General features: G+C 40.2%; 1 protein-coding gene and 1 long non-coding RNA gene across 2 annotated transcripts; both read right to left on the reverse strand.

Moving 5' to 3' along the window:
- Positions 1-2,458: 2,458 nt before the first annotated feature.
- Asah2 (N-acylsphingosine amidohydrolase 2) lies at positions 2,459-64,075 on the reverse strand. The gene is made up of 20 exons (XM_051146339.1): positions 63,949-64,075; positions 60,417-60,580; positions 59,158-59,307; positions 54,462-54,638; positions 51,825-51,952; positions 50,405-50,482; positions 37,334-37,454; positions 35,283-35,408; positions 31,342-31,428; positions 28,906-29,010; positions 28,710-28,791; positions 27,031-27,146; positions 25,220-25,314; positions 22,509-22,548; positions 21,833-21,928; positions 18,584-18,679; positions 16,790-16,936; positions 10,697-10,756; positions 7,378-7,466; positions 2,459-2,819 (listed from the first exon to the last, which is right to left on the reverse strand). The coding sequence occupies exons 1-20, from the start codon at positions 64,073-64,075 to the stop codon at positions 2,630-2,632; spliced, it is 2,274 nt and encodes a 757-aa protein (XP_051002296.1). The 3' UTR covers positions 2,459-2,629.
- Positions 64,076-67,040: 2,965 nt separating this feature from the next.
- On the reverse strand, positions 67,041-120,522 carry LOC127190082 (uncharacterized). Its single transcript, XR_007830684.1, has 3 exons — positions 120,341-120,522; positions 69,569-69,676; positions 67,041-67,221 (listed from the first exon to the last, which is right to left on the reverse strand). It is a non-coding gene; the product is annotated as an uncharacterized LOC127190082 (long non-coding RNA).
- Between the last annotated feature and the right edge of the window lie 13,000 nt (positions 120,523-133,522).

Consider the following 133,522-nt stretch of genomic DNA (forward strand, 5'->3'; position numbering starts at 1 on the left):
CAGAGGTTGGGAGGGATGCATTTAGTCTGAGTGGCTATCTGTGAAAGTTATTTGTACTCCTGCCCCCATCTCAAATAACATGGAACTATGGCTTCTAACATCTCTTCTTCATGGAGATTGCATCACCTCTCAGAACAAACCACTTTCCTCAAACATTTTGTCCTAGTATAATTCATAATTTATTATTAAATATTCTCTTACATAGTGACATTTTTTTTACAGACATTCATCAAAAAACATAGACCAAGGAAAGGAATTATTCTATGCCTTCCAAAGGAATCATGGAATTCTTGAGATCAGAGTAGAAAAGGCACAGCAAGTAAAGCAAAGACAGTTGGACATGACAAACTCTTCTCCAAAACAGCGCTCTACCAAACCGACGAATCACCTTCCACATCCCTGCCTTTTCCCGGAGCTTCTTCCATGAATTTTGGCTCCACGAAGCAATTTCCAGATAGAGACACAAACAAGCTCTGTGACTTTAAATGAACTGACCAGATCAGTGTTGCCAAGTGGGGTTCCCTTATGCCAGGGTAAGTGACTATGATTGGATAATACAGGGACCTGGTTGGGTTTTTTTTGTTGTTGTTGTTTTGTTTTTTTTAACAGATTGAAAAAAATCTAGAAGCACAAGGACTGTAAGAGAATAAGTCTAGTGGGAAACTATGTTTTTGTGATTTGTTTCCATGCAGGGCTGGGCACACAGATCGCTACTGATACAACAGCCACTGTGGCAGTTACCAATGAGGAGGAAGGACTCCTAGGCAGACTTCCTGAGAAAAGTTTCACTGGAGAAGAATGGTGGTGAGAAATAACTCCTTGCATGTTCTGCATCATGAGAAATACATTTTAAAGCATACCATGGGTTTTAATATATATAACTTGTAAGTCTTTGGGCCTTTATACTTAATAGGGTGTTCTCATTAATATAGATGTGCACAACCCTTGAAAATCCTGATTAGTTCATTCTTTAACAGTTAACCTCCACAGAAATACCAACTGGGAAAAGGAGTCACCAAAACACACTCCAGGCTCCTTTTGATTCCATCAATCATGTTTAAGTAGGTAAGCCATAGGAGGTGTGTGTGTGTGTGTGTGTGTGTGTGTGTGTGTGTGTGTGTGTGTGTGTGTGTGTAGGGGGGGAGAAAATGCAGGTTTACCTTAGCACTATTGTTATTAAAACAAATTTAGTTTTGAAATTAAGATTGTTTTTTCTCCTAAAATGCTTACCCCTTTATCTGCCTACCAAAATATCATTTAGGGTTCAGAAATTGACTTTATAGTTAATAAATGATTTTAAGTACTTTCAGACAATTCATGTTAGATTGTCCTATCTCATTCATTAGATAGTCTATATCATAATTTATAAAGCATTACTTTCTGAGTAATATTTAAAAATTGTTTGGGGTGGCTCTTTTCTCCCAAATCAGAAGAAATGTAATGGAGACTTGAAAGTTTGTGATTTTCAAATGTCTGTCCAGAACTTATATTTCTGGTTGAATATTTTATCTTTCAAATGAGTCATCTACACAATCATCTCAATATGATGTCAGTAACTGTGAAGACCCAGGAATGGATTTAAATAACTATTTAATGATCCAAAAGGAACCACAAGTGAGTGAGTAGCTGACCAAAGAACAAATGGATGCATTTCAAATGTGCCCTTTGATGACTGCATTTCCCTTAACACTGTTGTTTTAAAATCTACATTCAAGGCAAAGCTTTGTGGTGTGAGCTACAGTTGATTGGTGAAAACATTCAAAAATCATCTAGAGTAAATGTTGGGAAGAAGATACTTGACTTAGCAGGATAAGGACACTTTGAGGAATACAAGGCATAAACAAAGCACTGCAAGTGACATTCACATAATTAGATTCTGGAGGAAGTTCCAGAAATGATCTGAGCATGAAAAGCAACCCTGAGCCCGGCAGACCTGGCCCAAAGTGGCTGATTAGAAGGGTCATGCTCATTTGAATGCAGAAAAAACCAGAATACTAATTTTCTTAGTATATTTTAGCTGGGCTCATATATTTATAGCAAGATTAATAGTATTTTGTAAATGTAATTAAGGGAAAATATATAATAACATTATTCTAACCTAAAGTGAATTAAACCTCATTTTTCCTCTCTGTAAAATCAAGTATCAATCTAGAGGATCTTTAGAAAGTTCTCTAATATTCTCACTCAATAAGTCTACAAATAAATAGGATAAATATCATTCACATATCTTCAGATACTATCATTACATATCAGAGATTTCATATTAAAGGGAATTATCTCTTAAGCAACCACAAAACCTCATGGAAAATCATGCTTTAGAATGAAGACCACAAGGTGTATTGTTTCCAGAGAATATTCTCTCATATTCTCTCATTCACTAATATTCTCTCTCTCTCTCTCTCTCTCTCTCTCTCTCTCTCTCTCTCTCTCTCTCTCTCTCTCTCTCTCTCTCCCCATGCATGTGCATAATCATACAAACACACAAACACATACCTCTGTTCCATTAGCAATAAAGTATCCATTTCCCAAACAGGGACAATTACAAAAATCAAGCTGGTAGTTCACATTTGTGTGAAAGCACTCTATAATGTATACAGAGAAAAACTGTTCTTCAATATTTGTCAACTTTTCACTGAGTAGTTACAACTTCGAAAGAAGAAGAAACACCTTCAAATGCCAGTATAACAGACTTCAGAAGTTTTTGCTTCCGAATGTGTCCAAAATATCTTATTCTGTAGATTCCAGGTTGGGCAGTATGTGGAATATGCCAATGTATTTCTGATTTGCTCAGACCCAGTATTCCCTTGTGCCAATAAAACCTGTTAATAGACAAGAAAAAAAGAAAGAAATACAATTTTCCTCTTTAAAATGTCTGATTTTCATCCTAGACACTAGCCCAGGCCCTTTTCCTATGAGATAACTTCAACCTACCCATACAATGTTTAACTGCAGGCCCAGCCTGCAATGCACATCTTATGCCAGGGCCTTGCCTGGTAAGTTCACCCTTCTAACGTCTTGTCCAGTGTCCAGACCTATCCTGAGTCCCACATGCAGCACTCCAGCCTAGCCTGATTGGCCACATCCAATCCAGCCCCAACCCCCAAGCTTTGGAAAGGATGTGCATAAGGCCAAGCTCCCCTCCTACTACTTGACTCCCTCACACCTGCACCATGGCCAACTTTCAGGTCCAACCCAGCTTGTGCATCCTATGTTCTGTCCCAGCCTACTTGTGTCCACATTACACATGAAGTCAACTGAAACTGAAGGAGTCCACATGGCCAGGTCTCATCACAAATATGCAAGCAATGTGAAAAAAAAAAAAAAAGACAGTTTGTCCTCCTCTGAAATCCAGAAGTCCGAGAGAAATATCCTCCACTGATAATTACATGGATGAAGCCCAAGGCACAGAATTTGAAGAACAATCATAAACATCATCCAAGGACTCAAGGACTTTAAAGAAGGTGCAAAAACAAAACAAACAAACAAAAACCCAATGAGCTTAAAGTGTTCGATGCCTGAGTGTCACGCCAAGGAAACATAAGCATAAAGCTAATGGGATAAAGACAATCCAGGATGTCAAAGCTGAATTGAATAAAGAGATAGAAACATTGAAGAGAACTCAAGCTGAAAATGGATACAGGGCTAAAAAGCTCAATAACCCAAGTAGAAAACTCAAAGGAAAATCTTACAAGTAGAATGAATTGATCAAGCAGGGTAGAGAATATTAGAATTTGAAAATAAAGGTATTAGATGACAAAAACAAAGAATATGAAAAAAATTAGAAGAAAACAGGAAAGGAAAGTTAGGATCTATGGGTCACTAGAAAAAGAAAAAATACAAATTATAGGCATAGAGGAAGGCAATGAATCTCATGTCAATGGAGTAAAGCTGATCTTCAACAATAGAAGAAAACTTGCCAAAACTAAGAAATGACACACTCATATAGACAGAAAAAGCACACAGAACAGCAAAAAGACAAGACCAGAAAATAAAGTCATTATGGTATCATAGTTAAAACACTAAAGATAAGATACACCAGATAAGTATTCAAAGACACAAGGGGAAAAATAGACAAATAACATATAAAGGAAAACTGACCCATATAACAACAGATTTCTCAATGCAAACTTTGAAGATCATAAGAGCTTGGAGCAATGAATTCCACATACTAAAAGGCCATGACTACCAACCTAGACTACAAAACCCAGAAAATCTATCAGCTATAGAAGAATGTTGAAAGAAAAACTTTCCATGATACAAGAAGGCACACACTTTTAACCCCAGGACTTGGGAGGCAGAGGGAGGTGGATCTCTGAGTTGGAGGCCAGCCTGGTCTACAGAGTGAATTCCAGTATAGCCAGGGATACACAGAGAGACCATGTCTCAAAAAAACAAAACAAAACAACAACAACCAAACCCAAAAAGAAAGAGAGAGAGAGAGAGAGAAAGAAAGAGAAGAAGAAGAAGAAAAAGAAAAAAACCCACTGAAGTTTTCCAAAAGCAGACCAAACCTTGGAATGCAAAACAAATCTTAGCAAAGTCATAAAAACTGAAATAATCCCATGTGTTCTATCTAACCACAATGCAATATATATATATATATATATATATATATATATATATATATATATATATATACACACACACACGCCTAGTAAGCACACAAACTCACAGAGATTAAGCAATTCATTGCTGGTTGGTGAATGTGTCAAAGAAGAAAGAAAGAAAAGAAAAATGTAAATACCTGGAACTAATAGAAAGAAAAGACACAACAACAAAAACTCTAGGACACATTAAAAGTATCTACATTAAAAATGAGAGTTGGGCATGCTGGCACACACATGCAAGGCTGAGGAATATCAATCTATGTGAGTTTGAGGCTAGCCTGGTCTACATAGTGAGTTCTAGGACAGCCAGGGCTACATAAAAGAAGCCTGTCTCAAAAAAGCAAAACAACACAAAACAGAAAGAACACAAATAAATGACAATGATGAAACTCAAACATTTGGAAAAGTGGGGGAGGGGGGAACCAAACCTATTTAGATGGTAGGAAATAATAATAATAATAATAATAATAATAATAATAATAATAATAATAATAATAATAATAATCATCATCAGCAGCAGCAGCAGCAGCAGCACTGAAACTAATTATAGAAACAAACAAGCAAAAATACAAAAAAAATCTAAAAGCTGATTCTTTGAGTAGATAAATAAGATAAACAAACTCTTGGACCAACTAACCAGAAGGAAAGGAGGAAGGGAAGGAAGAAGGGAAAGAGGAAGGAAGGGAGGGAGAGAGGGAGGGCTGAAACAAGCAAAAGAAACTTATTCTAAATACTACCATTTTATCTTCAGATTCCATTTAATCAGAGGGAGAAACTAAACTCATGTTCCCAGGGGAGCTGGGACTTCCCACTAGCTGAACAGCTTCTGTTATAAGGAAACAGAGTTGTCTAAGTCCAGCCATCTCAGGGACAAGTGTTCTATCTTGCCTGCAGGGTCAACTAACTTCGTGTTCTCAGGCCCAGAAACCTATTCCTATCCTGATTGATGGAAACTCTCGTGATCAACCCCTTATGTCAAAATATTGTTGGAAAATGCTAAGAGCCCACCCAACAGCCCTTGCTTTACGGCTTCATCCTTTATGTGTGCTGTACATCATCACTTCAGGGTCACAGTTCAGCTTCTGAGTGTGTTCTGCAGCCCAGATTGATCAGTAGCAGCTTGATTACAATACATTTTTGTCATCTGCATTGACCTGGTATTTGAATTATGTTGGATTTAAGTAAACTCCACAGCAGAAGGACTGAAATTAACAGAATTATACATCAAGAGGGAAACATTATAATAAAAACCAAAGGAATTCAGAATATCCTAAGGGACTATTTTAAAAGCATGTAGTCCATTGAATTAGAAAATGTAAATGAAATGAAAATTTTTTTAGATTTGGTGAAACCACCAAAAATAAACCAATTTAAGAAAAGCTCAACAACATAAACAGATGCAAAACAAATGAAGAGATTAAAAGAATAATAGCATGCCTTCCAACTAAAAACTGTAAGTCCAGGGCCAAAAATATTTTTATAAGACTGTCAAAGATCTACAGCTAATCCTTCTCAAACACTTCCAAAAAAATAGAGAAGTTCTCTCGAATTCCTTAGAGGAAGTCAGTAACATGTAAATATCAAAGTCAGATAAAGACACACACACACAAAAAAAAAAAACCCGAAAAACTACAAGCCCATATCCATAGTGAACACAGATTTTGAAATCCTTGATAAAACACTTACAAATGTAGACACATATCAAAAAGCTTATCCACCACAGTCAAGTTGGCTTTATCCCCAAACTTAAAGATAAAAATTGCACCATCATTTCAATAGATAGAGAAAATGATTTTGACAAAAATCCACATGCCTTCATGATAAAAAGTCCCAGGGGGAGAAGTACTAGCGGAAACATACCTCAACATAATGAAGGCTGTATATGGCAAATCCACAGCCAGCATCATCCTGAATAGAGAAAACCTTGACACAGTGGCACTGCAGTCAGCAATGAGACATGGCTGTCCACTAGCCCCACTCCTTTTCAATACTGCACTTTAACCACTAGCTGGAGCAATAAGGCAAAAGAGGGAAAGGGATACAAACAGGAAAAGAAGAAATGAAAGTGTTCCTCTTTGCAGATGATCTGACAAGATACATGAGAGAACACAAAAATTCACCAGATACCTTCTCAAATCAATCAACAATTTCAACCACATAGCAGTATACAAAGTCAACTTACAAAACATGATAGCTTTTCTATACACCAGCACTGAACACACTGAGAAAGAGATCACAGACACTCTCTCATTCACAATAGCCCCAAAGAAAATAAAATATCTAGGAATAAACCTAACCAAGGAGGTGAAGGACCCAGACAGTGAACTCTACCAAATCATCTCAACTCCTTCCCCCAGTACAACACTTCCCAACCAGTTCACAAAAAGGCTGGCTAGTCTTTCAAGGAATCCCTGCAATATGACCATGGAAATCCAACATTGATGGAAGCTGGATGGGGCCACAGCTTGGAAATTCAGCACCTTCCTACTGTGTACCAGACTCTAGATACTACCCTCAACACCAAGGTAAAAGCCAAAGAATGGCAGCTACTACCTTATTAGTACCTAATCCTAATGAAGTCTACACTATGCTGTTTTCAGTCATTAGAGTCAACGGAGCCTAATAAATCAATCAAATATGGCCAGAAGGAGCCGTGGGAATTTGGTATCATTAATATTGTGTATTGAGAAGTCTTTTAGTTGGTCCTTCCTACATTATGAAGTAATTTTTTGCTAGGCATCCAAGACAAATAATCAATAGACACATTTACCTTGTCTCCCAGGAGGCATCATTATACATGATCTGCCAGTCAGCTATAGAGTCCTCATATTTCTCCACAGTGAGGAAGGTCGGGTGGGTCTGGAATACAATTAAGTACTTATCAAATGCAACACAGTCACAGCAAGATCCGGTCGGCACTGTCTCCCCTTGCTACACACCAACCCACCAACGCCTGCTCTGCACACTCATGAGGATTTTACCCAAAGTCCTAGCAACCCCCTTCATCCAGCATCTTCAGAATAGCAGTTTACCTACTAGAAAAACCATGGAAGTTTAGGAATTTTAAAGAAGCATAATTATGGTGTTCTCAGAAAATCTGGGAATTGGGTTGAGAAGAAATTTAAAATGAATGGAAATTTTAAAAAGATGTAAATCAAGATCAAGAGGGCAAGATTTTCTCTAGTCACCACATGACTGAGGAGAGGAAATGGACTTCACCTCTCTGTGTCTTCAGGTAACTGAATTATTAGATACCATGCCTTCCTAAATAAAAGAAAAAACTGAAAATGCATAAATTGTCCCTGTCTAGGGTTCTAAAGACACTTCTGCGCTGTATAATAGAAGATGCTTTCAAATCATAATATAAAGCAGCGTATTTCTATACTGCAAGATAACTTTAATGAAGCAATTTGTTCCAGACCACGAATCCAGCTTTAAACAAAGCAAAGATTTGAATAATGTGACAAATTAATAACTAAAATAAGGCCATGTGTCCACTACTCTCAAGACTTTTACACTGCCTCCCTTAAAGACAGGACTTGTGGAGCAGTGGAGATAAGTCAGTCAGTAAAGTGTTTGCTACAAGAGCATGAGGGCCTGAGTCTAGATGCCCAGAGCTCACACGTACCAGGCAGATGTGCCTGTAATTTCTCCAGTGTTGGGAAGCTGGAGACAGGTGGACCCTGAAGCTCACTGAATAGCCACATTAAAGCTCCAAATTCAGTAAGAGGCCCTGTCTGAAAAATAAATAAATAAATAAATAAAGTAATAAATAAATAAATAAAGTAATGAATAAATGAGGAAGATAGCCAATGTTGGTCTTTGGCCTCTATGTGCATGCTCCCATAACACACATATGTGCACACATCTACATGAACACACACACAAATAGCTGTGTTTAATTCATCTTCACTCTTCACAAGCCTTTATACCCTCCATTTATAAGTCTTCAGATTCCTTTGACAAATGGATTACTTATTTATATTTTGGTCATGTCATTATTTAAAACAAGTCTCTAATTATTCAGCTGATACATGACCCTTAGTAAAGAAGTGCTCAAAATCATGATGGCTAATAAGGAGATCTGTTTCTTAACATTGAGGGCACAGTGGCATTGGGGGAGGGCAGCTTAGATGGAGTAGGAGGAATAACGGTCCCTAATAACTAGGTCTAGAACAAAGGGTTCAAATCATATCTAGGCCACAAAACTATTAGGGACAAAACTTGTGATTACCTTTTTCCTACCTCCCTATCATGTCTTACAGGTACAACTTACTACACATTAAATGCTCTACCATGGAGTTTACTTATATATAAAGTAAGGACAATAAGACAAACTACTGGACAGCAGTGAGGATTAAATGAGATGCATGTAGCAGTTTATACAAAGCATTCAGCCTACTACACAGAGACAACACTTGCTTGGCAATTAGGGATAATGCTCATTATGTTTACAGATAATGAAAGGGCACTAAGCATTTTTTTGCACCACTTCAGAGTATTTTGAGAAAAGAAATCTATTCTCATTGTAACACTATTAACACCCTGTTCTCGTGGCAATCGCAACAAGGCTACTCTGAGGATGTTGGGCTTGACCTCTTCAGAAAGTAGTGTTATGGGCATGCAAATGTTCTGATGGGGCTTGCTCATAGGTGCACACTGACTGTCCAAGCATAAGACCGTTTCGCCCAAACCTTATATGTAATGGTGTCATACTGCCACAAGTCTACCATGAAAGCAGTGGCATTTGAATAGACAGAAATGACACAGCTCATTTGGGAAGATGTTCTGGGTCATAAGTGATTATGGGCCCTGAGAAGAATGGCTCATGGCATAATGGCTACATCCTCACTCACTGGGGGAAGTGACCTAAAAAGCCACTCTCATATGCCTGCTTTCCTCCAAAAATTTTCTCCAGATTTTGTAGGGAGTTGGTGGTAGTGGTCACTACCTTCTTTTATCTTGTTTAGTCTTTTTAATTTTTGTTTACTTTATTTATGTTATTGCTCATGTACTGTGAGGGGTGTGTACATGCCACAGAACATATGTGTAAGTCAGAGGTCAGCTTTGAGAGTTGAGTCTTTCCTTCCCCTCCTGGGACTGAACTCAGGTTCCTCAGAATTGATAACAAGCATCTTTACAATCTGAGTTACTTTACCACGCATTTTCCTAGTTTTTAAGACAAAGGCATCCTATATGGCAATTATCTGGCCTCCACTTGCCAAGTTCTGGGATTACAACTGTGTGTCACTATATCTGTTTGCTTAAACTTGTATAGACAAAACATGTCCTATTATTGTTTGTTTGGATATAAGACAATTCTAAGGAAATTACAGAAGACTAAAGTTATCTTATTTCATTTCTAGACACTTCATATATATGTGTGTGTGGTTTACTGTATATACATATATCATAAAAGCAAAAATAGGACATGGTTTGTAACAAACTGTTAACAGTAATTAACTCTAAAAAATAGATTTGTGAAAAAAGAGGCGCTTATGTGTTCTATTTTATTAATATGTTGTTTGTTTTTCACATTGGGCACATATTTATTACATCTTTTTTTCAAGATTAATAAAGAAACATTTTATTGTGCCAACAGTAAACAACAGGAAAACAGCCAAGGTAAGAGAGTAAAAAGCACATAGGACAGACTATGTACTAGAATGTGATCACTCCAAAACAAGAGTCAAGTCCAGAGTAGCAGTGCTGCCAAAGTCAGACAAGTCCTCAAAACAAGGGGACCCACTTCCTTTTGGGGGGGGTGCCTCTCAATATGCTAACAAACCTAGTACATTTCAAATTTAATCATGTGGATGAGAATGTCTCTGGAACCATATCTCCTGGAGAAGCAGTGTGGCCCCGAAGGAGTTGTTCTTCCCCTGACCCTGTGAAGGGTTCATTATGGTCTTCCTGTGTACTGCGTTCCACATTCAAGTCCATACTAGCTGTACCCACTAAACATTTCCCCAACTCCCAAAACAAAGCAGGGAAAAAAACCCTGACATATTCTTGGATATGTTAGATGCTCCTGTAAAGCAGAGGAGACTTTACAAGTGGATATAAATTTCGAAGACAATGATGCTCACCCGGTTTTCTGCTGAATTCTTTGGGTTAGCGCCTACAAATATAACTTCAACCACTTCTCCCTGGAAATAAAAAAAAAAAATGACATTTAATTAAATTGAAACACAAGCCTTTCTGCTGTATTCAGATTTGAAGCATTAGCTGCTATACATTCTAATACCCTAGATGCTGAATACACCCACTCTGTTTCACTAAGTGACTCCCTTCTCGGTTTGTTAGGAATTGGATTCAGTCAATTTTATTTTAGCAGATTCTGATATAAATAAGGTGATAATACATTAAATGGCTTCAAATTACATTACGTATCCCTATCATAAAACAGCCACATAGACCACAGAGAAATCAGAAGTGAACCTACACAGCTACGGCCACTCAGTATTTGACAAAGATGTCAAAACATTAATTGGAGAAAAGTCAGACTTAGCAATGACCGCCAGTAGCACAAGAAACAATCCCGGAACTAACAAATGGGATTGCATGAAATTAGAAAGGAAACCGTCAACAGAGTGAAGATGCATCTACAGGATGCCCAAATCTTTGCCAACTGTATATCTGCCTTGGTTTCTTTTCCTATTCCTATGATAAAATGCCCTGACAGGAGCAATCTATGGGAGAAAGAGCTTGTTCTGGCTCGCAGTTCAAAGGTACAAACCAAGGCAGCACTAGATCACTGTCTACATTTCCTAGATATTCATTTCATTTATAATTACATGTGTATGTCCCAGTGTAGCTATCTTCACAGGTGTGGGTGCCTGCAGAGGCCAGATGCCTAGGATTCCTCTGGGACTGGAGTTACAGATGTCTGAAAGCCACCCAGAGTAGGTTCTGGGAACCAGACTCATGTGTCCTGCAAGAGGAGTGCACATTCCTACCTGCGGAGCCATTGCTTCAAGCCTTTTCTTTCTCCATTTTATATAGAGCGCAATCTCCTTTTCCAAAAACACTTCTGCCTACAATTAAGATTGCCATTGTGCCAAACTGCTTCTTTAAACACTGATGTTGGCATAGACAGGTGCCTCTCTTAGCTTTAATCAGAGAAGCCTTTCTATCCAATGAATAGCAGTGAGTATCAGACGCTCGGCTGCTCAAGATGCTGGGGGGGGGGGGGGAGAGACTGTTGAGTTCTCAGTCCTACAGAGGAAATTTACGCTATTCCCTGTAATTCTCAGGGAACACTGCGGAAGAATGGATAGAAAGGATGTAAGAGCCAGAATATAGGGAGGGGGCTACAAAATGCTATCTTCAGGGCATGGCACAGCCTTTGCAATCATGGACTCATAGCAGCTGCACTGGGCCTGAACAAGACTGGACCTGTCAAAAGTCAATCAAAAAAATGGGAGGGTTCTCATGGGGTCCTACCCATTCCTTCTAAACCACTGGTTATTTATGGGTTGTAGGTGGTGAGTGGTCATTCATTATGTTCAGATGTGTACCCACTGGTGTGCCGACAAGACTTCTTTGTCTAATTCTATATACACAGTCATATGAATGTGCTCATTAAACTCAGTGGGACATAAAACAAAACAAAAAGATATTCTATACATGTGTGAAATCACTGAATAACGTACTTAATTAACAAGAAAGACTTGCAGCACTACATACCTCAGTGGTAAATTTTACTGGGAATTATACCACAGTAGCCTCTCCTAAAAAAAAGTCTTAAGCCTTAAAAATAAATAAATATAAATAAATAAATAAATAAATTGAAATCAGAAAAAGACAAGCTGGGGTTTCCAACATCAATTTACATAATCAAGAAAAGTTTCCACAGGCATGCACAGAGGCCTATAGTCCCAGGTGACCTAAATTCTTTCAAGTTTGACCTTAACATTACTCAACACACACTCTGATTATTGTGTTCATATCTAGGCTCTAGAGAAGAATTCCAGAAACTAAACACCAAAACTGAATGATCTAATCGATAGATGAGCTAATGAATGGACTAGAATGTTGTTCTGAAAGGAAGAAAGACAAATGTCCTAGAGATGTTTTCTTAAAGTACTCAACACCATCAGCTGTCAGGGAAATGTGATTTAAAACTTCACCGAGATTTTATCACATGCGGGTTGAACGGGCTACATCAACCAACTGCGGGGGAAACGGACGCTGAGGCAGCTGATATAATCAGTGCAGAGACTGCTCAGCAACTAAGGCTGGAGCTGTAACATGATCCAGCTTTACCATCCCTGGGCACATACATGAAGGAATCCAAGTCAGCAGTATGTCACAGTTCGCTTCTCTATTGCTGTGGTAAGAGACTGGCCAAAAACTACCTCAGGAAGAAAGATTTTGGGGGCGGGGCTTGTGCCTACACTTCACAGTCCAACACTGAAGCAAGTCAGACCAGAAACTCCAAGCAACAAACTGGAGTCAGAGACCACGGAGGAGCGATGCTTGCTTCCCCGTGGCTTGCTCAGCCTGCTTTCTTACACAACCCAGGACAGCTTGCTCCGGAGTGGTACCGCCCTCTGTGGGTTCCCTCCACATGCATCATTAACCAAGAAAATGCCCATAGGCCAATCTGAGAAGAAAACTTACGCAACTGAGGTTCTCTCTTCTTGGGGATTCTAGTTTGCGTCAATGTCACAAAAACAAACTAGCTCAGCATATCAGAAAAATATCTGTGTATCTATGTTTATTGCAGGACTATGGGCAAGAGCTAAGATAGGAAAACTGCTCTACATGTTCATTAGCAGATAAATAGATAAAATACAACACAATAGAATTTTAACATTATTTAAGGAGAAATAAATTTGCAGGAAATGTAATTAGAATTGGTAATCACTGAATTACGCTAAAGAAACAAGACTTAAAGGCAAACATGGCATGCTTTGCCTCACATGTGGGTATAGATTAAAGACATGTAAATACATATGTGACATGAAAGTTGAAAGAAAAAGGCTATGGGGTTTAAAATAGATATGAGCTAAGTTTCTGGGTGGCATTGCTTTTGTTCAAACCATAATTCCCTACATCTTCTTCTCGCTGAAGGCTTCTTCCCAAACAGCCCTCCTGCTGTGATGACATACACAGCCTATAACCTTCCCTTGTTCCCACTTCCACCCTCCTTTCATACCCCTTTCTTGCTATCTCTTTATATGCTAATATTTTTTTTTAATTTATACAACGCAGAAACAAAGAAAAGTCCACATAACAAGGCTCCAGGTTTGTCTAAGCTCTATCTAATCACAGAAGCTTTTCTTCTTCCCTCTAGCCCCAGCTTGGGCGTTTCATCTCCTGGATATTTTGCTGTGTGAACTTGGTTGGGATTGAGACTGTGGATGGACATTGGAATATGATTTCCAAGGCCCGTAGCAGAGACACATCAGCCTAACAAGAAAGTCTACAAGTTCTTAGAGGAAATAAGTAAGGCAAGCCAACATTCACGATTTATCCAGCTCTCATCAGAAAAAGAAAGTTTGAGGAGACATAAGGGAGGAAAGTTGGGAGTAAATAAGAACAAAATATAACACGCATATGTGTGCGCATGTGTTAAAATATAAAAATGAAACTCATTTCTCTGAGTGCTAACCAAAACCAAAATATTTTTTAAAATGGAAAGAAGATGACTATGCATGAAAATATGTAATATATAATATGTATGGCCTTCAATTAGAACGAGAACTATGGTTGGGGTAAGGAATATTCCTAAAGTGGAGGCAGAGGGGGACAAGAGCTAATTGGGGTGCTAATATGCTGCCTGTGTTGCTTACACATTGTTCTGGAATTTTAGACCCATGTCCAGGAGGACTGTATTTTACCCATTTCTTCACTTCTGGTGTCAAGGTTATAAAGGTCGAGTAGGGAGGCATTTCCTCTTGTGTTTCTGGAAAGCTATGCAAAGGATACAAACCAGTATTCTTTGATAATTACTTAACTCAGATCTAGCTGCAAATGCAAATTGACTTGGCTTTTTCTTCCTGGCCAATATTCTTTATATATATATATATATACTAAAGCTCTTAGTTTGGATACGAATAATGGGTTTCACCGGGGAATTTTCATACATGTTTTCTTAGCTAGAGTTTCTATTCCTATGACAAAACACCATGACCAAAAGCAGCTTGGGGAGGAAAGGGTTTATTTCACCTTATACTTGAAGTCCATCATTCAAGGAAGTCAAGGCAGGAGCTTGAGGCAGGAATTGATGCAGATTGATGCAGTGGGCATGAAGGAGAACTGGTTACTTGTTTGCTCTTCCTGACTTGCTCAATGTGTTTTCTTATACACCCCATGACCACCTGGCCATGGATAGCACAATGGAGAGAGGGCTAGGCCCTTCCTCATCAATCACTGATCAAGAAAATGCTCTACAAATTGGCCTACAAGCCAGCCCTATGAAGGCAGCCTCTCAGTTCCGTCTCCCTTTTCCCAGATGACCCTAGCTTGTGTCAAGTTGAGAGAAACTAGCCTGCCCACATGTCCATCATAGTACTTGGCTTATAGTTGCTCCTCTGCTTGGCTTCCCATGCCCTGCCTCCTGCTTGCCCCCTTATTCTCACAAAAAGGCCCCTGTCTGTTTTCATTTATGTATACATGTTTAAAACCAGAGGATACAGATCATGTTTGTCTATCACTCTCATTACCCTTTCTTGACCTCTGCCTCCACTTTAGGTAGTAGATTCTTACCCCAACATAGGTCCCTCCCACAGTGGGTACAATAGAGAAGTTTGGGGTTCCAGGGATTAGAATTGTTCAGAAATAGCAGGATTGTGAGGGCACTAGCTTCACCAATGGGTTTATCCATTTTTACCCACTATGAACTTATACTGAATTGAGCATTGGGGGGGTAAGACATGGTTGGGAAAGTAGGTCACCAGAAGCGTGCCTTTGAAGGTTATCTTGTCCCTGACCCTTCCCTGTGTTTCTCTATTCTTCCCAGTACCAGGAGGTAGGAACATTTCCTCTGTGACACCCTTTCTTCATGATGTCCTATCTCATCATGCATAGGCCCAGGGCAACAGCCAAGTGAAATGGTTTGAAACCTCTGAAACAATGAGCTGAAATAAACACTCTCCATGGCTGTGGTGCTTAATTCTCTGCACCAATTTGTTAAGGTTAGAATCACCTGGGAAACATACCTCTGGGGTCTTTATGAAGATGCTCCAGAGAGGGTTAATTGGTGATGCAAGACTCACCTGAATGTGAGTGCCACTACACCAGGAGCTAGAGCACTGGGGTGAATAAAAGAAAAAGGCTGAATAGAGCCCCAGAATTTGCCTCTCTGCTTCTGACTAGTGTCACACGCCTGCTGCCATGGCTCTCCAACCATGGGGGATCGCATCCTCCGTTTGTGATCCAAAACATACTCTTTCATCCTTGGGCCCTCTTGTCAGATATGTTGTCCCAGCAGTCAGAAAATTAACTGATACAAGTGCCTTCAGTTGCTTTCTCAGGTGTTCTGTAACAGCGATGAGAAACTAATACTACACTCTAGATGGTTCAATAATTAATGAAGCTTCATAGTCATGCTTTTTAGAAAAAAAGAGAAATCTGGAGATGAATAAGTAAAGTTATTTCTAATAAATGTAGAAGCCCTTATGGAATCTGTGACAGAAAAGAAAAAGAAAAAGAAAAGGAAAAAGAAAACCTGCCAGAATTAATATATTATTCAGCAAGAATGCAGACTACAATATCAACATAAAATATATCAGTACAGGTTCTGCTTCATTTTTTTATGTGTGCTTTTCTGTCCTTTAATCCCAACTCCTGTGTATGGTTCTTTGCCTATTTATTTAATAAACATAATAATTTGCATTTTGAAAATTCAATTTTATGAAGTTACCACCAGGGGAGGAAAGCAGTGTTTCTCATACTCCTCACTTTTGCAGACTCTGCAAAGATGGAAATAGATTTTCACATCACGATTCCTGAAGCTAGTCTGTGCTGCTGTCAATATCATCATTCCTGAGGCTAGCCTATGGTACTGTCAATATCATCATTTCTGAGGCTAGCCTGTAATACTGTCAACACCATCATTGCTGAAACAATAATATGGAACCACTAGAAGCAGGTGATGATGTCAAGCAACATCTTTCCTTTCATGTCCAGAAGTAAGTTTCTAGTGTATTTGGTGACTTTCCTGTGAGTCTTACCACTTTGTATGCAGTTTTTGGTGGCTGCAGGACATCCCCAAAATGCTTGCCTACTGGCAGTCTGTCGAAAAGATTAGGAATAATTGAAGGTAGCAGGTTTTCAAAGAATGGAGGCTCAGTACCACTGCTCATGTTGGCTACTGTGTCCTGAAACAGAGAGCATTTGTTTAAATGCACAATGGAGATTAAGTGAGATTCCACACCCCCATTCATATCCCAAGAAATGCCCAAGAGGTGCATACACATCTACACCCAGGCACTCCAAAAGCTAACAATTCTTACTCTGCGAGGAAGAAGATGGGATTGAATATACTCAGGTGGTTTTCAAGATCATATAGCCTTAAACAAGTGACCATGAGGCTGGAGAGATGGCTCAATGGTTAAGAGGACTGGCCGCTCTTCCAGAGAACATGGGTTCAATTCCCAGCACCCACATGGCATCTTACAAGTATCTGTAACTTCAGTTCCAGAGGATCCGACACCCTCACACAGACATGCGTGTAGGCCAAACACCAAATGTGCATAAAATTAATTAATTAATTAATTAATTAAAAAACAAGTGACCATATTCAAATTTCTACACGACAACAAAGGACCAGGTCTAAAATGCTATGCACTATGATTTTAAAAAGTAAGCAAAGTATGTTCAAGTCTCCCAGTTGTATTGAAATTTCAAATTTCTATGACGGTAGCTATGGAAATGTATGAAATGGCCTGGTCTACAGCACTTAAGTATCATCTGCACAATATATCCACACTTTTTCTATAAAATGGTTTATTGTACCTATTATGCCATAATTTCACATCTTTTATTATTATAAAGTTATCATGTGGCAAGTAATATACACATTATTATAGACCTTGCATGTATTACATATGGGTCTATTTATTATTTATTTTAAGCTCTTTGTCTCACTTGTTGACTGATTGTACTGCAGCTGCAGCTATATGAATAAGGGTGTCCTAAAGGGGGCTTTTCCGTGCTAAGGAACTTTAAATCTGTTGTATGCATTTCAGAAACACACATTGTGCATGCCTGGCAATACTAGATTTCAACAAGCCTAAGCCTCCATTCATGGCAACAATGTATACTACTTCTTGAACCATCAAGAAATTTAAGCTACTAGTTATAAGTGGAAAAATGCATATCAGTTTCAGAGACATTATAATGGAGAAAATAAGCCTGAAAGTATTCTCTAATTGCATGGTCTATTCAACTCTCTGAATGGGAGGAAAGACCTTGACAAGTGAGCCCTGGCTATAGTTATAATACAGATGGCCACTTACTACCTTCAAGGATTATTAATCATCAAAATACATGAAGAAAAATATCTCCTTACTTCAAATGATAGTTATAGATATATAGAGATATACATATACACACATATATATGGATATATACATATATACACTATATACAACATACACACACACACACACACATATAGAGAGAGGGGGGGAGAGAGAGAGAGAGAGAGAGAGAGAGAGAGAGAGAGAGAGAGAGAGAGAGAGAGAGAGAGAGAGAGAGAGACTGCCACCACTAAGTGGAATTGATTGAACTTGAATTTTACTATCAGTAAACTTTGAATTATTTTCTTAATGATATTGTGTGTTTCGGTTTTCTTTTCTAAGGGAAATTGTATAAAATATGAAATTAGTCAAATAACATTTTTAAATGTATATTTTTATATATTATATTTTATGTGTATCTAAGGTTCTTTCTTTTCTCTGTACCTCCTTCACCTGAAGACAAACACAGACACAGACACAGACACACACACACACTTTGATTACCGTAGCAATTGCCCTAGCAAGGCCTCTGAAGAGCTGCACATATGCAGACAGAGTGTGTGGTCCATAAATCGTAGATGCTGCCTCGTATCGCTGAGCCTGCAGGAAAAGCAAGAAGAGGTACAGACAACTTTGCAAACATCGGTTTATAGAGGCATAGCATTTTCAGGAAAGTGACCAAACTACTCACATTATTCAATACTTGTAAATACTCAATGGTTTTTATAAACAGAGAGCTGCAGCCGGTCCTTGTTCAGGTGATGAGTTCTTTCTAGTTATACTATTTAGGCTACCATTTCTTTTCATCTGAAAGATGTTACAATCTCCCACTCTTCATACCTGTGTCTATTGTAAGTTCTTGCATTATTAGCGATCTCCCCAAGATTGAACATCAGGAGAGAAAATTAGGGTAGAAAGGATCCTATTTAACAATTCCTAGATAAGTTGGCTGCTAATGGTCCCCTCTGTGGAAGGACTTCTATCACACCACAGAGCTATGAAATGCGGCCAAATGTGCCTCATTATGAGTTCCCTTGATGACACTACAGGAAGCTCAAAGCCATCGGTGTATAAGGCCGCTCATCATCCCAGAAACACCAGTTTTCCCTACAGTATCCCCCATGGCACCCTTGCAGTATCCATATGGTGATCTGTTGTCAGTCATCTTAGACTTCCCTCTTTCCCCCTTATCCTACATTATGTAAGTCTGAAGATTTTGTCATTATACCTCTTAGAATTGTCTCAAGGTTTTCTGTTTTCCTTTCCTCCTGCCCCTGCCTCTGTGCAACGTTTCATTTCCTACCCAGAGGCTAATTCTAATGTGATAATCAAAGTCTGTCTCCACACAGGCCTACACTAATGATGTCTCCATAGATAGCACATAGTGGATCACAGCACTCTCTCCAAAACCTTCTCAACAAAGTCAGAAGTCCACTATGCTACCCAAAGGCCTCTTCCCTACATTCAACTTGCCTCTCTCTCTAGCCCTCAGCTCCTGTCACCCCCATCACACTCCACAGTCCTCAGTTAACTATAGCCCACTAATGTGCTACATATATTTCCAGCACTTTTGTGCACATGTCTGCTCTATGTAGAACACATTTGTAATTTTGTATTTGCTTGACTGGCCATAACATATTGTCAAAAACTCAGATAAATGCCTGCTAGTATTCATCTTTTGTTTCAAATATTTATTTGGTTGGTTTTATTTGTTCGTGTGTGTGTGTGTGTGTGTGTGTGTGTGTGTGTGTGTGTGTGTGTGTGTGCGCGCGCGCGCGCCCCACATGTATGTGAGAGCCTTAGGAAGCTTGAAGAAGGGTGCACTAGAGCCACCTAGAGTAACTGGAATTTCAAGTGCTTGTGAGCATCCATGTAAACTAGGAACTGAACCTGAGTCTTACACCCTTAAGTGCTCTTAACTACTGAGCCATCTCTTCAGCCTCCATTCCTCATATTTACCTGTTTTCTCTTCTATCTCTGATGGAACATCATGCAGGAAGCAGATTCCTTTCACTATTGTGGATCCAGACTATGACTAGCAAAGTGTCTATGGTACACATCAATGAATGCATCAAGAATAAGCTTTGAGGAAACATAATCCTAGATAAGGAAACAAGTTTGCAGGGACTCCCAACTTTCCTTGTGCCGTGGATGACTTCTTTTTTAAGATTTATTTATTATGTATACAACATTCTGCCCGCATGTGTGCCTGACTGCCAGAAGAGAGCAGTAGATTTCATTATAGATGGTTATGAGCTGCCATGTGGCTGCTGGGGAGTTGAACTCGGGACCTCTGGAAGAGCAGACATTGCTCTTAACCTCTGAACCATCTCAGTCTATTGAGACCCATAGAACACCTAGCAGAATAATGGTTCTAAGTGCATGAAACAAAATATTTAAAATAACTGGAACAAATTAAAATGGAATACCATTATCAACCTACCGTAACCAAATGTACAAAACAATATGTGCTTCTTTTTTGCACTATCAGATAGTTTGATGAAGGTAGACCTAGTAACTCCTGTAATTTTCACAGAAGAAATAATAAAAGCTATTTCTAGGTCTGTAGGAACTAGGTGACAAAGTAAGGGATACTGTCAACATTATTGCTGTTTGTTGAATGCAATACTAAATAGCAGAGAGCACTGAAAAAAGTTCAGTTCTTCTTAACCTCAGTTAAGTTTTATCCAGCAATTCTACATATGCATCTGGAATGTACCCCCCAGAGTTCCATGTGGTAAGTCGTGGTTCTAAGGAAAGTGCTACGAGGAGTCGGTGGCACCCACAAGAGGTGTAGCCTAGAAGAAGGTCGTCAGGTCATATAGGCTCACCCTGGAAGGGATTCTGAACCCTAGTTCCTTTCTCTTTTTTTTATTAAGCTTCTTGACTATGAAACAAAGAAGTTCACTACACCATGAACTCTCATATCCACCCAGTATACCCAGCAAGGCCCAAATGCTACGAATGCATAGTATTGTGGACTTAAGCCTCTAAAACTGTAAGCCAACATTAGCCCTTTCTGTTTATAAGCTGTTGTCCCTAGAAATTAGAATCCTTCAGCAAAGCCAACAGAAGGCTGCAGGGCAAGTTCCAATTCTTGTATCACAAAATATTTGCCAAGGGATGGTTCCATGCTCCTGTATGGAGTGCCACGATATCCCAGAAGATCTATTTGTAATCAATAATTGTGGGACTCTAGGTTAATGTCATACTTAACTAATTATTGTTTGAAAAGAATCTAGGCTACTTTCAGAACTGTGTATGAAAGAAAAGAAGTAATCATTGGCCACCAGATTCCTAATTCTGAGAGGGTTTGTTTTTCATTGTTTCATTTTGTTGTATTGTGTTTGTTTTGTTTGAGTCATATCATGGAGTAATATGACACTTCAGGATGTACTGCCAGGATTGTGTATAACTACACTCGCAGAATACTTAGCTAGTGTGTCCAGTAAATAACAGATGACAGGACCTACAGAAGCTTAACATATCAAATGTGTTGTGGGCAGTTCTTTGCATGTCACAACCCAGATTTATTACCAGTGGCCCTTACAAAACAAGTTTTAGGAGAAGCCAGTAGTCAGTGAGTCCATAATGTTGATATATACTTGGAAGTGATGAAACCCCAAACCAAATACAATCCTTGGCTTATTCTCTTGGAATTCCTACCCAACACAAGGACACCTCTCAGAAATATGGCTGAAGAAGTACAGACAAACCATATAATGAAAAAGTCATGAAAATGTTTTACTTTACCTGGTATTCTTCATATGTGGCAATGTAATGTGTATAAACATTACTTAGACCTGAAATAATAATAGTCATATCCTTCATTCCATAAGATGCAAATTCCTAGGAGGGAAAAACGGGAAACTTACACATCTTAAGGCTGTTACTGCCTAAGCTCCATTTAACATGCACATTTAGTATGTTAACAGAAAATGTACCTCTTAAGAAAAATCTTTCCAATCACCAAAACCACCAAATAATGTGGAGGTGTCAAAGATTTTAGTTCACATATGTTTATTAGACCAAATAACAAGACAAAACATTTATTAGTATGTCACTTTACAACTATTTCCAATGCATCCTGAATCTGAAGAAAATATAGAGACATTTTCCCAAATATGATGACTTTATTTAGATCACTCATGGGGTTTTAAACAACCTCTAGTTATAATTCACTATTTACATTGTACAAATATTATCAATTTGTAATTATTTATATACAAATGCCAATAAAACATTATAACTTGGTTATAATTCCATTACATTTTAATTCAGATTCTTGAATAACTGATATTTCTTATTTACCTCTATCCTCTAATTTCAAGAGACATAAGCTTTAGTTATTTTAGAAAGAATAATTTAATAGGACTTTTATCCTCTTCAAATGTAAATGTGCAAGCATTGTATTTCATATTTAACTTACTTTTTTAACTGCCTCTCGAAATCTTCTTCCTGACATGGTTCTAGGTCAAGAAAAAGAATTGTGTAAACATTCTCCCATTTGGAATGTGTGCAAACTATTCATAAAGGCTTTTAGTAAATGCCAAATAACAAAAACAAAAACAAAATCAAACAAACAAACAAACAAAGAAACCTTAGGCTAGCTCAACACAGAGCAGTAAATTACGTAGGAAGTTGATGGTGTTAAAAAAAAAAAAAAAAAGCTTAGCTTTTTCCCTTGGTTGGCCTATCTTCAAAGGCAATTCTGAACAGAACACAATTGGACCAAAGAGGAAAATAAAATCAATGAACACCACAGAGGGAAGAAGACTATCACAGTCTGAGGTGTACCTTGATGGTAGCATAAGTTCCCTAACAGATGCAAGGCCCAGAGTTTCACCCCTAGTGCCACCAAAAAAAAAAAAAAAAAGACATCATTTTCTATTCATGGGATTAACATAATATGTCAGTAACATCCTACAGGAATGAGAGCTTGGGCAGAGAAAAAGTGTGATACCTGGCCCTGCCTACAAAGAACTTGCCATTTCACTTTTATATTATATTTAATCCTTTGATAAAATCTTCAATATCTGCTTCTTACCAGGCCCACTTTTACATGCTAATGACTTAATGGGATGGAAAACTTACATTCCAAGAATGGAAGATGACCACCACATAGATGAGCAGGTGAGATGACAAGAAGCAGAGCACCCTAAAGCTGAGCAAGGGTGAAAGGGAATGGTGTGAGTGACAGGAGTAGTGGGGGCCCTGATACTGGTGCTGATGTGAGAGAGCCAGTGCTTGGTCGTCGTTGCTAATGACGATTTTATGTAGTATGACTAGAATTGGCATCTCCATTAGAGATTTGAGCAAAGAATTAAAAAAATATATATTTTAAAAGACTTGGCCATGGGGCCAGCTGGAGAGAATGTGTTTCATACAGAAGGACCCATCAGTCCAAAGTCCTCGAGCCCACAACACGCTTAGTAGTAGGGTCTAGCAAGTACATCTATCGTTCTATACAGGCAATGTTGACAGTGATGCAAGGTGAGTGAACCAGGGTAGAGCAAGAGGGAAAAATCAGAAGAAATCGCACCAGGGAGCTTGTGGGAACAGGAAGGAGGTTGGAAGGATCTGAGGAATTACCTGAAATAAGATGGGAAAGGATTGGGAGGTCTTGAACAGAGAAGTGACATGTTCGGTTCATGGTTTAAAGTGGTGGTTCTCAAGCTGTGGGTCACAACCCCTTTGGCAAATGTCTGTCTCTAAAAATATTTACATTACAGTTCACACAAGTAGCAAAACCCATTCCTTGGCCCTTGCCTGAGGGAGAGTGCTGATCAAACTCGAATACAGTACCCCAACCCTGAATAGTCATACTTAAATCAGGGTCAAGAAGGCCGCCTGGTATTTGGGCAATAAATATGACTATGCAAAAAAAAAAAAAAAAGTAGCAAAACTACAGTTATGATGTAGGAGAGAAAGTAACTTTGTAGTTAGGGATCATGACAACATGAAGGACCTGTATTAAAGGGTAACAGGATTAGGATGGTTGAGCACCACTGGTTTATGGCATGCAATTGGCTGTTGTGTTGAGAAAGGACTAGGAGGAGTAATGAGGGACCCCAAATTGGAGGTTAATGAAATAAGCTGAGTGAATGACAGCAAGATGAGGAATGACAGAAAAGACTGGGAAGAATATAGGAATTTGATAAATTCTTTAAAGAGGAAAAAAGAAAATTCAAGGACTATTTCAACAAACTGCCTTCTATGGAGATGGTAAAGATTGTAAAAGACAGAGGCTTAAAATGTTCTTCTGTACATCAAACCCCTACTCAGATCTAGCCAATGGACAGGACATTCTCCACAGTTGTGTGGAGAGTGGGGACCGACTCTGACATGAACTCTGGTGCCCCTTTTTCACCACCTCCCCTTGGTGGGGAGGCCTGGTGGCACTCAAAGGAAAAATAAGCAGGCTACCAAGATGAGACTTGATAGCCTATGACCATATAATGGGGAAGGAGGTCGCCCTTGATCTTAGACCTTGGGGAGGGGAATAGAGTGAGAGAGGGAGAGAGGGAAGAATGGGAAGATACAAGTGATGGGATAACAATTGAGTTGTATTCTGAATAAATTAATAAAATTAAATTTAAATTTTAAAAAATAAAAAAATAAAATGTTCTTCTGTGTTTTTAATATCTAAACTGATGCTTTCAAGTGTCTTAATATAATTTCAAGTCTCTGCATTGACATGATCCACTGTACCCTTTTATCTTTGGAATGCCAGGTTTGTGAGTTTTTCACATTTTTATTTTGCCCATTTTCCCCACCACAGCTCAAAAGCAGAGACAGATTTATTTTTCCGAGGCCCCACCAAACAAGTACAAATTATTTGTCACTGTCGCCAAGATGTCAGCAGAGAATTATCTTCCCCTAAGATTTAGTACCAGGGCCATCAAGTTGCCTCAGCAGGTAAAGGTGTTTGTCCTCAAGCTTAATGACCCAAGTGCCATCTCTAGAACCCACATGGTGTAAGGAAAGAAGTGACTCAGCGACTTATCCCATGACCGCCACAAGTATTTCATGGCCCACATGCCCCGCCCAGACACATAAAAACATAAATAAATTATTTTAAAACATTAATTTCACCATATATATATATTTTTTTACTATAATTTTTTATAAAGAACTTACGTAAATTCCCCAGGGACAGCAGCTATGGCAACTGGCCCAATAGTAACAATCTGAACATCAACAGTATCTGGATGCCAAGGATGAGGTTTTGTTATCTGAAAACCCAAATCAGGAAAATTAAATTAGGTATAAATTATTCCTATCACCGACAGTCACATAAGCTCTTTAAACAATTTCAAATATTTGAAACTAGTTTTGTTTTTGTTTTTGTTTTTTCATTATATCATAAGATTCATTGCTAACTATGGTATGGTAACACTAAACACATCATGTGTGTGTTTAGGTTCAGGCCATAGCATGTGAATCTCAAATGCTGTGTTACTCTGAACTTAACAAATGAGCTTTGGTGAACTGGTACTAGGGTCCCACCAGGATACTGCAAGGGACAGACTGTCTCCTCAATCAGTATAGAATGCCATTTGGAATGGTTTAATGCAGTCATTTCTATTTTAACTCTTGTCGTGCTTTAAGTTTAGAACTCCCAAGACTCGCTTTATCTTCCAACGTTCCTCTGACAGATTCTACTATTTCCCATATTCTGATTAGTGGAAATGATCTCTCTGTCCTTTTCCTCCTTCTTTCTCCTACGATAAGAATTTTAATAGGATATGAGAAAGTCGACTTTTTAAATGCTTACACTTCAGGAATCACGCCTCTGTGAATAATGAGATGAGTTTTTTTTAACACTGCAAATGTAAAAGAAAAATATTTTCTAAAGTAGTGTTAAGAGAAAATGGCTTTAGCTAGGCAGTGGTGGTGCACATCTTTAATCCTACCACTTAGGAGGCAGAAGCTGGTAGATCTCTGAGTTTTGGCCTACAGAGTGAGCTCCAGGACAGCCAGGGCTACACAGAGAAACTATGTCTTGAAAATAACAAAACAAGACAAAAATGCTTTTAACTTAATGGTGCTGCCACATAAGCAAAAGGAATTGAGTTGGATCCGTGGCACTCATATAGAGATAGGCATGGCGGCATATCCTTAAGCTTAGCACTGCAGGTAGAGACAGGAGGATCCCTGGGGCTTACTGGCCCGCTAGTCTAGCCTAATTAGTGAGCCCCAGGTCCCAGTGAAAGAACATGTCTCAAAAATAAGATGTGTACTCCAGAGAATAAAATCTGAGGTTACCTTGGGTCTCCACATGTACCCACACACATGTGTGCATGCATACTTACACATACAAACAAAAATAAATACGTATATCAATAACTATGTAAAGAAACAACTCTACCTAATATGGGAGAACACTGACTCACGGATTTTCCTGTATGACCTAGATGTTTTCCTCTCTAGAGGACTCTTCGTAGACTACCTTCCTAGAGCCTGAGCAATAAGAGTGTTAGTCTTCCTTTTCTATATCCAATCTCCTAGTGTTTTCTTAATAATTAAGTAACTTGGTATATTTAATAGTAGTAATTCATTAGAGTTTGACACAGCATTTAATTTTTTTTAATATTAAACATTCATGGTGGGGGTGGAGGGAGTTCAGGGGACGGACTGGAAAGGCTCTGCAGGCCAAGTGCCAGCCACAGGAAGCACGGTTCAGTCCCCAGGACTTATGTTAAAGGCGCAAAAAGAGAACCAACTAACCAACTCCGTGAAAGTATCCTCTGACCTCTACAAACATGCCCCCACATGTACACACATGTAATAAGTAGTAGTAGTAATAGTAAATATATAATGGTAATAAATAACAAATTACCTAAGAATATGTAAGACCTTCCATGTCAGTAGACATTGGCTATTATCTGATAGCTCAGAAACTACAAAGTATGATATTCCAACTTCATTAAAACAATCAAATGCCTTACCTCTCCAGTATGAAGCAGGATTGGTTTAGGTTTATGGCACTCTGTGATTTCTTCAGATGGTTTGCCAAAGAGCTTATCCCGAAGACCATCCCAAAACTGATCCCCTTCGGTTGTTCCTATTAGAATTGTTAGGATGAATAAGATCCCATGTAACTAGGCCTCTGAGGATGCCATGATTTAGATAGCATTGCACACAATCATTTTGGACAGTTCAGATGGTCTGTTAAGGTTGTCATTTGGTAGCTTCGACAATTTGAGCAATAGATGGGGCAGTGTTTTCTGTACGTCACAAAGCAGTAGCCCTTAATTGGACAGCCAGTTTTATTAACAAAGCAGAATATATTTTGTGTGGTATTCTCAAAGTTGTATTTACATTAACCTTGCTCATTTAGTTCATAAAGACAGTTTTATATAACCTACATATTTATGAACTGCCTCGGTTTTTTTTTTTCCATTTAAAAAATTCAACATGTAATTCTAGCCATCTGGCTTGTGGACTAAAAGAGTAAAACTTTTAAAGCTACAGGGTAAGCCTTCATGATAGTGAATTATTTTTTGGTGTGATGTCAAGCCACGAGTAGCAAAAAGGAAACTGATCTGGACGTTTGCGTCTCAAAGAATATAATCAAGAAATTGCAAAGACAACTTATCAAATGAGAGAAAAATGTTTCAAATAATTTATCCAATGAGGGATTTTATACAAAAATAATTTTAGGAAGGTTCATAAATCAATAATTACAGTCAAAAACCCAAACTTAAAGACAAGTATATGGATAAACGGTTCCTTAGGGGGTGCAAATGAAAGCCACAAGGAGATAGCGCTCTACACACATGCTGGCTTGGATTTTCTCTCATTCTCAAGGTTGGTTTTATTTTTTCATCTTTCTTCGTCATATCCTTTGCACACTGCTATCACAAAGAAACCATGGCTGCTTAAAGTAATGGGTAACCTGGGACCATGGAGATGGTGCCGTGAGTAAAGTCATTGCCTCCAAAGCCTAAGGGTCTTAGTTCGGAGCCCCAAAGCCCCACTGAAAAACGCAGGTGCATGAGTGCATACCTGCAGTCTCAGTCATGGGGAACGGGAGGGAGAAACGGGTGGACCCCTAGAAGCTAGAAGTCTAACCTGGTCTACATGGCAATTTCTAAGCCAATGAGAGAACTTGCCTCTACGAATAAGTGAAAGGCACCTGAGGTCCAACATCTCTGATCCCTACACACACACACACACACATACACACACATACACACACACATAACACACATACACACACACATACACACATACACATACACACACACACATACACACACATATACACACACACATACACACACACATATACACACACATACACACACACATACACACACACATACACACACACATACACACACACACATACACACACACATACACACACACACACATACACACACACACATACACTATATCACCAAAGTTCTTTGGTATACTGAAATGCCAGGAGAGTTTGTCTCTGCTTGGATTTGAACTAACAAAGCTCAGGGACAAAAGACACCTATCCTTGGCCACCTGGAGTGGCATGAGTTTAGAAATGGGAACCAGAAACACACTAGCCACAGTTAAGCTTCATCAGGAAACAGAAGCATGAAGCCTCCGAACCTGGAAGCACACATTCCATCCTCCTCCATCTCACCCTGTGTGATACTGAGGCCTGAAACTCCATCAATGGTGCCCGCTGCAAAACTGTAGCCCAGGGCGGGTTTACACATCTTCACCTGAGGCAAGGATCACAGAACAAAACAAGAAAGAAAAAAAAAAAAAAACAAGTTCAGCAATAAGCAACAGTGCTCTGCCTACATAGCAAATTCAGTGTTCTCTGTCATACTCACTGTGTGCGTTGCATTGAGCTGGACGCTCACATCTGTTATGTTCACCCATTGGTGAGCTGAAAACACTGGTCCAGTCACTTCCTGGGAGGCAGAGGCATACAGCTCCTAGAAAACCCACATAGGCTCACTGTGCCAAGGAAGAGAACTGAAGAGAAGTGGATGCTACCACTGGCACCTAGGATCTTCTGCCCCAGACACTTTGTCTCATTCACTGCTTGATAACAACCTCGCTCCTCGCCCCAAGGTTCTCGTCATCAACCCACCGGTTCCTAGAACTTGAAATCTCTGAGAATTAACGTGAAACAGACCATGACCTAAAACCCCTGGCCTCATCCTTGCTGGAGCAGGAGGCCATCAGCTGGCAGACTTGGTATAAATTGTCCCTCTTAGGAATCCAGAGTTCTCCAAGGACAGAAGCCAAGCAGTGGCTCAAAGACTTCGGGTCCCTCATATATCAGTTACCCTTTGGCATTAAAAAAAAAAAAAAAAAAAAAAAAAAATATATATATATATATGTATATATATATATGTATATGTATATATATATATATGTACATACATATACATATATAAAAGGAAATTTTCCAAGCATGTGGGAAATGTGAGTTTAATACTTTTAAGAATATTGGTGTCATACAATACAGGAAAATCTTACTTCAGCACAAGCACAGTGGCCTGACACCTGGCCCACTTCCATGACAGCCAAGTGTGTGCTGTTAAGATAAGCAGCTAGAGCCCCAGCTACAGCCTCTCTCTCCTGATAACCAGAGAAATGGTGCCTTGCTGACAAGAGAATCGAGAATTGCTCTGCTCCCAGGCTAATGACAGAAACAACATTTCTGACACCGAAGTATGTCACAGGCACACCCTAAAAGAATCTTTTAATGTAGGATAATCCACTGATAGAACCACAGTAAATAAGAAGAAAGCACAGCCATTAGTCTGCCTGTGCTTATAGATTTTAAGTCTGGTGTTTTTGAAAGGCACTTTTGTTCTTCTTAATGGCTTCCGATACATTTTAGGACTCAGAAGGAATTATCTATTTAAACACAGGCAGGTGTGTGTGTGTGTGTGTGTGTGTATGTGTGTATGTGTGTGTGTGTGTGTGCATGCTTGTGTGTGTATGTGTGTGCATGCTTGTGTGTGTGTGTGCATGCTTGTGTGTGTGTGCATGCTTGTGTGTGTGTATGTGTGCATGCTTGTGTGTGTGTGTGCATGCTTGTGTGTGTGTATGTGTGCATGCTTGTGTGTGTGTGTGTATGTGTGCATGCTTGTGTGTGTGTGTGTGTGTACAAGCCATGAAAACAAGAGATTTAACATTACCATGGACATAGCAGTTGGAAGTCATTTTTCTTTCACTTTCCCCTCAGAAATATCTCTGTAGAAGTAGATACAAAAGCGGGGACAGCATGGAAAACAAGCCTCAGCACATTGCTGGGGAGATGGCTCTGCCCATAGTGTGCTTGTCACAAAAACAGAGGATCTCAGTTCCATTCCTAGGCCCCATGCAAAAGACAGGTAGAGGGGTGTACACACAGGTAGAGGGGAGACAGGGACAGAAGGATCCATGGAACTTGTTGGCCTGTCAGTCTAACCAATTGATGGGTTCCAAGTTCAGAGAGAAAGAAAGAGAGAGAGAGAGAGAGAGAGAGAGAGAGAGAGAGAGAGAGGGAGGGAGGGAGGGAGAGATCATCTTAAATAACAAGGCGGAGAGCAATTAAGCAAAACACCCAACGTCAACCTTGGGTCTCCACATGCATGCGTACATCCATGTACACACACACACACATATATATATACACATATGTACATGCCCCCTCACACCCCAAAGCACACACCTATACATGCATGCACCACATACATGATATAAAAAAATTTAGGAGCAAGTAGAAGGTGGAGTCATTCACAGAGCTCTCATTGCAAACCAGATTCTTCCTTCAGAGTAATGTTTTGTTTTAAAGAAAAGCAGTATGACCTTTGCCCTTTCAAAGAAGCATACAAACAAATGAGAATTCATGGTGCCTGAGATGCTCAGCTCAGCTTTGTCTCTACAGGCCAAGTTCAGAAGCGGTCAGATGACTTTAGCCGGGCAATGCCTAGAGAGATTTCAGAGACTCTAGATGACAGTAGGCCTGTGTGAGGCCACATTAACTGAGCACTTTACCGTCTATCTGTCTCCACACACTCTGGCTTCCTAACATCCTAAAATAGAATGGTTTCCTGCCTGGTTGGTTTTAAATGCACTAGGAAGTCTGGCCAGATCAGACAGAGTCCTGCACAGCTCCCAAGGGCAACGTCACAAACCCAAGTCTTTTAGACTTCCTGGCCAGCCTGAGCTCTTGTGCCCTTGCTTGCAATCATTGGCTTCCTAGTAATTGATGTCTGTGGGTTTGAAAGAACACAAAACAGAGATGCAAAGCGCTGGCCTCTGCCTACCTTGGCTCTCTCATAGATGATCCGGCCTATAATTTGTGTGCTATCAATCATATCTTTTCCCGGTCCTCTGGCGATGCACATGCTAGGCTGGAGCAAAGCGAAACAATACGATCATTAGTGTGGAATGGAAAAATCACAACGGAATTCAAGCAAATAGATTCGCTAAGCCAATTCTAGCATTTCTTTTCAGACATTTTCTCGGTTTTCTGGTGAGGGCAAATATAATCATGCATGCATTTGGAGCACGAGCAATTCCTTAGGTTGCGTCTATTCCAGTAACCTCCTTTTAAAGTTAGGAACAAAATCGAGCGTGGTTGAGAGCTCTGCTGTACAGGACACAGGAGGCAACGCTGAGCTGGGACTGGAAGCCAGTCTTGTCCCCTGGCACTGCCTTTTTCTGACCGTCTTACACAGAGACACGTGTAGATTATGTTAGAACAGTTAGCCATCCTCCAGGGAAGAAAATGAACAACTCTGGCTCTATATCCTATGTCTTAGATTAGAAAAGCTAAGATTGATCAAATACTTAAATATGATAAATGTCACAAAGAATGTATGGAAAGAAGATATAGGTGAATAAATGGTACAGTCTGAGAGATCAAGAAAAGACCAAAGTAATAAGGAATAGGCTTAGTAAATTTGACAACTTATACATTTTAAATGCTTATATAGAAGTGGCCATATGACTTAGCTGATAGAAAATTGATAGACTGGGGAAATTTTTTTAATGTTTATGACAAATAATTATAAGACTTTAACATATTAAGGACTTTAAGGTTTTTCAGAGAGAAGAACATACTGCTTTTATCCATGTAAAGGAGATGACCTCATTAGTCTCATGTTTTCCACATCTCCATCTGCTTTAGCACTGCCCAGAAAAGCTAAACCCAGCCACCGCAGTGCCCATCAGCAGATGGCCAGTAGGCGTACACAATAGAATGTTACTCAGACAGGAAAAGGGGTAGAATCCCTTCATCTTCTGTTAAGTGAAGTAACCCAGACACACAAAAGCAAACACCACGTATTCTCACTCACTTGTAAAAGCTAAAAAGCCGATCTCATGCAAGAATGGGGTGGAATAGTAGTCACTAGAGAACAGAAAGGGCAGAGAGCAAAGGGGCAGAAAGAAGTTAGACAGCTGTACTAAAACAATGCTAGACAGGAGTCATGCGGGCTTCTGTAGCACAGCAGGACAACGGCTGTCGACAATAACTTATTTAAAGTTATTTAAAGAAAGGTGCAAATTTTTCAACATATAAAAACATAAGCGGGTGCTTATTATCCTAACATCATTATGTGTATGTAACAAGTTACTATAATATACACTTTCCAAGTGCTGCATCTAAATTTTAAAAAATAAAAGAAGAATGTCATTTTTAATAACCTTTGATTTGTCCATGTTGAGTTGGAGTTTCTCTTATTTACAATAAAAAGCATCATAATGCATCACCATAGACTACAGATGGAACAGGTAACTCATAGTCTGTCTCTGTCTGCCTGTCTTTTTCTATTTCTGTCTGTCTCCCTGTCTCTGTTTCTGTCTGTCTGTCTCTGTCTCTGGGTCTGTCTGTCTGTCTGTCTGTCTGTCTGTCTGTCTGTCTCTCTCTCTCTCTCTCTCTCTCTCTCTCTCTCTCTCTCTCTCTCTGTGTGTGTGTGTGTGTGTGTGTGTGAGTGTGTGTGTGTGTGTGTGTAAATGGTCATTCAATACTAAAACATGTTCAACTTCATGGATAATGAAATGGATATTTAAACTAGAGCTAGCTCGTGCCATCAAAGAATTCAAGAGTAGTATAAATGAAAGTTGGGGCATGAGTGAGTAGAAAAGCCACAGAGAGGGCAGACAGGCCACGTGTAGCATACTTTAGGTGTATTTTCTCTTTAACATAAAACATAAAGTGTGTCCTGAGTTGGAATTGTGTAGATATGTATGAGGCCAATGATCAATCATACTTATAGGAATGAAAAGGAAAACACAAAAGTAAAGAAAGGGTTAACTAAATAGTGGCACTTAAAGCTGAGCATAGTATAGTTACTTTAGCTACGGGTTAGAATGTATTCATTGAAAATAAGCACATCACAGAAGAAAGAGTGTGGAAATGCAATATAAACCATTGTGCCGATATATATGCTGCAGAGAGCAAATGCTGTCTACAAGATTTCTTGGAGTCAGGGAAGGCAATCAAAACATAATTAGAAATCAATCAATAGTCTAGAGAGATGGCTTAGAGATTAAGAGCACTGCTTCCTCTTCCAATGGTCCTGAGTTCAATTCCCAACAACCACATGATGGCTCACAACCATCTATAATGAAATCTGGTGCACTCTTCTGGCCTGCAGACATTACATGCAGGCATAACATAATAAATAAATAATTCTTTTTTAAAAAGCAACTGAATTAAGGAGGCATTAGAGTCCCCTTATGATTTTTCTAGTTATAAAGGTAAAGTATGCTCCCTGTAGAAAAATATGAAAATGCATGAGCAGGAAAATGAAAGCTATCCATAATAGTGTCAAGAGAATAGTCATTAACAATTAAAGGGGTGTCACTTCTTCTTTTACTATAACATTCATTTTGAAAAACTGCCATTATACTGAGTATGCCATATTGAATCCAAATTTATTATTCCACATTATATAAACTGTCCCCTACATAATCCAGCATTCCATCATTTGATAAACTACTGCATATTATTCTATTACAGGTTAATATAATTTATTTAACCATTTCATCTGTGAATTATGGAGTTTTAAAAGTAACCTTAAATGTACTGCAAATTAATTATAATGCAATAAATTGACAAATGTGCAAATGAAGAAAAAGGAAAAGTTAACTAAAAACAATAACACACATACAGTGTAACTGTAAACCCATGCCACTCATTAGGTAGGGTTGGAGGATAGGAACAGTTCAACAAAGTAGCCACACAACGGGGTGCTTCACTAAGAATATTGCTGCTGTGTGAAAGCTGAAACAGACTTACGTTAATTCTGGGAAACCAGGTAAAATTTTAAAAAATATATAATATAACCTTGATGACTAATATACAAAGTTGCAACACAGATGTAGATATACAATTTCTAAAGAAAATTACAAGGAAAATATAAGTCCTAGAATCCATAAATAAGTCACAAAAATTGTTTTACAGATGCATGGACAAATACCAGAAGAAAGCATGATTAGCAATTACTGGGGACTAAAGAGGCAAGTGGTACTTGGGGTCTTAGTTACTATGCTAAAACACCATGACCAAGGCAAATTACAAAAGAAAGAGTTGAATTGCATCTACATAAGAGTTTATGATGATGGAGAGACAAAAGAAGGTGCCTGGAACAGCAGCTGAGAGCTCACATTTTAATCCACAAGTAGGAGAAGCATAGAGAGAGAGAGAGTCAGGAAATGGCATGAGTCTTCTGAAACCTCAAAGCCCACCCCCAGTGACACACTTCTTCCAACAAGGCCACACCTCCTGATCCTTCCCACATAGTTCCACCAACTGGAGACCAAACATTCAAACATATGAGCCTATGGGGACATTCACATTAAACTACCACATTTAAGGATTTTCAATTTTTACTATTTTGTACAGTCAGAAAGACCAGTTTTTAATTTTAAGAGGAAAAAAAGGAAAATCATTAAAGGAAAAAAATACATAGGTTTTACAGTCTGTGAGAAATGTCACAGAGAGTATTGGATACAAACTCAAAAACTCAAATATTAGAAGGTAAATTTTTTTTGACCTTCCCAGGTTTGAGGAATTATGGACAACTGCTACATTTGACATCACAGTGGAAAACTGTGACAACCCACTTAAAGTTTAGAGAGTCTGTGAAGGTGCTTCAGAGAAGCGCCAGGCCAACAGGTCAGAGTGCACTTAGAAACAACCCATTTGTTTGCTATTGATGAAATTCAAACATGAAGTAAGCATGCCCTTACAACCTACCCCACCGATGGGACAGGTGCTTTTCTCATTGTCACAAGACTCTCCTGTATTGTTGCAATGTGGTCCAAGAATGTTGGGTGACACATCTCCAAGGTTTGATGAAGCAAAGCCTGCTACGAATGGTCCCTGCCAAAATAAATCCACAATCACCTTTTATTCTTGTCTTTAATAATAACTTCCATTAAAAACCCACATATTCAATCCACTCATAAAAACTTCTGCATAAACACAGGTGTGGGGGTAGGTACAGCTCAAAACCCAAGTATCAGTCCTCAGAAGCCGTCCTCCTCTGTCATTTTTGCTTGCTTGGTTTTGAGACACAATCTCTCAAAACTTGTCATTCACTGGTTAGATTGTGGTGGTTGACCTGTGAGCTCCAGCTCACATTTGCCTGCCTGTATTGCCCCTCGAATACTGAGATTACAAGCATCCCCAAATTTTGGCTTGAATACTGGGGATTCAACTCCGGGGCAGGAAGTATTTTACTAACTGAACCATCTCCCTATTCCTCAGGAAAGAAATCATACAGCAATAAAAAGATAGACCACATTCTGAGAATTTTTTTGTTTCTGAAAAGGTTCATGTTACTGTCGATATTGTTATTATTACTGAAAATAATCTAGTGATTGGCAAAAGATTTCAAAGGAATCATTCAAAGGCATACATTCCTCTAACACATATGATTTTAAAAGAAATGCAGAGTATATTAAGTTACAAAATGTGGAGCATCCATCTAGTGTCTGGTACTTTATCTGAAGCCCAGAAATCTACTTGCCCTTGACATTCAACACCTAGGTTGGCCCCCTGCAAGCTCTTTTTTTTTTTTTCTTTCCTTTTTCATCATTTTGCAGTCTGATACCAGGCCCCTCCCCCCTCCACCCAGTCCCATCCTCATGCTCCCAGCCCCCCTCTACTTCTTTACAGAGAAGGGGGAGCCCCTAAGGGGTACCAATCCACCCTGGCACCTCAAGTCACAGCAGGACTTAGCGTATCCTCTTCCACTGATGTCAGACAAGGCACACCAGCTGGGGGGAAGGGAGACAGACCAGGCATCCTTCTGGACCCACCTTGTCTACTGCTTCCCAATAAACATCTCCAGAGTTCTTAGAGAAAGACATGGATCAATGGCCCCTTTAAAGTATAAGTAAGACCCTCTTTTCCCAAATTGCACGGTGGTACACATTGGAATCCTGAAAGCTGGGAAGCTAAAGATGGAAGATCATAAATTCAAGGTCATCCTAGACTGTATAGCAATGCCTTCTCAAAAACAGAATAGAAAGAGGAAAGAAGGAAGGTCTTTGGGAGAAATGTTTTCATTAGGAAAGCCTGAATCAACAAAGGAGTCTCGTGGCCTGTCTCCATTCATGGTTTTATGCTACTAAGAAGGTGTATGATACTCTTATAGCACTCAAAATAAAAGTAAACACCATATTACCAGTTTGATCAAAGATTGTTGCATGTTAAAAAAGATATGGAACCCCTCTTTCTTATGTAACTTCTTGTAAATTTATGAAACCTTCAATATAAGAAACATCTGCTATGAAGAACAAATGGTATCTTTATCATTTGAAGCATTTCTGTCCATACTTCCACTCCACACATGCATGCACATGCACACAGACACACACACACACACACACACACACACACACACACACACACGCAATGCGCACACACACACAAGCATGGATTTCCCAAAGAGGCTAAAAGGGAGGGCCAGATCCCTTGCAACTGTGGTCATAAGTGGATGTGGGGCTTTTGATGTGGGTGGCACCATTTCTCCAGACCAGTGAATTCTTTCCACCCAAGCATACTTAGAAGGTCTGCGAGAACACTTTCTTCTTGGCTTTTGATGTGGGTGTTAGGAACCAAGCCCTATCCTCTAGAAGAGCAGCAAACACTCTTAACCACTGGCACCATTTCTCCAGACCAGTGAATTCTTTCCACCCAAGCATACTTAGGAGGTCTGCGAGAACACTTTCTTCTTGAACTTTGAATGGACCGCTGGCTCAGTGAATCACAACAAAGATTTCAGTGACATTAAGTCTCACCTGCCCAGGTAGATACCCTTTGTTCTTCTCTTGCTCAAAAAGGTAAGCGGCATAGCCCATGTTGTCGCTATTTACAAGGTGGTTGGTGTTGTTCATGCTGACAGGGTGGATGGCAAACCAGCTGTAAAGGAGAAGAAGTGCCAAGTTAATCAAGAGATCCCAGAGTGGAGCCAAAGAGTGGAGCCTTCTCTCAAAAGCTTAAGTCTTGTCCAGCTAATAAAAGTATTTTATAAGGCTGACCACTAGCTACTGCACTAATGAAGTACATAAAAGTGCCTTAAATTCTAAGCACCCTACCTTCACTGTTGGTCAGATAAAATCGTGAATCATAGACCTAAGAATTCTGATCATTTACTTAAAAAATACAGAATTCCTTTTTCATAAATATTGTATCACCACTATCTTCACAAAAGCTTTTAACAAGTTCCAAGGATGATCAGTTACCAGATGATAGTCCTAAATAATTGGATAGACATAGATTTTTGTCCTTCAAGACAGACAGAAAGATAATATTATCCAAATCACCCCAATCCAATTCAGTAAACATGTACTGAGGGCTAGCTGTATGCCAAGCATGGAATAAATGAAGCTTTCTCTCAGAGTCTCACAGAGATGTGAACAAATGGCCTTAATATGCTATGACAAATGGTATAAAGAAATGGACATAAAGGCTTTCAGACCACAGATGACTAGCAATTCATTTGAAGGGCATCACAGAGCCAGGAAGAGCAGAGTAAGTGCATAAAGGCATAAGAGAGGATGCATGCATAATTCAGCATGTCCTCATGCATAGGAATACCTTGTTTAAATATAGATCCATACAATTTACAAACTAATTACACATCTGCTACTTTCTTTCACAATAGTGGTAGGCTGTTTGCCTCCATCCGCATAGGTGACACAGAAAAGCAAGATGATGGCCCACAGAAGACTGGCTCCTAGGACAGCTCGCCTGGGAGACTTATCTGTTATAAACTAAACCTTCACACAGGTGAAAGAAGCTGTTGTGGTGCTTTCTATGTGAAAATTTTCCCATAGAGTCGTGTATTTGAAAATTTAGTCCCTAACTGATGGCTCTGTTTTGGAAGACTACGGGGCTCTCTGGATATGGGGCCACGCTCACAGATGTAAGGCTAGAGGCCCCTGGCTTGAAGCCCTTCCATCCTGCTCTGCGGCAACATGAGGCCACAGTCTTCCACGGCTGTCCACTCTCTGGTGACTTCCCTGCCACAATGGAATGCACTCTGTCAAACTGTGAGCAAAATAAATCATTCCTTAAGGTCTTCCCTTCGGGCATTTGGTCATAGTGATGTGGGAAGCTGGCTAATACAGATGTCTGCTGGAGACAAGGCAATAAAACAGATGAACCAAAACAGATAAGAACTGAGAAATGCTGACTCATCAAGTGTCAGGTTAAGTGTTAGGAGTTTTTAAACTCTTATAGATTCAAACCTATGCTGAAAAATCAAATTTAAACATTTAGCTTACATCACTACCTACGTGAAAATGGTACACAAAACTAAACATTTACTTAAAAATTCAGAGTGTTTTAGGACCTTGAGATTCACTTAAAGTCCTCCATTCTGATAGTAGAGGTAGGTTGGAGGTGATGCCATAAAGCTCAATGCACTAGACAGGCAGCACAGAATTACTCTGGTTGGTACAATGGGGCCTCATGTGGATTACAAAGAACTGGGCAGGTCTGCTGGAGCTGAAAGTCTCCAACCAGCAAAAGCCCAGTGGTGCTTTAAGGGAGGGCAAGCCAATGCAGCCAGCTCCTTCACCACATATATGCAAATCTCAATCTCTGTCTCTATCTGTCTGTCTGTCTGTCTGCCTCTCTATCTATTTGTGTGTGTGTGTGTGTGTGTGTGTGTGTGTGTGTGTATAATAGCATGTAATATATAATATGTATAATAATAATACATAGCAATTGACTTTACAATTCTCTATACAGTAAATAGTATAGAAACAGAATTGTCACAAATTAAAAATATTAAGAAACAATACACATAGACAAAAACGCAGTCTATATACTGTTCATGTATTCTGATTGTACTCTGATTTAAACAAAACAGGCAGAACAGAGACTTTATTAGGCTGTCCATATGCCTCAACGGTACAGCATTTGCTTAGCACACATGCACACAAATTAGTTAAGCAAATACATAAATTCCAAAACTTTATTAGGCACAGGCTGGATATTAAACTCCTTTAAGAAATTGCTTGTAAATAAAAAAAGAAAGAAAGAAATTGTTTGTGGGGGCTAGAGAGATGGCTCAGTGGTTGAGAGTACCACCTGCTCTTCCAAAGGTCCTGAGTTCAACTCCCAGCAACCACATGGTGGCTCACAACCATCTATAATGTGATCTGATATCCTCTTGTGGAGATAAAACACTCATATACAATAAATAAATAAATCTTAAAAAAAGAACATTATTTGTGATATAATTGCAATAATGTAGTGCTCAAATCTAGCTGCTACTTTGCACAGCTGCCCCCTTTTCAGTCACTTATGTGCACCCTTCGGGGACACTGTTTGTGAGCCTGAGCTGGACATTTCACCTGGGAAGTGACTTTACATCAAGGAGCCAGCACAACCTGTCCTTCCCACCTCCTGCCAGGAAATCCAAGAGACCAAGTGAGTGCAGGTCTGCCTGTGAACCTAAGAGAGGCTCTCTCCTGTGGCACATGGACTCTGATTCTCTTCAGAGATGCTCCCATGCTATCTGTCTCTGATGCTGGCTCCAGTCCGTGCCTCAGAGTCCTTGCCATGTTGTTGCATGTCTGTCTGTCCATCCATAACATTGATAACCCTTCTAATAAACTCCCTATTCCCTAGTAAAACACCTTGTGAACCATTCACTACATCCAAAAAGCTAAACACAGTGAGTTGAAGTTACATATTTTTCTTAAGAAAAATAATCCTTTGCTGACTTATTTATGAATGAAATGTAAGCTATCTGCTGTTGTCTGTACAATATTCCAGTAAAACAAACAAAAAAAGAGACTGGAGTAAGGAAACAAAATGGCAGAATATTGCCATTATATTGAAGTTGATTATAGTTAAATGGAGATTGTTGTGCTAGTGGCTCTAAATTAACTCTAAATTGGTGATATTCAAACTTTTCTAGGTTAGCTTCTGGGTTTTTTTCATCTTGGCATTCTTTTTTAAAAAATGAGATCTTTGTGCCTCAGACTCCCAAGTAATTCTGAGAATTTCTCTTTTTAAATAAATTTTATTTAGTTTTTTTTATGTGCATTGTTGTTTTACCTGTATGTGTGTGTGTGTATATATATATATGTCTGTGTGAGAGTGTCAGATGTTGGACAGTTGTGAGCTGCTATGTGGGTGCTGGGAATTGAACCAGGGTCCTCTGGAAGAGCAGTCAGTGCTCTTACCCACTGAGTCATCTCTCCATCCCAAGAACTTCTAACCACAGCAAGCTCCTGGGCAAATCATCAGCCTATAAAAGTGAGTCTGTCTCCAAGATGTCTCCTAAGCACTGTGCAAAAGGATGAGCACTGGACACAACCTAAGCTCGCCCTCTAGAAATCATTAAAAGATTCTGTATTTGAGGAATCCCTGCCCTGGTCTCTCTCTCCATCTCCTTTGCCACTCCTCCCCTTTCCCCTCCTTCCCTCCTTTCCTTCTTTCCCTCATTCTCCTTCAATCTGTACCTCAGTTTTCACATTTCCCTTAAAACACAGAAAAAAAAATACAAATCAGCCATTTCCCTATTTTCGATGAAATTTCCTGTTTTAACATTTTAGTCATTAGATTTGGAAGAAAAAAAACTGGTGATGGTCGTAACAGGTGTATGATTTCTCATGCAAAATAGTAACACTTGATCCGTGTTTGATGACGTGAGACAGATTCAATTGAAGGAAATATGTAGAACACTGATCTCAACATTGATAATTATCTCCCGTGTTCTAGGCAGAGAACTTCAAACGCATCTTTTAGTTAGTCAGAAACTCACTTTGAAAGAAATGCACTAAGTCTCGGAGTGGCACAGCAGCCTGACTGCATCCACAGTCACCCATCAAGAAGCATGACTATGAATCCAGGTTCATTGGACAATGAACAAGAGTTCTCAGTATGGGACACTGGTTCTGTCCTCTCTCCTCATTCACTTGCTTGTTCAATACAATATGGGTATTATCTCATCGTGAGAAATGTTTCAGAAAGGGAGACAAAGGACTCATGGGAGAATAAGTAGATGAAATAATAGCACCAAAGGCTACCGATGTCAAAATATGTGTTCAGAGGATGGGAAAGTGGGCAGGGGCCAGAGCAGAAGAGCCTGCACATTGTCCACAGATGCCAAGTCATTGGAAACCCAAAGTGTAACTGTCAACATGTTAATTCCCAAGGAACGCACATGTTAGTATGCTTTCCACACCAAGGATGTCACAATTACCTACATTAATGTCTGCAGAGAAATCAAATGATAAGAATCTGTCCTGATTAGAATACAAATTTATTTATTTCATCTACTTTTGAGCTTAGAAAAATTGCTCATTTGCAGTAAGTATTCAAAGTGTCATTGGACTTGCAGAAAAAGAAGATAAATATTTTCTTCCCTTCCCTTTGAAATGTATGCTATTAAAATGCCGGGCTTTTCACAACATCTAAAGTACTGTGGTGGGGGTGATTATTGATAAACACACATAGACACATGGTCAAATTAACTTTAAAAAGTCGTAGTTACAACTCATTTTATCTGTTCAAAACAATGTGTTTTGAAGCAATGTTCCAAATAGAGGAGAAGGTACTCAGTTTCTCAGGAGTTCAAATGAGACACAAAAGAATGAGAATGGTCCTGATGACAAACACTTTAAAAATAAGGGAGATGGCATGCCTAGATGCAACAAAGGGCCTGGCACTCTAATCAAGTCAGTGCAGAACACTCAGGAGAGTGAGAAAAATCAGAGACCTGTTCCACTATGAACCACTTGACTACAAAGTCAACTACAAAATCCCAAAGACTGTAAATCAATCAATCTCAATTGGACTTATAAATAAATAAGCAACATAATAAAATAGAATGGGATATTTAAGTTTCTCTCCTATATAAATGAAGACACCAGAGGGAAAAGATACAATATTAATGTTTCCTACTTTGAAAAGCTCTTAAATATTCTAAGACAGTGGCAAGCCTACCACAGGTTCCATTTGCAGCTCTGGGCCTAATGAATAAACTTTGTATAAACTGTGCCCTGTGTAGAAGGTGCAGACATGGAGTCACTGGGAACATAACTCTAGTTCCTGCTTAGCTCACTGAGCCAGGAACATCAGTCAGGCCAGAATAAAACAAAAATAAAAAAGAATGGCTCGGTGAGACAGCTTGCAAGGGCCTCTGTGCTAGCGATAGCCCTAGCCAGAGTAAATACGCACAGACGAGGAAATGGAGTGTTGTGAGTACATCAAAGGCTGTGTCTGTGGGAACATGGGCACTCTTTGAGTTACCAATACAAAAGGTTATCATGGGTTCAAAATGAAGCTTGAATAAGACCACACCTCCTTAGCTCAGGCCTTAGAGCAAATGGCTGACATATTTAAACAAGAGGAGAAACAACAGGCAAACAACAAAAAGCGAAGGCCAAAGCTCAAAGAAAAGTGTGATGTGAGGATGAAGGCAGCCTGGAGCGGTGTGAACATAAGGGGAGGAAGACAAGGATCGATGGCCACCTCTATAAGCTAAGAACAGGCCCTGCACAGACTCTCCTTCAACGGAAGGAACTAACGCCGTCAATGCCTTGATTTTGAACTTCTGGTCCCTTGATGTAATAGAAAAGAAGCTTCTGTGATTTGAAGCCCCTCTATCCATGATTAGCCTTCCAGAGAACCTAACATGCAGGACATATATTATAGCGGCTAAGATGCCAACTCAGAAGTGACACAAAAGTGGCTTTCACCTACTTGAACCACAGCATTTAATATCTTTAATCAAAATCACAATAGTAATCTCTACCTGAAGTAGTTGACAATTATTGCAACTAACACAAGTAAAGTACTTAGTACCAAGACTGGCCTACATGGAATACATGTTCATTGCAATGGCGCCGATGGTACTATTATTATTGATATTGATATTATTGATATATATTGCTAGTCTGATGATGATGATCATGATGAAAACATAAACATATGTGGGTATAAATATCTGTGGTACTTATAGTATTAATGCAATACTAAAATAAACAGTGGATGAGTCACACATACAACCCATGTGTGTTAAACCAATGGACAAGCACGGAATGATTAAATAGGGAAACTCTGCCCTCTAGTGGCAGAGACTGATGCTCATCAAACACCTATGAGCACATCTGTTTCCCTTGAAGGGTGAGGCATGTGAACGTTTCCAACAGATGATAGATATGCTTGCAGAAGGACCACAAACCTTCACCGTGTTAAGCTACTGACGTTTTATGCTCTGCCCATTGTGGTATTTGGCATGAATTATTTTAATGAAGATGCTTGTGTCATCTCTCTCACAATGCTTACCTCATCTCATTGGAAAAGTTGGGGAAAAGAGAAGAAAAGATGTCTCCCTGAATTACACCAGAGCATTATTTGGACCATAATTTGACCCAAATAAAACCCAAATATTTATTAAATGTACATATAGAAGAAAGACAATAAACTGCAGCAAAGAAGGTTTTCTGGGTTTACCGCTGGACAGCGTTCGAGAAGAGACTGCAAACATCATCAACTACCCCTTTTCTTTGTCCTCAAAAATCCTGCCCAGGAAATGCCTTTGCTGTAATGATACCAAGGAAGACACTTCATGGGTGGATTTCATGATGTAATGATAAACAGAATTCATCCTTGTAGTATGACTGAGAAATCAACAAAAGAAAAATAGGCAGCTATCAAAAACAGTATTTTTTGAAAATTCACCCTAACTGGGAATTAGAGAAATTTGAAGGAAAACAACAGGGCTTTGACTTTCCTAAGTCTGCTTCTTGGCAGGAATTGTGATGAATGATGCCACCAGGACTAACAGAGTCTGTGAGGCAACACTCTACTTGAGCTTACAGAGGAGCTTTAAAGTTGGGGACACATTGGCACAGGTTTCCAATTTCAAGGAAATATCTGAAAGAGATGCCTGGCAAATGAAAATTCTTGAATAATTGTTATCACAATGACTAGACAAGTATATTTATGCCTAATGTGATGTTTGTATTTGAATTGCATGATATAATGGAATGTACTCTCTTATGAACGTTATATATATATATATATATATATATATATATATATATATATATATATATATATATGTATGTATATATGTGTGTGTGTGTGTGTGTATACACATATATACAAATACATGAAAAAAACCTAAATGGTAATATAAAAAACATTAATACTGAAACATAGCCATATGATATTGCTAAATAAAAAAATAAGTAAAACTTTATATAAAATAAAATCTCACTTTATAAAGTAACAAATTAGCAAAACATTAAGTGGCTATGGCATGAAATGTTCACAGAAGTTATCTCGGATCCTCAAGATTAACAGATGGTCTTCGTTTAAAATTTTTGTCTTAGGGTTCACAATTAGAAAACTATATGGGTATGAAAGTCTCTTAAATAACAAGAAACCGTGGCCAGCACTGGGACAATGTCACTGCTAAAATCACAGGACCAGGGCTAGAAAAGCACATCCTGGTAATTAAGGGGGACTGCCAAGGTCTCATGAAACAAGAGGCACTGTCACCCAGCGTGGCATCATTGAAAACTACAGTCCGTCAAGGAAAAGCAGCTTGTAAATCCCCCAATTCAAAAGCGAGAGGTAAGACAAGAGGAAAGTACTGAAGACAAGAAACTAATCACACACAATGGGAAGCACGTGAAAGTCCAGCTACAGAATGATCCAGTTCTGCGAACCGGCCAAGCCCACCTGTGGGATGAGGGAGGCAGTCAAGATTAAAGCAAAGGTGTACAAAGTTTAAAAGCAGCACCCTCAAACAAAAGAAACAAAGAAAGCTTGAAAAGTGATTTTTCAAAAACACCTTGAGATCTCGGCAGCGAGCTGAATTAACTATATTTAATAAAGCTGCACAGACTTTGGGACACAAAAGCATATAAGATATGAAGAGTGTTGCCACAAAGTGGAAGGAGCGCCAAGAGTCTATTTAATGTGAGACATAGTATTGTTGATATTTTCATGGTATTTTAAAGGTGTAGTGCTTGGAGATTGAAATCAGGTGAGCACCTACCCTTACTGCACGTCCTTTCATTGACACTTTTTTTTTAAACAATTGTTTTTGTATGGGAAGATGAACTCTTAACCACAGCAGGATTGTAGTAGGATAATTGAGTGATTGCTTTTATTTTTCCTGCCTGCTTTCCTAAATTTTTCATGTTCTTATGGTGAACACATTTTATTTACATACCTAAAAACAAAATTTGGTTGGGGAAAAAAAAAATAAAGGCACAGACTTGCTCTGGTTAAGAACTTCTCCCCGGGGACTCAAAGGTTAGCTAAGCTGAAGGTCTTCTGTCAACTGGTTTTTATGGTTTTGTTTTTCCAGGGCTGGGAAGCTTTCTGTTATCAGCCACGGGTCATTACCCTGGCATCTGAAAGCCCTTATCCAGCCCTTTCCAAGAAGATGTTCCAGACCTAGCAAGAGGCACACAGTCACCTTGACTTCACTAGAAAACAAATGCAAAATGAAGACGGGGCAGACAGAGAGCCATTGCTGGCTGTCAGAGCTACTCAGAAAAGGGACAAGACAGGAAAGACCTTCAGGAACAAGGATCTGCGCTTCCCCAAGCAGGGCTAATGCTGGTTGAGAAGACAAGACCAGGAGGGATAAAGAAAAATAAATAAATGACAAGATAAAGACTGGTTAGTAAGTGAAGCCAGGTATGGTGGCACATGCCTGCAATTCTAGCACTGGCGAGTCCAAGCCAAAAAGACCATACCATTGAGGGCCGGGCTACACATGGGACCCCTGTTTCGTTTCTTTAAAAATGGTTTCTTAAAAAGCCACCACTGGAAATTTAGCCTTTGCTATTTTGAGTGATGTCGAGTGAACTGAGGGGAAAGTTCACAGAGTAGATGAGAGCGAGGCACAGAGAACAACCAGACACAGTGACCCTGGCCAGGAGTCACACAAGCACATCCCAAGGCCACATCGTTTTGTGCTTTTCCACACATTGGACTTTGGGGGGTTTCTTCACAAATTACTGCACGGGTTTTCACACATCAGTAGTCTTGTTTATTAGAACATTCCTTCAAAGGGCACCCTGGTCCCTCTTTGTAAGAATTAGAGTTTACAAAATACAAAATACAGGGCCAGGAAGCAATCACTCACAGGGAGGGAAGGGGAAAGGATGAGGGAATAGAAAAGAAAATGGGACTAGCAAAGGGGAGGGGCTAGAGAATGGGGTGGGGACTAGGGAAGGGGAGGAGAGGAAAGGGAGGGAGGGAGGGAGGGAGGAGACTGGGAGATAAAGAGTATACCTTGCTGCTGCGACAAAGGAAAGGAAGGCAAGATCAAGCCTGCTCTGTTGCATCATGCAAGAGGGAAGAAGCCCATGGTGGTTTCCCAGCGGCCACACCCAGCCTGTTCCAAGGGGCAAACAGAGGATGGCTCTTTAGCTTTGCTGAACTGGTACTGGAGTTATCCACCCTTCTAGGGTTGTTTTGTTTTGCTTGAAAGACAGAAAAGGCATGGTTTTCCTTTCATCACTCACATGGCCTGACATCAAGATTTCTTAACTGCTGGTTTGTGTTTCCTGCACGGAATGACTGACAGATGTGGTTTCCAGAGTCTGCCAAGTAGACTTTATGCGCACTGCACACCTTATGTTTCAACTCATGATTCAGAGCCCTGCAAACATGCTCTCTATGCCTGGAGGAAAAGCGCTTAGCTCTTTGCTTGGTGGCATGGGAGTCCCTGCCTCAGATTAAAATACTTGAAGGAATTTTTTTTTTTTTTTCATTCTCTTGGTCTTAACCCAAAATTTCTCCTGGCTTTGTTGCTGTTTTGCTTTTAGTTTGGCTTTTAGAGACAAGGCCTCAATCTGTAGACCAAGCTGGACTTAACCTTTGGACTGTTTCCTGAGTGCTGGGTGAGAGGTGTGCGCCACCCACCAACCAATGATAAGAATCATTACGTTGTATCTAATCTGTGACTCTGGCTCACACATCCTGCCCCTTTGTCCTCTGCTCTCTGGAGACCCAGATAGCCTATCAGTTGTTTAAATGGAATATCATATGCTTCTTCACACACACTAAGTGTTCCTCTCATCCCCATTCGGCCAGTTTTCAGCTCCATTGTTACTTCCTTGGGGAAATATTTTCCAATCATTCCGACAAATTCCTTTAAGATAGCCCAATACTCATTCCTTTCTAAATATATAACCTAGTTATACTTTAACTATGTAATTTCTAGCATTTAGTCCAGTTACTTTATGTATGTTTTATGCTAATTTAATGCCTTCTGTTCCCACCAGTGGACTTCAGGCCCCATGAGAAAAGAAGCTATATCAATTTGGGCTCCTTGCAGGAGCATGCAGCCTACACTGTATACATTCCACAGACAGAGGGTGAGTGTCATCCCTGTGCAGAGAAAAGGCAGTATGTCTGCAATTGAGAAATTTGGGGACTGGGTCTTTAAGAATGTAGGGACTGACTCAAGGAATCCAAATCTAGGCATTATATTTTAAGGTATTTGGTTTCCGTTTTTAAGGCCAAAGAATGAATTTTTCTTTTCTCATCTATAGGTGTCTAGTACAGACTCACTGTCTGAAGAAAGCAGGAAGGAAAAAATTATGGGAGGAAGGTTTTGCCTGTGACCCAGGGCAAATCACTTCATGCCTGTTCCCCAGCTGAAGGCCACACTAGAGAATTTCCACAATCTGTAATTCAGGGAGTTATTTGTTCATTTGTTAGTTTTTTACTTCCATGTTCTTCCCACTTTGGATTCTGCCTGATGTCAGAGACCAGCATGTGGTGGGCTACACTACTTAGCACCTCAGATGGGTTGTTTTGGTGTGTGTGTGTGTGTGTGTGTGTGTGTGTGTGTGTGTGTGTGTGTGTCTGCAGAAGCCAGAAGAAGATACCAGAATCCTTTAGCTGTAGTTCTAGTCAGTACACAGAGTGGTGAGCCATCCGACATGGGTGTCGGGAACAGAACTTAGGATCTCTGCAAGCGCAGCGAGGGTTCTTAACCACTGAATAATCTTTCCAGTTTTGTGGATCAGATTTGGCGTCATGGTTTGGATCACTTTTTAATGTATTCAAATGACAGTTACCACCAGGTGGCAAGGTCCAGAACAGTTACATCAGAGAGAGCATGTTGGTACCAGCAGAAACAGTGGCAAGTTACTGCAGGATGGCGAGCATGGCAGATGGAGACGCTCTGCTATATAGTCTTGACAGCTGACCCTGAGACATCCAGATCTGCAATGCAGCGATGGGAAAAAGCAGCCCAGAACAGCTTGTCTCCAAAGCTAACTGCTCTGGTTGTCCAATGCCACTGTCATAGGATTCAAAACTAATGAGAGGAATTTTGAATGGTTTCAATTATTCAGCCAAGTGCTAAATAGAAAAAGTAAAGGCACAACCCCTTGCCCACCAAATGTGGGCTAACCTGTAAAACTAACTAGAGATGTATGTTTTTGTACTGATGTTTTCTCTCCTAATACTAGTTCATACTAATATTCTCTACAAACTAGAACTTGAAGCCCACTTCCCTTCCACACCTCTTCATAGACACATACTAGAACCCAACTAAGTTTTTCAAGCTTCCCTCAGAAATCCTTGAGTCCTTCTAAGACCAGCGCAAGGGACGCTCTTGAAATAACTTGGGACTATATTCCCCAATGACTTGCAGCATTAATTAACACAGCTCATTAATTCATCCATCACTCATTAATGAACACACAACAGTCTGTTATCTCATTTCTCGTAGGGCCATTTGTCTGGTTTGTCTCCTGTTGAGTCTCGTGAAAGACTCACTTCAGCCTATAGTGTGCTTTGGATAAGACAGCTGCATAATTGATCTCTAGTAGCTGAAAAGAGAACAGCCCAGATGGAACCCAAGATATTTGCCTGTAGCGTCAAGAACCCCCAGAAACGTTCTGAGGGCACTTTGTATCACTTTTAAGTCCAAAGGTCAAGGTATCTATAGCAAGCTTAGCACCTACCCAATTCCTAGATCAGTTCAGTCACAGTGAGCAAAACGGCATAAAAAGACAAATGCTTTCTCTTTGAAGAGAACCAAGTCTATATTTTCCTGCATGATGTCCCTATCAGATAATTGTGTCAAAAATCTGTAGTAAGCTGCAATTTTGCCTCTTCTCTGACCTTGGGCAACACCAGTTTAGCTTCTATGCCTAGTGGGCATTGTCCTGCACTTAACATCACCCTTAGGAAAGCACATCACATACTACATATTGGTACAGGGACAAACAATAGCCTTTACTGTCTTGCTAGCACCCAGCAATACACAGAAGGCCCGAGGCAAGAGGATGGCTAATTCATAGCCAACCTGGACGGCACAGCAAGTTCAAGCCAGCCTGAGCTATATAATAAGATCCTGTTACAAAAGTGTAAAAGTTAGAGATGCAGCTTAGTGGTAGAGTTCTAGCCTAATGTGCATAAGACTGGGCTCCCTCTCTAGTGCCATGAAAATCAAAACAACTTTGCTGGGTTTTTAAATCATGTGGCAGAGTACACAGCCTGGGATTACCTCTAAAAATCCCTCACATGAGTCACTTTGTATTGATTAATTTGCATGTGAACTGCTCAGCGCTTAGAGGCTAGGAACCATGTCCAAGGTCTCATGGCTAAACCCAGTTGTGTCTGATGCTAAGGCTGGACTTCTAACCACACTCCATGCCACTCAGCTGATCTCTTTTTCTTCTCCCCAGAATTATGAAAAGACACTAAAATAAGGGAAAGAAAAAAAGGAAAGAAAGAAGGAATGGAGGGAGGGAGGGAAGGTGGGTAGGAAAGAAGGAGGGAGGGAGGAAGGAAGGGAGGGACAGACAGAGAGAAAGAGGTAAGGGGAGGGAGAGTGGAAAAGAAAGGGGATGAAATACCTGATAAGACCCAAGTCTTCTCCATTCAAATCCACCAGTTTCAAGATTAGCATTTCCCTGTCTGTGTTTGAAGAATACCTGCCAGCAAAATAAAGAAACTTTGTCAGTTTGTATTAGAGACTGACTCTAATCTACAACAAACAACAGAAGCAGACACAACTAATGAACAGGGCTGGGTGAGAGGCTCAGCGAGTAAAGGCAGCAGCCTGGCAAGCCCAGAGACCTCAATTTGATCTCCAGAACTCACATAGAAGTGAAAGGAAAGGACCAACTCCCAGAAGTTGTCTTCTGACTGCCACATACACGCTGTGACATGAATGCTCTCAAACACACATGCATTCATGCTTGTATGCACACGCACACGCCCACACGCACAGATAATAAATACATTTTAGTACCTCTTAGTGAGCTCTGTAATAAAGAGTAGCCTTGTACTGCAGGCAATACCTTATTCCTCGGTTAAATGAGCAGGTAACAATTAAGATCAGTGCTAGGGGCACTAGATCAACTAACTGAAGGTAAAATTCATTTGTATACCATATGTATGGTGCTATGTAACATGGATATGTCTCTTACAAACAGGATTTGCATATGAGACATATCAACTTTCAATAGGCTATCTTCAGACCGACACAGAGAATGCAAACCACAGTCAGTCAAGACCTGAAACTTCAGAATTCTCCATCTTTTCAAGGGCAATCAGAAGACTGTAACTTCTAAAACTAAGTAGCTTTGGAAACTATGCAAATGCAAGCTGTCAAGCAGCCAAGTTGGAGTTGACACGTCACTGTACATTGCCACAGTACCCACGTAGTCATCTCATCGCTCACAAGCCTGGCTCATTGCTTTAAAAAACAAACAAATAAAAAAGAAAACAAAAACAAAAACAAACCACGGAGCCCTTGTGCCCACTAGCTGTTCTATTTAGTTATGATTGTGATTTATCTGGCTCGTCCTCCCAGATTCTCTCTCGCCCTTCCTTGCTCAAGTCAGGGAGAGACTATGATGATGATTCTAGACAACACATAATAAAATAAAGTGGTATAAGCCCTGCTCATTAAATGGTGTGCTTTGTATGTTGAAGTCTCCACTCCATCGACAGAGAAACTGAGGCCTCACGGATTGAGATGAGAAGTTCTGAAAGGTAACACAGTCGAAACTAATGGCTCTCAGCAGGGCCCACAGTCCAAGCCTCCACGTGGCCTCCCACAGACTACAGAGATGGTGAAAAGAAAGGGTGTCTGTCTCTACCTTCATTCCTTGTTTCTTCTCGCCTGAGATAAACATGTTGGAGTTGTTTTCTTTCACACCTTTCTGAGATCCCATGACACCCAACAACTGGCCCACTCTGACCTCCGATTTTGTTGCTGTTCCAAAAAGAAGATACAGACAGCAACATTAACGTGATGATGCCCCTCACCTTGCTCTCTCAGACTGTGGGTTCTTAAGGTAAGAAGTGGGGCTTCGGTTGATCTGCACATTAGCAACATTTCCTTTGTTGAAAAGGACTTTGCCTGGTTTAAGATTTTCGTGTGCTATCTCGATGCTCTGAAAGTTTAAAAAAAAAAAAAAAGAGTTGTAAGTTTATGGGTCTTTGTAGAGATGATGATCAATACAGGCGAAAGAGCTCATTGACCATTCCATTGTCTCTAATATGCCCCCCTATTGGAGAGTCCCAAGGCCAGTATTGCTCTGGAGAGAAATGGAAATGGCCTTCACGGTTGAAAGAAGGGAAGTTCTGTGGGTAAGGGCACTTCATCTTAGGAGCCACATCCAGAAGAGTTTGGTCTCTTGGCCTCTGAAGACTGCTGGGTCAAGAACAATTTTACATGTTAGGTGGCCAAAGTGGGAGCCTTGATTCCTACTACTTTGAAACACAGTTTTTCATATGTCTTACAAATATCCAGCTTCCACCTCAATTCCATCATCCTCTTTGTTTTCAAACATTTTTAACTGAGAGACATAGTGAATGGAATATTTTTGATCAAAAGTTAATATGTATTTGCTTGCACATTCTAAAACAAAAGATTTTTTTAAGTTTTATACTATAATGAGAGAAGCATAGGAGAATGGCAAAATAGACGGATCCAGAGGGTCCTAGAAACCTACAAGAAGAACATTATGAGAGGCAGATTTGGGCCCAGGGGTCCCGCTCAAACTATGGCACCAGCCAAGGACAATACAGGCGGTAAACTTTAAACCCCTACCCAGATCTAGCCAATGGACAGAACATTCTTCACAGTTGAGTGGAAAGTGGTGCCTCGTATTTGACCAAATCCCCTGGATGGGGAGACCTGGTGGCACTCAGAGGAAGGATAGCAGGTTACCAAGAAGAGGCTTGATACCCTATGAGCATATATAGGGGGAGGAGGCCCCCCTCAGTCACAGTCATAGAGGAGGAGAGTAAGAGGAAAATGAGAGGGAGGGAGGAATGGGAGGATACACGGGATGGGATAACCATTGAGATGTAATATGAATAAATTAATAATAAAAAAGTTTTATACTATAACTCTACCCTTACTAAGGTATATAGTATGTGTTTCCCAATCTACTTTACTGGGTTCTTTCATAATTAATATTATACTTATAATTAATTATATTGATTATAAAATCATTATATAATTAATATTCCTTATAACCCATGACATTTATTTCATAAACACATAACACATTGCTAAACACAGTATTAAAATATTGTTTAAAAATGCCTGCCTTTGTCAGGTGAATCTCTGCATTGGTGATTTGTTTTATGGGGGAAAAATTGAGAAGGGTTAAACCTGGAAAGCAAAGGAATGAAGAAAAACACTGACAAGAATCTCACTTAAGAATATGATAAACTGGAAGACAGAGGAGAGAAGAGTGCACAGGTGTTCATGTCAGGGATGGGAGAGGCACGGGAAGGTGTGGCTGGGACCCCATGGAGAGAGGCATCTACTGTAGATACCTTAGAATAGTAGTCTAATTGGGCCCTTTGTGCTTTGAGAAAAATAGAAGGACATAACAGAATTACTTATTGTTACTTGCAATTCCTTGGTGTTTTTTCCTCCTCCTGTGACACTGAAGAGGAAAGACTGCGGGGCCCCTATAGTTACCAGCTGCATACAAAATGCTTACTGTATCTTTAGATGATGGCATGGAGTTTTGCTGCTCTAGGCAGACCTCTTCTTTTCCAGGCTTAATAGCCCACAGCTCAGGACTAGAAGCAGAGGTGAGTTAGGGCCTGGTGTTAGAGTACACACTCGTATTTCCAGTACACAGGGGGCTGTGGCTGTAGAACAGCAAGCCAAGCCAAGACTTCACAGTGACACTCTATTGGAAGAAAGGGAGGCTATGAAGAAGGGAAGAATATCATACAAGAAAACAATAAGGTAGAAAAAGAAAGGAGAGGCGTGAAGGTGCCTAGGTTAGGAATGGGAGAGGAATTGGGAGGTGGAGTGATGAAGGGAGCGAGGAAGCAATGTAAGGGGAGAAAAAGCTAAGAATGGAGTCCTGAAAAGTGAGTGCTGTGGCTGAAAAGCCATGCCTGTTAACTGCTAAATGCTATTTCTTTGCATCAATAGAAGGCCAATGGCCTTCAGATAACCCTGCCTTTCTTGTTAATTCTGCACATTAACTCACACAAGTCATGAAGAATATTATGCTGCTTAGCTTTCAGAATGTAATATGTATTTGCAGACCTGCTGCAAGTGTGCTAGCCACAAGGGGAAAAGAGGTTCACAGCCTGGATGACAGAGCCTTAATTTACGGCCCTGGCCTTCCTGCATATTGCTCCCTGACCCCACAGCACCTCTATTCCTTCCCTATAGAAGCTCTGCCACAGGTGACTCTCAGATACTGCAGTCTCCTCCCACCTTCCCACCGACTGTCATTTCCTGAGGATCAGTGTCTGAGCTGTCAAGAGACAAACCTGCTTCTGGTAACACTGGGCAAGAGGAAGAAAGGTAGGTCCTGACACTGGACTCAGAACTCCAGGGAATTGCTCTGGGCCACACTGAACTCCTTCTGAAACATCTATGCAAACGGTAAACCACAGCTGCCAGGGTGCTCTGCAACCTACCTTCACGATCCCAGAGGCCATGTACTGAAAGGTTCGATTGCTGAATCCATGGCTGGCAAGTACAAAGAATGTATCTTGGAAATACCCTGATGGAGCTGAGTGGGTGTGAACGCCACTCAGGATAACGTTGTCTCTTCGATACAGGGAGCCATATTTACTCTGTAGTCTCTTCAGGACCTTGAGAGGAAACAAAACATAGAACTAAGAAGAATCTTATAGAATCTCAGCAGGAAGGAGAGTTCTGAAGAGCTCAAGCACTGGTCAGTCCCACCCACTTCCCTTTTAACTCGGCCCTCCCTCCAAGCTGCTCACCATAGCAACAAGTGCAATGATGACAGCAGATGCTCATGCTTTGTAGAGCCTTGCTGCACTGGGTAGGGATTTACGTACATTGAGTTATTTAAATTATTCATAACAATGCCAAAAGTAGTCATTATCGGATACACAACAGTTGATTTTTGCATGAATTGAAGGAGAGGAAAAACTCCAGGCCCAGGTCTCTCTCACCAGAACTCTTATCTATTTCTCTTTCAAAATCTAGTATTTCTTACAGATCGAAATAGTGTAAGTTTGACCCTCAAAGGTGTTTTATTACAGTGAAAGAAAAAGACAAAAACAATTATGTGCCGCTTTACCATATGGAGATGAATTCTAGGCAGGAAAACATGGCAGAGTAAGGAAAATGGTGGTGTTTAGTAGGGGGCAGAGGTCTTCCTGAAGAGGAGTTGTTTGGCAGCCGTTAGAGAAGCTGTTCCTGTTGTGTCTAGGAAGAGCATTCCAGACATGGGGAAGAGACTCTGCAAAGGCCTCACACCCTCAGTTCGCAAGATGAAGAATCCTCTGTTCTCTAACATAGACTGTTCCACTATGGTCTACCCTCAGGGATCCAGTGGAGGACTCATGTAAGAAGAAACCATCCTGTCAGAACTAACATGCTAGGCACATGAGTAAGGAGCCACACCATTCAGGGCTTTTAAACACATAGAAACCCCCACCACAGTCATACCAGATCAGTACTGCTTTAAGCCACTAGATTTTTTTTTTTTATTTCAGTGTTCAGCAGTAGATACAGTAATCAGTCAATCAATGAACACACACATGTATGTGTAAATACACACAGATCCACATGCATCAAGAAAATACAGAAACAAATTAAATGTTGCAGAGTAGCTAATTATGAGTCTGCTTAGTCACCTGCAATCTGACATTTACTATTATTGTTGCCCCTGTATGGCATGTCATTAAAATGACCCCATAGAAGTGTCCATCACAAAGCAGCCACTAGCAGTGCCTCTCATGAGATATTGCTATTCATTTTCAGCATACTATTGGTCTAAAGAGGTAGGAGCTTATGGGCTGTGTACTTAGCATGCAGAGATATCAAGTTATTCTCCTCTTTAACAAGCTCTATCGCTCCAATTCTGTGGTCTGTAAAGCAAAACAGAAGACCATATGAAGTACTTTGCCCATTAACTAACTATCAATGCACTTAGGGTTACCATGTGTTATGGTTGTTTTTATTTTTTTTTTTTTTTTTTTTTTTTTTTTTTTGGTTTTTCGAGACAGGGTTTCTCTGTGTAGCCTTGGCCATCATGGACTCGCTTTGTAGACCAGGCTGGCCTCGAACTCACAGCGATCTGCCTGCCTCTGCCTCCCGAGTGCTGGGATTAAAGGCGTGCGCCACCTTTTAATGTCAACGTGCCACATATTCTAATTACCTGGAGAGATGGCTCAGTGGTTAAGAGCACTTGCTGTCCCCAGCACCCACATGGCTGTTCATAGCTGTCTATGACTCCAGTTCCAGGAGAGCTTATGCCCTCTTATGGCCTCTATAGGTACTGTGCAGATATGGTACATACATGCAGGTGAATATTCCTTCATATAAATAAAATAAATAAATCTTAAAAGGAAGAGTTACAAAAATAAAGAGAAGAAAAAAGAAGAAAGGAGAAGTGGAAGTGGAAGAGGAAACAATTACCCAAGCAGGGGCCTCGATTGAGGAATTGTCTTTATTTATAAAGGAGACCAAGATCAAATGTGGGAAGAACCTTTGAATAACAGTCAAGACAAGGACAATGTTTCACCTTTCACTCTCACACCTGAATTGAAGTATCTTCTTGCAGCTGTTACAGATCCATTTGTTGGCTTTAGAACAAGTGTGGTAGTGGATGTAAATGTGTTTGTTTTAATCCCAAGTGTGGGACAGAAACTGCCTCGTGAGAAGTCTTGTGATCTTTGTCATCTGGGACATATCCTAGAGACGTCTCTCCTGGAGAGAAACGCTCCAGAGAAAACTTGAAAGACGCTATTGTTGGTCCCTGCTGTTGCTCGCACTTCTGCTGATTTCCACTGCTGAGTTTGCTGTTGCTTTGCTGGACTGCTGGAATCCTGATGACAAAGAGTGGAATCTCCCCAAGGAACTGAGTCTAAAAAAGTCTAACCTTCTTTCTCTCCTACCTAGGATCAGTGGGTTGGAAGGGAGATAGAGGCATTAAGGAACCCAAATAACACAGGTTTACAAAAAAAAAAAAAAAAAAAAAATCAAAGCCTCCATCGATGTTTTCAAACTTCTATTATTGACTGAGGACTAGAAGCTCTTCCAGAACCCTGCAGGATCTCAGTGACAGATTAGAACTGCTGAGACACCCAGAAACTAGCACCATCTTGGTCTCTCTAGGATAAGACAGCCAGCCACTGTGGGACTGAGTACTCCTACTGCTGAGGCTCCCAGCCTCAAGGACCCAGTGATCACCAGGTTGTCAGCCTCCCAGCTGTGAGACAATTATGATGATGATGATGATGATGTAATAAAATACATATTTTTATATTGTTCATCCTATCATTCTGTTCCTCTAGAAAACCCTTACTCATATACCATATTCACATAATGACATGTTCTAACTAGCATCCCTCTGACCAAATAGCCTTTGGCTCCATCCATACAAGCAAGTTCTTGTGTCTCTTTTGATCAACTTTAACTCTAATACCGAGGCCTCATCCCTCCCATACATTCCCCTAGACAGTAATTATCACACTCATTGAGAAGAAAAACACCTATCAGATGGGAAGATGATCAATGACTGACCCCCATGGGGCTGAATTAAAGTCAAAGGCCAATGTCCTCATAATTCTCCACTAGGACAGGAAGGTGGGAGAAGACAAAGACTAGAAGTCACATTTAAGGCTCCCCACTCCATTCATTTTATCCTCAATAAACTCTAACTTTAAATTTTAGAAATAAGTACATTTCTTTATGCCGTGTCAAGAATCTAATTCCTTTTTTTTTTTTTTTTTTTTTTTTTCGAGACAGGGTTTCTCTGTGTTAGCCTTGGCTGTCCTGGACTCACTTTGTAGACCATGTTGGCCTTGAACTCAAGTGATTCACCTGCCTCTGCCTCCTGAGTGCTGGGATTCAATGTGAGCACCACCACACTCAGACCAAGAAAGACTGTAATTATGCATCTTCTGTTTTAGAACAATGACCAGCTTACAGATATCTCAAACCACAGCCTCTGCTAGAGATTTAAGGGGAAGGAAATTAAATACTGACACGATATCCATGCCTGCAAACAGCCATTATAGACAGTTGTGTCCTACTTTCAAGAAAGGAAGGTTGCATTGCTCAGAACAAAGCAGTTGCGGTCCTTGTATATTGCTTACTTCTTTATCTACCCTTTCTGTTCCATTCTGCTGCTAACACTTTTTGGAACATGATCCAAGGAGCGAGAAAGGCATTCTCACCTTTCCTGTCCTGCCTCATAACTTACAGATTGTCCCTATCTTTATCCCATGCTGGAAATGTCATCAGTCTTAGAGCTGAGATAGAGACTTGACCAAAAACCATGCTTCATAAGTATACTTAATGCATGTCCTTAACTGTTTTTATTTTTCTTCTACCTTTCTTTGGACTGACTTGTGAAACTAAGTGAGTTGATATAAAGGCCTTACCCCTAGGCCTCAGATTGTGAGGGGGAATAAAAATAGAAAGAGGTGGTTAAACCAAGGCCACTATTGACCTAGACGCATCTAGAATATGACCCATCAGCTCTCTGGGCTTCTGTCTTCATCTCCAGTGTCTGCCTTTTGCTCATGACTCCGCCACTGCCAATCATCTTTGAGTCCTCGGAAAAGCAGTGTGGTACAGTGCTAATGAGCATCCTGTGGCACCAGGATGCCTACGTTTGGATCCTAGTGACCAGTTAGTGCTCTGAGATGTCTGACAAGAGTGAATAAATGAGAATACATGTAAGAGTAAGTAGGGCATAGCAAGTGTTAGTTCACAAGCAGATCCACTAGCCTGCCTCCAGGTTGTTTAGCAACCTCTGGTGTCATCAGCTGCCACCAGGTGTGTGCCAGACACACTTCAGCTTTGCATCAGATATAAAAGGACCAACCTTTCTGGGGCACCCCTTCTCTCTCTCCCCCTCTCCCTTTTTTATAATAAACTTCTTCCCTTATATTAAATATGTTGTGGTGGATTTCTTAATGGTAATAATAAGCTTTCAGAGAACATTTGCATTCATACCAATGACGAGAAATCAGCGTAACTGAATACAAGTTTGGAACGGAATGCTTAGACTGCAATAACACTGTCTTTGAAAGTAGGAGATACTCATTAGGTGAGAAGGCTAGAGTTCAGGGTTCCCATTGTGGGTGTTCACAGAGTTCTTTTCCAGCCTCTGATTCCATCACTCACCTCCAGTCTGAGTCGTTGGGAAATCATGCATATTTCCACGGTCACAAATGCCACTCGATTTGACCCATCTGAGTCCACCATGATGAAAGCACGGCTATACAGCCTGGTGAGGAGACCTTGTGCATTCTGGTCACTTTTGCCATAGCCCATCTAAAAAGAGAGAAAGGCACTGAACTTCTCCAGGAGCCAGGCCAGAGGAGTTTGCTCAAGGACACAAAGACAAAAGAAAATGCATGACTCTGTGGCTCAGTGAGATTTGTGTGTGTGTGTGTGTGTGTGTGTGTGTGTGTGTGTGTGTGTGTGTGTTCCAAAAATGTAAAGTAGCCAAAACCATAATACCATAATAGATCCTTTCGTATTTGTGCAGAAAAAGAGAAAGAAGAAGTACAAATCAGGCAGGCAGGCCTTCTTTGTGAGGAGCAAGCAGGTGGCTGAAGTCTAAGTGCACTTTCCAAGTCTTTGATGAGCTTTTCTTCTAAGCTATCACAAGGAAGGCACTGTTTCTCCTTCCTCTGCTGTCAGTCAACTTTTCATCATTCTCCACACTAAGCCAAAGAAGATCATGCACTCCGATTCCACCACCCTTTTCTTACCATCTCAAGTAAACAAACAAACACAATCAAAATCATTAAATTAAAACTACACTCTGATCTTTCAATGGCCACCTCTACTTTTTGCCCTCCTACCCATAAGAGTGTTCATTTAGGGTTCAGAGTCACTCTTCAGAACAGACATCTGGGTATAATAAAATATATATATATATTTGCTAGAAGGGAGCAAATTCCAGCAGACAACTGCTTGCTCCCATTTTCTAAGCAAGCAGAAAATTTCACTACTGGTATGGTGGCAGCCAATAGACTGTCTCTGACTCAGAGCAAAACCTTGACTCATAAAATGACTTAATTAATTAATAAAACAAGCAAAACAAAGTCTATTCTTGTCTGTATTTTACAAGTAGATTTATGGGTTTTACTAAAGATTTTTCTAGTTTTTTTTTTTTACCAGAAAAACTACCAAACAGAGAAGATCAGAGTGTACAGAAGCACCCACAAGAAGCAATCAGTGGACGTTAAAAAAAGAACTTGAACCTAAATTTTAAAATATGTTTTCCTTATAGGATAATACTCTTACTGGTGGGCAGCAGAAAGGTCAATAAAAAAGCTAGAAACAGTGATTATGTAAGAACCTGGAATGAAGGATGCCATACAACAACAGTACTTGTTTCATGCCCTCCTCAAGGAGCCCAGCTGTCTACCTACCAAATTGATATCTGATACTTGTCCTGTGCAATCAGCTCGCCCAGCACCAATGTAGTAGCCACTGAAGTTCTGAAATAGAGGACGGTCTGGAGTATGTGTAATTGTAGAAGATTGGGTGGTGGCCGTAGGGTCCTGGGTGCTTGAAAACCAGTGATTTCCTGAATCTAAAAACAGAACAGGACATTTGAGAAACAATATGCTATTCTACTTCCTTCCTGGCATCAGTTGGAAGACACAGTTTCAAGCTCCGAAGGAAAACTTTTAATATTGTCTCTCATCTTTAGCTTTGTTTGATTTGAATTGGTTCATTTATTTCTTAAGACAGAGTCTCATTATGTAACTCAAGCTGGCTTGGAACTGGAAGATCTTTGTTTTTATATGCTGGGATTGTAGGTGTATGCCACCACACCTACCAATGGTGTGCCTTTGCTGACATATAAAGTAGAAAATGAGAAAACGAAGCCTGTTTGAAGTCATAAATCAAAACACAGTCTTGCTCTCTGACTAGTGGTGTTTCAAAATAATAAGGCCTCTGCGGGACAGTTTTCACGTTCAGCTTCTCCTTGCCAGCATTTCCTTGCCACCTCATCCACTTCACTTGCCCTATCTTCCCACCCTAGTCAAGCAGACCACGTGGAGCTTACGGCCACTCAGATCCAAAGCCCAGCCCCTAAGATGGACTTGCTTTTCCAATGCTCTCCTCTTCATTAAGCCCTGCCCACTGCTCCCCTCAGAGCTGATCCATCTCCATTACTCCTACATCTAGCCCAAAGCTGTCATCTGTCATTTCTCTGCTTTGGTCCTCAACGTCAATTTGATCATCCTAAAAAAAAAAATATATATATATTGATATATATATTGTATATTATAAATAAATATGTGTATATATATATATCATACCAACTCTAACTATACACATATTTATTTATAATATACAAACACATATGAATGTCAGGGGATGGAAAATGATATAGAGATTAAAAAGCAAGTGACAGACACAAACATCTCGGTTTGAAATCTAATTCTGCCAGTTATCAAAAAAAAAAACAGATCACCTAAGATAATTCTCTTTTTTCCATCATAAGAAGAAGAGGTTAGAGTGCTTCCTCGTGTAGTCGTAAGCTGTGACTTTGTGACTACACATTAGAGAGTTGGAGCAGTGCTCCTGCGGGGCTTTGGCCTTCCTTCCAGCTGGCCATCTTACATACACATTTGCTTGCTCGCTTTGCTACCATCAGACAGTAGCCAGAGTCGTGGACACATCGAAGGTCAGCACCACAGGCCTTGGTGGCCAGAGAGACTTAACGAAGGAGATGGACAGCTGACCTCTTCTGAGATTCCAGAACTTGGGAACTGAAGCTTTATAGATCAACAACTCCAACTGTAACCAGCCTGACTGCAATGAACATATGATTAAGAGACGCTTGTGCCCTTCCCCATGGCTCTCAGCTATTGAAACAAAGGGCCCCAAAACATTGGAGTTGCCCCAAAAAATTCATGCTTTAAAGATGAAATGGGTGGGAATGTGGTGCTAGCCAGGGCTGGAGCAGGAGCTCATCTCCTGGAAAAAGAGATCATATAATTGTGCCAACTTTTTCTTCTGTTTTTATTATATTTCTTTTTACATATACATTTATATTATTACACATAAATAAAATAAACTACATACAGCAAGAAGAACTACAGAACAATCAAGAATTATATAAATGTTAATTCGTAGTGATTTTGCTATTTGTATTTGGCAAACTTGAAAACATCTTTCCTATCTTGGTGCATCTAAAATTCTGAATGAAAAGCAATATCTATCATATCTCATCTCTACTGACTAAAACATCTATCTAGACCAAAAAAAAAAAAAAAAAAAACATCTTAACCCCTAAACAACTAAGCCAATCTGGCAACTTGTCAAAGCACCTTGCAGGAAAGACTGGAACTGAGACCAAAATGGGAAAAAGGATCACATTTTGACCAGGTGGTAAAGGAAACCAAGCAGTTACACATACCACGTGCCCTCTATTTAAAACTAAACCTCATGTGAAAAGGACTTGGGGGTGGAGGGAGGATCACTGAGCCTCTTTGTTCCTCTCCCCACTGTGGCCATATTGAATATGAATATTTTTATGCTTTTCACTATGGCTTTGTCTCTTTAACTGGCCCATTAAGGATAAATAGCCAGCATAGCTTGATGGTGTTTCCAGGGCTCAGGCTTGGCCCCCCGCAACTCTGCTAATATAAGCTCCCCAGGCTTATATATAAGAACCCAGAAGCTTGGAGAAGTGACTGAACTAAGACTTCATGAAGTCTAGTCCCCAGACAACCTACAGCAGAATCAGATATTCCTGCAACTGCATCTCAGGGGGAGTTAATCCCATACATATCTCTCTCACAGCATTAGAGATTACCTTTTTTTTTTTTTTTTTTTTTTTTTTTTCTGCATGGCTACCAAATCTAAATGTGATACAAACTAAGGCCAACCCTCACATAGAGAGCAACCTCCTTGCAATCCTGGGGTTTTGATGTATAAAGTGACATCAACACTAGAACTTCATGAGAAGTTTATGAAATTAGATGAGAAAATAGTATAGAATTCTTACTCAACTACACCACCTCTACCACATACCTCTCCCTCCGCAAATTCTCTAATTTTAGGAGTCATGCTGAATGAATAATAAGTCCTAAGGACGATCCCACTTCCAATAGCCCAGGAATCTGCTTTGCCTACCACTGCAACAGAAAACCCTTATTCCTTTGTGTTTACAGAGAATTCGGGGTACCAAGACACAGCAAGAACTGCAAAAATGAAGAGGCTACGTATGGGAAATTTTTCACCTCCTTTGTTACTTTACATGAGGCTAGTTCTCACTCCTTAATTTAATCAAACCATTCAGGCCTTATCTATCTTCTCTATTCAGTTAACAGCCATGTATCTTTGCCCTGAAACGCCCTCTAGCCATGAACCAATAATATCCCTGGAAATGCAACTATATCTGTGTGCAACGTTGCAACAAGGAAAACAAGCAATATCTAAACACCACAGGGCAGATTATAAGATACTATAATAAGACATGCTTGTTTATAGAACTTGATTGGCCCTTGTAGGGGTTGAGTCTGAGAACCTGCCTTTACTGTTTTAGGGTGCTTTGTTTAGCTGCTTTCGTTGGTTTTCATTTTTGCTCCCAATAGAGGAGTATGCCAACCAATGGGTAGGTAAACACTGAAACCTAGAAGAAAAGGTGAACTTACTAGACTTAGAAGAACCTTGAACTATGAGTACATCAACAGGAAAGCTAGGAGGATACATGTATCTGTCTGTTATCTGGCTATTTATGGGCAAAGGTAACTGTAATTTAAAAAAAAAAATGCTGCTATCATTGCAGAAAACACAAATCGTACCTTGGGAGGCAGCCACCATCTCAGGCTGTTCACAGGCAGCCAAAGCAGGAAGACACTATTTCTAATCTCGGTGCTAATCAACAATCTAGACACATCCTACAGTCTGAGAATGACATCCTGAGGAGGCCGAGATGCTTACCTTTGTGGTTTTCGATGGTTCCACTAGTAACGAACAAGAGGGTGAGTAAGGCCACTGTGATGACTGTCATTATTACCAGAAGGAAAATGAGGAATGCTTCCAGGGTAGAGAAGGTGCGCTTTGCCATTTCTACTAAGACAAAACCAAAATGGAGGGAGAAACACAGGAGGAAAAGGAACTACAGACGCACAGGTGCATGCTGCTTCACTAAATGATCATAGCTCTTGCATTTCAGTAGACTACGCCAAGGATGGCACGCAGAGAACACACTTATCTCTGACTCCATGTCCCAAGTCCTTAGAAAACAAGGCCAATAAACACAAGCAATTGGTATGAAAAGTGTAGATATGGCTTCCAAATCTTTCTTGGTGCAATGATTATGCTGACAGCCACTGCTATGACTCAACACTGGCGCATGAAGTAAAACCCATTTGCATTCCTTGGCTATACCACATTGCGTTTGCTTATGGCAATGGTATTGTTTGTGGGCTTATCCACGGGTCTGGCAGGGAGGGGGTGCTTCCATGGGGTGATGGATACATGACACACTGCTTATACTTTGCAGGAGGCTAGCTGGCTTAGAGCTATCCTCTTTGTTTATGGACCAAGTACAATTATCTTGACCAAGGGTTTGATGGCTCAGTGGTTAAGAGTATTGACTGCTCTTCCAGAAGACCCAGGTTGGATTATCAGCATCCAAGTGGAAGCTTGCAACCACCTGTAACTCCAATCCCAGAGGATCTGATACCCTTTTTTGGTTCCTGTAGGCACTAGGCATGCAAATTGTAGACAGATATACATGAATGCAAAACACCCATACATCTAAAATAAAATAATTTAAGCTATATATTTATTCATGGAGACAGGGTCTCTTTATGTAGACCAGGCTGCCTTCAAACTCATAGACATCTATTTCCCTTGGCCTCCTAAATACTTAAATTAGAGGAGTGTACTACCATGCCAAGCTAAATTTAATAATGATAATAATGACAAAAGATAATGTTTTTTGAAATATTTTTCTTGCCTGGATGGAGGTGAGAGTCACTGTATTACTGTTCAAACTGTTGTCACCTTCACTTACTGCTTGAGGCAGAGAAGGAGACTGGTAGCTCAAGCCAGAAATCAAAAAAGGAAATATTTCTTTTGGTATCAGAAAGATGTCATATAGCTTGCAACCCCTGTGTTCCAAATAAGCACTTCTTTACCATTTTCTTTAAAGTATTTCAGAAGGATTTATCATCATTGAACATGATGTCAGCAGTTAGGATCCTCTACAACAGCAGTTCTCAACCTGTGGGTCACAGACCCTGGTGGTGGTGGTGGTGTCAAACAAATGACCGTTTCACAGGGGTCACCTAAGACCATTGGCAAACACAGATGCTGAGGTCCATGCAAGAGGAACAGCAAAACTGCTCTAGAACTCATGGAATGCGGCCCACAGGTTAGCAAACCCACGATTGGTGTGTTTTGGTGCACAGGTTAGTAAACTCACAATTGGTGTGTCTCAGCGAGGCATAACTCTGAGAACTGCATGTCCTGAGGATTTCATGCTGTTATGGAGCATAGCTCTGCTTGTTACCTATGCGGTCCTTATAATCCCCTTAACATGTGAATATAAAGGGGACTTCCAGTCCCTCACTGGGCAGTATTATTGGCATACGCAATAACAATGCTTGATCTCTTTCAGGCATTGCTGCTGGACCAGATTAATGATTTAACCACCACCTTTGAAAACAATCTACAGATGTAGATTGTTAACAATGATCATTACCCTTAGAAAGAATTTGGAAAAATAGATTGTTCAACAAGATTAAGTAAAGATGTTTTTGTTAGTGGCTCTGATATAGAAAGCCTTATGAAAAAATAGATTGTTTACCAAAGTGAAGTAAAGATGTTTTTGCTATTGGCCCTGATACAGGAAATCTTAGTGGACAAATGAAGTAGAGCGAAAGTACCCTCTTATTAGTAAAGCTGGGGACTTTTTGAGGTTGGCCAAGCAAGAACAATGGCCCATAGCACCATTGGCTGACGTGACTCTTTCAAGCTGAGCTGGTGACTAAGATAATGATTGATTTCCTTATTCTATTTTTCTGTCCTCAGGTTCCTGATATGATTTAATAAAACATATTAATGAGTAGAGGAGCACCTTTAGGAATTAAAGTAGAAATGGCTGAGTGTTTTTATATAGTTTAGATTTGTGATTCTTTTAAGATCTTTATAAGATTATTTCTTAAGATAATTGATTCGTTCTTTGTAACTGCAAGTTGCAGCCTGCCATTAAAGAAAAGCTGGCTGAGAAATTATCTTGCTTGCTTTATACTCTGTTAATATGTAACAAATTGCTTAGGTACAAATGTGTGTGGGCTCTTGGAAAAACTTGTTATTCATCTTTGTTTCTCACCCATAATATGTAAAACATTGGATCATGTGAAGGTATTGGGGAACATGATTTTCTTACATATATCCATTGTAATCATTTATGTATAGAGAAATAGAATGTAAACACATTGTGATTTTTGTACTGCCTGAAAGATTTTGTTGGGGCATATAAACTCTAGGAGAAAAAAATAAAAGAAGAAGCTTGTTAGAACCTACCTGCTGGAGTCTGTCTTACGTCATCATCAAGCGTGTGTGTGTGTGTGTGTGTGTGTGTGTGTGTGTGTGTTACTTTTCTCTCCTTCTTTCCCTTAATTTTTTAGGTGCTTGCCACCATGACTGGAATCCCCTACTAGGGGCCATCAGCCCTAGCCCCCAATAGGAGCCATCAGCCCTAGCCTTCACTTGCCACCATCAGTGGAAACTATTGCCAGTAACTATCAGTTCCGGCCTGGAAGGTTGCCTTCAGAGAAGGTCTACAGAGTCACCAGCCAGCCAGCTACAGGATTCACACCGCACCTCAGGTTTCCCTAGTATCTGATGTCGAACCTGGACTTTGATACACAGACGATTCATAGCAGTAGCAATCACAGTTACAAAGTACCAATAAAAAATAATTTAAGGGAGGGAATCACCACAACAGAGGAACTATATTAAAGGATTATGAAGGTTGAGAACCACTGTTCTACAATATAACGAGAAGGAAAAGAGCCTGGTGTTTTAAAACCAAATTCTGAAGTCTAATTACAAAGTTGAAATCTCTTACCTTCTCCTTACAAGGAAGTCTCGGGAAATTTTCAGATATTCTACCTCAGATATACGGTAATCATTTTAGTATCAGTGTTGTAGAATTCCATAAAATGAGGCTCTGTGTTGTCTGTATTGCTTCTATTGTCCCTAGAGATGCAATTAAGTGCTCAAATGATAGTCTTTATCATTATATTTCAAAATAGCAAAAGCTGCACTCCTTTCAAGTGTGGAATATTAGAGCATTTTTATAAACCCAAGTAACATTTTTCAGAGTAATTTTTCATTTTAAAAAAATTGTGAATTTATAGCTGGGTTGCCTTATCTGGCCTCAGTGGGAAAGGAGGCACTTAGTCCTGCTGCAATTTGATGTACCAGCATGGGTTGGTACCCACTGGGGGCCTCCCCTTCTATGAGGAAAATGGGAGTGGAAACGGGGTGAGGGCGTGTAAAAGAGGGACTGGGAGGAGATGGGGGAGGGGCTGCAATCAAGCTGTAAAGTTAACTAATTAATAAAAAAAAGGGGGGGCTGTTGAGTTATTTATTTTATATGTGTGTTTTGCCTACATCTTTGTATGTGAAACATGCATTCACCTGGTTCCCAAAGAGGTCAGAAGTCAAATTCCGCAGAACAAGAATTAAGGATGGCTGTGAGCCATCCTGCAGGTGCTAGAAACCAAAACAAGGTCCTCCGCAAGAACAACAAGAGCTCTTCATTGCTGAGCCATCTCTGGCTCGGGCCTACTTTTTTAACCTTCCTTTAGGAAGCTCAAGCAACTGTGTAGAATTAAAATCCCAGGATTTGACCTCAAAGCAGGTGCTTTCTGTCTAAGATGCCGTTCACCTCAGAGTTTCACAATGACAAGAGACATTAGGTGCATTCAGGAAGGCCCAGACAAGGTTTTGTCTTGATCTGACCCAGATGACAAGATAAACAATGTCATGGTCAGAGTCTCTGTTAGGATATAGTTTATACTTATAAAATCTGAAAGTTGACATTTTCTCAAATGTAGTAATCAAAGTATGGCAGCAAGTACTTTCTTTTAGGTGTGCCAGGTACTCGACACCTGCTAATGCCTGCCCGTGGGCTTAACCCATTGAAATCACTTAATGGTTTCTGTAAGCACTGGCTTTTGCAATCCTTGGCTAGAGGAGAAAAATCAACATAAAAGCAGAAATTTCTGAGCTGTATTGACCTGGGAAGGGACAAAAAGATGGGACATTTTCCTATTGGTAAGCTGTCTTGTTCTTTTACTCAACACCAATGATTGGGCAACCTCAGATATAAGCCAAGATAATTCTGTCTGTGTCTTAGTCCCAGTTCCCTTCATCGGTCTCCAGAATCAGGAAATGCATCTAAAATGTGCCTCTGAACCTGTGATACTTAAGGATATTTGCCTGTCACTAGCTGCTATTTCAGTTGTGGACTTTAAGCCTATTATGTTTAATACTTGCTTAAAGCTTTTACTTCTAGGTGCTTTTTCTGAACCAAGATGAGGAACAAGTAGGCATCTTAATCCTAGGTCATCAGAATGAATACTCTACATATAAATGTAGTCACGGCTTGTCTCTGAAACACAGATAACACACACACACACACACACACACACACACATGTATTGATCTAACTTCTTACTTGGACTTGAAAGATCTACGTCTTATGCTTCCCCATACTTTTTATCTGCCAGGGTTACTATTAATACATAACCATTCTCCTCTCTCTCTCTCTCTCTCTCTCTCTCTCTCTCTCTCTCTCTCTCTCTCTCTCTCTCTCTCTCTCTCATAGACCCCCTCCCTCCTTTCCTCTCAATCCTACCTCCTTGCTCCCTTTTTCCTATCCCCCTCCCCCTTCTTCTCAGAGAAGGGGAGGCCCACTCCCATGGGTACCAACCCACCCTGTCACATCAAGTCACAGCAAGACAAGGCACATCCTCTCTCACTGAGGCCAGACAAGGCAGCTCAGCTAGGGGAAAGGGATCCAAAGGCAAGCAACAGAGTCAGAGACAGCCTCTACTCCCATTGTTAGGGTATCCACGTGATGACCAAACTGCATATCTGCTACATGGGGGGGGGGGGGCCTAGGTCCAGCGTGCTCTTTGGTTTGTGGTTCTGTTTCTGTGAGCCCAATTGGGCCCATTCTTTTAAAGCCACTTTTTCTGACTTTACCACCACCACAGCCCCCTTTTCAGGAAATCCAACTTTGTATTAACACCATTTATTTCTAGCATTGATAAATAAAATTTCAAATCAAACATTAAGGGAGATGTCTTGTTTATCCCCCGAGGGCCAATGCCTCGCAGTATATTTGCAACACAGAGATCTATTTTTCAAGGAGAAACCAATGAAAAAATTAACAATTTGACACAAATGGAATTTCAAGAGTTGAAACTCCCAGATTTTGTTTTTCCAGGTCTACATAGTAAGATGAGTTAAGATTCCTTTTCCATATCTCCTCATTAAAAAAAACAAAAAACAAAAAACCAGAAGTAGTTCTTACCTGATTCTGTAGATCAAAGCTGTGTTCACCTCCCAGGAAAACAAAATGGTTATTCAGAATCCTATTCCTTGCAGGTTGCCAGACTGATTTCTCAACGTGTTTTCAAATCTGTTAAGGAAAGATTCCATAGTCAGGTCCAGGCACTAATGTTCTCATTAGCATACCTATGGCCACAGCATAAGGATATGACTAAAGTACAGTGATTACAGAGAGCTTACGTGCACTCTGCTGAGCCTGCCTGCTGTTGGAGATAGGCACCGCAGAAGGCCTGTTAGACTGAAGGTTATTTCAGTCTTAATGAAACCCTTCCAGGATGACAAATTCTGTGGCAGGCCTGCAACCCAGATTGTTAAAAAGTATTTATACATTTATTTATGTATATATTCATTTCGTGATCTGGAAGGGAATGGACTATGGAAACCACTGAGTACTATTCAGAATAAAGCAGTGATTTTAACTTTTCAGTTTTTAGGCACTTGTAGTGAAATGTAAAATCCAAATGAAATAAGAATGTGATCCATGGATCCAAGATGGCGGTGCCGATCACACACCGCTTCTGCTCAGCAGGACAACCAGGACTGCACAGAGACCTAAAGACCAAACTGAGATTAAAAAAAAAAAAAAAACACCAGTGGTGCTGATTCCCAGTTAAGAAGGATGCACATTGTGTGGAGCATGGATGGGCCTGATCCCTGGCCACCCAGCTAACCCACAGAAAAATCCCAGGGGGACAATCCACATTAGCTGCCATCTTGAGAAAAACTGTAAGACACCTGGGCAGCTTTGGTCTCTCTTGCCCATCTGCTGCTTACCGGATCTGGGACAAAAAGCAGACAGGCAAAGCTGAGTCCTGGCTCTAGACACAATCCACATTAGCTGCCATCCCAAGAAAGAGTGTAGGACACTCAAGCACCTTTGGGCTCTGATCTTTCTCAGTGCCCCAGCTGCTTACAAACCCATGCCAGCTGGGTCAGAGAGCAGATAGGCAAAGCCCTGTCATTTCAAAAAAGGCCTGTGGAGCATCCAAGCAGCTTTGGGTTCCAATCTCTCTCAGTCCCCCAGCCGCTTATCAGCCTGATCCATCTGTGACACAGAGCATACAGGCAGCAATGAATCCAGGTGCCAGGCACAATCCACATTAGCTGCCATACTGCGAGCAGCTTCAGAACTGGGTCTATCTATACCCACCCACCTGAAGCATATTGCTCAGACACAGCTAGGATACAGAGCAGACAGGCTGAGCAGAGACCAGCGCAGGCCACACTCCACATTACCTACCACCCTGTGAGCAGCTTCAGGCTCTGACCTCTCTCTGCCACCCAGTGACTTACTGTTCTAGACCAACTAGGGCACAGAGCAGATAAGCAGAGCCCTGTCATTTCAAGAAGGCCTGTGGAACACTCCAGCAGCTTTGGGCTCTGGTCTCCTGCAGCCCCCCAGCAACTTACCAGCCTGGCCCATTAGGGATACAGAGCAGATATGCAGATCTGAGTCTGGCATGGGCCAAGACTCACATTTGTTGCCATCTCAAGAAGGTTTGTGGGACACCTGAGAAGCTTCAAGCTTGAATCTCTCATAGCCACCCAGCTGTTTACTGGCCAAGCCCATCTGGAACATGGAGCAGATAGGCAGAGCCCTGCCATCTCAAATAGGACTGTAGGGCACTTGAGCATCTTTGGGCTTGGAGACCTATCAGTCTACTCCTCTTGTGCCTGACCTAACTGGGATACAGACTGGGAACCCAGCTGAGCTGAGCTATGTGTAGGCTCTAACACCCACTGTCCAACATCCTGAGGAGGCCTCTGGGAGCCCTAGAAAGCAAACTTCAGCTTGGAGCTCTCTTTACTTGCTCCCAACCTGCCTTGCCCATGTGAGACACAGACAGCGGCCACATTGGAAGAACCTCTATGCCTGCTAACACCAGACACAACCAGATGCCTAGAGGACAGCACAAAAAGGTGAGCAACAAAACTCAGAACTATATACCACCACCAGAAACTAGCGATCCTACCACAGCAAGCCCTGGAGATATGAACACACATGAAGTGCAAGGAGAAGACTTTAAATCTGAGGTGACGAAAATGATAGATGCTGTGAAGGAGGAAAAGAAATCACTCAAAGAAAAACAGGAAAATACATTCAAACAGATGAAGGAATTGAATAAATCCTATAAAGAACTGTAGAACTTCTAAACAGATGAAGGAATTAAATAAATAATTAATTAAAGTTAAATTCAATAAAACAGGAGAAGGAAATGAATAAAACTAATCAAGATGTAAAGAGGGAATTAGAAGCAACAAAGAAAACACAAACTGAGGCAATCTTAGAGTTGGAAAATATATGAAAGAGAACAAGAATGATGGACACAAGCAACGCCAACTGAATACAAGAGATGGAAGAGAGAATCTGAAGTGTGGAAGATACTATTGAAGTTATCACTACATCAATCAAAGAAAATGTTAAAACTAAAAAGTTCCTGACACAAAACACCCAAGAAATCTGGGACACTATTAAAAGACCAAATCTAAGAATAATAGGAATAGAAGAAGAAGATTCTGAGCTCCAAAGCCCAGAAAACATTTTCAACAAAATCATAGAAGAAAACTTCCCCAACCTAAAGAAAGAAATGCCCCTAAACATACCAGAGGTCTACAGAACTTCAAATAGATTGGAACAGAAAGGAAAACCCTCCCACAACATAATAATCAAAACATTAAATGTATAGAAAGAAAATTAAAAGCTGCAAGAGAAAAAGGTCAAGTCACATATAAATGCAAATCCATCAGAATTACACCTGACTTCTCAACAGAGACTATGAAAGCTAGAAAGGCCTGGACAGATGTCACGCAAACAGATGCCAACCCAGAATACTATACCCAGCAATGGGTATAGATGGAGAAAACAAGATATTCCATGACAAAACCAAATTTCATCAGTACCTAACCACAAATCCAGCTATGTAGAAGGTACTAGAAGGAAAACGCCAACTCAAGGAGGTTAACTACACCCAGGAAAACTCAGGAAATAAATAACTCACATCCACAAATCCAAAAGACAGAAACATACACACACACTCTACTACTACCAACATCAAAATAAAAGAAACTAACAACCACTGGTCATTAATATCTCTTAAAAGCAATGGCCTCAACCCCCCAGTAAAAAGATACAGGCTGACAGAATAGATTCAAAAACAGGATCTATCATTATGGTGCATACAAGAAACACACCTCAGCAATAAAGGTAGACATTACCTCAGAGTAAAGGGTCGGAAAACTGTCAACTTTCAGCCGAAACTGATCAAAAAAGATGGCAAAGGTCATTTCATCCTCATCAAAGAAAAAATATGCCAATATGATGTCTCAATTCCAAATATCTATTCTCCAAATGCAGGAGTACTCACATTCATAAAAGAAACATTACTAAAGTTTAAATCACACACTGAACCCCACACATTAATAGTGGGAGACTTCCACACCTCTCTCTCCCCAATAGACAGATCATCAAGACAGAAACTAAGTGGAAAAACAAGGAAACTAATAGACATCATGAAACAAATGGACCTAACTGATATCTACAAAACATTTCACCCAAACACAAAAGAATACAACTTCTTTTCAGCACTTCATGGAACATTTTCCCATATTGACCATATACTTGGTCACAAAGCAAACCTCAATAGATACAAGAAAACTGAAATAATACCTTGCATCTTATCAGAGCACCATTAATTAAAGCTGGAACTCTACAACAAAAGAAACAACTGAAAGCCTACATACTCATGGAAACTGAAAAACTCCCTACTCAATGACATCTGGGCAAGGGATGAAACAAAAAGAGAAATTTAAAACTTTCTAGAATTCAATGAAACTGAAAGCACAACATACCCAAACTTATGGGACAGAGTGAAAGCAGTGCTAAGGGAAAAGTTCATAGCACTTAGTGCCTTTTTAAAGAAACTGGAGAGATCCCATATTAGCAACTTGACTACACACCTGAAAGCTCTCGAACAAAAAGAAGCAGACCCACCCAAGAGGAGTAGATGGCTGGAAATCATCAAACTGAGGACCGAAATCAATAAATTGGAAACAAAGAAAACAATTCAAAGAATCAACCAAACCAAGAGCTTGTTCTTTGAGAAAATCAACAAGATTGACAAACTTTTAACCAAACTAACTAAAAAGCAGGGGGAGAATTTTTAAATCAACAAAATCAGAAATGAAAAGGGAGACATAATGGCAGACATTGAGGAAATCCAAAGTATCATCAGGTCTTACTTCAAAAGTTTATATGCCACAAAATCTGAAAACTTAAAGGAAATGGGAAATTTTCTTGATAGCTATCAACTATCAAAATTGAATAAAGACCAGGTAAACAAATTGAATAGTCCTGTAACACCTAAGGAAATAGAGCCAGTCAGCAAAAGTCTCACAACAACAACAACAACAACAAAGGCCCAAGACCAGATGGATTCCCGACAGAACTCTACCAGACCTTCAGAAAAGAGCTAATACCAATTCTCTTCAAACTATTCTGCAAAAGGAACATTACCAAACTCATTCTATGAGGCCAGAGTCACCTTGATACATAAACCACAAGACTCAACAACAAAAGATAATTTTAGACCAATTTCTCTTATGAACATTGATGTAAAAATACTCAATAAAATACTTGCAAACCAAATTCAAGAACATATCAAACTATCATTCACCATGACCATGTAGCCTTTATCCCAGGCATGCAGGAGTGGTTCAATATATGGAAATCCATCAATGTAATTCATCATATAAACAAACTGAAAGAAAAGAAACCACATAATCATCTCCTTAGATGCCAAAAAAGCATTCGACAAAATCCAACACCTATTCATGTTAAAAGTCCTGGAGAGAGCAGGAATACAAGGCACATATCTAAACATAATAAAGGCAATATACAGCAAGCCTATAGCCAACATCAAACTAAATGGAGAGAAACTTAAATCAATTCCACTGAAATCAGGGACAAGACAAGGCTGTCCACTCTCTCCATTGCTCTTCCTAGGTAGAGCAATAAGACAACTAAAGGAGATCAAGGGGATACAAATTGGAAAGGAAGAAATCAAACTATCAGTATTCACAGATGATATGATGGTACACATAAATGACACCAAAAATTCTACCAAGGCACTCCTACAGCTATAAACACCTTCAGCAAAGTGACTGGATTCAAGGTCAACTAAAAAAAAAATCAGTAGCCCTCCTGTATCCAAATGACAAACAGCCTGAGAAAGAAGTTAGGGAAACTATACTCTGCACAATAGCCACAAATAATATAAAGTATCTTGGTGTAACTCTAACCAAGAAAGTAAAAGACTTGTACGAAAAAAACTTCAAATCTCTGAGGAAAATTTGAAGAAGATTTCAGAAAATGGAAAAATCTCCCATGCTCATGGATTGGGAGAATCAGCATAGTAAAAATAGCCATCTTACCAAAAGCAGTTTACAGATTCAATGCAATTCCCATCAAAATACCCACACAATTTTTACTAACCTTGAAAGATCAATTGATAACTTCATATGAAGAAACAAAACAGCCAGAATAGCTAAAACAATCCTGTACAATAGAAGATCTTCTGGAAGAATCTCAATCCTGGATCTCAAGCTGTACTATAGAGCAACAGTAATAATAAAAAAAACAGCATGGTACTAGCATAGAAACAGGCTGATTGATCAATGGAATCAAATCGAAGACCCAGAAATAAACCTACATACATATGGATACTTGATTTTTGACAAAGAAGCCAAATCCATACAATGAAAAAAAAAATAAAGATAGCATCTTCAGCAAACGGTGCTAGCCTAACTAGATGGCTACATGTAGAAAAATGCAGATAGCTTCATATCTATCACCCCTCATAAAACTCAAGTACAAATTGATTGAAGACCTCAACATAAAACCAGACACGTTAAATCTGTTAGAAGAAAGAGCAGGGAAGAGACTTGAGTTCATTGGCACAGAAGACAACTTCCTGAATGGAACAACAACAGCACAGGCCCTAAGATCAACCATTAATAAATGGGACCTTATGAAACTGAAAAGCTTCTATAAGGTGAAGGACACTGTCAACAGAACAAAGTGACAGCCTACAGACTGGGAAAAGATCTTCATCAAACCTACGTCTGACAAAGGGTTAATATATAAAGAACTCGACTCGATATTCTAAGAGCATATATAGGGGGAGGAGGTCTCCTTCAATCACAGACATAGGGGAGGGGAGAAGGGGGAAGTGGGAGGGAGGGAAGAATGGGAGGAAACAGAGGAAGGGTTAACAATCGAGATGTAATATGAATAAATTAATAAAATTTAAAATATATATATAAAGAACTCAAGAAATTAAAAACCACCAACCCAAATAAGCCAATTAAAAATGGGGTACAGAACTAAACAGAGAATTCTCAACAGAGGAATATTAAATGGCTGAGAAACACTTAAAGAAATGCTCAACATCCCTAGTTATCAGGGAAATGCAACTCAAAATGACTCTGAGATTCCATCTTACACCTATCCAAATGGCTAAGATCAAAACTCAGGTGATAGCACATGCTGGCAAGGATGTGGAGAACGGGGAACATTCCTCCATTGTTGGTGGGAGTGCAAACTTGTACAACCACTTTGGAAATCAATCTGGTGCTTTCTCACGAAATTGGGAGTAAGTCTACCTCAAGATCCAGCCTTACCACTCCTGGGAATATACTCGAAAGATGCTCCACCATACAACAAGGGCATTTGCTCAACTATGTTCATAGCAGCTTTATTTGTAATAGCCAGAATCTGGAAAAAATCTAGATGTCGCTTCACTGAAGAATGGATAAAGAAACTGTGGTGCATTTGCACAATGGAATACTATTCAGCTATTCAAGGAAATCTTGAAATCTGCAGGCAAATGGATGGAACTAGAAAAGATCATCCTGAGTGGGATAACCCAGACCCAGAAAGACATGCATGGTATATACTCACTCATAAGAAGATATTAGTCACATAATAAAGGTTAACTACACTAAAATACAGAGACTGATACATCAACCAAGGATCATGTTTGATGTGGACCTAGGCCCTCTGCTCAGATGAAGTAGCATAATCTCCTGGTGGGTCCCACAATGTGGATAGCAGGGACTACTTTGGACATGGATGCTGGCACTGAACTTTGATCACTTCCCCCAGCAGGGTGGCCTTGCCAGGCTTCAGAGGAAGAAGTTACGTGTAGTGCAGATGAGACTTGATAGGCAGAGACCAGATGTTAGGGGAGGAGGGCTCCGCACTTTCTGAGGACTAGGAGATGGGGGGAGAAGGGAAGAGGGAGGGACAGGGCATCAGGAGGGGATGAGGGAGGGGAATAAAATGAGGATGTGAAGAATTTAAACTGCAGAACAAACAGATAACTTATATTGCTAATCCCACTATATGGAAATAGTTCTGAGACTAGCTGATAAATGAATGTCTAGGCAGAGGAATGCTTCTTATTGACTGCAGAATCCCTATGATTTATTATTAGATGCCATTCTTTGTGTAACATGAATGAAGATTTACAGATGTCTTTTTTCTGCTCATACAAAGAGCAGAGATCCAGCCATAATTGTTCTGTGCATCATGTGCACCTTATACATTTACAATTTTAGGACTGTATAATGTTTGTGAGAAATTATGTTTTCAGAACAACAGAACCAGACACTGACATTGGATCATACCTGACAGGATTCATTCCTCTCAGCATGCTGAACACTGACACCCTGTATCCTTCATGTTTCAGCACCAAGTGCTTAGTTGCTGTTCCTCATCAGAACAAGACCGCTCCCAGCACACCCTCAAAGAAACCCTCCAATCCCAATTGGTCCAGCATTTCAGACTGTCCCCCACAGGACTCTAAGCCTAAAATTTCTCAACACTTAGAAACTGGACCACAAATGCTATTCTTAGCTTGTTTAACCATTTACCCAACTTTATTCAGCCCCTGCAAAGGTATTATTTGTCCAAAATCAGATGGAAGAAACTGTAAGAGAATAACAACCCATTTCCTTTAAGAGGGGTCAGGTAGGTTTTTGGTTGCTTTCTTGGGGTATAGAGGTTTATTTTCAATGGGAGTTGGCTATAAGTTATTATTGGTCTTATTTAAAGAGAAAACAAGGTTGGACTCAGGGATGTCTTTTTTTTTCCATTGTCCTCCATTCTTAACTTTGGAGATAGGGGTTGAAAAGGAAGAAGGGAAATATAGAAATATATAGGGAGGTTAGAACAAACATATATTAATGAATCTACTCCTCAACTTAATTCCTTAATTGTTACTCACAAGTTTATTTTTAATACACTGGTATAGAATTTTGTTTATAGATGCAAAATAAGTTTAATTTTAGATATAGTGGTATAGAATTCAAATGTAAGATTAGCCTCACATAATATATATATATATATATATATATATATATATATATATATATATATATTTCTACTCTGAGGTTTTGTACACATATAACTCAATTATAATACAAGGTTTACTTCCAATACTTTGAAATCCTATAACAGGTTGTTTAGGATAAACAAGTTATATAAGTTAATTGTTAGTTGATCAAATCATGGTCATATCAATTACTAGTCTATTTTTATCATAAGAATATACATCTTAGGTGCAAAAGATAGGTATGAGTCTATAGAAAGATAAGGTAAAATAGTTAGATAAGGTAATCAAAAACCTCAGAAACATAGAATATGGCATTTAAAATGTTTTTATTATTTTAAAGATTCATTGACAATGAGACAAGTTAACTCCTGTCAATACCTAGCCTACCCCAAAGAGGATGATGAGCATCAAAGAACCTCCTTATGGAGATAGCTTCAAATGTGGCAAACAAGCCACTAGGCAAAATGTCCTCATTTCTACCACAGACAGAATTCTGCCTAAAAAAGGGCAAGCTTGGATGCAGGCAGAGTCAACAGCCAAACTTTGCCAAGGCAGGGTAAGCAAGTCCTCAATAGTTCCTGCGTCACAAATATGCCTGTCAGATATATTGGGGCAGAGGCTGACGATGATGCTCCAACATTATAGAGAGTTTAGGGTGACTGTTCAGGCAGCAAACTGTCTCTGTCATCTTCTCATTTGGGAAGCTATTAACCTGCATTCCCTGTATACATAGGTAATCAATTTTATTCCTTTTTTCTCAAGTATCTGATGGGGTTGAAGATCAGATCATTTCATTTTACAATTAATCTTAGTTGTTTAGGGGTTAATATCTTTTTACATCTAGACAGATATTTTAAGTTGATAAAAACAAGATATGATAGATAGTGATTTATATTCAGAATTTTAGATGCACCAAGATAGGAAAGATGTTTTCTTCAAGGCTGCCAAATACAAATAGCCAAAACACTAAAAATGTAACATTTATATAACTCCTGATTGTTTCATGGTTCTTCTTGCTGTAGGTAGTTCATTGTATATATGTGTAATATTATAAATGTATATGTAGAAAAATTTAAAATTTTTAATAAAAAATGAGATCCATAAATAATGTTAACATTTAAAATTATATTGGCAGCAAGGTAATGACACACATACCAAGCTTTAGAGACTGTCTTAAAATAGTGACCATGATGACAGTATTATAGATCAAGTCCCAAAAGGCTTCAGTGGCACTGAAATTTTGCAATAGCACATGGTAAAGACCAGATATGAGAGTGCACAGCAAGACAGAGCAATTATCTGGTGATTAAGGGTGGTTTTTTGTTTTCATTGTTTTTCATCTCTTGGTGGTTTCTGTGACAGTCCTTGGATCCCTTTTGTAAAGAAGAAAAGAAGTTTTTCCTATTCTGTGACAGTCCTTGGATCCCTTTTGTAAAGAAGAAAAGAAGTTTTTCCTACTCTTAGAGACTGTGTTCTGCACACGTGTGAAGCTAGTGGCCTGCAAAAGCCAAGAACAGCAGAAATGGACTCACCCTACAGCTTCATTTTTCTTCAATGGGAAATGAACTCAAGTCTTTGGAAGAGTCACAAGTGCTCTTAACAACTGAACCATCCCTCTAGGCTCCAAATTTTCTTAATAGATTACTTGTATCTATCATTTCTGGGCCATAAAAGGCATGGTTCTGACTTTATAGAGTCTACATTTACAGTTATAGATTTTTACTCTTTAACCCCTAGAATACTTATTACTTTAAGAAAACGTGTCCATACTGTCCTTTATATCATTTCTTGCTTAAGAAACCAGACATCCTTGGAGAGACTGTTGCTCTGGGGTCAGGAACAGAAATTACATGAACCAAATCTATAATATGTTATTATATGTGAACTCAAGAAGGTCATCAAGATTATTATAAGTATGTCAAAAAGAAGTTAAAGCGTTCCTACTAATACAAGATTGATAATTTGATAGTTTTTAAAATAGGTACACAATGGGATGAAACAAATATGTTTGAGTCTGTTAACTCTTATGAATATGTAGTTATCATTTGCATCTCATGTGATTTTTTTAAGTTTTTATGATTAAATATTATATCCTTATTTATGGAGTACAATGTGTCATCTCAACTCATGTGCTAATGAAATGAGGATAAGAACTTCCACTTCTCCATAACTATTCTCTGTGGAGCCCTGTGATCAGTCACACATGAGAAATTATTTTAATCCATAGCTTTCTCTCACTCTGCCATAGATACAGAAACTTACCATTCCTATACAACCATCATTTTTTAAAAGACACCAAGGAACTAATCCTCCTTTCTAATAACCAATAGCAAAAATAGAGACGAAATAGGTTCACAAATTAAAAGTCTACTATAGTTTTTCTGTACAAATCTATCCTGGAAGAGTCAAATAATTGATGAAGGACATCGCACCAACTAAGGGATGGGGAGGGCATGAAAAAGACTCAACAAAGAGATTTGGCAAGCCTCGGTGTGTGATGTTCAAAAATTACTCTCAAGGATTTTTTTACCATTAAGTTAAATTTAAGTCAGATGGGCCTCTAAATCCGCCAGCCTGTTTTACAGAAAACACTAAAAGACAAGTGAATATGTGCCAGGACCAATGTGCTGAGCCAGCATGAAAACCCAGGCTGCCCAAAACTGAAAGACAGCGAGCTAGCTGGTTTATATACACGTAGAAGAGGAGAAAGGAGGGAGAGCAGGAGCAGAAGAAACACAAGGAGCCATGAGAGAGAAGAGCAGGAATGCCCGGATGGTAGCAAGGGGGAAAGGAGAAGAAACGGGAGAGACAGTACAGAGGGGACGAGCCAGAAGAGTCACAGCAACACTGGATGCTATCAGACTTAAGCCAACATCATTTGGAATCTGAAGGAGAGAAAGTGGATTTGCGTTTCCCCCAAAATTCTGAGACATTTGGGGGGAAACAATACTATCTAGTCATTAGATAGGCTATTAAAACGCTCTTTTCAAAATGTTACCATGCTAATTATTTTGTGGTTAAATTTTTGAAGAACTTTTTGTCATGGTGGTTGTTGTCCTAAAATACATTCTGAAACAAGATATTTTTAAGAAACAACAAGAACAAAAAAGCATAAGTTGGATGGATGGGTACATGTGGGTGGGTGAATGGATGGATATATGCACAAGACAGAGGGAGGAGACACAAGCTTTGTTCTTTGATATGCCACCAGTTGGCAGGACAGGCAGGTTTTTTCATATAATGCCAGAGGAAATAGAAGGCTTCACTCAAATCTTGTTCCAGTCCCAGAGGCTGGGCTCTCACCTTCCTACACTGTTAAAGTGGCTTGGGACCTGCCTGTCCTGGCACTGACATAAGATATCGAATCAGGATGGAACCCTTCGAAAGATGCAGGGGCTGCAACATGCATCGTTCTGCCTTACCTCATCACCATGTGCATCTGCTGGCAGCTTCCTGGCTGCTTCTTCTTTCCACAACTCTGACCCACATGGTCTATCTCTGAGCAGCAAAACCCTAAAAGTTAATCTGGGTTCTATACCTCAGCCTCAACTCTTGGTCCATGCAGTAATTTTGAGAGTTATTGCCATATGAAATTCTGTTCTTTTTAGGCTCTGTGGAGGTGTCTGCTATGGCCCACTAAGAACCTGTCTAAGCTCAGCCTCATAGAAACAAGCAATGGACCTTCCACATTTTCAAAATGTCTACATTCTAAGCTGTAAATCCTGTGCATGTCGAACAGTCTCTGTGAACATGTGTCAGAAGCTGTTCGTTTGTGTGTGTTCTGTATATATTAGGAGGTGTGTGTGTGTGTGTGTGTGTGTGTGTGTGTGTGTGTGTGTACACGCACACATGTGTAAAGGCAGAGATCAAGCTTGTATGTCATTCATCATTTATTGCTCGGAAATCATCAACTTTATGTTTTTGAGATAGGATCTCTTACATGGACTTTAGGCTCACTGATTATGTTAAGCCCTAGTGATCACCCTGTCTCAACACCCCTAATGATGGCATTTCAAGCACACAGCACCATGCCTAGCTTTTTAAGTGGGTGCTGGGAAACATACTTAGGCCTTCATATTTACACAGCTAGCATTTTTCCAACTGAGCCATCTGCCCCATACTCTAGGAGGATCTTTCAAATGAACAGTTTCGCACAATAAATTTTCATCAAAGAAATTAATTTTAAATACACAGAGTGGATGGGCTGACACTGTAGTACATTACTAACTCACAGATATTGCCCATGAATGGGAAAAATGATTTGAACCCCAAGACATTATGAGTTAGCTGTAGATTCACTTTTTCACTTGTCTCAGTTTAGCCTTGATCTGGATGAGAAAATTCTTTCTGTTGCAATCTGGAATTTAGATATCTCATTTAAGGCTGAATGCTACATTCATCCTACAGTTGTGGAGTCTAACTCCATTCTGAGAAAGAGCTACCAGACTCCATTGTATCACAAAAGACCTCCAACTCTAGTCTAGAAAGGACTCCCTGGATGAGGTCAAGCTGACTATTAGTTCACTTTGGGAAAGCACCCAAAGTCCAAATACACTTTCTGTTGGCATTTCTGTCTTTTCTGAGCTCTGGGATCTCAGTCCCTAGCCACTACATCAGTGAAGGTTGAGAGGCTTATCTTGGAGCTTGAATAAAACAACCCTCATGCACTTGCATCGGAAGTGGCTCCTGAGTGGTCTTTGGGGATCTCGTGATCTAGCCATAACACAGTGACTCTGGGATCACCGATAGAGATATTCTACCATACAGTAGGAAGCTCAAGTCCCTGAGAAAAGACCCAGGGACAACCACAGAGCCAGGGATCAGAAGGCATAGAACAGGGAAGAACATATTACTCATTACCCTGGAAAACTCACCAGCCCCATGTACCCCTCAAAACATACCAGCAGTTGTTAAGCAGCCTTTAGCTTTGCGCAAAGAATGAGAAAAACTGCCAGTGTTGTTGGAGAGTTTGTCTCCCCCACTGACTCCAGCCCTGCCCTGGATACAAAGAAACGAGATAAGTGAGGCCATTGAGGGCATGGGAAGGGCTGGGAGGTGAATCTGAAGGTTAATATTGGTTTCTTTAACCTTTCTGGGGTTTTTTTTTTTTTTCCTTTTTAGAAAACAATCTAACCAGAACATATCTTGTTAAGACATCATGGAATAATATATGTTTTTTAAAAGTTCCTTGCTAATTTTATAACCAGATGTCAGTTTTTACATCATGTAAATTCCTGAGAGTGGTAGATTTTGTACATTTATACCCCAGTAGCATCATTATCTTTTCTTAGCCCATATCTTATACTAGGTTCCAAAGATCTCTCTATCAAGCTTTGATAAGCTACCCAGAGAGAAGAGATAAAATTGAAACTGCATAACCTCACCATTTCTACACATGCGGTCAACACTGGGGATTTGTCTAACTTTTCCCAGGGTGCTTGGAAATTATTCTCTGGTGATTTATCCATTTCCAAAACAACAGATAAGAATTTATTTCATCTTGTCAGTGACAAATGTGACATGTTTGCCATACAAGATTATAAAGGCAGATTGGAAGAAAACAGGCAACAGCTGCATTTATCATCATTTCAGAGACAGAGTAACAATATCTTTCCATATAATTCTTGCCCACCACATAAATCACAGAAACTTAGCCTCTCCTTCCCAGTCCGTGGGATTATGGGAAAAGCACTGTGTTATCTTTTGGTAGAACTTAGGAAAGGGAGAGTCAAAGAGTAGCCTGACAGTATCCAGAACTGACCAGACTCAAACAACACTTTTTCTAAAACACAACAGAGAGAGGGGAGGCTGAATGGAGGTTGGTGGAAGGCGTGTTGTCTTCCATGTTCTGAGCAGAAAAAGACCTGAGGATGAGGTCAACCTGGTGAGATTCACTCATTTCCCTGATTAGAGCACATCCGTCTACATCCATACACATAGAGTCCCCCAAAATCAAAAGATAACGGGAGCCGAACACTTGTCTTTATTTGTGATTTTCATGATACTCTGACTGCCTAACAAGTAGAAACTTGAGGGATTTAGTTTGGTCTGGGTATGAGGGTACAGTGTCTTAGCAAGGAAGACATAGTGGCAGGAACAGCTGGAATAAGCAGCAGAGAAAAAGATGAACACCATCACTCAATCAACCAGTTCTTTTTTCTCCTTCGTTTAGTCTGGACTCGAGTCCATGGCATGATGCTGCCCACTCTGGGTGGGTCTTCCCTCCTCAGTTAATCTATAGAAGGTCCCTTGTAGGCATGCCCAAGGCATTCCTCACTAATGTCCTCGGAATTTCCTCATCTAATCACATTGACCATCAAAGTTTAGTCATTCGGGAACCACATATCATTTCTTATATTCTCTCTTGCTGGACTGTTCCTCTACATTCCAAGGGTAGCTCCTGTTAAGATTGTTGGACAAGGGAGCAAAATATTCTTGCTTATATGTATCTCCTAGAGAGACCATGCCTATAGGAGGATGTATCACTGCAGGTTTGTCATGGATTTGGGATAGCGATAAAGACAATGTAACATCTAAAATATCAAGGCTCAAGAAATACAGCTAATAAAAGTAGAGTTTATCTGACACTTGTCTTCCACTAAGCTCTTTTCTAACCAGAAACTGAGGTGGACCTTGAATCTAGAGCAGTTGAGATTAGAGATGGAATGGCTTACCTAAGTTCATTCCCTAAGAGTTTAAGAGCCATAAACCAATATAAGAGCAAAAGTCAGAACAGGGAAACCAGGCAGGAATTGGAAGCCTGAAGAACACAAAGGCAGGAGAATCTATCTCCAGTGTCAGGTGTTGAAACCAAGATGAAGCCAGGGAAGGCTCAAGGTAAAGCTTATGAAGCACAAGTCTGAGGTGCTGAGGTTTACTCCCAAGTCTCCTCCATATGATGTATACAACTCCACTTTGTAGGTCACTAGATTAGAGATTTGCATGGGTTGGGCTGGCTTACCTAACCAAAATGAGACAGACAATAATTAAAAGAATAACAGCCCAGTGAGACCTTACACATAGACCTTTACAAAGTTAATACAAGAAGAGTCACCTTTTAAAAAAAAAAAATCACTGTAAAGCAAACTTAGTGAACTCTTACTACATGCTGGGCAGTGTCCCAAGAGCATAATACAAATTGCCTCATTTAATGGTTCCAATAACTCTATGAGGATAGTATTATTCTTATCTTCAATTTATATTTAACGAAAAACCAACCAAACAAGCAAGGGGGACAAAACCTATCCTAGAGAAAATAAACAACTGAAGGTCATACAGCCAAACTAGGTTCTAAGGACAAGATTATCTGTCCCTGTACTCTTGTGAACTCTCAATTTCACTACACAATGTGCACATATACCTTTTGTTATTAATAATAGATATGAGAATCTCAAAGTAACAATAAGCTAATGCATACAATGCCATTCAATTCCCAAAGCTATTATAAAAAGTAATCAGGGAGCGGAGGCTGGAAAGATGGTTCAACAGTTAAAAGCACTGGCTACTCTTCCAGAAGACCCAGGTTCAATTCCCAGCACCCACATGGCAGCTCACAAATGTCTGTAACTCATGTTCTAGGGGATCTGACCCCTTCATAGAGACATACATCCAGGCAAAACACCAATGTACATTAAAAAATAAAAATAAATGAATGAACGGATAAATAAAACATTTAGACTCTGGGATTCTAAGAAGAGGTAGGGATTCTGGAGTCATGTAAGCCACACACATAGGCAAACGGAAATTACTTGCCTGTGATCACTGTGGAAACTTGCTGAACTCGTTAACATCTGGTTCTCCATTTCTTCATGAGCATATGGCAAAATGATGCTTTCCCCTCTGGTAGTTAGAGACCAATGGACTATGGGTGTACATGTGTCACTTCTAGACTGAAATGAATAATGCCACTGAGGCATTTTAGAGGAGGCGTGAGTTCTGCCTGGCCTCTCTTTCTACATCACTGCAAACCTAATTGTGGTGCATCCTACACGCCAGATCTCAGACTGAAGAAACAAACTTCAAAGACTCAACAGATAAGGGATACACTTGTCCCATTAGGAAATCAACATTTCTATGTTAAGCACTAAAGTGTAGGGCATGCATTTGGTACTACAGCAAAGCCTCCTGTGTATCCAAATACAATGACACTGCCAATTGGTAAAGATCATTCCTTGGCTTAGCTCAATTATACCTTTGTAGTTGTCATCCCGTTCTTTAAACCTCTCCAATCAAATGGTTATTCCTTCACTTCAAAAGGTATCAAAATCTAACTCAATGTCAAAGTTTATGAAACCTCATCTTTAAGACATAGTTCAGAACAGGAAGTAAAGAAAATGGACCTGTAGCTCACAGAAATTCATGTCAAAAGTCATGATTCTCTTGCCTAGGAGAAGCTCTGGGACTTACTCAGATCATGTAACTTTTGATTTGCTAATGTTTACCCAAGCATTCATTTCAATCACAGACAATTAGTTCAATCAGTATTTAGGGAAGTAGGTCTCAGTGGCAAAAGAGACTCAAATTAACTCAGCCTGGAACTATAACCAGTGGTTGGAGTGACAATTCGTGCTTTGTTTTGCTTGCTTCTGTTTTCCAAGACAGTGTCCCTGTGTGTCCAGGAACTTACTCTGTCGACCAGGCTGGTCTCAAATTCAGAGATCTGCCTGCCTCTGCCTCCAGAGTGCTGGGATTAAAAGTATACATTAATTCACGACATTTTAACAAGCTCTAAGATACCCACACTGTGAAACACATTCCTACAAGATACATCCCCTCACCCCACTTTGAATTTTAAAAAAATAAATAAGCATTTTAAAGCTACTTAGAATATAAAGTGGAAGACAGAGGTAGAGATAGCCACACTAATATTTTTCAAGATGCTAAAAAATGTTTGTTAGGGAAAAATTTGAAGTTTGTTTTTTCACTCCATCTAATCATGTTAACATTTTTTTCTGTAATAATCACATACTACTTTTGTGATACAAAAGTAAACTCTTCAGGGGTGAATTCAGATATTTCTCAAGGAGGCTGGTGAAATGGATTCTACTTATGCATAAGATAAGGTCAACATTCAGGGCAACCCCATGCACACACAACCAACTCAGCACTGATAAGATCACTTCCTGATTCTCTTCTCAGAATCATTAAAACTGGGCTCATCTCAAATTACATCATGATTGAGCACCTTAGTAAGGGGGTTATGTGCTTGGGGAAGTAAACTGAGTCAGAGCTAATGGATCAAAGTTCTGCATGCTTAATTTACTTCGCTAATCAGAGAACAGGCTTAGCTATCTGCCATACCAGGGTAAGCTAAAACTTAGATGCACCATGATGACAAAAATTCTTCGGAATTGGCTAATTATCCTGGTATTTATATATGGGATATGATAAGTCTACTTTGCCAGTAGCTGTTACCAACTTGCCGAGCCTGTTGATTTTGCAAATAAGTATAAGGAGGTGAGGATGTCATCTGAAACCAAAATGTTTTCCATTCCTCTGTGTCAGTTCAAGGGTTGATAAATTCAAATTTCTAACAACTGGCTCAGCATTGGCTTTGCCTGTCGGAGCAGATGCCAGAGTAAACAATGGACAGGTTGGCATCCCTGCTGGGTGCCAACACCCTGGCTGAGTTTCTCTTTAGAGACTTGAGATTGGCAATGAAAGATGAAACCACTAAGATATTAGCTTTATATAGAGAGGGAAGAGTGAAAACTCCAAATTTTTGAAACCATACAATCTCATCTCATAATGCTACAAAAACCATTTTAATTCATCATACAGGAGACTGTTGAGAGTACCGTTAAAGGAGAAAACTAGCATAATGTCCCTGGCTAGCCTACCAATACTCACAGGTGAGGATGCCTTCAACCAGCCACAGCTTCTGCCATTGTGAAACTAACTTGCTTGATTTTTAAGAAATCTTGCTCCAGTTTAGTCAGATGAAGAACTGAATTAGCCTGGAAAACCCTTTGAATGGAGAAAGAAAGAAGCCAGTTTGTACAGGATGAGGACAGGCCTTAGCAATGCTTGGGGAGGCCAGGACTGCCAACCTAAATTCCCATCCTGAAGGTGGAAGTAGATAAGCACTTTATCAGCTGCTCTTTGGAGTTATGTTCTTTTGAGCAGATAAGTGCGTGAGGAAATCTGCAGATTCTGTCTGCAAGAGGACAGTGACAATGGGCATTGAGGATGCCATGAGGAAATTGATTGTCAGGGATAGAAAGTGTTGTCCTATCCAAAGGTCACAGCCAGCACTCATCAGTGCCATGAAGAAGCTCAGACCCAGTATTGATTGCTAATGAAATACAAGTAACAGTGGAGTCAATGGGCAATTTCTTGACTTGTAAATGTACCAAAGAATTTAGACAAGAAAATAAAACAAAAGAAGTTCATCACTCTTCAAGTCAACTCAGTGGAAGGAGAAAATGAACACAGAGTCTACCAGCTACCACCTCTGCATTCATTCCTTCCTTCAACTACATTTTCTGAGAATCTATGGAATATGCAATTAAACAAGGGTCCTGATGGCTGGTGGTAGTGGCCCACTTCTTTAATGCCAACATTTGGAAGGCAGAGACAGGCAATTCTCTGAGTTCAAGGCCAGCCTGGTCTATGGAGTAAGTCCCAGGACAGCCAGGGCTACAGAGAAAAACCCTGTCACAGAAAAACAAGCAAAGAAACAAATAAACAAAAACAAAAAAAATAGGGGTCCTGCCCTGACAGATCACAGAGGCTTGGCTAGGTTGTCATTCTATGACAAAGTCTATGTCTAGCATGTGTTAGGCAAGGGTTTCTCCTCAGCGCTGCTTAAATTAAACATTGGGTTCTTCTAAAAATAATAATAATAAAGTTTAAACTAAAAAGAATTAAATCTAGAGTGAAACAGAAATGACTCTAACCCTTAACTATCAGTACCTCTGGGATCTATAAAAAGAACTGCCAGGAAGGGGCTGGACAAAGAGATGTTGTCTAAGTTGAGACCAAAAAAAGGTGGCAACTGATCCAGGCTATAGATATCTGTGGCTGCATGGCAAACCACCTCAACATTTACTAGCTAACAATAATAATTTCTTTAGGTCACAATTCTGGACCTGCTGAGTAGCTGTAATCTGGGACTTATTATCTCATCAACAGAGATGCTAGGTTGGATGGGGGTTGGATAGGAATCACTCATCTAAGAAAGGGTCCTATCAGATAGACTCTCTTTACTCCATGGAAACTGTTTTTTCAGCAACCTGGCAGAGGTTTCTGCTGATGACATCTGGTCAACCTTCAAAGACTGGGGTGGAAACAGGCTTAGAATTGGCCCAGAGTAATTTTCCCTGCAGCCTGTTGGCCAAAGCAAGTTTTAGGGCCCACTCAGACTCAACAGAAAGAGAAATGATCTCTACCTCCAGAGGGAAGTCACATTGCAGAAGGTATAGTTCCTGGGAGACGCCAATTTGTTAACCCCCTTTAGCTAATAGAAGATGTGGTATGTGGAAAAGCCTTGAAGGTAAGAGAGAGGGAGAGATGGAGAGAGATGAGAGAGAGAGAGAGAGAGAGAGGAGAGAGATGGAGAGAGAGAGAGAGAGAGAGAGAGAGAGAGAGAGAGAGAGAGAGAGAGAGAGAGAGAGAGAGAATGGAATTACAAGGAATACAAATTGCTTAGTATGACAGCAACAAAGAAGTCAAAAGGGTTTCAGGGGAAGGCACAGAAGGTGATCAGAGGCCAGATCATAAAAGACCCATTGTGTATTCAGCCCAGTGAGATAGAAAGATTTCTTAAAGAGCTTTCTCCTTGCAGACAAAGCAGCCACACAGTAGATATCATGCTTCATTAAACGTAATACTGGGCTAAAGAGATGGCTCAGCTGTTAAAGGATGGCTCACAAGCAAAAGCTATTATCACCCAGGCTCACATCTAGTTTGAAACTGCTCAGGGAAGGCAGCATGAAAGGGGTAGCAATCAAGCTGGACTTTGAAGGACAAACATGACTTTGCCAAGAAGAAATATAAGGGTAAGCATCCGTCAATGCATGGGAATCAAAATATAAAACAGAAAACACAACAAAAACCGTACTGATGTGACTTGGCTAAGCTGAGAACTGCAGTTCACAGTCTCTTTCCATCTGAAAAAGACCGTGTTCACATACAGTATTATCACAGTCACACCCTGGATGACCGCCAGAATTAAGACAGGATGTGGAATTAGGTCTGGATGCCAGCTTTGTGACTATACTACCACCCACCCTTACCCATTAATCCTTTATGATACTGCATCTAAGATCACTGATGCCACTCCCACTAGGGAAGCAGGTAGGCCAGCTCAAAATCTTCCTCTCTTCCTCCTCCTCTCCAAAGCCACCTTCCCCCCCCCCCCGGCCCCAATTCTCATCCTCCAGGTCTATAAGAGACCATCTGATGTGACTTCTCCCCCACCCTGCTCCCATCTCCTCTAGTGGATCAAACAGATCATCCTCTCCACACATACTTCCCACAACTCATTGCTTTCTCCCACCCCCCAACTCCAGCGTGAATTCCCTAGGAAGCCACAGACCACTCTGGCCATGGAAGTAGGTAACCTAACTTCAGATCTTTACCACTTCTTCCTCTTCCCCAAATCCAATGCTCCTAGTCTCACCTCCTTCTCTGGAGCAGACCACAGAGGTTGTGGCTGCCTATCCTCTCTGCCTCCCAGCTCCAACTGATCATGCAGATCTTCTCTGCCAAGCTTCCACCTTACTCATCCTATTATGCCAGCCCCCAACTCCAGCATGGATTCCCTGAGAACCCACAAGGCAAGCCTGTCAGAGAAGCTAGTGTGTCATGCTGGTGAAGCTGGTAAGTCAGCTCCAGATCTTCACTCTCCCCCTTCTTTTCCATATCCAACGCCCCAGTCTCATGCCCAGCTCTGCAGCAGACCACCTGTGGGGACTTTTCTCACTCTCTGACCACATTTACAGAGGACTAAGCAGATCTTGGTGGAACACCCTGCTTTCCTGCCTCCTGTGGAAGCCCTCAGCTCCACCCCAGCCTATCCTCATTCCTAAGTGTCAGCTCCTAATACCTAGAAAAACATTTTACCTACAACCCCTGTTGGTCACACTGAGCAGGATCCCAGAAGAATTTTCTATCAGGCAATACATAACCACCAGTCCCTCATAAGAACCAGAGAGGGTAACAGAAATCAAGGGACAAAACACACACACAACAAAGACAAGACCAGATAGTGGCACACAGAATTACAATCATCCCAAGCATGGCTACCTAGAAACCAGCATAAAACACAATCAGTAACAGCCAGGACAATATGTCTCCACTACAGCCTAGCAACCCTACTGCAGTAGGCCTTGAAAACTGCAACATAGCTGAAGCACAAGACAAGACCTAATGGCCTTTATGAATATGATAGAGACCCTTAAGGGGGAAAATAATAAATCCCTTGAAGATATCTATGAAAATACAAACCAACAGTGGAAGGAAATGAATAAAACAGTTCAAGGCCTGAAAGTAGAAATAGAATTAATAGCCTTCATGAATATGAAAATGAATATGAATATGAAATGAACAATCTAGGGGCTCTAAAAGGAAACTCAGCAGCAAGCTTCATCAACATCCTCATCTTGTATTCACAAGAGATGAAAGAATGAATCTCAGGCATTGAAGACACAGTAGAAGAAATGGATCCCTCAGTTGAAGAAAACGTTAGCTGTAAAAGACTCATGGCACAAAACATCCAGGAAATCCAGGACACCATGAAAAGACCAAATCTAAGAATAAAAGGACTAGAGAAAGGAGAAGAAACTCAGCTCAAAGTCACAGAAAATGTTTTCAACTAAATCAGAGGGGAAAAAAAATGTCCCTAACCTAAAGATGGAGACACCTATAAAGGTAAAGAAACATACAGAGCATCAAACAAACTGGACCAGAAGAGAAATTTTCCTCAGAACATATTAAACAAAACAGTCAATATACTGAACAAAGAAAGAATATTTAAAGATGGCAAGGGATAAATACCAAGTAACATATAAAGGCAGACAGATATGCTGCAGACTTTAAGAAACTATAGGCGCCAGCCATTACTACAATGCTCAGCAAAACTTTCCATCACTATTGGTGGAAAATATAAGAAATTCCATCATAAAACCAAATCTAAGGAATATTTATCTACAAATCTAGCCAGAGAGAGGGCGCTAAAAATTCTAACCTAAAGAAGTTAACCATACCCAAGAAACCCCAAGAACTAAATAACCCAGAACTTGAGTCCCAAATCAAAAGAGGAAACACACACACACACACACACACACACACACACACACACACACACACACTTTTTTCCAGGTGGTGGTGCACACCTTTAATCCCTTTTAATCATAGTACTTGGGAGGCAGAAGCACCTGGGTTACTGAGTTTGAGGCCAGCCTGTTCAACAGAATTCCAGCACAGTGAAAGCTACACAGAGAAACCCTGTCTCAAATAGGTAAACAAACAAACAAATTGCTGCTTGTAGATATCTCTCAACACCAATGATCTCAGTTGCCGAATCAAAGGCACAGACTAACAGAATGAATGCAAAAACAGGAACCCCACCTTTTTCTGCATCCAAAAAAAAAAAAAAAAAAAAAACCCACAATTTAACATCATGGATAGATACCATCTCCAGATAAAAGGATGAAAAAGATATTCCAAGCAAATAGATCTAAGAAGCAAGCTAGTGTAACCATTTTAATATCTGACAAAATATAATTCAAGCCAAAATTAATCAGAAGAGACAGGGAAGGACACTACATTCTTGTCAGAGGAAAAATCTATCAAGAGGACATTACAATTCTGAACATCTATGCACCAAGCACAAGGGCACCTGAGTTCATAAAAGAAACACTACCACAGCTTAAATCACATAATGACCTTCACACACTGATAGTGGGAGACTTTAATACCACACAGTTCCCAATAGATGCCTCATCTAGACAAAAACCATAGAGAAATGTTGGCACTAACTAATGATATAAACCAAATGAACCTAACAGATACTCACAGAACATTGCACCCAAACACAAAAGAACATACCTTCTTCTCAGCACCTCATAGAACTTTATCCAAAAATGATCATATATTCACACATAAAAGAAATATCAACAGATACCAGCAAATTGAAATAACACGCTGCAGCCTATCTAACCACCACTGACTCAAACTGGATAGCAACAACAGAAAGCTTACAAACTTATTAAAACTGAATGATTTACCATTGAATGAAAAATGGTCAAGACAGAAATTAAGAAAGAAATTAAAGACTTTCTAGAATTGAATGACAATGAAAGAGAGAGATTTCATACTAGTAACTTAACAGCACACCTGAAAGTTCTAGAAAAAAAAAAAACACTCAAAAGAAGTAGGCAGCAAGAATAATCAAACTTAGGACTAAACACAATAAAGTAGAAACAAAACAAAAACAAAAATAGTAGAAACAATTAATGAACTGAATAGTTGGTTCTTTGAGAAAATCAATAAGCTTGATACACCCTTATCCATGCTAATATAAGATAGAGAAAGAATATTCAACAATATCAGAAATAAAAAGGAGGACATAACAAAAGACACCAAGGAAATCCAGAGAATCATAAGGACATACTTTAAAAACTTGTACTCCAAAAACATTGGAAAATTTAAAAGAAATGAATAATTTTCTCATTAGATGCCACTTACAAAAATTAAAACAGGGTCAGATAAGCTATTTAAATATTTCTCTAAGGAAATAGAAGCAATTATTAAAACTCTCTCTCTCTCTCTCTCTCTCTCTCTCTCTCTCTCTCTCTCTCTCTCTCACACACACACACACACACACACACGCACATGCACAACGCACACACATACACACACACACACACCACTCAGGGCCATATGATTTTAAAGTATAATTCTACAAGACTTTCAAAGAAATGAATACCAATACTCCTCAAATTATTCCATTAAAAAAAAAAAACAGAAGGAGCACTACCCAATATGTTGTTTTTAACAAGATCTCAATTGTTCAATTTTACCAATAAAGACTTGGGAGGCAGATGCTTCAGAGAAAGCCTGCTAACTCAGAGAAGTAGAAAAATCACCCGGCTGACCTTCCTCTTCAGCTGATCTCACAAAATAAAGAAGCCAACTTCAAAACTCTCAAACTGAATGTTCCTTCCTTCTACTTCCTGTGCTTCTCTCTGTTCATCTTCCTGATTTCCTCTTACTCACTCTGCTTTTTTCCCCTATGTTCACACTCTGTCAACTGGTTGCTCACTCCACCTCTTGACCTATAGTTGACTTTATTTAATCCTCTTTACAACACTCAAGCAGAAAACTCTTGGATTAAAGGTATGTGTTAGAGCTGAGCCACACCACAACTAACAGGTTTTTCCAGTAAACAACACAAACGTGGAGTTCACAGCATCTGAATAAAAAGGAAAGATTTTTAACTCCAACACAGCAAAATTTTTTACGATAATAAAGCTATTTCTGTCAAGCTTTCCACAATGTCCAGCTTGATTGTATTTGACAGTTTTAGCATTAAGTATGTTTGAATTCAAGGTTTGTGTCAGTCTCATATGAAATCAGCAATTTGAATATCCTGAGCAGTTTGTAGTCCAAAGCTGATCTTTGGGTGCTGCTTGTCACATAGTGGCAATCCTGATGAAGTAGAACATAATAGCCAACTCAAAGGTGTCTACCATTTAAACAGAAACTGGCATCAGAAGAAGCATGGGGCAGTTTTGTCCAGCGCTCAGCATTATCACAGTGCAGGCAGATTTGTTCTTTCAGGGGGCCCATCATCTTCATGGAGACCTCAAAGGTTACTGCTAGGAATGGTCATAGTTTTTGTATAAAACATAAACATTTTAAATGAGATATTCAGCAGATCTCTGAAGAGGTTGAGGACCACAATATATTAAATACATATAAGATACACAAACTTTTTTTTTTCTAGTTACTTGCTTCAGATTCAAACCTGAAAACACATACAGGAGGCGGGATGAAGCTTATTTCTAGAATTAGTACTGTGTATGACTACCAGTACCATGACAGAAAGGTTAGATATACATAATAGTCTCATAGATTTTGAAATAATATTTATACATTAAGAAAAAAATTTAAAGAGTCAAATGAAAACCAAAAGATTGTAAGATTAATGCCAATAGAATGTTCTTATTTTTGTTTTCCTCTGCCCCATACCAGGTGGTTCTTCTTATTTGAGACAGAGATTTTGCATTTTCCTTTCACAAGCATGGGGTGTATTTAGAGGAGAGAGAGCCATGCTCCAACCCGGCTTTAATTTTTAATTGAATTAGGACCACACAAAGACCATTTGCCACTTATATCTGTAGAGGGCAGCAGAGGTGAGCTGAAGATGGGTGATACCACCTGGCTGATTTACTCCTCTTCTTGGGACATTATCTCTTGATGATCAGTTTTTTTCTTCAGATTTTCATTTGTTCAGTGGCCTCTGGATGCCTTAGTTAGATTTTTTTTTCTCCTGGAAAGATAAAAACAAAACCCTGCCCCAACCCTAACTCTGATGGTAGGGTGGGGGTGGGGGTGTCCTTTTGGGATAGGTTATATCTTTTCCTAGGTCAAAATGGGTTCTTTGGTTTGTTTGTTTGTTTGTTTGTTGTTGTTTTGGTTTGGTTTGGTTTGGTTTTTCGAGACAGGGTTTCTCTGTGTAGCCTTGGCCATCCTGGACTCACTTTGTACACCAGGCTGGCCTCGAACTCACAGCGCTCCGCCTGCCTCTGCCTCCCGAGTGCTGGGATTAAAGGCGTGCGCCACCACGCCCAGCTCGTCAAAATGTTTTTTGGCAACATAAAAAGTATTGTCTTTTAATATTTTTAAATTACTTTAAAATTTTGAAACTATATATACCTTAATATATGTGGATAAATATACCTCTATTCCCCTTTCTCTCCATATATCAATTCAAAGTTTAAGTGTATTTTTAGATCACAAAGGATACTCGCTTTGAATTTCAGCCTACCTTTTGAAAGAGGTTTTTAAATTTAAATCGCTGTAATTTTTATGTGCCTGTCTCTGCCTTCCAATTGTTGAGATTAAAGGAGTGTACCTCCCAAGTGCTAGGACTATAAATTCCTTATAATAGTTAGTCTTATAGGTTTGTACTGGTTTAATTTGGTTCTTCATTTCCCCTTATTTTTTAGTGTTGGAGTAAACTTTCAAGTTTTCCAAATGTGCACTGTGTCATTGTTGCTGATTTAGTCTGAATTTCTTCCCTGGCAAATTTAAATATTTTAGTCTAATTAAACATGATGCCATTTTGTCTACTGTTTCATTATTTTCAGATGTTTTGTCTGTCTTGCCTGTTTGAGCCACACAAAATTTGATGCCTTTGGCTACGTTTTGATAGGTTCTGCCATTTTCATTCATGCCTCTCATCTTTTCTATTTATCTGCCAGTTAGTGGTTTTCCATTTTGATGACCACATAGCTATACCATTGCACATGCACCATGAATTGAAGAAAACAGCTTTTCCTTTTGCTTTCATAGTTGTTTGTCTTATAGCCAACAGTGCTGTGCTGATTTTATGGCCAGTCCTTCCTCAGCATTGGCTATCCCATCTCCCTAGACTATAAGTTGCCATATTCCATTAGTTTTGGTTCCATCAGTGGTTGATGAACCATCAGCAAACCATGCATTAGCCAAATGTGGCTATTTCGTTGGTCCCATCGTTCAATACATGCCTCTTTTGGAGGAAGGGTGAGCAAATTAGGACTATAGGCAACTAAGATATTCCCTCAGTGTGGGAGGGCAAAGTCCCCTATGCAATCACATCCTGCTCAGGGAGGAAATTAGGTAACAGTCTCATAGTAGTACCTTTCCTTCCATGGCAAGGCCTGTGAAGGACTCTGCCTTTGAACAGACCCAATCCATCATTTTAAGGATGACTTCCTGACCACAAGGTGGTTGGCAATGACTGAGTATAAGGTCCTCCATGCCTCTTAAAATTTCTAGATTTGTTTCTCAAAGAGAGAATATTTATTCTCCATATATGGGAAACATTTGCAAGAGGAGCCAGTAGGCAAATGTAGATGGACTCCTTTTGCTTTTTGCTAGTCCCCAGTTGCCAATTCACCAATAAATGTAATATCCATAATTAGTATATCATCTGGTTCAATATTGGTTAAGTTTATATGCATGGGTATGTGTATACTAGCAGACTGAAAAGCTACTTGTTGATCCACTGGAAATTGGCTGCCTTTCTATTAACCCTGCAGAGAGATTTATAACAATCTGTAAATATGGCATATGATTTCTCTAGTGCACAAACATACCAATTAGGAAGAGCTGTATCTGAGTTTTATCCCTGGGTCACAGGATTGAAGGCATGCACCACCAGCACCACCTTGTTCACTGTAACTCTAGATTTTAGAAAACAACTAACTTACACAGATCCATTTGTCTCTGCCGGCATGAAAGACATATCCTACCCCCACCCCGATCAAATATTTTATCTTTGCTCCAAATCACTCTGAGAGATTTAGAAAACAAGTTAGGTAATAAAGGTGGCAAAGGGATTCCAGAATGCAAAGAGGACATCAGCTGAATCATCTTCTTTATGGCTCTTAAATCTGTTAACATCCTCCATTTTCCTAAGTCCTTTTGTATAACAAATGCAGGGGAATTCTATGGACTGGTAGATTCCTCAATGTGTTGAGCATTTGTCTGCTCCTATACCAGTTGATCTAGTATCCATAATTTTCCTTTTGTCATAGGCCATTGTTCCACCTATAAAGGACTGTCAGTTAACCATTTTAAAGGTAGGGCAATTGGTACATTTGAAAGAAAAACAGCTCTTGTGTCCTGCTTATGTACAATCTGGATGGTCTGTGACTATTCTTAATACTTTTTAATTATTTTTCTCAAATGCAGTCTTTACTTTATGGTTTGTTTCTGAGATTGGAGAAATGTTAATCTATATGTTCCATTGCTGCAAAAATATATGTCCCTATAAATTTATGGCTATGTTAGCCACATATGGCTTTAATTTTCCTAATTGTCCTTCTAGCCCTGTATATTAATCTATCTTGCACTTTGTTTTACCTGAAAAAAAGGTCCGATTTCTAAAATAGCACTATACAGGGTTCTAATGTCTTGTATTACGATATTTCCCATCTTTAACTCTCTCCTTAAGAACTTCCAAGGTGACTTACCAAATCTGATGGCTTCTCAGTTTGTCTGCAGATGGCATAATTTCTTTATCCCTGTGGTCATGGACGCATATTGTAGCACCAAATTTTGTTTTTAGCAAAATATTAATCATTCAACTTTACAAACAAAGACTTGGGACTCAGATGCTGGGGTGAATGCCTGCTAGATCAGAGAGGCAGAGAAAGTACTCAGCTGGCTGTTTTCCTAAGATGATGTCCTAAAAGGAAGTTCTCTTTCTCCATGCCGTCTTCAAAGGCCCTCAAACTCAGTATCTCTTCTTTCTACTTCCTGTGGATCTCTCTATCTTCCTGGCCTCCTCTAACTCTCTATGTTTTTGGCTTGTTTTTGTTTGTTTGTTTGTTTCTGTGTTCACTCTCTGTCAACTGGTTGCTTGCTCTGCTTCTTGACCTAGTTGACTTTATTTAATCCTATTCACGAAGAAAGCTCTTGGATTAATGGTGTGTGCTAGGGGTGATCCACACTACAACTAGAACAGGTTTTTTCAGTAAACAATACAATCTTGAGGTTCACAGTGTAATCAAATACCCTGCAACGGTATCCTGTAAAGCAGGTGCCCTGACATTTACTGTTGTCCAATTCTTGTTTGGCCAGTTGGTTTGGGGTTTAGTTTGGTTTTGGGGGATGGTGTCTCCCTATGTAGTCCTAGCTTGCCTCAAGCTTAGACTTAGGATTTCTTCTCCTGAGTCTTGGGGTGTGATAATATTTCATGCAATAAAAAACAAAAATTGGTACCCATATTCAGAGAAGGAAGAGAACTGATTTTAAGTCAGTCCCCTTTCTATGAGAATATAATGCATTGTGTTCTAAATTAGTCCTTTGGGGATTCAATTTTCTTCAGTTCAAATCAGAGCATGTCCTTAATGTGAGAAAGGCATTGTCCTGTTTGTTCCCTCATCTGTAAAATGGGTAACAGTATCTACTTAACTTATCTACTTAATTATGAGGGACTCGGGCTCTTGGTGCCAACCCAGGACATCCTTAGTTCTACCCCGACTGTTCCTCTCAGCCTTCCCTTCTAGCCCATCCTCATCCTCTTGTAACTCTTCTGACATGCAGAACCACTGTCTACCAGGAACCTACAAACCCCACCCTATGCTGGGAATCAGGTAGAATACCTTTCTCCTCCTCCTCCTCCTCCTCTTCCTTCTTCTTCTTCATTCTAGTCTCTCCAGACTTAATCTTAGTCTTGATGCAACATGCTTGCCCAAGCCCCTCCTCCCAGTTCACCTTCACCTCTTTGGAATTTGGATGCTTGGTTTGGACCAAGTGGCGCTCTACTTCTTCCTCACTTCTCCTTTCAGCTTTCTATTCCATCTCTGTTTCTTTGTGACTCCCTGGCAACCAGCAGAACAGCTCTCTAATAGGGATTGCCACATCTACCGCACTCTCTCACAGGAACCTCATAACACTTGGCTGGAACTCAGATGGGCAACAGCAACCAAAATAACAGAATAGCCAAGAAACACTTCAAACATTATACCTATGCCTATATAATTATAACTATATAATTATGCCTAAATATCATTGTAGAAACAAAAACATGAACAACCAAAACAATATACCTCCACCAGAAGCTAGAAATCACATTTAGTAGGTTCTGAGAAAATCAATTTACCTGAAGCATAAGACAAGAACTTCAAAATAGGGCTGGAGAGATGGCTCAGAAGTTAAGAGCACTGTCTGTTCTTCCAAAGTTCCTGAGTTCATTTCCCAGCAACCACATGGTGGTTCACAGCCATCTATAATGAGATCTAGTGCCCTCATCTGGCCTGCAGGCAGAACTGTATACATAATAAATAAATCTCAAAAACTTCAAAATAACAATTATGAGTATGTTTGAGGAGTATATGAGTAAATTCTTCAAACAAAATACGAACAGTTGAATAAGACAAAAAAAAAAAAAAAAAAAAAAAAAGCATTGAAGACTTGAAAGAATTTTAACAAAGAATTAGAATCACTAAAGAAAATCCAAACTTAAATCCGAATCTCAGAGGTCAGACTGACAAACAAATTAAAAGACATGGAAGAGAGAACTTCAAGTCTTAAATACAGAGTAGACGAGTAGCCCTGTTAAAGAAAATGTTACATCTAAATAAATAAATAAATAAATATTCAAGCACAAAATAGTGAAGAAATCTGGGACCCTCAGAAAAGACCAAGGGTCGCTTCCAGTTCTGGGCGCAGAGGCCCCATGTGTTCCGACCCACTGGACCCTGCACAACTCGAATCTACTCCGCTGGGAGTGGGTCGGAGAGCACTGGGAGGGGAGAGGCAGCACAGCCACTGGAGCCATGGGAGACTCCCCTTAGGAGGAACCCCTTGAGTTATGCAGTCTGAAATACGTAATGCCAGTCTGAGGGCTAACTGGTATGATAACACCCAAGAGCCAGGAAATGGAGCCAGAGGACCAAGATCTTTGGGCAGAAAGAGTCTTGATGGTGAAGCTGGACGATGACGTCACCTGCGGGCCAGAGTCCGCTACTAGGAAGCATCTAGCCCTCGAGAAGCCGTAGACTCCGCAAGCTTTGAAATCAGTTGCCGAATCCAGAGAGGAGGACAAAGGAGCAGATCTTTGAGTTGCTCGTGCTGGAACAGTTCCTCACTGTCCTGCCTGGAGAACTGCAGAGATGGGTGCCCGGCCAGCGGCCACAGAGTGGCGAGGAAGCAGTACCCTGGTGGAGGCTTTGCAAAAACAACCCAGAGCACCAAGGTGGTGGAGGTTCCTGTGCCCCAGGATCCAGACTTCCGGCAGAACAAGGGTCTGGACACCCAGAGATGGTTGCTCTTCTTACTGCTCTCTTACAGGAGACATGAGTGAAGTCAAGGAAGAATGTGTTGAACAAGAAAGTACACACAAGTCTATTTTGGCAGACCAGGAAGTTCACAAGACTCCAGATTGGGAAATAGTCTTTGAGAATGATACAAATAGACCCAATGAGAGATTTGCTAAAAATGCTTCTCAAGTTAATAGTTTCACAAGTATTAAGGAAACAATGCCTGTCCACAGCAAGGCAGCATCACTGCCCTCTGTCATAGAGGAATATGGTGGGTTAGCTGTGCATCTTCCCAGCCCTAACCTCCCAGTAGGAAAATTCTTTTCTGATGGACTAGTTGAGTCTTAATGCCAGTCAATCATTGCCATCGAGATATGTAAGAAATAAATAAAATGATACTTGCAGCCAAGTGCCCCCTCCAAAAGAAAAGATCAAACCTATGACACAGAACACCAAATATACCATACCAAAAAGAAACTCCTCACAACACATAACAGTCAAAACACTAGACATAGAGCACAAAGAAATGATATTATAAGCTAGGGGAGGGGAAGTCACATATATAGGCAGACTCACTAGAATAACAACTTTTTCAATGGAGATTCTTTGATTCAGAAAGACCTTGATGAGTTTCCAAGCTCTGAGAGACCAAAAAAAAAAAAAAAAAAAAAAAAAAAAAGCTTTACCATCCAAGATGGTGGCGAGCAGTGTGGACCGTGTTTGGAGGCTCCAGTGAACAAGTCAGGGAATTGCACAGATTTCTGAGCCAGGAACACCGAGGTCCCCACACCACAGCAGCGGGAGTGCTCCACGGTTCGGAGGGACCAGGTTGCGGAGGACCTGTGTGCCCCTGCAAATGGGAGGAGCACGGATTTTCTCGGATCGGAGCAGCAGCAGCAGAGGCAACAGCAGCAGCAGCACCAGCAGCAGCAGCAGCAGTGGCTGAGGCTTGCAGCCCAGAGCCTTCCGGTGGAGGCAATTGGTGTGGTGGCCGGTGGGAGTTGCTGTGGGAGAAGGGACTCTGGGCAGGATTTGGGTCGCATGTTGCCTTGGGACCCAGACTGGACTCGGCGGACAGTTCAGCCCCAGAGTCCCGGGTTCTGGCACAGCTCAGCAAGCAGTTTGGCCCAAGGCACTAACTCAGCCCAGCCACAGCTCCCCTGCTGTGGCACAGGCTGTGTGGAGTGCTCAGTTCCACCCTAGGCACCACCTCAGCTCAGTGGCAGCTCCCCTGCAGTGATGCAGTCTAAGCGGAGGGCTTGGTTCCACAAGGGGTGCTGGCTCAGTGCAGCTGCACTTCTGCTGTAATGCAGGCTGGATGGAGTGCTCAGTTCCACCAACGGCCCTAGCTCAGCGCAGCCGCAGTTCTCCTGCTGTGATGCAGGCTGGGCAGAGCCCACAGTTCCACTGGCTCTAAGACTCTGGTTGAACAAAGTATGCAGTTTGAATCCAGAATTCCTGGCTGAGCTTGGGAGACAGTTTGGGCCCTGAGTCAATAACTGACCACAGCATGCACTTTGGGCCAAAAGCCCTAGCTGAGCTTGGTGTGTAGTCCCAGCCCAAAAATTCTGCCTGGACCCTGTGTACATTTGAGCCCAAAATTCCTAGCTGAGCTCGGCAGACTGTTCAGGCCCTGAGAATCTAGCTGAGTTCGGCCTGTGGTTTGGGCCCAGTGTTCCCGGCTGGAATTGGCAGGGAACACAGAAGGCTGTGGATACCTTGGTCTGACACAACTCTCATTCAGAGACCCAGAACAATTGCAGGACCCACAGCACAGGGGAGGTGAGGATCACTGACTGTGAGAGTCCAAAACAACAGGGCTAACCTCCTAACATCCATACCAGTGAAGCATTAGAGCTTCCAGCCTAGGGAAATGGTGAGAAAACAAGTGAATCTATCATCAGACTACCTCCATCCAACTATGGAAGCTACCCAACAAAAACAAAGTTGGCAAGATGTCTAAAGGACAGCAAAAAAGCATACGCAAAAAACCCCAAAACAACATGGCTACTCCAGTTTCCAGCTATCCCAAAGAAAACAACCCAGAGAACTCAACAATGGAAATACAAAAAAATTACGTCAAATCCTTAGTAGTGAGGATGATAATGGAGGAAACAAAAAAAAATCGTAATCAAATGCAGGAAGACACAGCCAAACACGTGAGAGACATAAAAGAAGCACATAGAGTGGAACTGGAAAAATTGCAGGAAAATGCAAACAACCAGATGAAAGAAATAAATAAAACGGTTCAAGCTCTGAAGACCTATAAAGAGGCAATGGAAAAAACTCAGGAATATACAAACAATCAGAAGAAAGAAATCAAAAAGTCAGTTCAAGATCTGAAAAATGAAAATGGATTCAATGATAAACACAGACAGAAGAAAAACGAGCAACACCGAGGTGAGTTTTTCTAACAGAATCCAAGAGATTGAAGAATGAATCTCAGGTCTAAAAGATACAATCACAGATCTTGAAGCAACCATTAAAGAAAATGCCAAATCTGTAAAACTCCTGACACAAAACATCCAAGAGATTAAGGACACCATGAAAAGAAGAAATTTGAGGATAATAGGCATTGAAGAAACAAAAGATATCAGACTCCAAGGCCCAGAAACTATTCTCAACAAAAGCGTAGAAGAAAATTTCCCCAATCTAAATAAAAAGATGCCTATAAAAATACAAGAGGCCTACAGAACACCAAATAGAATTGACCAGAAGAGAAAAACTGCCTGTCACATAATAATCTAAACAAAAACATACAGAACAAAGAAAAAATATTAAAAGCTGCAAGGGAAAAGGGGCAAATAACATTTAATGGCAAACCTATCAGAATTACACCCAACTTCTCAGCAAAGACCATAAAAGCCAGAAGGGCCTGGACAGAGATCCTCCAAACCCTAACAGACCACAGATGCCAGGCCAGACTACTTTACCCAGCAAAATTATCAATAACCATTGATGGAGAAAACAAAATATTCCATGAAAAAAACAAATTGAAATAGTTCCTATCCACAAATCCATCTTTACAGAAGGTACTAGAAGGAAAACTCCATCCCAAAGGGTCAAGCTACAACCAAAACTACTCAGGAAATAGATAACTATCCCATGGCAAAAACACAACTACACAAACGCTCGACTGGAAACAACATCAAAATTAAGACTCTTAACAGTCACTGGTCATTAATATCTCTCAACATCAATGGCCTCAATTCTCCAATAAAAAGACACAGACTAAGTGAATGGGTACATAAACAAGATCCAACATTCTTCTGCATTCAAGAAACACATCTCACCCATAAGGATAGGCATTACGTCACGGTAAAAGGTTGGAAAAAATTATTCCAAGAACATGGTCACAAGAAGCAAGCAGGCATACCCATTTTAGTATCGAACAAAATAGACTTTTAACAAAAATTAATCAAAAGGGATGAGGAAGGACACTTCATACTCATCAAAGGTAAAGTCAACCAAGATGACGTCACATTCGGAACATCTATGCTCCCAATACAAGGGCACCCATATTTGCAAAAGATCTGCTAAAAAAGCTTAAACCACACATCAATCCCCCCACAATAATAGTGGAAGACTTCAATACCCCACTCTCACTGAAGGAAAAGTCATTGAAACATAAACTAAGCCAAGAAATAACATCATTAACCAATGCCATGTGTCAAATGGATCTAACAGATATCTATAGAACCTTTCATCCAAACAAGAAAGAATATACCTTCTTCTCTGCACCCCATGGAACCTTCTCCAAAATTGATCACATCGTAGGTCACAAAGCAAGCCTCAATAGATACAAGAGGATTGAAATAATACCTTGTATCCTATCAGATCACCATGCTCTTAGGCTGCAATTCAACAACAACAGAAATAACAAAGAGCCTACACGTAGGTGGAAACTAAACAACACTCTGCTAAATGACACCTGGGTCAGAGAACAATTAAAGAAAGAAATCATGGAGTTTTTGAAATTCAATAAAAATGAAGGAACAACATACCCAAATTTGTGGGATACATTGAAAGCAGTGCTAAGAGGAAAATTCATAGCACTAAGTGCCTTTAAAAAGAAATTGGAAACATCGCAGATAAGCATCTTAATGACACAACTGGAAGCCCTAGAAAGAAAAGAAGCAGAAACATCCAAGAGGAGTAGACATCGGGAAATAATCAAACTCAGGGATGAAATTAACAAATTAGAAATTAAGAAAACAGTCCAAAGAATTGACAAAACCAAGAGCTTCTTTTTTGAGAAAAACCACAAGATAGACAGACCGTTAGCCAAACTAACTAAGAGGCAGAGAGACAGTATTGAAATCAACAAAATCAGAAATGAAAAGGGAGACATAACAACAAACACTGAAGAAGTACAAAGAATCATAAGATCCTACTTTGAAAGCATATACACCACAAAATTTGAATATCTAAGGGAAATGGACAATTTTCTTGATCAATTTCACTTGCCAAAGTTGAGTGAAGAACAGATAAACAAGCTAAATAGTCCCATTTGCCCTACAGAAATAGAAGCATTCATTGATAGTCTCCCAACCAAAAAAAGCCCAGAGCCAGATGGTTTCAGTGCAGAATTCTACCAGACCTTAAAGGGCGAGCTAATACCGACACTATTCAAGCTATTCCAAAAGATAGAAATGGATGGAAAATTACCAAATTCATTCTATGAGGCTGTAGTCTCATTGATACCTAAACCTCACAAAGACTCATCAAAGAGAGAGAATTTCAGAACAATTTCTCTTATGAACATCGATGCAAAAATACTAAATAAAATACTTGCAAAACGAATAGAAGAACACATCAAAGATATCATTCATCATGACCAAGTAGGATTCATTCCAGACATGAAGGGATGGTTTAATATACGGAAGTCCATCACTGTAATCCACCATATAAACAAAGAGAAAATAAAAAACCACATGATCATGTCTTTAGATGCAGAGAAAGCATTTGATAAAATGCAACATCTATTCATGTTTAAAGTTTTAGAGAGATCAAGGATACAAGGCATTTTCCTAAACATAATAAAGGCTATATACAGCAAGCCAATAGCCAAAATCAAAGTAAATGGTGAGATACTCAAGGAAATTCTTTCATAATCAGGAACAAGGCTGCCCACTCTCTCCATATCTCTTCAATATAGTATTCGAAGTTCTAGCCAGAGCAATAAGACAACAAAAGGAGATCAAGGTTATCTAAATGAGAAAGGAGGAGGTCAAATTATTCCTATTTGTAGATGATGTGGTAATGTACATAAGTGACCCTCAAAATTCCACCAGAGAACTCCTACAGATGATAAACACCTTCAACAAATTAGCTGGATACAAAATTAACTCAAAAAGTCTGTAGCCTTCCTATACACAAGTGACAAGCTTGCAGAGGAAGAAATTAGGAAAACCACACCCTTCCCAGTAGGCACAAGCAATATAAAATATCTAGGAGTTACTCTAACTAAGAAAGTGAAGGACTTGTTTGAAAAAAATTTCAAAACACTGAAGAAAGAGATTGAAGATGAACCAAGAAGATGGAATGATCTTCCTTGCTCATGGATCGGAAGAATAAACATAGTAAAAATAGCCATCGTGCCAAAAGAAATCTACAGATTCAATGCAATCCCTATCAAAATACCTACACAATTTTTTAAAGACATTGAAAGTCCAATTCTGAAATTTATATTGAAAAACAAAAAACCCAGAATAGCTAAAACAATCTTGTACAATAAAAGGTGCTATGGATGAATCTCTATACCTGTTCTCAAACCGTACTATAAAGCAATAGTAATTAACACAGCATGGGACTGGCACAGCAACAGGCTGGTTGATCAGTGGAATCGAATCAAAGACCCAGATATGAATCCACACATATATGGTCACTTGATTTTTGACAAAGAAACCAAATCCACTCAATGGAAAAAGGATAGCATCTTCAACAAATGGTGCTGGTCTACCTGGAGGTCTATGTGTAAAAAAATGCGACTGGACGCATATTTGTCACCTTGCACAAAACTCAAATCCAAGTGCATTAAAGACCTCAACATAAAACCAGAGACATTAAGTCACTTAGAAGAAATGGTGGGGAAGAGCCTGAACCATTTTGGCACAGGAGACAACTTCCTGAACAGAACACCTACGGACCAGGCCTTAATGTCAACCATTAATAAGTGGGACCTCATGAGGCTGAGAAGCTTCTGTAAGGCAGGAGACACTGTCAAGAGAACAAAGCAACAGCCTACAGACTGGGAAAAGATCTTTACCAACCCTACATCTGACAAAGGTCTAATATCCAAAATATATAAAGAACACAATAAATTAAACACCACCAAACCAAATAACCCAATTGAGAAATTGGGCTTGGAACTAAACAGAGAATTCTCAACAGAGGAATATCAAATGGCTGAGAAACACTTAAATAAATGCTCATCCTCCTTAGTCATCAGGGAAATGCAAATCAAAACAACTCTGAGATTTCATCTTACACCCATCAGAATGGCTAAGATCAAAAATTCAAGTGACACCACCTGCTGCCGAGGATGTGGGGAGAGAGGAACACTCCTTCATTGCTGGTGGGAATGCAAACTAGTACAGCCACTTTGGAAATCTATCTGGTGCTATCACAGAAAAATGGGAATAGGGCTTCCTCAAGACCCAGTTATTCCACTCCTTGGAATGTACCCAGAAGATGCTCCAGCACACAACAAAAAATTTTTCTCAACCATGTTCATAGCAGCCTTATTCATAATAGCCCGAATATGGAAACAGCCTAAGTTTCCATCAGTAGAAGAATGGATAAAGAAACGGTGGTACATATACACTATGGAATACTACTCAGCTATTAAAAACAAGGAAATCCAGAAATTTGTGGATAAATGGATTGAGCTAGAAATGATCATAACGAGTGAGTTAACCCAGAAGCAGAAAGACTCAAATGGTATATACTCACTTATATCTGCATAGTAGCCCAAGGGGCATGTCCCACGAAAGCCTTCACTTACCAGGAAACTGGGACAGAGGGGAGGACATCCTATTGGGACTCTAAATGAGGGAAGCATGGAAGAATAGCAAATTAGAAGGATCCAGACGGTCCTAGAAGCCTAAAAGTAGAAGAACATTATGATAGGCAGATTTGGGCCCAGGGGTCCCGCTCAAACTAAGGCACCAGGCAAGGACAATACAGGCAGTAAACTTTAAACCCCTACCCAGATCTAGCCAATGGTCAGAACATTCTCCACAGTTGAGTAGAGAGTGGGATATGACTTTCTCACGTACTCTGGTGCCTCACCTTTGACCATGTCCCCTGGAGTGGGAGACCTGGTGGCACTCAGTGGAAGGACAGCAGGTTGCCAAGAAGAGACTTGATACCCTATGAGCATATACAGGGGGAGGAAATCCCCCTCAGGAACAGTCATAGGGGAGGGGAATAATGAGAAAATGGGAGGGAGGGAAGAATGGGAGGATACAAGGGATGGGATAACCATTGAGATGTAACAAGAATAAATTAAAAAAAAAAAAAAGCCAGCCCAGACCATTATATGAACCAAACTACCAACTTTATTGACAGAGAAAGAAGAAACATTTCATATTAAAAATAAATCCAAACAAATTCTGTCCACAAATCTAGTTCCACAGACAGAACTACTAGAAGGATAACAAAACTCAAGAGGATACAAGAGATAAATAATCCTACAACAGTTCATCAAAATGGAGATAACCCACACCACAATAATAAAGTAAGAAGAATTGATAAAAACTATCCATTAATAACTAAATATTAATAATTTCAATTCTTCCAATAAAAAGACAGAGATTAACAGATTAGATTAGAAAACAGAATCCGTCTTTCTGCTGCGTGCAAGAAACACACCTCTGGGTGTGGTGGCACTCAGTGAGGGAGGCAGAGGCCGTTGGATCTCTGGCTGTTTGAGGCAGCCAGCCTCAACCAAGACAACCAAGGCTACACATAGAAACCCTGTCTCAAAAAAGCAAAAAAAACAAAACAAAAAACAAGGAGCACACCTCACCATCAAGGACAGGTGTCACCTTAAGGTAAGAGGATGGAAGAAGGTATTCCAAACAAATAGAACCAAGTAGGAAGCAAGTGTAACTATTTTAGTATTTAACAAGATAGACTTCAAAAATTAATAAGCAGAGATAGAGAAGAATAGCACATACCCATTAAAGGAAAACCCCACAAAGAGGATACTGTAATTCTTAACATTTATGCGTCAAACACAAGGCACCTGAGTCCATAAAAGGAGCACTGCTACACTAAATTCACATATTGACCCCAATACAGTGATGGTGAATAACTCTCATCAATAGACAGGTCATCTAGACAAAAAACTACACAGAGAAATACTACAGTTTTTAAATGCCATAAAGTGCTGGGCATGGTGGAGCATGCCTTTAATCTCAGCACTTGGGAGGTAAAGCTGGTGGTTCTCTGTGAGTTCCAGGCCACCCTGGTCTACAGATTCAGTTCTAGGACAGCCAAGGCCACACAGAGAAACCCTGTCTCAAAACAAACAAACAAACAGGAAGGCAAAACAAAGCAAAAGTTATAAATCAAATGGACCTGACATCAGACATCAATCAACAGACCATTCCAACCCAACACTAAAGAGTATACTTTCTCCTCAGCAGCTTAATGAACTCTCTTCAATATTAGGACACAAAGCAGGTCTCAAAAGACATAGTTCCTATGTTACTGCTGTGGATCAAAGCTGGATATCAGTAATTAGAAAGGGAAGAAAGTATACAAACTCATGAAAGATGAACAGTTCACTATTTAACAAAATTAGGCCAAGAAAGAAATCAAAGACTTTATAATTGAGTGAAAATGAATACACAACATGCCCAAACTTATGGGGCACAATGGAGGCAGCTTTAAGAGGTAAGTTCATAGCACTAAGTGCCGACATAAACAAAACAAACAAACAAACAACAACAGCAATATAACCGTGGAAAATCTCATTAATAAGTTAATGACACTCATGAACACTCTTGGAGAGCAACAAGAAATAACATCCATGTCCCATGCCCAGGAGTACAAGCCTTTAATCCCAGCACTTGGGAAGCAGAGGCAGTCAGATCACTGTGAATTCATTTGAGGCCAGCCTGGTCTACAAAGTGAGTCCAGGACAGCCACGGCTACACAGAGAAACCCTGTCTCAAAAACCAAAACAAAACAAAACAAACACCACCCCCCTTCCAAAAAAAAAAAAAAAAAAGGAAATTCCCATACGCTTTCTTTGTCTCTAAGGGGATTGTAGGCACAGAGCAAATTTGCTATGGTCACCAGTCACACCCAGTCCCCAAGTACATGACAACGGGAAGATGGACTTTTACAAGTGATCTTCCACATGGAGTTTAATAGGAAACATAAATAATGTATGTATGCTGGGGGTGGAACCCAGGCTGGGTCTTGTGCACACATAGCATTCTCTCTGCTTTGGAGCTACACTTCTACCATGGCAGAGCAAATTCCTTGTACCTACCTCTTCTATTTACACAGAAAGCACAGGCTCCGGGAAAGGACTAGTGTGCTATCTTCAAAGGCAAACCACCTCCTAAGCGTCTATGAAGCATTTCCTCAGCACAAACCCAGATGGCAATGCAGTCCTTGGAGTTGGGGGCATACAACATTTCTTCATGATTTCCTTTCCTTTGTGGTGTGACATCATAAAGATGGATCTGTGTGATTAAATTAACAGGTCAGCAAACGCGGACATCAAGGAAAGTAGTAGCTTTCCCTGAAAAGGGCAACCTGACCATGACTGTTCCTGTCTTCAAACCCTTCGCAGCATCTTAGAAATAAGATCTTTGGGCTGGAGAGATGGCTCAGCCGTTAAAGGCTAGGCTCACAACCATAAATATAAGAAATAAGATCTTTGGCTTATCATACTGTTATATTAAAAGTTCAGAGTAATTTTGAATTAAAACTACTTTTTCTCCCAGTGTCTTAAAACACCACATCATTTCTCTATGCAAAATTTTCTGCAACAAGTAATTTATCAAGACAATTGATAAATGTTTAAACAAGCTCTTAAAGGATAAAAAAAAAAAAAAGTTGTATAACATTTGTCCATTTCTGTGGTTTAGACTTCAAGCATTGCTGATTCCCAGTAACCAAAAGATAAGTCCCAGAAGTCAGCTCTGAGTGGGTGTGTACAGGAACCAGCTCTAACCAGCCAATGTGAGCTGTCCCCAGCATACCACTGTCATTGTGCCAAGTCACTTAGGAGGTGTTTATTTCTCAAGCATGGTCTCGGAACAGTGATGCTCTCAAAGTCAGGCATGCAGTGTAGACCAGGGTTTGAGGCTGGATCCTTCAGTGACTATAGAAATTATCCAACTACTGTGGTTGGCTTTGATTTGTATGGAGATTGTGTTGTATGACTTCTTTTGTTTTGTTTTTTGAGAGAAGATTTCTCTGTGTAACCTTGCCTGACCTAGACTTACTTGGTAGACCAGGCTGGCCTCGAACTCACATTGATCTGCCTGCCTCTGCCTCCTGAGTGCTGAGATTAAAGGTATGTGCCACTACACAACTTTTGCTTATAGCTTTCACTCTTCCCAGATCAGATCAGTCTGGTGAACCAATTAAGAAATGTTGGTAACAACAATGATATGAATCAAGGCTAGTTCCAGGAGCTTTGCCAAGGCCCATAGTGATGTCAGTTCTTGGTAGAGCTCCAAGAATGCCTCTCAATTTTCTGTCCCCCGTACATTATTGACAATGCTCTCTGTGGTTTCTTGGCTACCATGTTGTTGAAGCTGAAGCTACTCATAGGTATAAGGAACTGTGTCCAGATATTCTTAGGCCCAACTTCTGGGAGAAATTTGATACAAAGTCCCTCATGAGGAATGTCAGAACAGGGGAGAAGCTAAACATTAAACATCATAGGTAGAAAGGACTCTTGGTCAAGGCAGCTAGGGTATCAGAGTTCCTTCCTCCGTAGAAAAATTTCCCTGACATCAAATCCAGAATATGAGGAGATTTCAGTTTGGGAATGCCAAAATCGGAGATGAATAATTGGCCATATCTTATCTATTTCCTCCTCTTTTATGAAACTCCTATTGCCTGTGGGCTGGTCCAGATCAGTTTACTTTGTTTTCTCCCTTTCCACACTGAACTGGCTCTTAAAGCTTGCTATCTCCTCCATCTCTCACACTCCTGTGAATAAACAGGTACTTCCTTCTCTGGCTAGGAATAAAGAAACTGGAACAAAAAAATCTCACTGCAGGAAGACATTGGAGGACCTTCCCGAGCCAACTCCTGGAGTCTGTTTAACCAGAGGCAAAGCTTGTTGACAGCACTTTACAGTGTGTTTCCTATGGCAGCAGTGACAAGGAAGGGCCATGCCTTTCTACCACTGCACAGAATTAGGGAAGGAACACAGAGAAAGTGTGTGGTAAACTGCACAGGTGTTGTCTCTTGCATGCTAAGTTCACTGCTTCATCCACATCTAACTCCTAAGCATTATTTGCTTTCCTGTGCTGATGCTTCCTGTTGATGAGTCTGCTTCTACGCGAAAATCTGCCATTGGAGTAACATCCTATTCTCCATTGTCAGCCCCACCCCGGAGGTTGGTATATTGGCTCACATGCCTACAACTGAAGCAACTGAAACTTGAGGGTTCAAAAACTTAATAAGCTGAAAACCCCGGGCTTGAATTCATATCATTTGTATCTTTTCATTTCAACTGCTATCATGACACCCTGTCACATGACAGGAGCTCAAAAGAATGTTCCGTGGCAGTTTGGGGGTCAGATAGTAGACCGGAAGTTGCCGCTGGGTGACCTGGGTAAGCAGAGTCTGCATAGGGACTCTTTAGTTTATCCTAAAGACAGAAGGAGAGAGACCTTTGAGAAGTCTCAAAAGTAATAACAAAACCACTGGAAACTGACAGGAAAAAGATGGACAGAGCATGAGGGGAAATCACTACGCGAAACTCAACTCCAGCATCACAGAAGAGAGAAGGAGAAGCAGATGGCTCATCCAAGAAGTAAGCCAGATATAGCCCCAATGAAGAGAGCAGCAGTGCACCCCCGTACACAAGCCCACCAGAGGCCTGTGAGCCTCAAATCCAGTCACTGGTTTGGGTAGGATAGTAATTCCTGGAACCGTGGGTGAGCTGTGGAGAGGACCATCCCTTTTTGTTACTCTATATAACTCAGCAGGCAGGACCACCCGACCAAAGTGTCGTCCTCAGAGAGAAGCTACTGTTCAAAACCATCTGTCCTGGAACTGGAAAACAAGGGACAACCATAGGCCAGGAAAAACAGAATCTAAGCTGCTACAGCTCTAGGGTGAGAGAGGAGCCTAAGAGATAGCTGAGGAAAGGAGCGTCAGCCCCTGACAAGCCAGGGGGTGCAGGTGCTGGGTGGCTTCACTGGGGGGGGGGGGGGTGGGAGGGTTGAATTGCACTGCATGAGCCTGCAGCTGCCTAGCTCAGCACTGAGATCAGTACTGAGGGCTTGGAGAAGGTAGGAGGACAGGGCTTCCACTTATACTGCCCTCAGTGCTGTGGCTTCTCCCTTCCAGACCCAAAGCACTCAGAGAGACACAGCCAGCAAGAACATTAGCCACTCCAGGGCATACAATGAGGAAAGTCTCTGGTGGATGAGATAAACCCTGCCAGCCCATAAAACGGAAGGATTTAAATTTTGTTTTGTTTTGTTTCTTGTTTTCTGTCTTTCTTTCTTTCCTTCTCTTTCTTTCTTTTAACCTTTTCTTTCTTTCTTTTCTCTTCGTTTTCTTTTCTTTTCTTTTTGGTTTTGGTCTGGCTGGTTTGGTTTTTTGAGACAGGGTTTCTCTGTGTAGCCTTGGCTGTCCTGGAACTCACTAGGTAGACCAGGCTGGCCACAAATTCACTGAGATTCACCTTTCTCTGCCTCTGTGAGTGCTGAGATTAAAGGCATGTGCCACCACTGCCTGACTGTTTCTTGTTTTCTTAAAATTAATAATAGTAATAATAATAATAATAATAATAATAATAATAATAATAATAATACAACAACAACAATTCCTCGTTTCCACATGTACTTAAAAAAGTTTTGATTTTATAACACACTCTACACAATTTTTTCACTTTCCATTTTTTGATGACTGGTGACACATTTGTGGGTATTGATTACTTTTCAGTATTTCTAAATCTTGTACTCCTTGATGTTGTTGCCACTATAGCAGTTTCTTTCTTTTCTTTTTTCCCCCTCTCTGAATAGAATTGGAGATTAAGCATTCAAAAGCTGCTGCTCTAAAAATATCCACAAATAGGGGCTCAAGACAAGGCTCACTGGTTAAGAGCACTTGTTCGTTTTCCAGAGAATTTGTGTTTGGTTCCCAGTGCTCATGTGGGAACCTTAATATCACTCCAGTTCCAGAGAATTGGTGCTCTTTTCTGACCTTCATGGGCACCAGGCATGTACATGATGCACTTACATATATGCAGGCAAAACACTCATATGCAAAAACCGACTCAGTGGTTAAGAGCACTGACTACTTTTCCAGAGGACTTAGGTTCAATTCCCAGCACCTCACAACTGTCAGCAACTCCAGTTCCAGGGACCTAACACCCTCATACAGACATACATGCAGGCAAAACACCAGTGCACATGAAGTAAAATAAATAAATAAATTATTTTTAAGAAGTAAATCTAAAAGAAATTTGTTTTAACCCACAAATAAAACCAGAAGTGACTTCTAAGCCAATGAATGTTCAGATTTCATCCCAGAAACACAAGGAATGCTTAAGGCAAGACAAGACTTCTCCAGTAGGCGATGCCTTTTCAACTTCTGAAGTCACAGATTCTGAAGTGAGTAGGAGGCCAGTTAGGTATGTCAAATCTTACTAGCAAAACTGATCACTGACCTCAAAGACACAAACAATCAGATGAATTAAGCACAGGACCCAAAGAGTAAACTCACCAACAACAGAGAAAAAAAACATAAAATGGATTGAGACTGAGATGAGGATGGGGTTAGTGGTGGGGGAAGGCTAACAGTATAAATGAAAAAGCCAGCAAGGATAAGCTAATACATTTTTTTTTCCCCTGAAAATACCTCTAGACTTCAAAGGAGCTGAACTTTTGCTAGACCTTGCAGCCAAGTTAATAATATGCTGAAACAGGGGGCTGGAGAGATGGTTGAGTGATTAAGAGCATTATCTGCTCTTCCAAAGGACCTGGGTTCAATTCCCACTACCCAGATACAAGGGATCTGATATCCTCACACCAATGCATATAAAATAAAATTAAATAAATTATTTAAAAATATTTAAAACAATCATAGGCAAAACAACTATCCCATAAAGACTGAAGGCAACACGTATATATAGGCTTGAGTGCTATCCTAGGTGAGTTGTGTCAGTAAGTGGCTTCTTCCCTCATAAAACTGTGTAAAGAATTCTTCATCTATTCCTCATGCCATGTTTTCTGGGCTGGTCAATAAATGTAGAACAAGGCCTTTTCTTAGTGCCGGACAGAAGACACGGGGTTTTTAAGTGGAAAATCCAAATGTGTACTCACTCTTGGTCAAACTACTCTAAGAGAAAGCTGCTTTATTTTCATTCCTTAATACATTGTCAATGCACAAGGAAACTGAGACTTTCAAAAAGATAAAAAAAAATGTCAGGAAAGAAAGACTCAATGAATCAAATAGCAAACACAGAAGAAATATCACCAACAGACTCAACCAAAAAGAAGAGAGAGTATCAAAGATAGAAGACAAGGGCAAGGGTTTTCTACATTTAAACACACACACACACACACACACACACACACACACACACACACACCAACGGGAGCATGACCACAAAGCCCAAGGATTCTGGAATGTGATTAAGCAACCAAACATACAAACAACAAACCTTAGAATGCAGGGGGTAGAAGGAGCTGAGATTAAAAACAAAAGACAAATAATTTGTTCAGCAAAATGAAAGCAGAAAGTTCTCAAAACACAAGAGGCATTTATCACCCCAAATAGATATGACCAGAGAAGAACTTCCCCACAATGTACTATAATCAATACATTGAAAATATAAAGCAAAATACAATATTAAGATCTCTAAAGGAGAAGCACTAAGTTGCCTACAAAGGCAAACAGCATAACAGCAGCTCTCACATTAGCAACCCTAAGAGCCGAGGAATCATGGAGGGACATATCCTTAAAATATAGAGATAGCAAAGCTATCTCTTGAAGTTGATGGAGAAATAAGGGTACTCCAAGACAAGTGCACACTAAGGCAGCTCACGACCATCTACCCATAGCGGTTGAAGACACTTAATACGATACAGAGAGCAGGAAGACTCTGGATCATGACATCACAGGAAAGAGTTAACTCTATGAAAGGAATAAACAGCAAAGGAATGCTAGAAGTGAATTAATCATGTGTAATACAGTAAGCCAGCAGAATTCCTAACACTAACAGGGCCACAAGAAAAGAACAGGGCTGGCAAATGGGTTCAGCATTTAGCAGCACATCCTGCTCTTCCCAGGACCTTGCTTCCAACCCCAGCAGCCACATGGTAGTTCACAACCACGTGTCACTCTAGTTTCAGGGGAATCTTCGGACCTTTGAGGGCACCAGTCATGGATATGGCATACATGTATACATGTAAGCAAAACAGTCATATACATAAACTAAAATAAATAAACCTAAAAAAATTAAAATGGTCCAGCCAACCAGAAAAGAACAAATAAAGATACCAGAATTAGTAAACATTGTCTTTAATGTAATTGCCTCAAATCACCAGTAAAGAGATCCAACTTAGCCAACTGGATTAAAAATCAAGACCAACTCTCTATTGCCTGCACACGCACGCGCGCGCACACACACACACACACACACACACACACACACACCCCTCATTAGTAAAGACACCCACATACTGACAGTCAAGGTTTGAAAGGCAGTCTTTCAAGCTAGTGGAAGCTGAAAACAAGCTAGTGTAGTAAGTCTGAGGTCTGATTGGATTCCAAACTGAAATTAGTCAGAAGAGATAATGAAAGCTACCACCTGCCAGGAAAGAAAATTAAAGTCATCAAGAAAAGAGAACAACTGTAAACATATATGACCTGAATGGTGGAGCTGACAATCATTACATAAAAAGATACTAATAAGCATAAAACGTTTGAATGATACAGTAACAGTGAGTAACATCAGCACCCTGTTCTCATCTTTAAATAGGTTATCCAAACCAAAAACCAAACACACACACACACACACACACACACACACACACACACACACACACACACACACACACACACACACGCACGCACACACACACAGCCAAAGGAAGCCTCTGAGATAAATCATACCATAGATCAAATTGACTTAATAAATAGAACACAGAGTATCTCAGCCAACAGATATGAAATATACATTTTTTTCAATAGCCTGTGGAACATCCTCTAAGATGATGTAAGGCAATCAAGTTTTAACAAGTGCCACATAATTTAACAAGTACAACAAATACTTTCTAGTAACTTAATAGTGGCATAGAGTTAGAAACAAACAGCAAGAGAAGCCACAGAAAGCAGACAAATACTTGGAGAATGAAAAACATACCAGCAGATCACCAGCAAAACCGGGAAAGGGTTTTTTAAATGTTTCTAGAATCAATTTAAGCACAACTTCCCAGCACTTTGGGGATAGAATTAAGGCAGGTTCTAAGGCGTAGTTATAGTTTTAAATGCTTACATTAAAAATCAAACCAGAGATGGTTCAGATGAATAACCAATGATGAACCTCAAAGTTTTAGAAGAACAAGAGCAATCAAAACCCCAAAGCAATAGGAGGCTAGAAATAAAAACGCTGAGGCCCGAAGCCAACGAAAGAACAACACACTGAATCAATTAAATACACAACCAGTTCTTTGAAAATATAAATAAGATTGACAAACTCCTAGAGAAACTAGCCTAATGAGAAAGTTCCAGAATAATAAAACTGGAGGGGCTTTCTGAAATGCAATCCTAACAACTGGACAGTCGAGAAGAAACGGGTAAATTTATATACACATATAACCTGACTAAATTAAATCAAGAAGATCACAGCAACTTAAACAGTTCCATAATCAACGAGACTCAAACAGAAATGAAAATATTCCCCACCAAAAAAAGGCCTATACCGGAGGACTCATTGCTGAAGTCTACTGACTCTTCAGTGAAGAACTGGCACCTTCACTCCTCATGCTGTTGCCAAGATGGAGCCAGGAGAGCATTAACAGACTCATTATCTGACATCAGCATTGCCCTGACACCCAAACCAGATAAGGACACATATGCCAACAGAAGACTATATACCAGTTCTCCTCAGGAGCGCAGGTGAATAAAATGCTTGCAGACCTGAAGAGGTGCTTCAGAGGTTAAGAGAGTGTATTGCTCACTTCCAGGGGACCTGAGTTTGGTTCCCAGAACCCAAGCCAAGGTGCTCACAACTACCTGGCAATCCAGCTGCTGAGGAGCTGATGCCCTCTTGTGGCCTCCAAGCACACCAGCATACCTACACGAAGAGACATACACATAATAAAAATAAAATACATCTTTTAAAAACTAGCATCTTTAACCAAAAATGTTCGGAAAAGCATTAAGATCATATACTGTGCTGAAGTTGGTTCCAGCCCAGGGATTCAAGGTGGGTTCAACGCATGCAAATCAATAAAGGAAATACAGAACACACGGAGGCTTATGGATACAAAACATACAACTATCTCAATAGATGCAGAAACACACCTTTTGGGAAACTTTAACATCTCTTCATGATTTAAAAAAAAAAAATCCCTAAATATGTAGGAATATAAGGAACAAATCTCCACATAAAGACTATACATGACAAACCTGTAGCTGACATTATACTAAATAGGGGAAACAAGACAAGGATTCTTATCTATCTGTCTGTCTGTCTAACTATCTATCTATCTATCTATCTATCCATCCATCTACCTATCTCTGTATGTGTTCTTACTCAGTACAGTGTTCAAATGAGGGGAAGTCTTTAGAAAAGAGATTAAATGGAAGTTGGGGGTCTGATTGCCTTGAGTTCTAACTGCACCATGTATTTCTGGAAGTTTGCAAATATCTTCACCTTCGTCACTGTGCCCAGTGCTTCTAGGCTGTACCTTTACACCACGGTGCTCTCCTTTTCCCCAAATTCCCTCCTTGATCACTTCTGAGCCTCTCACTCACGTTTCTTTTGCTCATCAACCAACCAGCAGCCTCCAGGCTCCTTATCCCTTGTTTTCAGCACCTGTCCTTCACTTCAGCAAATACTCCTGGCTTCAGGCAAAGCGATCTATCTGACAGGCATTAAGCTGATTTACATGGCAGTCTCCGGGAGTGACAGCAGTTTGCCAAGTTTTTCAACAGCGTTCAATTCTTTCAAAGGGAAACTTAGCTGTCAAAGGAATTCAAGGGATGGAATACGGATGGATTAAAAACTATGGACACTTAGAAGATAATATTCTAGGTGATTCAAAAGCATTTGGATATTGATTTTGATCACCATGCTGGGGAGGGGATAATTTATTTAATCTGCTGGTAGTGCGGACCGAGAAAAAGTCAGTGATCTTCGCTTTTGTGGCTCATACTGCAGTGGTGGAGTGTAGGGAGAGAGGGATCCTGAGAAACTTTAAGCTAAGGCCTTGCGCTCAAATTCAAGTCTTTGAAGGCATTTCTCGTCTATTTTGATCTTCCGATATGTTTTCACTAACAAAATAAAGGTGTATGAAGTAATAGTACTCTCCTGCCGCCCCCCACCCCCCAGACAAGCTGTCTAGAGACTGATTAGAGGACACAGCATTCTGAAGGTTGTTTCAGGTCACACTGCATATACCGGGGAATAAAGTAGTCAGGTTGTAGGAGAGGGGGAGATGTCTTAGATGATGCCTCTCTCACTCGGGCCAATGATGATGAATCCTAGAAGTTTGCCCTGGGAGTCTGGGGTCTTAAATCCTGTCTTCCAAGAAAATAGATTTCTGCTGTTTTTCTCCACGAATTCAACAAACAACTTCAAATCTATACCTCTGAGTACAGATTTACAGGAGAGATAGCAAAAACATCTTTTGAACCCCACTGCAATCATGACATTCAAATGACCTGACTATGCAGCACTAGAATTCGGATCAGTTTAAAGACAATCCACCGATGCAAGGACCAGCTTACATGAGGATGGAGAAATTGCTTGCGCTCACCCCTGGCACACTGGGCTCTCAGTTCCCATGATAGAAAGCAGGCTGATAAACAACTGCTCTTTCTCAAAGAGAACTTGTTTGCAAACATGAACAACCCTTGCTTTGTTCTCTTGAGTGAAAACAATACAGCATCAATCAAAGCAAAGCCACGACGTACCCAAGCCCCGCTCCTGCAGCTGCTCGCTCAAAACCGCGTATCAGTCCCTGCAAAACCAGAGTGCCTGCCGGGAAGCTTGGGAAATCCTCTGCCGGCTCTTCAGAGCACTGCTGGCGGCTTAACTCTTGAAGGCTGGACGCTCTAACCCAGAAAGCAAAAGCTCTCTCACTTAACCACTTGCTTGCTGACTCATTCCAGCAGGCAGGACGCACTCAGCTGCTGCTGCGGCTGCTGCTCTTGGGCGTTGAACCGAAACACTTGAGAGGTAACGCCTAAAGCAGTGTTTCTCAACCGTGACCCTTTCAGTTGTAAAACCCTTTTACAGGGGTCGCATACCAGTTATCCTGCCTATCAGATATTTATACTACAATTTATAGCAGGGCAAAACTAAAGTTGTGAACGGCAGAGAAATAATTTTATGCTTGGAGGTCATCACAGCATGAAGATCTGTATTAAAAGGCCACAGCATTAGAAAGGTTGAGAACCACCCACCTAGAGGCTGTCCTTTCGCAAACTTCATCATGGGCTCAGCCTAAATGCTTGTCCTCTTTGATTTGGAAAGCAATCAGTTCATTCCCCCAAAATATCAACTGCACACCGTAGAGATAAAATTCGACAGTCAGCGCAAAGATCCAAATAAAGAACATTTTAGATGAGGGAATTCACTTCTAGGAAAGACGATGCCTCCAGTTTTCTAGATTGGAGAAAATTATTCACACGTAGTAAATGTATCAAATTACCTTGGTAATTTGGAGAAACAGATACAGACATATTGGGACTTCTCATGGTGTCCCTCCAGGGACACCCAGAAACAGCTTTCTGCAATAATGCCTGTGTTATCTACAAGAAAGTTATTAGGGTTCTTAGCAAAGTAGGTGGGCGTGTGAGAGAGCGTCATTCTTCTTGATCTACAAGTATGAAAGCCAGGGGAAGAAAGCAAAGCCAGCGTAGGACCCATTTTTGTTTTTGTGCTTCTTTTTGGGCTTTTTCTTCTTTTTTAAAAAATATATTTTATTAATGTATTCATATTACATCTCAATTGTTATCCCATCTCTTGTATCCTGGGCTTTTTCTTCTTGAGACAGATTATCACTGTGTCCTAGCCTCAATTCATAGCCATCTGTATCCTGTCCCCCTGTCCTGATCCAGTCCCCTTCCGCCCTGCCCACCTGCCCCCCCCCCGTTGCACCCCCACCCCCCTCCCGCCTTGCCCACCTGCCCCCCTGTTGCACTCCCATCCCCCCTCTCTGCCTGCCTTGGCCTCTTCAGCGATGGAATTACAATCCTCACTGGCACTGGCTCAGGTGTTTGCAGTCTACCTCACTCACCCCCCCCCCCCCGCACCCATGTCACTATATGGAAGGCTAATGTACCTAGATTTGCCAAAGAAAACTGCTCCTTTTCAGCTTCTAAGTGGGTTGCTGCATAGTAGCTCTGGGGCAAAAACCAAGCTGCAGCAAGCCCCTTGTTTTTTTTCAGGCAGGGGCCGCTGAGGCGTCAGAAAGAAGTAGGAACTTAGTACAACACAAGACGGTGTGAGGAGGTTTTTGTCATGAAGACACACAGACCGAAAAGGAACCGGGGCTAGGGACTTGCTGCTTCTCTTCTCTGCCAGCTGGAACTGCAGGGGCTGCCTTCTAAGACTTATTACCTGTGAACCGGGCTCCTAAGCTCTGGGGCCTGGAAGTCTCAGAGCTCCAGGAAAGAATACAACTGACTCATCCAGAGGAGAGCGTACACTACTTGGGTAGCTGTGGGAACAACAGCAGTTACTGTGGTGAAGCTTACTTCATCATGCCAGCAGATGTGCTGACCACTTTACATGCGCTCTGTAGGAAGGACCACCAGATCACCAGCAAAAATAAATAAATAATAAATTAATTAAATTAAATTAAATTAAAAAAAAGTTTCCTCCTATAGTCAGGCCTGCCCTGTAGCTGCTGAGATCTGAGCTATGGGATGTCAAGAGTGGTAGAAGTGAACACACAGAGAAAACTGAGAAGATGCCCTTATCAATAAATTGACAAGAGGAGGTTGGGAGGAGAGACAGGGCAGAAGACAAACTGAACAAGGGCTGTCAAGATGTCAGATTTCAGTTTTTACGGAGAATGGTCAAATACTCTCTTCCTGAAGTATTTGGTAAAATTCACCACCGAACCATTTGGACATTTTAATTTTACTTCATCACCTGTAATTACTGTGCCATCTTTTTCTTCTTCTCAAGACAGGGTTTCTCTGTGTAGCCTTGGCTGTCAGTAGACTCGCTTTGTAGGCCAGGCTGGCCTCGAACTCACAATGATCCACCTGCCTCTGCCTCTCGAGTGCTGGGATTAAAGGCGTTCACCACCACGCCCGACTGTGACATCTAAGGCAGCCCATTTTGTAACACTTGACCTGGAGCCAGCTGACAGGTGTGTTTAAATCGTGAGAGTCACAGCATCCCTTTGGTGTCTACAACACTTTGGTAAAGTTTATCTTTCTTTTTTTTTTTTTTTTTTTTAATTCTGTGAAATAAAAAACAAAAGTAAGTGAATCTGACTGGAGCTGAAGTAAACAATGGTGGATATGATTAGCTCACCAGAGAAAGTCTAAGGAGAGCACCCCAGCAGTTAGTCATCTTAGGACCCAAGTTATCTTAGGCCCTGCTGGAGAAATGGGGCACCTGTACCCACAAACATATTTAAGGACAAGAAAAATTTCCAAGAAGTTGCTCTAGGAATTTCCTTTAAAAATAAATATAAATGTCCCCAATAGCCCATCAATTTATTTATACATATTTATACCCAGGAAAACAAATATACATGGACCATAGCCTGAGGACTGTGTGTTTATGCAAGAATATTCTTGGCTGCCATAATCATATCAACACTAGTAAAGAATTGAGCTGTGGCATACTCAGTAAACTTGCTCAGCTTACTACTACTTAAAAGAAAGAGTGAATTGTTCACACACATACACAGAGAGAGAGAAAGATAGAGAGAGAGAGGGAGAGAGAGAGAGAGAGAGACGGAGACAGACAGAGAGAGAGAGATATAAAGAGAGAAGAGAGAGAGAGAGAGAGAGAGAGAGAGACTTTAATGTGACTGAGAGTCCAAAGCATTGTCAGAATAAAGACTTGCGAAGTAAGCATATTAGTTTGCCCCAGTTTCCGCCTACTCATCCCATGGTCCCTTGGTCCTGTGCACTTGTACACAGTCAATAAAATATAAAGAATCTCTCATAGCTACAATAAAATATGAAAATATGAGCCACAGGATGAGTTCAGAGCTGGGAGAGACAGCAGTCAACTAAACATGTCCAGTAGACTGAATCAGACCATGAGAGAGGAGAGAGAGAGAAGGGCAAAGTGTGTGTGTGTGTGTGTGTGTGTGTGTGTGTGTGTGTGAGAGAGAGAGAGAGAGAGAGAGAGAGAGAGAGAGAGAAGAAGAAGAAGAAGAAGAAGAAGAAGAAGAAGAAGAAGAAAGAAGAAGAAGAAAAGAGAGTAAAGAGGACCAAGAGAACACCTGGCTGAAACGGAGGAGTTATACAGGAATGAGAACCTGGGGAAAGCCATGAGCTGGAGAAATTTAGGGTAAGAAGTGGGTGTGAGGTGTGTGGTGGGGTGTGTGGGGGTGTGGGGGTGTGGGGTAAGAAGAGCCAGCATGTCAAAATGGATTCTGTAGCATGTATTTGTGATGCTGAGAGAGCCTGGAGGCCAGCATGGGCTTTGAAGTGCTAACAGTCACCACAGTTAGCCATTTGCCCTGAGTTTCTTTCAGACCTGAGCAGGAACTCATTCTGGGTGGAAACCTGATGCAGAAGCCATGGTGCTGCTTACTGGCTTGCTCCTCATGGCTTGCTCAGCCTGCTTTCTTATAGAACCCAGGCCAGCCCACTTGCAATGAGTTGAGCCTTCCGTCATCAACCACTCTCTCAGATGAGTCTCTCTTGTTTGAAGGTGACATAAGAACTAGAAAGCAAAGTAATAGAAACAAAGAGTGGGAGTTTACCTCAGCTCTGCAGGGCTGGTCAAGGTTGACTGGGAAAGTTATGGGAAGCTCTCTCTTGAGATAACATTATTTGATTAATGATGGGTTGCATAGATACATTTATCTGGATAGATAGGTTATATAAATACACTTGTCAATCAGATAAAGTACACTAACTTGTATTTTTATCATTAATTGTGGATATATATTTATCTGAAAACGCTGGGCCTTGCAAGGAAGTTAATGATATGTTTCAAGATTATTTAAGACTATGTATTTCTCCTGAGGTCCTACTGAGTATGCAACCTGTTTACATTTAATCTGCCTTTAAGAGAATAATGTTGTTACGATTGTCACTTATGTACTTATTATGTCTTAGACTTTTCAGGCAATAGGCCTTCACAATATAAGCTAGCTTTAATTTTATAGAGCAAAGCTTTACTTTTAAGATGTGTATTCTTCTATGCCCCTATTGTAGAATATTGTGTGTTGTGGTAATCTTTTGCTAAAAGAACTCTACAGTTTTAAAGCATACATAAACAGAAAAAATATCCTACAAATGTTGGAGGCAGTATGTGGATGCAGTTGATGACACTGTGTGTGGTTTTGAGTGTTATTCTGAGTGAGTTATGTCAACTAAGTAGCTTCTTCCCTTGTAAAACCCTGTTAAAGAGGCCTATAAGGAATCCCTTATTCCATTTCCATAACTTTTTGTTTCCAAGACAGGGTCTCTCTGTGTTAGTCTTGCCTGTCCTGGACTCACTTTGTAGACCAGGCTGGCCTCGAACTCATAGCAATCCACTTCCCTCTGCCTCCCGAGTGCTGGCATTAAAGGAGTATGCCACCATGCCTTTCCCATAACGTGTTTTCTGTGCTGTTCAAGATATGGAGAGGAAATCCCTTAGTTAGGGTGAGGTGGAGACATAGGACAGACACAATGGAAAGGTGGAAGGAACAGATTAGGCGCGCACTACAGATAGACAACATTCAGGCTACAAACTATAGAGAGAAGCCACAGGGAGAGTTCAAATTTGAGCTGCCTCTTAGTCAAAGTAATCCAAGAGAAAATTTGTCATTTCTTAATGTGATATTGACACATTTTGGTGCCCATTCTGAGGTCTCTTTAATATATTAGCTAACACAGTAGGTCTTAACTCAAAAGATAAAAGTATGAACAAAGTTTGGATTTGAGTTGAGGACATGTGTACTGATATTGAGGGAGGAGTGAACTGGCACCTTTATCTACTCTGGAATGAATGTGAATATAAGACTAATTGATAAAGAGAAACATAAATGATCAATATGTGGAAAGCAAGTAGAATAAAATAATGGTAGAGACTATATATGGATATATAGGCTTTCACTATGAAATTCTTAAATAAGATCTCATAACAAAATGTAAGGAAGAAAACAGTTTGTACAGAAAAGTTCCTCATTTTTGTCTAAGAAAATAAATGGACTTTCTAAGGGCAGAGGCAGCCCATCATTTCTTCTGGTTTGAAGGAGTGATTCAGCACTGGATGACATGTTTTGGTCACAGTTTTGCTGTCCCAGACATATAGGAAGCTCAACTTTCCATTCTTGCCATATATGGAAGTGACACTTCAGAAACTTTCCTGTCTCCTATTCACTTTTGTTTGAATTTGGGAAGGGCGAGTGTTGGCAGCACTAGGGGGCTATGTGTACCGAACACACTGACATTTCCTCTTCTGAAAAATTAATGGTTTCTTCCCCTCCCCCATGTTTCAAGCACTTGTGCAGTTGTTGGGTACTATGGGCACAAAGTCTTGTAGGACAAGGCCTTCTGGCTTTAGTTCTCCCTCCACTTCCTCTTCCTCCTTCTCATTCTCTCATAGTTGCCTCCCCATACGCTGAAGATCCCAGGAGCCCCAGAGTAAACCCCTCAGACATCATCTTGCCTGGAGGACCCAGAATTGCTGTAATGGCACCAGGAAAGTGCTCCAGGATTCTATTGGGGAGACCTGGTTAAATAAGCCTAGATGACTCCATGACTTCAGTGTCTTGTTAGTTCAGAACAGGCTTCAGCCTCCATTCCTCAGAAATGAGTTCAGAAGTCATGGGAAACACTGTAGAAAATGGGTAGCCATTCAGAGGAAGGTAAGATTGCTTAAGGTTGGCTGATTGCTGGTCTGATTGCTTAAGGAAGATTTACTGCTGGTCTGGAAATCTCCATTATCCCAAGTCTGCCCACACTTTTTCAGTCTGAATGCTACAATTATGTTAAAGATTGCCTAATCTCCACCCCTGGAATTCCCCAGAATGTCTTTTTAAAAAAGCCTTCCAGCTCACCACAGGGTCGCCATTTTGTCTAAGTAAGTGGTGACCCCAGCATGCCTGATTTCTGCAGAATAAGCACTCTTTGTTGCTTGCATACTATTTGAGTCTGGGATCTTTTCTTCAGCACATTCAGGGTCCTAACACTATGTCAATGCCACTTCCAAAGAGGACTTTCACCAACAGCCCTAGTGGGAAAATACTCTTTTTCAAGCCATTTGCAGTACTTGTTCATCTATAAAACCTGTGGATCAAGAGGGTTAGCAAAAGCCTATAAACCCATTTGATATGGAATCCAGGAGGCTCATAGAACTGGATATAATGTTGTCTGCTAATACTACCTGTTATGAAAAGGAAGTATGTGTTGAGACACACTTTATCCCAACTCAGTCCCTTTCAGGTTCCCTCTCACAGCTGATGGCTAGCCAGACATCAAAAGGCTTCCTTGTAATGATCACACGGTGAGCACACTTCCCACACACCTGGCAATAATGTGTCTATGGCCTCCTGAAACTCAAAGTCAATGGTAAAAAAAAAAATCTTAGTAGCTAGATCATGCTTCATCCAAATGATCTTTGTCTTTATTATTATTATTGTTGTTACTACTACTACTACTATTATTATTATTATTAAATATTCTGATTCAGAACTTTCTTTCATGCAATAATTAGGCCATGTGCAACATAATTGATGTATGTTTAGTTATTCTAAGATAGGAAAAGACTATCCAGACATCTGGCTATTTGCAGCTCTAATAAGTATCAACTTCTCTATATGAGAGGCTTCTTCATAAGATCAACTCACCTTTGTTTGACATAGATGTCTATACTACACTATATTCATGACTCCAACATTGTAAAAAAAAAAATGGGGGGCTCTAACTTTCATTGGGTCTTTTGATAGTTTCATCTTTGACTATTTCAAAAATAGCTGATTTATTATTATTATTATTATTATTATTATTTTAGGTTTTTTAAAAGGCAAATTATTCAATCTATCCCATCTGTCTTTGTTAGGATAACCATTGTTGTGATAAAACACCATGACAAAAAGCAACTTGGGAAGAGAAGGGTTAATTTGGCTTACACTTCCATGTTACTGTTCATCATCAAAGGCAGTCAAAACAGGAACTGAAGCTGGGCAGGAAACTGCAGGCAGGGACTGATACAGACGCCTTGGAGGAATACAGTTTATTTAGCTGGCTCAGCCAAGACCACCAACTCAGGGATGCCACCACTCACAATGGGCTGGGCCCTTCCACATCAACCACTAATTAAGAAAATGTCCCACAAGCTTGCCTACAGCCTGTTCTTATGTATTTTCTCAATTGAAGTTCCCTCTTCTCAGATGACTTCAGCTTGCGTTGTTGACATAAGACTAGCCAGCATGCCATCCCACCCCCCATTCCCTCCCCTCGTAACTTCTCCCTTATCTCCTCCAATTGTTATTCCATCCCAACCTCAGCAGCCATCAATTGTTGATAGAGCCTCAGCTGGGGATGGGACTTCATGACTCCTTCATCCATTCTTGCTAGGCCTTTGGCTTGATTTGCTGTGGGTCTTACACATGTATCACAGCGGTGTGACTTCATTTGTACAGAAAACACTTTCACTACATCATCCACTACCTCTGGCTCTTACAGTATTTCCATTCTCCCTTTCACTATGATCCTCGAACCTTGGGAGAAATGGGTGTGACATAGATGTCCTATTTAGAGCTGAGCACTCTTCACACCCATTTTAAGAATATACTGGTTGTGGGTCTCTTCTCTGATGAATGGTAAGAGTGGTAAGAGACGCACTAATCTATGGATGTAAAGATAATTGTTTAGGGGCACTTTAATAGCATTTTCATGTAGCAAGTAGTGGCAAGTTCTCCCCTAGGGTCTATATTTTGTCTAGCCACAGGTTCTCAGCTTAGTAGAGCCAGGCATAAGTTTCATCTTGTGACATGGGCTTTAAAGTCAATCAAAAATGATGTTACTCCTGTAACATTTATGCTACTGTTGCATTAATGGGCATATTTTACCAGGTCAGTAATTACTGTAGCTTGCAGGGTGCACAGTTGGATAAGACAGTTGATTTTCTCCTCTGATAACATTCATAGTTCTTTCCAGCACTATGAAAGCTAGCCTGCAGGAATCAAATGTCCAGATCAGTACCAGTCTTATTGATCCCTTTTCTGTAATGCAAGTATGTGGCATTTTCAGAAACAAAGTCTAAATGGTAAATCAAGTTATGGAGAGTAACCAAGGACAGCGGTAACAGCCTGTAATGTTTGGGGGTGTATAGAACTCCATTGACCAACAAATTCAAAGAATTGCCTACCCATACTTGGCACTTTAGTTTTTGATAGACGATGGTTTCTAGTAGTAGGGGCAGTAATACCAGTTATAGGCTAACTCCATTTAACGTTTCTTTAGATATATGCATTTAAAGAAGTTTCTACAGTGGGTTTCCTATGGCTTTTTCATGTCTTTAGCTTTATTTATCCCTTTCCATCCCCCTTTCTCTACCCTTCCATCCCATTACCCCCTAACTTTCCCTGCTCTATTACTCCCCCTTTCCGTTTCTAACAACCTGTGTTCAATTCCCCAATCCCTTCCCATCCACCACTATGGCTTATTATACTGACTACTACCGATACTCTAATTTAAACAAACACATTCAAAGCTAGAGTCCATATATAAGAGAGCATATCCAGTTTCTTTCTGGGTTTGAGTTTACCAAAATTTACAATGATTATTTCCAGCTCCATAAAGTGTGCATGTTCTACATTTTCATTGTCTAGTTCATGTGTTGATGGATATCTAGGCTGTTTCCATTTCCTGGCTACTTTGAACTGAAGAGCTATGAACATGGACAGGCAGTAAAATATAGAGTTCTTTGCTGTATGCCCAGGAGTGGTATAGCTGAGCCATACATCTATTTCTAGCTTTTAGAGGAACTTCATCCTGATTTCCACAGTGTCTGCAGCAGTTTGCATTCCTACCAGTAGTAAGTATTTTCCTTCCTTTCCATCCGTGCCAGCATTTGTTGTCACTTATTTACTTATTTTGATCTCAGACTCTCAGATATTCTGGGTTAAGATGAAAATCTCAAATTAATTTTAATTTGCATTTTTCTGAAGACTAAGGATGTTGAATATTAACAATAACAACAAAACACTAGCAATTTATATTTCTTTTGAGAATTCTGTTTAGTTCTATGCCTCAGTTTTTAATTGGATAGTTTGATTTCATTTTTAATAACTTTTATTTTTATGTTTGGGTATTTTGCCTGCATGTATGTCTACACATCACATGTACAAAGTGACCAAAATAGGATGTTGGATCCCATGGGACTAGAGTTACAGACAGTTGCTGAGTCTTCATGTGGGTCCGGAGAATTGAATCTGATCCTCTGAAAGAGCAGCCAGTGAGTGCTCTTAGCTGCTGAGCCATCTCTCTCAACACTCATGTTTAGTTTTCTTGACATTAGCCCTCCCATTCTGTAGGCTTTATAGAAGCTTTTAGTTTCACAAGGCCCCATGAACATACTTCTTTTTTGTAGAGCAATATGACACCTGGAATAATATATCTACATTCTAGGTCCTATATGGGCATCACCAGGCACACCAGTGCATCAAAGGTTCTGAAGAGTCTCACAGCCAGGAAGCCTAGGGATGGGCCTTGGTAATCTGAATAAATGCTAATTACAGAGTCAGTCCTAGAACAGTGGTTCTCAACCTGTGAGTTGTGACCTTTCGGGAGGGGCTGAACAATCCTTTTACAGGGGTTGCCTAAGCCATCTGCATATCACATATGTACACAACAGTAGCAAAATTATAGTTATAAAGTAGCAATAAAATAATTTTATGGTTGGGGATCACAACACAAGGAATTATATTAAGTGGTCATAGCATTAGTTAAGTTAAGAACCACTGTCCTAGACTAGAACCTCTCCATTTTTAATACCAGTGTCATTTTCCACTCATGACCTTCTGGGTATCTTCAGAGTTGACAGATGGAACACAAAATATAGCCAGTTGTAGTTCAACTGTTGTTAGGAGTCAAATTTCTGTACTCAGTCATTAACAATATTTTACAGATAACCACTTATTCATTGTCTACCAAAAATATCACCAATGTCTCTCTTTTACAGTGTAAAAGCTTGGAGGTCCTCATTTCCATCTTTATACTAAGAAAAGGTTGGACCAAATAGACCAAATAGAAAACTACTTTTCTTGGATACACCAAAGAACTAAGGTGGCATGTCCAACCACCACACCATAATATGTGTAGGTACATCTAGAATAATGACCAAGTTCTGCTGTCAAGGAGCAGAAGCCAGTAGCCACAGTCATTCTAAGCTAGGTCAGCAACACTGATGAACTGCTGGAGGTGGAATAGAAATTAGTGTTAAAGAGAGATGCTCAGGGGCCCTTTATCCTATGCCATTTACTTTTAGCTTTTCTATTTGACTTTAAGGAGACAAAATACTCAACAAGAGTCAAGTGGTAGATTAGAGGGTTTAATATTTACTTGTTAAATTCAAACTTGGAAACACAACCCATCCCCATTATGATACTATGAGGAAGCCCAGTTAAGAGGGATATCCAAAACAGTACATCAAAGAACCATCAAGCCTCTGTTATCTGCAGTTGCAAGCATTAACTACAACACTGATGAGCAAATCAATTAAAATTAAATTCCTATTTCCCAACCTAATGTCTACCTTTCAGCAAAAAAAAAAAAAAAGTACAAAGTTTGCTAAAAGACACGAAGAAATATCCTGAAGACAGAACAGACAAAGCAAGGATAAGAATGAGACCCAAGAGATGGGGAGATGGCTCTGTGCTTAAGAGTACTTGTTGTTCTTATAGAGGACCTGCGTTCAGTCCACAGCATTTACATGTTGGCTAACTATGATTAATAACTCTAGTTTCAGGGCATCTGGCACTGTCTTCTGACCTTCAAGAGCACCAGACACTCATGTGGTGCACATACGTGCATTCTGGCAAAACATTCATACATATAAAATTAAAGAATAAATAGAAGAGTAAGATTCAGGAAACACACACACACACACACACACACACACACACACACACACAAAGAATATCTAAATAACTTTAAGTATATGGAGGGCACAACTGGATAAAGTAGGGCAAGGGAGAGAGGGAAATTTAAGAGCCAAAGGAAATGCTACAAATCAAGAACATTGTAACAGAAACAAAGAATGGCCGTGATGTGCTCATTAATGGGACAGGCAAGCTGAAGACTTAGGTAAGCTTGATATTTACATGGAATACAAAAAGAAAAAAATCCTAAAACCTTGTGGTAACTCCACAAGGTTCAGCATACTGCAAGGAAAGAGAGCGGAGAATATTTGATGTGATCATGGCTGGCAACTTTCCAAAATTAATGATGGACACGAAAGTAGAGATGTGAAGTGTTCAAAGACCCTTGCGATCAAATTGTAAAAACTGTACACCAGGCATGTTATACTCAAATTGCAGACAGCAGAGACAATTTTTTAAAGAAGCTAGTGTAAAGACTCAACTACCTACAGATAAACACGTATGAGATGACAGCTACCTCTTGTGAGAAGTCATATAAACAAAATGTAGGCCATAGAATGTCAACACCATGCAACTCAGAATTCCGTGTCAGCAGGGTATCCTTTGAAGAGAAAGGAGGAAATAAACAGATTCCAAAAGCTAAAAGATACTAGCTAATCTGATCTGCAAAGAATGCGAATTTCCTCAAGCCAAGTGAAAAATAGAGCTCAGAAACTTAAATCTAGTCAGGTATGGTGGCACACACATTTAATCCCAGCACTCCCAGATGGCACAGGTAGGCAGATCTTTGAGTTCAAAGTCTAGCCTGGTGTACAGTTCCAGGATAGGCAAGGCTACAAAGAGAAATCCTGTCTCAAAAAAGCAAACAAACAAACAAAACAAAACAAAAACCCAAATATCAGCTAAAGAAACAAAAACAAAACCCCTAAATCTACTACATAAAGATGAACAGTCTTTGGTTTTTCTGATTGTTAATTTTCTATTTTTTTTTTAAAGATTTTATTTATTTTATGTATGAGTTCTCTATCTGCATGTACACCGGCAGGCCAGAGGAGGGCATCAGATCTAATTATATACAGTTGTGAGCCATCATGTGGTTGCTGGGAATTGAACTCAGGACCTCTGGAAGACCAGACAGTGCTCTTAATTGCTGAGCCATCTTTCTAGCCCCAATTTTCTAATTGTAGTTGACCTAAAAGATAATTTTTTCCTTAAGTGAATACTGGAAATGATTGTATTGGGTGATTATGACATTTGAATAAGTAAAATGACTGGCAGCAATGCTACCAAGGGACAGGAAGGAGTTAAGAATCTACAGTAATGAGACACATTCTGCACTATACTTAAGCCAGGCGTAGCTTAGGAAGAAAGTGTATGCTGTAAACTCTAGAGCAATCTTTAGACATTTTTGTGTGTATGTGTATATGAGTGTGTGTAGATACAAATGGCTGTGACAGATGACACTGATGTCCTGTTGTATCACTTTTCACCACATTGCACTGAGACAGAGTCTCTCACTGAACCTGGAGCTAGGCCAGAGGCAAGGGAAATGCTGTTTTCAGCCTTCCTCCACCAGCACTGAAGGTAAGGGTACCTTCACCATGCCTGGCTATTTATGTTGGTGCTGGAATTTGAACTCAGGTCCTCAGAAAAATACAACAAACTCCCCTTAACCACCAACTCCCCTTCCCTGACACTTATTAAGACAAGGCCTTGCTATGTTCCTCAGGGTTGAAATTTTGCGATGTGAAACAATCCTCCTGCCTCAACCTCAAGAGCAGCTGTCTTGGACTACAAGTGCACACTATCATGCCTGGCAAAAGATATTTTTTAAAGGAGATATAACTGGTTTGCTGAG

The sequence above is a fragment of the Acomys russatus genome, chromosome 5 (assembly GCF_903995435.1).
Source record: "Acomys russatus chromosome 5, mAcoRus1.1, whole genome shotgun sequence".
NCBI classification, from domain to species: domain Eukaryota; kingdom Metazoa; phylum Chordata; class Mammalia; order Rodentia; family Muridae; genus Acomys; species Acomys russatus.

Bases quoted from the DNA above. Each gene is read 5' to 3' on its own strand.
- Asah2 (XM_051146339.1), bottom strand. From the start codon at position 64,075: ATGGCAAAGCGCACCTTCTCTACCCTGGAAGCATTCCTCATTTTCCTT. The intron at 54,639-59,157 runs GTGAGTGATGGA...TTTCCTCTCAAG, and splicing joins CCCAACGACTCAGACTGGAG to GTCCTGAAGAGACTACAGAG. The intron at 37,455-50,404 runs GTATTTCATCCC...TCTCCTTTACAG, and splicing joins GAAGACTTGGGTCTTATCAG to CTGGTTTGCCATCCACCCTG.